At 36.9% G+C, this 144,179-nt stretch overlaps 1 protein-coding gene across 1 annotated transcript; it reads right to left on the bottom strand.

Moving 5' to 3' along the window:
- Nucleotides 1-80,478: 80,478 nt before the first annotated feature.
- On the bottom strand, nucleotides 80,479-143,931 carry SLCO4C1 (solute carrier organic anion transporter family member 4C1). Its single transcript, XM_082836781.1, has 13 exons — nucleotides 143,580-143,931; nucleotides 139,994-140,257; nucleotides 109,345-109,527; nucleotides 103,436-103,532; nucleotides 101,556-101,677; nucleotides 100,275-100,387; nucleotides 98,089-98,233; nucleotides 97,479-97,674; nucleotides 91,889-92,042; nucleotides 88,029-88,219; nucleotides 86,687-86,751; nucleotides 85,129-85,266; nucleotides 80,479-82,942 (listed from the first exon to the last, which is right to left on the bottom strand). The coding sequence occupies exons 1-13, from the start codon at nucleotides 143,923-143,925 to the stop codon at nucleotides 82,782-82,784; spliced, it is 2,175 nt and encodes a 724-aa protein (XP_082692907.1). The 5' UTR covers nucleotides 143,926-143,931; the 3' UTR covers nucleotides 80,479-82,781.
- Between the last annotated feature and the right edge of the window lie 248 nt (nucleotides 143,932-144,179).

The raw sequence follows: 144,179 nt of genomic DNA, 5'->3' as shown, positions 1-144,179 counted from the left end.
TCCTGTTGTTTTTGGTGTCTGTCCCCAGTGGCTGAGGTTGGTTCAGTGGGTTGTGTAGGCTTCCTGGTGGAGGGGAGTAGTGCCTGTGTTCTGGTGGATGAGGCTGGATCTTGTCTTTCTGGTGTGCAGGTCCACATCTGGTGGTATGTTTTGGGGTGTCTGTGGCCTTATTATGATTTTAGGCAGCCTCTCTGCTAATGGATGGGGTTTTGTTCCTGTCTTGCTCATTGTTTGGCATAGGGTGTCTAGCACTGTAGCTTGCTGGTCGTTGAGTGAAGCTGGCTGTTGGTGTTGAGATGGAGATCTCTGGGAGATTTTCGCTGTTTGATATTATGTGGAGCTGGGAGGTCTCTTGTGAACCAGTGTCCTGAACTTGGCTCTCCCACCTCAGAGGCACAGCCCTGATGCCTGGCTGGAGCACCAGGAGCTTGTCATCCACACGGCTCAGAATAAAAGGGTGCCAAAAAAGAAAGAAAGAAAGAAGATAAAATAAAATAAAGTAAAATAAAGTTATTAAAATAAAAATTAATTTTAAAAAGTTTTTAAGTAATAAAAAAAAAGAAAGACAGAAGAGAGCAACCAAACCGAAAAACAAATCCACCAATGATAACAAGTGCTAGGGACTATACTAAATAAGCAAACAAACAAAACAAAACGGACAGACAGAACCCTAGGACAAATCGTAAAAGCAAAGCTATACAGACAAAATCACACACAGAAGCATACACATACACACTCACAAAAAGAGAAAAAGGGGAAAAAATATATATATATCGTTGCTCCCAAAGTCCACCTCCTCAATTTTGGATGATTCGTTCTCTATTCAGGTATTCTACAGATGCAGGGTACATCACGTTGATTGTGTAGATTTAATCCGCTATTCCTGAGGTTGCTGGGAGAAATTTCCCTTTCTGTTCTTTGTTCCCATAGCTCCTTGGGTTCAGCTTTGGATTTGGACGCGCCTCTGTGTATAGGTCGCCTGAGGGCATCTTTTCTTCGCTCAGACAGGACGGGGTTAAAGGAGCAGCTGATTCGTGGGCTGTGGCTCACTCAGGCCAGGGGAAGGGAGGGATACGGAATCCAGAATATTTTTTACATCATTTTATATCGAAGTACCATTTCCATGCAATAAGATGCACATATCTTAAATGTTCAGGATAATGAATTTTGACAGTTGTATTATACCTGTGTAACCATCACACAAAATAAGATATAAATCACTGGAAAGTTCCCTAATGCCCCCTGCCTTGAGGCAATCCATGACCCCAGCTCCCACCCTCCATCTCCTCCAAAATTAAAACACTTTCTTATATCTATCACCACAGGTTAGTATGGGGTTGGTTTCTTTTGCTCAGCATCACGTTTGTGAAATTTGTCCAAGCTGTTGCATTCACAGTTACGTTTTAATCTTTTATGTTTTGGATTTATTGGGGAGAATATATACTTCATGTTGTTACTCAGAGAACAATAAATAATTCTTTGGCAAGATCATAAATTATTCTTCTTTCTGAATGATCCAGAAACATCTATAGCTGACTAACTGGATACTTACAAAGCATAGCAATTGCTTTGGAAGAAACAGCCTCAGCACAGAAGTAACAGGCCACTTAGTGGCATCAACAGTGCTTAATTCAGACTGAAGTTTAGAAAACATTCAGACTTCAGTAAATTCTTTACCTTAGAATATTCAGTCAGGCTATGTAATTTTCTACTCTATAACAAACCAGTGCTACTCAAATGCAATACGGAGCATTAGTTTACCTCTGCCATTGGAAAACAGTGATCTTCAGAAGTATTTCTTTGTACCAATACAGACAAAATTTAAGTAATAATTTCTGTGATCTGTAGAAAGGTCTATCATTGGCTTCAGCCATCTACCCACAGTTCCCCCTATAACATATATATATATATATATATATATATATATATATATAATACAAGGTATTAAGAAGCCCAGAAAATGCCTTTCCCTTAAGTCAACCAAGCATACTTTAAGACCTTGACTACCATGATAGCATTGGCATAAACAGCTGAAAATGCATTGGTATGATGATGTAAAATATGTCAAGAGTTACAAAGAGGATCATCCCCTTGATATATGTTGTCCTTTAGGTATAAAACTATCAAATGCAAGTTGATATAAAGCCCAGTGGCTACAGTAAGGTATGGATACGCTATTTCTCATTTTTTTTTAACATCTTTATTGGGGTATAATTACTTTACAATGGTGTGTTAGTTTCTGCCCTATAACGAAGTGAGTCAGTTATACATATACATATGTTCCCATATCTCTTCCCTCTTGCATCTCCCTCCCTCCCACCCTCCCTATCCCACCCCTCCAGGCTGTCACAAAGCACCAAGCCAATATCCCTGTGCCATGTGGCTGCTTCCCACTAGCTATCTACCTTACTACGTTTGTTAGTGTGTATATGTCCATGACTCTCTCTCGCCCCATCACAGCTCACCCTTCCCCCTCCCCATAACCTCAAGTCCATTCTCTAGGAGGTCTGCGTCTTTATTCCTGCCTTACCCCTAGGTTCTTCATGACATTTTTTTTTCTTAAATTCCATATATATGTGTTAGCATACTGTATTTGTCTTTTTCTTTCTGACTTACTTCACTGTGTATGACAGACTCTAGGTCTATCCACCTCATTACAAATAGCTCAATTTCGTTTCTTTTTATGGCTGAGTAATATTCCATTGTATATATGTGCCACATCTTCTTTATCCATTCATCCGATGATGGGCACTTAGGTTGTTTCCATCTCTGGGCTATTGTAAATAGAGCTGCGATGAACATTTTGGTACATGACTCTTTTTGAATTTTGGTTTTCTCAGGGTATATGCCCAGTAGTGGGATTGCTGGGTCATATGTATTTCTCATTTTTTAAAGTAACAAAATATATTTTAAAGCAAGTGCACTGCTAAGGACTCAGAGTTCAGCTCAGATTTGAATCCTTTATTGAGGACCATGGTGGAATCATACCATATTTGGTTGCAAAGGACCTTAGTATTCTACCTGCCTCGTTGTACGGATGAATAAATCAGGTCCTCAAAGTCATGCTACTGGTCAATTCGCAGAACCTACAATGAAGTGGCCTGATCCTCTACTTTTGCTATAATATACTGTATTCCTCTGAAAATCCTTCTACAACCACTCATGCCTACAAAGTTTACTTTGATCCTTTTAAGATTGTAGTAACTGTTTCCTAGGCTTTTTTGAGTTAGAGTGTAGGTAAACCCCTCCCAGAGAAAAACAAGAAAACATTTCTGTTGAGCCCAAATCAATAAAACTGGAATTTCCAGCTCCTTACCGTTCTTTCCCAGCCCCCAACCAGTGCTATTTCTGAGAATATAGGCTTAAGATGCAGGAAAGAAGGAAAAAAGGCAGGGAGGGAGGGAGACGGTGAGTTCAAATAACCATCACTAGAGATGGTAAACTGTTCAACTCTCCTCTGCTGTGTTATTCCCCTTCATTACAGTGATGGATTGAAACCAGTGCACTGAATGCCAACACTGATGCTACAGGCTTGCCAGCCAAGGTATATTTATTAGACTAAGGCTCCTGGCTTCACTGCTCTACTGCTGCCAAAGCTAAGATCATACTGCTGATTTAAAAGCATAAATACAGCTCCTTATGTATGTGTGCCAGGGCCTCTGGGATTCCAGATGATTCCAGAGAATGTGTACAGGACCCCTGTCCCAAGTTGGGGACTCAATACTTACTGGATTTTTTTTTTTCTTTTTGCCATCATGGTAATAGTGACCACCTCACAAAGACTCGTGTTTATTAATGTGATTTTCTGCCTCTATGTATTATCAAGACCCTGACTTTTAACTAGAAACTCATGTTTTTAAGGAGCTCTGAGTTCACATCTCCTGAGTTGTATGAACTTCTCAGATTGATAGTATGAATTGTTATCAACTAGGAACTCAAAGAAAAAAATCCACTTACACTACTTTCCAGCAGCACAACCAAGTCACCTACTTTGCCAATGAAAAGCTCAACTTCAATAAATTACTATAGGCTCATCTGTAGATTCTCACCAAAACTATGGCTTATAAACCTAACAGTTTTTCAGCCCTCTCTAGGGCAAGATGCTCATTCAATCTCTTCTAAATAAAGCAGATATTTATTGAGTATCGTCTCTAAGGCCAGAGCTAAAACCAGGAATTATCACAGGAAGTCACAAGCCAGAGAGGCAAACCAAGTCTGTTGAAACCGGGATAAGGATACCGATCTGTCCCATCAGCCATAAATGATTTCAGAAAGTGATCTTCAAATAAAAAAAGAATCACACCAAATTAAAGGCTGTGAGGATAAAATGTTACAATATTGGAAGAGAAAGACAATATTAACAAGAAGAGCACAAACCAATATAGAAATAAATAAATACCTTTCAGGCATTCAATACAATCAAAATGAAATTTTTTAAGTCAGTAAGAAATCAAATTTTGTTGGATAGTATTTTCTAGAATAGGCTTAGCCAGGCATTGCAAACTCCATTTTAAGGAAGCAGAGAGACACATTTCTTGAATGCTTACTTTATATTAGGCCATTATTGTTGTGCTGCTCTTTTGCACTCAAATAACTTTCAGTATTTGTCTAAACAAAATATTGCCTTCACATGGATCCATCTGACTTGACAGCATAATCCTTCTCACTGTAAAAATCAAGTTGGAACTTGATTTCACCACTTATGTGGAAATTGGTTTCTTAATGGAAAAACACATCAAAATTGTGTCAATATAATTTCTGTGCAAAATCATTTAACATGGCAAGATTCAGCACCAACTCTTCACTTTGCAGAATTCCTTTGCAAATTGTTTGCTGGGACATCAAGCATTCTGTTTTTACTTTTTATTTATTTGGTTGGTTGATTTTCATTTCTGTTTTATTTTGCTAGGTATTATCTTATTCGTATATTTTAGAAACCTGGCTATTTAATGTAAGCAACTACTAGCAAAAGTAAGCCCTTGGTAATGGAAAATGAATGCCTTAATTTATTGTTAATATTTCTTGTTTGAAAATAACAGTTTATACTTCTAACATAAAGGAGCATGTTATCTCTAGCAAAGCCGAAGGTGTGGAAACCAAGCACCAAGGTCATTGGCAAGTCCAAAGAATTCCCAGGGGAAACATCTTGTAGAGTCTCTTTCTTTTGTAATTTTTGCTTCTTCTACATTTCCATATTTTTAGGTACTTAACAGCTTGCACAGAAAATCAAAAGCACCCCCAGCTTGAATTTTATATTTTCCTGATTGCATATCAAGTTAGTCATGCATATGCCCTACTATCTAAAATGTCTTTTAAAAATAATGAATACAAAAGAATCTTATTATCAGCTAAGAACCTGAGTATTATTAAACAATTGTGTATCAAGGGAAATTTTTGCAGAAACAATAAACACTCTAAAGATATGACAAAGAAGGCCAGGATTAACTGAGATTCAGTGGCCTAGACTTATTTCTGGAAAACCTTAAATTCTTACTTTTTACATGCTGTGAGATAGCTCATTCTAACAACCTAACAAGGTGTTTGAAAGCCTTCATTCTATGCCTTCTTATCCCAATATTGTTTTTCACATCTAAAGAGAGAAAAAGTGTTTACATTCAATAACAACAAAAAATTCTGCTTATTTACTTTAATAGAGGAAAAAAATAGTTCCCCATCTTAAAGGAAGATGGCTTCATGCGGAATTACATGCAGTCATGCTCTAGAAAATGTTTACCAACCAGCTCTTCAAGGAGAAGAAGGGAGCCCTGATTTGTATTATTTGCCAATTTCCATGGAATGAATAGTCCCACCATGGCTAACGGGCTCACTAACATGACTGCCCTGAATGAGAAGTTAGGAAGAGATAAGCAGTATCACACTATTACATGGTATTTTCACCATACAAATATAATAGGTGTAAATAACTTCAAAGAGCACAGATAATAAAATGGAGCAAAATGATTGATGTGGTTTAAGTATTTATTAACGTTGTTCTTATGTTTCAGTTTATATCATTTAATTTTTAATAAGGGTCCTAACTGGCTCACAAAATTCCTGGAAATTTAACAATTGGCTCTAGTGAACCAGTTAGTGCCAACTCCAGAACACTACTTATGACACGGTTGGTGGAAAAAAAAAATGGATCTCTTAATCCATAGCAAGAAAGAGTGAAGATGTTGGATTATTAGGACAGGGGCTCGAGAAGAAATTTGTCCAAGCATATTTGTGGGATCCAGGCAAAAACAGTAACTGTTAAAGACTGGAAAATTGGAAACTTAAGGAAAGAATAGTAATGACTATGACTAAAGCTACATTTCCCAAAATATGTATGGAAGCACATTAGTCCAATGAGATATTCCATTAAATAAGGATTCCACAACTAGATATCAGCTTTGGTTTCTGTTGCCAGCAGGTTAGACATTCAGTGGCAGGAGTACTTAGATCAGCCTTGGTGAGTGAAATCCCACAGTGCCGGGTCCATAAAGAATCTCCATTTTGTAACCACGACCACTACAATCTACAATCATATGCCTATGACATCAGGAATGGGATGGCCAATGACAGGTGCTGGTTGATGTAAGCCAGCTGAGTTAGTCTACTTGGTTATAATGCCTCTGCTGAGTTAACTCTGGTGGGCATTATCATGATGCAAAGATCTTTACACTTCATGCTCACTTGGTTACATCTATGAACATGCCTCTACCCCAGACATTCTCATTCTTGATCTTTAAATCTTTTTCCTTGACTAACTGAAGTAGTCATTTGCCACTGGCATTAGTCCATGTGTTTTCTTACCTTGAGACACTCTCTACACAAAGTGGGTGGCCAGGCACATCCTTAAAGCTCTGCCCATTTTGAGGATTTTGCATCTTTATTTCCACTCTCCACCAAAGTCACCACTAAGTGGGGCATTAGTGCAACTACCTTCGATTTTCATTTACATTCATATATTCAGCCAACCAGTCATATGCAAAGCTTGGCTATTTCCTCTTCCATCAGCTAGTCTTAAGAGATTTCCCAAATGGCCCTTAAGGGTAACTTGAGGGAGAATCAGTGTCTGAGATACTGGGGAAGCAAAGTGACCAAAAGCCTAAAACTTTAGAATTAGCAACTATACAGGACAAATGAAAACTACAACTTTAATTACATAGTAGCAGATTAGGTTCATGAGCTGAGTAGAGTCAAGACTCAGATAAAACAGATAAATTTCCAAAGAGGATAAACTGGCTAACTGGGAGTTCCAGAAGGATGAACTGACTTCAGACATGACTGGATCCAGGCATTCAAACAATGTGGTTAGCAGTGTTTCTTGCTCCATCTGTCAGATCTTTTTCTCTCCACATTATCTTCATTTTTAAGTGTGTTCTTCCCTTTTGGTAACAAAGACAGCTACCACCATATGGCCTTCTGTTGCGAGAAAATTAGCTCCAGAAAATTTTCCAAAAGTGATTCTGATTCACCTGGTTTAGGTCATGAGCCCATCCCTAAATCAATCCTTCTAGATAAAGAATATGAGGTATTCTTACTGCTAGATCTAAAAGTGTCAATCACTGTAGTAGGGTACTTGAGTTCTGAGTAGAAGCCAGCTGTAATCAAAGCAGAAAAAAAAGGAGTTTGCCATGCAAAACAGGGTTCTATTATTCAGAGAAGAGAAATCATGGTGGGCAGGTAAAAATGCAACAGTAAAGTTTGATTATATATATATGTGTGTGTGTGTGTGTGTGTGTATACACACACACACTTATATTTACACACACACATAATTAGAATATCTCTGCCTCACCACCTTCAGTCTGTTTCTGTCACACTGTCAGGCTCTGCTTAGCGACTTTAGGGTCACAAAAGGACACACACCTTATCCTAAGTCTCTCATATTTCTTCACCGAAGTTAAGAAGTTCATCTGGTAGCCATACATTTCTTTTAAGAGTATAGCAGTAACATTTTTCTTCTCTAGATAAATTGTAATTTGAATTTGTTTTCTACCTTACCCATTATCAGCTCCCCCCCCCCTTTTTCTGCTTTCTGTACAAGTATTCTATATCTTATACAGAAATAAACTTAGAAGGATTGTTGTATGTAATTGCAGTCTTTATATGAGTCACTCGATTGCCAGTCTGTTTTCTCTGCTACTTTCTAGACAACTTCAAACACATAGATGATGGAGGAGCTTCAAGATGGCGGAAGAGTAACACACGAAGATCACCTTCCTCCCCACAAATACATCAGAAATACATCTACATGTGGAACAACTCCTACAGAACATCTACTGAACACTGGAAGAAGACCTCAGACCTCCCAAAAGGCAAGAAACTCCCCCACGTACATGGTAGGGCAAAAGAAAAAACAGAGACAAAAGAATATGGACAGGACCTGCACCAGTGGGAGGGAGCTGTGAAGGAGGAAAGGTTTCCACATACTAGGAAGTCCCTTTGTGGGCAGAGACTGCAGGTGGCAGAGGGGTGAAGCTTTGGAGCCATGGAGGAGAGCACAGCAACAGGGGTGTGGAGGACAAAGCGGAGAGATTCCCACACAGAGGATCGGTGCTGACCGGCACTCACCAGCCCAAGAGGCTTGTCTGCTCACCTGCCGGGGTGGGCGGGCACTGGGAGCTGAGGCTCAGGCTTCGGAGCTTAGATCCCAGGGACAGGAATGGCGGCATGAACACAGCCTGAAGGGGGCTAGTGCGCCACAGCTAGCCAGGAGGGAGTCTGGGAAAAACTATGAAGCTGCCGAGGAGGCAAGAGACTTTTTCTTGCCTCTTTGTTTCCTGGTGCGCCAGGAAAGGGGATTCAGAGCGCAGCTTAAAGGAGCTCCAGAGACAGGCACGAACCATGGCTATCAGCGCGGACCCCAGAGACGGGCATGGGATGCTAAGGCTGCTGCTGCCGCCACCAAGAAGCCTGTGTGCAAGCACAGGTCACTATCCACACCTCCCCTCCCCGAGCCTATGCAGCCCGCTACTACCAGGGTCTCGTGATCCAGGGATAACTTCCCCGGCAGAACACACGGCACGCCTCAGGCTGTTGCAACGTCATGCCGGCCTCTGCCACCGCAGGCTCACCCCGCACCTGTACCCCTCCCTCCCACCGGCCTGAGTGAGCCAGAGCCCCCTAATCGGCTGCTCCATTAACCCCATCCTGTCTGAGTGAAGAACAGATGTCCTCAGGCGACCTACACACAGTGGTGATACCAAATCCAAAGCTGAACCCCAGGAGCTGTGCGAACAAAGGGAAATTTCTCCCAGCAGCCTCAGGAGCAGCGGATTAAACCTTCACAATCAACTTGATGTACCCTGCATCTGTGGAATACCTGAATAGACAACAAATCATCCTAAATTGAGGAGGAGGACTTTGGAAGCAACAATATATATAATTTTTTTCCCTTTTTCTCTTTTTGTGAGTGTGTATGTGTATGCTTCTGTGTGTGATTTTGTCTGTATAGCTTTGCTTTTACCATTTATCCTAGGGTTCTGTCTGTCCTTTTTTTTTTAGTATAGTTTTTAGCACTTGTTATCATTGGTGGATTTGTTCTTTAGTTTGTTTGCTCTCTTCTTTCTTGTTTCTTTTTTATTACTTAAAAATTTTTTTGAATACTCATTTTTTTATTTTAATAACTTATTTTACTTTATCTTCCTCTTTCCTTCCTTTTTTTTTTCTCCCTTTTATTCTGAGCTGCATGAATGACAGTCTCTTGTTGCTCCAGCCAGGCGTCAGGGCTGCGCCTCTGAGGTGGGAGAGCGAAGTTCAGGACACTGGTCCACAAGAGACCTCCCAGCTCCACGTAATATCAAATGGCGAAAATCTCCCAGAGATCTCCATCTCAACACCAACACCCAGCTTCACTCAACAACCAGCAAGCTACAGTGCTGGACACCCTATGCCAAACAACTAGTAAGACGGGAACACAAACCCATCCATTAGCAGAGAGGCTGCCTAAAATCATAATAAGGCCACAGACACCACAAAACACACCACCACACATGGACCTGCCCACCAGAAAGACAAAATCCAGCCTCATCCACCAGAACACAGGCACTAGTCCCCTCCACCAGGAAGCCTACACAACCCACCGAACCAACCTTAGCCACTGGGGACAGACACCAAAAACAATGGGAACTACAAATCTGCAGCCTGCAGAAAGGAGACCACAAATACAGTAAGTTAAGCATAATGAGAAGACAGAGAAACACAGAGCAAATGAAAGAGCAAAGCAAAAACCCACCAGACCTAACAAATGAACAGGAAAAAGGCAGTCTGCCTAAAAAAGAATTCAGAATAATGATAGTAAAGAAGATCCAAAATCTTGGAAATAGAATGGAGAAAATACAAGAAATGTTTAACAAGGACATAGAAAAACTAAAGAGCAAACAAACACTGATGAATAACACAATAAATGAAATTAAAAATTCTCTAGAAGGGATCAATAGCAGAATAACATAGGCAAAAGAACGGATAAGTAACCTAGAAGATAAAATAGTGGAAATAACTACTGCAGAGCAGAATACAGAAAAAAGAATGAAAGGAATAGAGGACAGTCTCAGAGACCTCTGGGACAACATTAAATGCACCAACATTCAAATTATAGGGGTCCCAGAAGAAGAAGAGAAAAAGAAAGGGACTGAGAAAATATTTGAAGAGATTATAGTTGAAAAATTCCCTAATATGGGAAAGGAAATAGTTAATCAAGTCCAGGAAGCACAGAGAGTCCCATACAGGATAAACCCAAGGAGAAACACACCAAGACACATATTCATCAAACTATCAAAAATTAAATAGAAAGAAAACATATTAAAAGCAGCAAGGGAAAAACAACAAATAACACACAAGGGAATACCCATAAGGTAAACAGCTGATCTTTCAGCAGAAACTCTGCAAGCCAGAAGCTAGTGGCAGGACATATTTAAAGTGGTGAATGAGAAAAACCTACAACCAATATTACTCTACCCAGCAAGGATCTCATTCACATTTGACAGAGAAATTAAAACCTTTACAGACAAGCAAAAGCTAAGAGAATTCAGCACCACCAAACCAGCTTTACAACAAATGCTAAAGGAACTTCTCTAGGCATGAAACACGAGAAGGAAAAGACCTACAATAACAAACCCAAAACAATTAAGAAAATGGTAATAGGAACATACATACCAATAATTACCTTAAAAGTAAATGGATTAAATGCTCCAACCAAAAGACACAGACTGGCTGAATGGATACAAAAACAAGACCAGTATATATGCTGTCTACAAGAGACGCACTTCTGAACTGGGACACATACAAACTGAAAGTGAGGAGATGGAAAAAGATTTTCCGTGCAAATGGATATCAAAAGAAAGCTGGAGGAGCAATTCTCATATCACATAAAATCGGCTTTAAAACAAAGACTATTACAAGAGACAAAGAAGGACACTACATAATGATTAAGGGATCAATCCAAGAAGAAGATATACACTGGTTAGCCTTAAAAGGGGAAAACAATAGTAACACAAACATAGTAAGGGACATTAAAACCCCACTTTCACCAATGGACAGATCATCCAAAATGAAAATAAATAAGGAACCACAAGCTTTAAATGATACATTGAACAAGATGGACTTAATTGGTATTTATAAGACATTCCATCCGAAAACAACAGAATACACACTCTTCTCAAGTGCTCATGGAACATTCTCCAGGATAGATCATATCATAGGTCACAAATCAAGCCTTAGTAAATTTAAGAAAATTGAAATTGTATCAAGTATCTTTTCCAACCACAATGCTATGAGACTACATATCAATTACAGGAAAAAATATGTAAAAAATACAAACACATGGAGGCTAAACAATACACTACTTAATAACCAAGAAATCAAAGTGGAAATAAAAAAATACCTAGAAACAAATGACAATGAAAACACAACGACCCAAAACCTATGGGATGCAGCAAAAGCAGTTCTAAGAGGGAAGTTTATAGCAATACAACCCTACCTTAAGAAACAAGAAACATCTTGAATAAACAACCTAACATTACACCTAAAGCAGTTAGAGAAAGAAGAAAAAAAAAACCCAAAGTTAGCAGAAGGAACGAAATCATTAAGATCAGATCAGAAATAAATGAAAAAGAAATAAAGGAAACGATAGCAAAGATCAATAAAACTAAAAGCTCATTCTTTGAGAAGATAAACAAAATTGATAAACCATTAGTGAGACTCATCAAGAAAAAATGGGAAAAGACTCACATCAGTAGAATTAGAAATGAAAAAGGAGAAGTAACAACTGACACTGCAGAAATACAAAGGTTCATGAGAGATTACTACAAGCAACTCTAGGCCAATAAAATGGACAACCTAGAAGAAACGGACACATTCTTAGAAATGCACAACCTTCTGAGGCTGAACCAGGAAGAAACAGAAAATATGAACAGATGAACCACAAGCACTGAAATTGAACTGGGATTAAAAATCTTCCAACAAACCAAAGCCCAGGACCATATGGCTTCACTGGTGAATTCTATCAAACATTTAGAGAAGACTTAACACCTATCCTTCTCAATACCTATCCTACTCAAACTCTTCCAAAATATAGCAGAGGGAGGAACACTCCCAAATTCATTCTATGAGGCCACCATCACCCTGATACCAAAACCAGACAAGGATGTCACAAAGAAAGAAAACTACAGGCCAATATCACTGATGAACATAGATGCAAACATCCTCAACAAAACACTAGCAAACAGAATCCAACAGCACATTCAAAGGATCATACACCATGATCAAGTGGGGTTTATCCCAGGAATGCAAGGATTCTTCAACAAATGCAAATCAATCAATGTGATACACCATATTAACAAATTGAAGGAGAAAAACCATATGATCATCTCAGTAGATGCACAGAAAGCTTTTGACAAAATTCAACACCCATTTATGATAAAACCCTCCAGGAAGTAGGCATAGAGGGAACTTTTCTCAACATAATAAAGGCCATATATGACAAACCCACAGCCAACATCGTCCTCAATGCTGAAAAACTGAAACCATTTCCACTAAGACAGTAACAAGACAAGGCTGCCCACTCTCACCACTCTTACTCAACACTGTTCTGGAAGTTTTAGCCACAGCAATCAGAGAAGAAAAGGAAATAAAAGGAATCCAAATCAGAAAAGAAGAAGTAAAGCTGTCACTGTTTGCAGATGACATGATACTATACATAGAGAATCCTAAAGATGCTACCAGAAAACTACTAGAGGCAATCAGTGAATTTGGTAAAGTAGCAGGATACAAAATTAATGCACAGAAATCTTGGCATTCCTATACACTAATGATGAAGAATCTAAAAGTGAAATTAAGAAAACACTCCCATTTACCACTGCAACAAAAAGAGTAAAATATCTAGGAATAAACCTACCAAAGGAGACAAAAGACCTGTATGCAGAAACTTATAAGACACTGATGAAAGAAATTAAAGATGATACAAATAGATGGAGTGATATACCATGTTCTTGGATTGGAAGAATCAACATTGTGAAAATGACTCTACTACCCAAAGCAATCCACAGATTCAATGCAATCCCTATCAAACTACCACTGGCATTTTTCACAGAACTAGAACAAAAAAGTTCACAATTTGTATGGAAACACAAAAGACCCCGAATAGCCAAAGCAATCTTGAGAACGAAAAATGGAGTTGGAGGAATCAGGCTCCCTGACTTCAGACTATACCACAAAGCTACAGTAATCAAGACAGTATGGTACTGGCACAAAAATATAAATCAATGGAACAGGATAGAAATCCCAGAGATAAACCCACACACATATGGTCACCTTATCTTTGATAAAGGAGGCAAGAATATACAGTGGAGAAAAGACAGCCTCTTCAATAAGTGGTGCTGGGAAAACTGGACAACTACATGTAAAAGAATGAAATGAGAACACTCCCTAATACCATAAACAAAAATAAACTCAAAATTGATTAAAGACCTAAATGTAAGGCCAGACACTATCAAACTCTTAGAGGAAAACATAGGCAGAACACTCTATGATATTAATTACTGCAAGATCCATTTTGACCCACCTCCTAGAGAAATGGAAATAAAAACAAAAATAAACAAATGGAACCTAACGAAATTTAAAAGCTTTTGCACAGCAAAGGAAACCATAATCAAGATGAAAAGACAACCCTCAGAATGGGAGAAAATATTTGCAAATGGAGCAACCGACAAAGGATTAATCTCCAAAATTTACAAGCAGCTCATGCTGCTCAATATCAAAATAACAATGAACTCAATCCAAAATTGGGCAGAAGACCTAAGTAGACATTTCTCCAAAAAAGATATACAGATTGCCAACAAACACATGAAAGAATGCTCAACATCATTAATCATTAGAGAAATGCCAATCAAAACTACAATGAGATATCTCACACCGGTCAGAATGGCCATCATCAAAAAATCTACAAACAATAAATGCTGGAGAGGGTGTGGAGAAAAGGGAACCCTCTTGCAGTGTTGTTGGGAATGTAAATTGACACAGCCACTATGGAGAACAGTATGGAGGTTCCTTAAAAAACTAAAAATAGAACTACCACATAACCCAGCAATCCCACTACTGGGCATATACCCTGAGAAAACCATAATTCAAAAAGAGTCATGTACTGCAATGTTCATTGTAGCTCTATTTACAATAGACAGGACATGGGAGCAACCTAAGTGTCCATCAACAAATGAATGGATAAAGAAGATGTGGCACATATATACAATGGCATATTACTCAGCCATAAAAAGAAACGAAATTGAGTTATTTGTAGTGAGGGGGATGGACCTGGAGTCTGTCATACAGAGTGAAGTAAGTCAGAAAGAGAAAAACAAATACCGTATGCTAACACATATATATGGAGTCTAAAAAAAAATAAATGGTCAGGAAGAACCTAGGGGCAAGATGGGAAAAAAGACACAGACCTACTAGAGAATGGACTTGAGGATACGGGGAGGGGGAAGGGTAAGCTGGGACAAAGCGAGAGAGTGGCATGGACATAGATATACTACCCAATGTAAAATAGCTAGTGGGAAGCAGCCACATAGCACAGGGAGATAAGCTCAGTGCTTTGTGACCGCCTGGAGGGGTGGGATAGGGAGGATGGGAGGGAGGGAGACGCAAGAGGGAAGAGATATGGTGACATATGTATAACTGGTTCACTTTGTCGTAAAGCAGAAACTAACACACCATTGTAAATCGATTATACTCCAATAAAGATGTTTTAAAAAAAAAAACAAAACACATAGACAAGACTATCAGACTCACTTATTGTGCTTTCTCTTGGCCTAGTTGCTAAGCTGCTGCTTCTCAGTCTATATTCACGTGGCAGTATTGTTGGAAAGTTTTCATTTTGATCATCACTGGTAGTGTCAGTGCCTTTTTTCCATGGCAGCTAAGCAGTGTTCTGGAGTGCCTTTTACTCAGTTATAATCAAAGAGGTCAAGTGACTTGGGGATTTTGTATAGTCCAATTTACCAAGATGTTTTTAGTTTGGCAGATCCTTAATGATACAACCACTTACAGTGTTGAAAGAAGACATTCGTTATACAATTTTAAACTGTGTCTCAGTATTGGATCACAATGCCTATAATGGCTTTAATTAATAATACTCTTATAATTATGCTGCAACTAACATAACTCTACTAGATTGTATTATATGCAAGATAATTTTAAGATAATGTGTGTATTAAAGAATATTGGTCTATTGAAGGCATTTAGATCAATGTAAATAAAACTATCACAATTTTGTAATAGTGATTAGCATTTCTTCATTTTTAAAAAATAAATTTATTTAGGGCTGTGTTGGGTCTTCGTCACTGCACGCGGGCTTTCTCTAGTTGCAGTGAGTGGGGGCTACTCTTTGTTGTGGTGCGCAGGCTTCTCATTCCAGTGGCTTCTCTTGCTGTGGAGCACGGGCTCTAGGTGCGGGGGCTTCAGTAATTGTGGCTCCCAGGCTCTAGAGCACAGGCGCAGTAGTTGTGGTGCACAGGCTTTGTTACTCCGCAGCATGTGGGATCTTCCTGGACCAGGGATCGAACCCATGTCCCCTGCATTGGGAGGCAGATTCTTAACCACTGCACCACCAGGGAAGTCCTCTTCAATTTTAATAACCTTTATTTTTTAATAATTTAAGATTTCAGAAAGTTGCAGAGTAGGGAGAGTTCACATATGTACTCAGGCAGTTTTGTGACTTTCTCCTATAGGCTAGGGCTCAGAGTTGGAGAGTTTGATACAGACCTACATGATGGGGATGAAAGGACCCTGAAATAATAGAGGCCAGATGGTGCCTCTCAATCCTCAGAAGCCAGGTGCATTCAATTTTACAATGAGTGGCAAGGTCAGAAGTAGTGAAAGGACCTGGGAAGAAGTAATGGAATCTGATGTCCACAAATATATGGGGAATCAACAAGGGTACAAATCTATATGCATCAAGAAATCAAAGATGATGGTCAGGAGGCTGAAGATAGTTACTCCAATAAAAGACCTTGTCCAGTTTCCACACCAGAGTCAGTTTTCAGACTTAGACCCATTGACTAAAGAGGTGGCCAGTTCCTTGGGAGGAGGAGACTAACAAAACTATGGTAAAAATGTACTATAATAATTTCCCCTGTCCTTCCTCAAAGAGACCTATGGTCATTTACATAAGGAAGTGTGCACTTAGGGAAGATAAATACCCTAACATTTTGAGGATTGTTGGATACAGGTTTCAAACCAGTATTTACATATGGATGCACACTGTGCTCACGTCTGAACCCAGGCAGCCTTGCTCCAGAAGGCCTCTGCTCTTAACCATTACCCTATATGGTCCCCTGCCAAATGAGAAAAGAAACCTCCCTTTTTTTCTGCCCTTTTTTCTCCCTCTTGTTTTCTCTGCTTCCCAAGAAATACCTTCTTTTTCAGCATCTTGCTGTCATTCTATTGGATCCTTGATATTCAGAGAGGTAGGAAAACTAGCCGTCTTGAGGGCTGATCTTAGTTTAAGCACTGTGCTGGGTCTTTTGCATACATTTTATTATTTAAACTTCCTGTCAACTTACTGAGGTACAGATTTTTCTCCACTGCATGAAGAGACTGTATATAATGGTGGTTAAGGGTCGAGACGTTCTACAGCTAGGCTGCCTGCGCTCAAATCTCAGCACCATACCTTCTTGTCCTCATGTGAAATAGCCCCAAGGATTGGATGCCTGTGGATTCATTACCCACATTTTGTAAGTTTGGGGTTTTTTAATATGTAATTCATTCTAAATGCTTCATTATTAACTAGACTGAAAATTTCTCTTTCACTACTTTGCCAAGACCAGGGGCAATCAGTAGCAACAGGGGATCCCTGAAGCAAAAGCATGGTGTCCTTGTAAGTTCAAAGTGTGTGGGAGGCAGACACCCTGCCCCGTCTCACCCCTCCCCACCAACAAATGCCCATGTACTATAGTTCCTGGAAACTGTGACTACTTTACTGTACACATTCACATTTGCCAATGTAATTAAGCAGCTGAACATGGAAGAAGAGGACCACAAGCCAAGGAAAGCAGGTGGTCTCTAGAAGCCAGAAAAGGCAAGGAATTTTCCACCAGAGCCTCCAGAAGGAAAGCAGCCCTACCAATGCCTTGATTTTGCCCCACTGAGACTCATGTTGGATTTCTAACTTACAGAACTCTAAGAAAATAAATGAGTGCTGCTTTAAGCCACTCAACAAGTTTGTGCTAATTTGTTATAGCAGCAATAGAAAAATAATGCAGAGTGCTAAATGAAAGATACAACTTCTGAGTTCACAGCACTGCCAGCAGTAATCATAGGGAGAAAAATCTTCCCTTTTTTGTTTACCTTTAAAGATAAAATCTTACCAGGTGAGAATGGGTGTTATGTGCATCTATTTAGATCTGTGTATTTATTGCTCTTTAACTCAGTTGTTCAGGAGAATCAATTTCATACTATCCATTTTTCGCTTAACTTGCCTGGAAGAGTGGTGTTCAGCTACTATCGTCTTTTAAATTTGTCAAGGCTTGGATGTATAAAAACTGGAAGCATTCTTCCTTAAAATAAGTTTTAAAATCAGAAACATCAAGGTTAGTTTTTAAACTAACTTAAACAGCTGCTTACCAATTATATAAAGTTATTTGAAATAACTAATGATACCAGCCAGAACTTGGTATGCATGAAGACATTTATTAGCCATTTACCGTTATTCTAGTTTGCACTAAACTCTAATCCTTCAGGTTTAATAGCCTTCTGATGTCCTGATAGGCATGTATCCGACTGTACAAACACAGACTACGTCTCAGGTCATTAAAGGGAGAAGCATTATTCTAGCAAATTTTAGTGTGCTCTGCACTCCATTTCAAATAAAGCTAAAGAATATGCATAAACACAATTTTGTCCTTTATGGGAGCTTTTTATTATCATTATTAAGGTCTCTAGTTATAACCTCCTTAGGCTCTGTAGTCTCTTAAAAATTCCTCTTCTGAAATTTGTGCGTGTTATTGTTATAACAACTTGAAAATAAATCGTGACACTTAATGTATAATCTCTCTTCTGTTAATTAAAAAAAAAAACCAGTTTCATGAAAACAGCTATTCTCTGAAAAAAACAAACCAAAAAAACCTCGTCCAATATTTATACTAATTATCCCTTCTTTTAAAACTAGAGAAAAATCACATAAAAGACAAAAAAGTTTATATCTTCCATTTTTCCTGTTTATGTGTTTAAATTATTTCAAAATGTTAGAACAAATTTTTATTTACAGCAGGGAAATCTTGGAGGAAGAAGTAATTTTAAAATTTAGGTCTTGAAGATGAAGTAGGATTTCAATAGATGGAGATGAGAAAATTGCAAAAAACCACTTAAAAATACATCTATTCTGAAACAACTTGCTTCAGAACAACTTGTTCTGAAACAAGTTGCTGTTTACTGATTACCTACTTTGTTCCAGTATTGCTATTTGCTTTCGTCCTATAATTTCATTATACTTATTTTTTTAGAACACTAAAATTAGGTAAAATTATATCATTTTACAAATTAGGAAACTGAAGTTATAAGAGACTGCCCAAGATCACCAATCAGGTATTTGAAATAGACATGTAAGATGCAAAGATTTAATCCAGACCTACCTGATAGCAAAGACAATGCTCTTTTCTCTGTGAAACATGAGATCATCTGTTACCAGTTTATATTACGGTTGTTTTCTATTTGGGGGCAAGAGACGGACATTGTGCAATAGTGATACAAAGTCTCCCTTTTAAATAAATATTTTTTAAAGTCTATTTAAAAAAAAATATATATATATATGGAGTAAACATGAGATGATATGTAGATATCAGGTGATATGCAGATATGGTGAAAATTTGGTGGTACTGCAAGAGGTTTGGGTTATACTTCAATACATCATGCCATTCAGAGCATCCCAGACCACTTGACACTCTGCATTTACAGTAACCATAGTTATGTTAAAGCTTAAGATCCTGCCTGCCCTCTGAGAATGAGGCACTTCAGCATCGTAGTCAACTTACCTACAAAATTAACTCCTGACTCTCCCTGACAGAAGTCTATGAAAAAGTGAATGTGTCCGAAGTTTATAAACCACTGTTCAGGCTACTACCACAGATGTTCAAAGAGATCAAACTCTGTCCTACCATTTGGTATTTCTATGGACTCCAAAATTTTAAGGAGTTTTTGGAGACCCAGAATTCAGGGAAAAACACACTACATTACTCTGGTTTCCAATCGTGTTCTGAATCATGGAATCAACAGAGATCAATGGACTTCAGATCATGGGACTTCATCATGAGAAACCTAAAGAAAAATAGATGATTTTTTTCTTGATGAGTAGGAGGGTATGAGCTGTTTTGCTAAGTATGATACTGAAATATTAACTGACCTCAACATACTACTTAGGATAAAGTGTTACAATGTATATCATCTACTCAAAAAGTCAAGTAAGTCTTCCTAGGGTTACTCGGTTTCTAGAAAAGCTTTTTCACAAAATCCAAAAACTGCTGGGCCTTTCATTGCCCACTGGGGACTACAGTCTATGGCTCTGAATGCCACCAATGTGAGGCACTTTCTAAACTGTAAAATAAAAGTGGCTCTGAGTGTAAAGTTGCTCATGTCAAGCACAAAGACTCAGCTACTACCTATGGGGCATGATTGTTGAGTACCTAAGGAATCATCTGTGCAAATCAGGTCTCTAAGCCTGGATATTTGCAACTGAATGTCACCTCAAAGTGTTCCTTGGTCACAAATTGGTCTGAGATATTGATAATTCAATCTTATATTACACACTTAAATTCTGAGTCCAGGAATCTTAGATTGTTTAAAAAGAACTCTTACCAACTCCCAATGGACACCATAAACAGAAACGACTTGCTATCCCACTCACTCTCTCTCCTCCTCCATCTCTTTCTCTCATGCACGCACACGCATATAGACATGGTCCTGGAAGAAACAGCTTCTAATGAACTCTGGGCAACCAGGGAGCAAATGGCTTATTTTCTAGAGCTTAAGCACTTGACACCACTTAGTAGACTGTTATGTCCACGTTTTAAATGGTGCCTTCAAAGAGAAATTGACAAAATATGGTATTTCTCCCACAGATTCAGTGAGTACCCTTACCTAATGGTGAAGGAGTACAAATGTGTCATCCCTGAGGCTACTTGTAACACACGAGTTTCCGAAACCTCTGAAAAGATCATAGGGAAATAGGAGAGGTAATCGAGGAAAACAAAATAATTTGTCTCTACGCGACGATTTTTTAATAACTTGGAAAGAGCACTATTAAGTACTATTAAGATCTTAAATGGATTAGATAACCTTTCTATCTTGTTTGTCATATTTCACCCCAAATCTTCTGTGACTAAATTTTACTAACAGTTGGAGATGTGTATACCATTGGTATTTAGTAAACCCTAAAAAATAAAGATATTCCTCAATCAAAAACTAAACTTGTCATTTATAGTAATAATCTTAAAATGAAAAAAAATTCAAATCAAATTTTTAATCAATTTCCCATAGTCCCATTGTTGTCATAAAATATTTTAATTACTCTATAATGTAATATGAATGTAATGTAGTGTGTTATGAATTCTGGGAACTTACTACCTTGAATCTCAGTTTGGTGTGTAAAATCTATATTTTTCTCCTTAAATGATCTCTGAAGTCTTTAACCAAAATTAAGAATTTAATTGGCCTAACAGGACAAACCAATCTCTTTACTACAGCAAGAATAACAAGATATGAAATGCAAATTGCAATTAAGACTCTCAAAACCATTTCGTTTCTAAAAAAAAATCTCAAATTCAACAGAAAATTTGTAAGAAAACCTCAAAAAACTGATCATGGGTGTGAGTTGTTGACATGATGCTACTCTTCCCCAAATTCTTTAGTGTGTTCCTTACAAATGAAGACAGTCTTCTACATAATCCAATATGAAAACTGAAAATAAGGAAATTAGTATTTATATATTACTGATGCTGTTCCTTTACTATGCATCCTATCAGGAGTCTCAGGATTTAAACTTGTCCCATTACTGATAATGTTCACTCTTTGCTCTCTTGATTAAAGTAGTGTTTGCCAGGACTCATCACTAAAAAGTCACCCTTTTCCCCTTTGTAATGAATACATGTTTTGTTGGAAGTTATTCTGAGACTCTATAAAAATACCATTCCTCATCAAAATTGAATTTATTGGTTTGCTTATATCAATAAGAACATAAGGATAACTATTTTATTCAATGAGTCATGATCCATTACTAATATTATTCAAGTTTCAAATGTTTCCAGATTTGACCCTTGGAAACCCCATCATAGCTGGCTCCTATGTACTTTCAACATATCCCCATTGTTTTGGAACACTTCCTTACTTTATGTTCCAAAAAGAAGTTCCAGGCTCATCTGGTACATTCCCTATCCCAGCCCTGGCATTTCTTCATGGAACCCTGGTTCCTTTTATTGAAGAAATGTCTAGAGATCAAGGGCACTATGTTGCTATTGTGGTGAAGCTGCATCCAGTTATTCTCAGGGGAGAGAGCTAGGGAACATATGTAAGTGAAAACATATATATATGTATATATGTTAACAAATATATGTTTATATCTACATATTTCCATATCCCATCTTTTGTGCTATTGCTGTCATTACTTTTACATATACTATAAAACCAAAGTGCATTGATACTTTTTTGGTTTTTAGGTTTTTACTTACCTTTTAGAGCAATTAAAAACAAAATTACTTATTCTTGTTTTTCTGCATCATTGCCAGCAGTCATTATTGGCAGATTTGGGAGTTTTGCCATACAAGTAAGTGCATAATGGTGTTTTATGCACTTATTTATGCACTCACTGCTGTTTTAATTTGAACTTCTGTAATGATACATAATGTTTAGTATCTTTTAATGTACATACTTGCCATACATATTTCTTCTTTGAAGTGTGTGCTCAAACCTTTTACCCACTTTTTAAATTGTGTTATTTTCTTATTTTTGAGTTTTAGGAGTTCTTTATATATTCTGGTTATGAATCCTTTAACAGATAAGTGGATTGCAAATATTTTCTTATAGTCTGTTGTTAGTCTTTTTCAGAACAAATGCGTTTAATTTTGATAAAATCCAATTACCTTTTCTTTCTTTCTCAGGGATAACACATTTTGGTTTTGTGTCTAAAATGGATCTTCACTTGTGCCCTGGGGGCCAAAGGGTTTGCTGCCTTTCTCTCAGAGACTAGGGCTTTCATTTCCTAAGGGAGTGGTGCCCCTAAAGCCATCCACCAGTGTGGCTACCCCTCCCCTCAGAACTCCATCATGTAGTGGGGCCTTCCCTGGTCTCCCACCCTCCCCACGACCTTTCTTGTGAGGACCCCTTGGAGGTTCAAGGAGAAGAGCCTGGGAATGGGTGCCTTCTGTTTGTGGTAGGAGATGGGGGTTATCTTCTCACTGTAATCCATGCTCAGACTCTGGGAGCTTGTTACAAACTTTAACTGGGTTCTTACATGCTTGTGAGGTGCCAGTGTCTCATCCTCCCATACCCTGCACAGTTGAGACTCTTCTTGTGCCCTATACTCTTAGAGGGACTTGTTTTTCTTTAGAAATCAAGTAACTTTATTTGTCCTGTGACTTCAGCTCTCTGGTGGGTACAAAAAATGTTATAATTTTTTAGTGTACTTAGCTTGGGAGCGACACACTTTTTCCAACTTTCTATATACCAGGCAGAAGCAGAACTCTGGATAATCTTTTTAACTGTTTTGTATTAAAAACTCAGTAATAGTAAATTCCTCAAATAATGAACCAAACGTACTATGTATGCATTTGTGTACATATATGTTTGAAAGTGAAGAGAGGAAAGTTTCCATTTTATTCTAATTAGTAAAGTTACAAAGAGGTTAATGAATATTTTCTAAAACACTAAAGTATGACACAATTTATTACACAATTTAGGCCAATTTCACAGTTGATTTATATACTGGCATTTTATATTAGATGGCAGTAAGCATGAGATATAAAATTATGGGACCACATGAAGCTTGTAAAGAGGACAGGAATATATATCAAATGTAAATTACTGTTGGAAGAAATTGCTGATTACCTGTCCTTTACCCTGTGTTATTAAAGATTAACGTTTTGCAAGCATAATCTGAGAAAAGTATAGTCTGGGAATCACATCCCTGCTCTCTTCATACTCTAAATGAACACATACCAATACCCTATGAATTTTTCTCTTCAAATAGCTCAGAGTGCTTTTGGTATTTTGCATACCAAAAAGCATACGTTTTATGGCTTTGCCCAAGCCAGCTATTGAAATAAATAATGTCTCCCTCCAAAAACAAATTTTTTAAAAAAACGTCAAAATCCCCATAGGAAATCAAAAGGAACCATCAAAATTATGGCATCATCACACCGAAAATGCAGCCAATGATACCATCAACATAACATGGTCTGTGGACAGCAGGCCAGGAACAGGATAACTGTAAACTACTAACCTGCCAATTGGAAAACCTGCTGAGAAAGACTGAACCATCAGAACAGGGGGAACGGAAAAGATCAAGAGTAGTGTGAGGTTTCCTGTGTGGAGGATGCAATGGGAAAAGGCACACTAACGGTGCCTGGAATCATTCATCACTGTGGTGACTGGGATTCAAGCCCTGCTTACAGTGATAGCCTGGTGTAATACATTCCTCTGGCTTAAAATAAGGTTTTCATCAGATCTATTCTAGGAGCTTACAACTCTTTACTATGAACACCTCCATATTTTGGAGGAATTCCTCAGTTTGAATCATTGAGACCAAGCTCCCTAAAACCGAATCTCCTTACCGAGTTTATGATTAATCTCTCTATTCAAAACTTTATTCCCTTGCTTGACCCCTGCAAACAAATCCTTACTTTGCTGCAAACACCTGCTGGCAGAGTTTGGCTTTCTGTGCTGTGGGCACAGGAACCCTTGTTTGGTAACATCATGAGAGAAAAATAAGCATCCTGCCTAATCACCAAGAACTTGAAACTTAAAATGACATAAACAGCACAGAAAGTATTTTCACTAATTAGGATCATGCAGCAATTTATCCAGGATGATGTAGACGCATGCAGAAAATTCAAACTCACAAAAAAAAAAAAAATGGAACTTCATTTTTTACCCTCTTAAGTTACATATACAGAATTTATGAGATTTGCCCTTTCTTGTTTGTTTTTCCACTTTGGTTCCTATTGATCCTGTTTGTCTCTCTCTCCCCCCTCAGTCCACCCACCCATCTCTCTCTCTCTCTCTCTCTCTCTCGATTAAAAACTTCCCCATGATGAAAAACTCGTCTTTTTGTCTAACTCTATTATCTTTTCTAAACTCTCCCACATTTCAAACCCTCTTTACAGTCTATCAATAAATTCATCATTAACCACTGAGTTAACCTTTCTTTGTCAGATGCACCCACACTCCTTTCCACTGCTGGCTTCTTCAGTTGTCCTTCCTTTTTCAGAATGAAGCTTTCCTTTTGTTTTTTTTCCTCCCAACTCCATAGATTCTCAACGTCTGCCTCTTTCGCATGTCTAATTCAATAGATGCTGATGTTTAAAACTGGAATGAAGTGTTGCCTGTATTATTGCTGAGTCAGTCTTAGTGAAAACTTCCCTAGAAGTTAAAGAGCTAAGCACCAGAAAGCAAACGTAGCAGTTGTGGAGACCAAGACTCAGTGACTCAGTTTACTCTGGTTGAACAATGAATACGATATATATTTTGCTCAATCCAAATGATTTCAACCTTTCCACCATATCGTTACAGAAATAAAGTTATTCAGAAAGTGTAGCATTGACTAATTACGCTACTGGGACTTCAAATTCAACACACAGAAGATCCTATGCTACTATTATAACTGGTTTACAGAGACCAGGGAGTAGCTTTATTTTTCTACAAACACTGTCTTTAAACACACTCTGCTCAATCTCTGCTCCCATTTTATGCACATCACATGACTTTGGAGTCATTTTAAGGGATCAAAATCCACGTTCAGCAAGCAAGATTCACCTTCAGGTACTGAAAAACTTCATTCTAAGTCAAAACTGTCATCTCCATTTCAATCCAGAGCTTTCCCTCCTCCAATACAAGCCTGAACCATGGATCTACAGAGGGAAGGGAACATCTGTTCTTTCACTTTCCACTTGACTTCTTCAGCCCTGCTATCTTCTGGCTTTTCTAGAGCCCATGAGAAGTTCAGAGAAAGTGGGTAAAATTTTACATTTGCATTTCTCTCTTCCTGACTCACACTCGATGACCTCCAACAACCCTCTGTATGGCAGGTATGTGGGCTTTCTGTGCAGCACAGGTGGAGTTCCTAGGAGGTCCTGTGAGAACACTGGCCTTTCACATTGTCCAGAATGGACTATTACACGTGGGCTGCAGTCTTGAAATCCATCCCTGCTCAATTCACACTCCCTGAAGCACACAATACAATCTTTTATTTTTGGATTCTCCTTGCCGGAGCAAGGTGAGACCAAGTTGAAAGAAACATCACAGACAGCCTTGAAAAGGTAAACACGTGCACACACAGATAGAGGAAAGCATGGGAGTTTCCTGGCATTCTCTATAACTTTTGTTTGCTCGTCCCACTTAATTCTCCAAAATTCTGTACTGCCTTTTTGCTCCATGAGAAGGACCCAAATAGAAAACATCATAGACCCCCATGCCTTTTGCCCTTCTTTTTGGTTGGGCCAGCTGAAAACCCAGCAGGATACTGGAGGGAAGGATAGGCAGGATATCTGTTCTCCAGCTGCCTCTTTGAAAGTCACCTTGGATTGGCAGTACCTTCCACCCCAACTGAAGATCACAGCTTCTCCCAAGGTGGGTCCTCTCCACAAGGCTGTCGTATTCCAGATTATGAAAAGCCGCTCCCTTCCCTTGTTTCTTCAGGTCAAGGGTTCTAACAGCTGTTACTGGCCCCAGGCTACCACCTTCTACCACTTTAAAAAATATTCCCTTTAATAACCCATTCTTGAATTATGCAATTTGGAGTATATCACCGTTTCCTGCTAGAACCCTTGCTGGCAGAAATAAGGGTAGACAATATACCTGCTACATTCCCCACCATAACTATGTAGCTTGAATAATGCATTACAAGAGCACATAAACATTTAACTCCTGAATGAACGAAAGGAAGGAGGGAGGAAAGAAATCTGCTTATGGGACTTATATTTAAAATTAACAATGGAAAGGCCTTCTGCTTTTGTGGTTACATGGAAGGGGCATTTAGACTAACCGTACTGAGTCTCTGTCTTAGGTCTCCCCTCCACTATCTCATCTAGACTCTAAATAGCTTTAACTGTTCTCTCTCTTTTGATTTTAGATCTCATACAATTCATTCTCTGTACAGCAGTCAGGTTGATTCTCTAAAAATGCCTATCTTAACTCTGTAGCTCCCAAGCTCCTCACAGTCTGTAGATCAAGGCCAAGCTCGAACGTGGCACACAAAGTTTTCCATCTCTAGCTCCTACCATCCTTTTTCGACTCATCAAATCCTTAATGTCAACCCTCAAACCCTGCTCACAGGGAACCACTTCCTTTTTCCAAATGCACCATGCTTTCCTTCTTGGATCTTGCCCACAGGCTATTGGTTCTTTTTCCCTTCCCTCATTCTTTGCCAGAATACTTCCTCCACATTATTCCAGACCCAAAACAAGCATCACATAGTTTGAGAATTCGATGGCCCTTTCAGGATCCTCCTGAGCTCCACAGCACCCCATGCTTTCACTGCTCAGGGCACTGCAATTGACTGTTTATTTCATTATCTCCATTATTTGTCTGGCATAAAGTACACAATACCTGTCTAACGGAGGAATGAATGAATCAATCAATATGATCAATATGGACATAATTGCTGCTTGATTCAAATTCTCTTCCCCAATCCTGATAACTCAAATATCCTAAAGACTCTTCACTCTGACAATATTCTGCCATATCCTCTCCAAAATAAAGAACTTTCAATAAGCGGAAACATGTTCTTGGGTCAAATACATTATGAAAGCATATGAAGAGACAATATTCTAAAAGATTAGTGATCATGGAGGAAAATGAGTAAGATAGGTATTCAATAATAAAGTTGAAAACTCCTTGTCTTTACAACACTTTAGATGCATTAGTTCCCTATTTTATAATCCCTATACAAAACTGAAACTTGACATTTTTTAGGTACTTTGAAAGTTCTGAACTAGAGATTTTGTTTTTATTGCTTCAACAAAAGTGGTTGGCTAACATGATTGAAAAAGAGATTTATTAGAAAATTATCAGGTTCCTCAGACCATCAGCGAGAATAACCAAAGACCCCAACTGGGTAAAAGGGTGAAGGCGGGGATGCACCTAAGGTCAAGGGTGCTGTTGCTGCTGACCCGTCTCATGCTGGCCATCACCACTGGAGTCAAGAACTCCAACTGTTTTCTCTTCTCTGTCCATTAACTGTGTGCGGAGCATCTGGATATACACTAAGATTCTGACAATGGGGGAGGCATACTTCTCTAAAAGGCAATTAAAAGCCATTACCAACAGAATAAAAACTAGAGATGCTGAGGTAAAAGCACAAAGCCACTATGTGAAACAGCAAATATCTACTGAAGTTCGATTTAGTCATTTTTTTAAACTTAAGAAATGTTTTACAGTACATGCATTAGTGAATAAGAGAGGTTAATGATGGATGTAGGGACTTTAAAATGTAGGCCATAGAAATAAGTATGATGAAGGAGTCAAAGAGAGTAACTTTAAAATGTGTCTTGGATCACAAAATTCCATTAATCCAGATCTAAGTTATTATACAAAAACTAAAAGTAAAAACTCCATTGGATATTTAAATTTATTATTTAATGGTTTGTTTGAATATAAAATAGTTTAACTTTTAAAGGAATTTTCTTCTACTGAAATATCTTCTACCGACTATTTTCTTTTCCCTTTATCCCTATTTCAGGGGAGGAACATGGCTAATCCAATGGGAAGTTCAATGGCATAAAGAGATTTGACACGACAAAGAAATATTGTGTTACAGGAACTGTTCAGAAAAGCAATCAATCAATAGAGTAGGATCTATTTATTCTGTGTTGTTCCATTCATGATGTGCAAACTGGACACAGCACTTTTTTGTTGTTGCTGCCATTTCCCATAGCTTGCAGAACATAATTACAGAATTATAGGCTGTCTACCCAGGATGGATGTCTAATCTCAAAATAAGCCCATCACACGCAGCCTGTCCCATTTCTTTTGGTCCCCTTTAATATCAATTACAATGACCGTCAGTTTGACACAATTTTAGCACAAAGATTATGAGATTATACCTAGTTATAATCACCCATGGAAGGAAAATTCAATGTTTCTCAGCTCTATTATACTATCCTTTTTCCATCTGCCTTCAACATTTACCGTCTTCTAGATGCATCAAAGGAGGCATCAAAGTGATGAGGCCCTGACAGTGAGCTACAATAAAACAGCGACAGCCTTTCATGCACCTGTTCCTCTTCTACTGGTTACCTTTAGGACTCTCATGATTGTAAACCAACTCCCACCAACAGAGTCAAAAGGCAATTGTTTAGGCAACAGAATGTTGAGTGTGACTCTGTATTTTGCCAAGAAAGGTGATTAGGACCCCAAATGAAAACCAGAAGCTTTAAACAGTCCCCATTTTAATAAGATTACCCCAATTGTTAGTGAAAGCTACAGGTTCTGTTTTCCTGAAAGCAGACTCTGAGACAGAGTTCACAGAAAGAGATGCTGATAAGGGAGCATCGTTAAAATCAACAGTGGTGGAAGGGCAGGGGTGGAGTGAAAACTGAGCAGAAGAAGAGGCCATCTTGCTGTGAAGTCAGGCAGCCTCCCCAGACCTCAGGAGTCATCTGGAGCTAAAGTGGCCCTTCAGAGCTGTCCTGCTTTGGAACAGAACAGATGAGCCTTCATACCTGTGCCTCCATTTGTCACTGGATGTGAAATCAGCCTGGAAGGATGTGCCTCGAGGTGAGGCAGTCATTCAACAGGCAAGGACTATTTGCTGCAACACCTGGGTAACAAGCCCTTCCCTGAAGAGAGATCTCGTGGCATGTATTCCTGCCCATACAGACTCTCTTCATACCACTGACAGTCATATCTGCATATATGCTCAGGGAACAGGCATCTTCAGGAACCTAGTAAGTCTCACTTCTTGAGAGGAATGAGGAAGAAAGGTAGCAAAGACAAACAGCTATCCAATCCACAACTGACACTGACTTTCACCTTCCTCCACTGCCCATGCTAGATTCCCCCAACTCTCAACTACCATCTCTGCTGGTCTCAGCAGCTTATTGGTTGACAGGACCCAAACTCTCATCCCAGAGGGGACTAGGTCCCCAGTATGCTGTTTTCAGGCTGGAGTTGCTATAACTTTCCATTTACAGTAAAAAGTGGGCAACAGGAAGGTATTAGTCTGTTTGGGCTGCCATAATAGAAGACCACAGACTAAGTGGTCTAAACAACAGAAACTTATCTTCTCACGCTTCTGGAAGCTAGAAGTCCAAGATCATGTCCAACAGGGTTGATTTATGATGAGGCCTCTTTTCCTGGCTTTGCAGGTGGTCACCTTCCACCTTCACCTACCATGCCCTCGCATGGCCTTTCCTCTTTACACATGAAGAGAGAGCTCTGCTATCTCTTCCTCTTCTTATAAATATACCAGTCTTATTGAAGTAGGGTTCTTCATTTTATCTTAATTACTTCTTTAAGTGCCCTATCTCCAAATGTAGTCACATTGGGGGTTAGGGCTTCCACCTACAAATTTGGAGGGGGGAGGACACAATTCAATCCATAAGAAGGAGCATCAATGGGTACCTAAATAGTCCACCTTGGTTCCTTAAGTATCGTCCCGCCCCAACTGTGTATCAGAAGTCTTAGTCCTCCTGATGATCAGGATCAATGACTCCTGCCAAGATGGTATCTCTACTCCTTGCCTGTTAGTCTCTGGACGCAAGGAATTCAAAGTGCCCAGTTGGCTGATGTAGACTGTGGATCCTGGCAAAAGTGTGCTCACTTTGTGGACCAAGACATCTAACTGTCAGAGTCTAGAGTTGCAGAGGCAAGAAGCATCCAGCCCCACTCAGGTCATTATGAGTGACAGTAACTGAGATCACCATTGCTTCCACTCTACAGTTCTGTCAGAGATAAACACTGCTGAGCAGTGGTCCAAGTGGAAACATTTTATTCAGTAACTACTGAGAGTAGGGCAAACAGCTGAGCTTCATTCCCATTTATGAAGAAGTGATCTGGGCATGTAAAAGGGAGAATGAAGGAGGAGGGAGAAATTATGCATATAAAGCATACATTTCAAAGTTTTAGCCAACATGAATTACCTACTAATATTATTCTCTTTGCATTTCCAAAACAGATAATTGGGTAAAAAATTTTATCTGTGGCTTTGTGACAGAGTTAAGCTAACAGGTTCCCATGAATAATCGCCCAGGTAACACCAACTATGAACACTACAACAAGAAATAATAATCATATCACAATAACTAACATTCGTTGTATATCTATGTGCCAAAGACTATACTATTTTACATGTATTATTTCTTTTTTTTTGCGGTACGCGGGCCTCTCACTGTTGTGGCCTCTCCCGTTGCGGAGCACAGGCTCCGGACGCGCAGGCCCAGCGGCCATGGCTCACGGGCCCAGCCGCTCCGCAGCATGTGGGATCTTCCCAGACCGGGTCACGAACCCGCGTCCCCTGCACTGGCAGGCAGACTCTCAACCACTGCGCCACCAGGGAAGCCCTGTATTATTTCTTTAACATCCACAAACTTTCTATTAGGTAGTTACTATATATTTTAAAATTCTAAGTCCTAAGGAAAGAAACATGGCCTAGACTTATTTTAAAAATAAACATGGGGGCTTCCCTGGTGGCACAGTGGTTGAGAGTCCGCCTGCCAATGCAGGGGATGCGGGTTCGTGCCCCGGTCCGGGAGGATCCCACATCCCGCCGAGCGGCTGGGCCCGTGAGCCATGGCCGCTGGGCCTGCGCGTCTGGAGCCTGTGCTCCGCAATGGGAGAGGCCACAACAGTGAGAGGCCCGCGTACCGCAAAAAATAAATAAATAAATAAACAAACATGTTACCTGCATACTTCAAACTACATAGTCCCAAAATACATGAAACAGTTCTCTATAATGAATCAAGTACCTAAATAATAAATTTTTCGTAAAGTAAAAGTTCACCATATACTCTCTCACTGAGAAAAACAATGAGATTTGGAGGAATTGTTAAATGACTTGGCTATAAAAGAATAGGATTTATTGTCCTACAAAAGCTAACTTTTTGATGGAATTTACTCTGTTCATCTCACAAGAAGAAAAATAAAATCAAAGCAAAGTGTCTTCTCTTGTCCTCCTGTGCCAGTCAATGTCATCTGAAACCTTCTCATTACTCTGTAAAGGCCGAATCCATGGACTTGCACCAACCACTATACTTGAGTACATTAGAGGAGAAAAGGAAAAGGCAAGACGTGTGGTTATGGACGTGTGGTTATATATTGTCCCAGCTGACATCACTGTGACTGGGGTTCACCCATCTCCTGAACCACAGCACAAACATTAATACATTGTGGGATATAATTCCTGGTCCAACTTAAGTAGTTGCTTAAAGTGGATTCTACAGTCTTTAAAATTCTCTGACCTAAATAAAACAAAGCTCAATAACTTTTGATTTTATTTAAATTGTCACATTGCCATCTTGTGGCTGCAGTTGGTAGAAGAGGCAACTGATGATCACTGATGCCTCTCCCTCTGCATTAACCTTGGGTTTGAACTTTGAACTTGAGTTATAAGGGCATGATCTCATCTCAACTGCCTGAGTGAACCACTGAAGGCTAAAAATGCTCTGTTGCTCTGACTGGGAGCTCTTGGATCTGATAGAGGACAGCAGACCTTCTACATAATATGGGGATGTGACTGCTGAGAAGGAAAGTCTTCTCCTAAATTAAGTATAAAATAAATAGAAATGAAGTTAAAATCTGAAAAGGACTTGGTATGAAGCATCGTGAGGTCAGATGTGCCCAGGAGCATCTACTACTTTCTCTAACTCAGACAGTTACAGAATGAGTGCTTTTCAACAGCACTAACAGATTGACATCCAACTCATGGAGCTGCAGATAAGTTTAAAGTAGAAGCTACTCTAAGCAAAGTCTCCCTGATTAGCTGATTTGAGAGCTCCACTAAAACAAATATAATTCCCATGCCCGCTTTACTGCCTTAAATTCCCAACCCTATTTTGAGGGGTTTTTAAAAAATCTTTATCTGAAACAAAAATGGTATGCCCTAGTATGGCTGCATATTAAGGTCTAATTATATTTTCCTGTAGATTCATTAATTCACCAAAATTTGTCAACTTTCGTATCGGCTCTAATTGGAAAAGTGTGAATTTTGTAAAGTAGAGGTGGTCTTTCTAGTATACTCCTGAGCAGAGAAATTTTCAAGAGAAAGAAAATGCATCTGCACGACCAAATAGGCAGTTTCTGCTAAGTTAGCTGGAGAAGAGCAGGGTAAATAACGGTCTAGGGAGCCTGGGAGGAGGGAAAGAAGAACAAAAGTCAGGGCACGGCATTTCAAGAAAAGTTACAGGATCTGGAATACTTCATTTTAGACTGCCTTACTTGGGGTCTGCTTTATAATCTAGGACTCATGACTATCTCTATGATACTCCAAAAAAACCTGGTAGAGAACAAGAGGCAGTTCCCAAGAATCTGGCATCATGGCCAAAGTGAGTAATCACAAGGCTGAAGAGATTCAAAGACCTTCACCTTACCTGGTAGAGCTCTTCTGCAAGGGAATGCTCCAGAAACACAACTTAGCTGCTCTACAGATATGTTATTATTTCCAAAACCTTATTCAACATGGAAGAATTCTGCTGATTAATAACTTCAAGGCAAGAAAGAGTTCTTGCTATTTTTCAACTTGCCTTGGCTAGTCATCAAACTGTGGGGAAGATGTAAACTGTTTATTAGGTTTAAAGTGCCATTCTCCATTTCCTTTAAATCCCTAAATTTCCACTAATCTTAAAAATATTTTATGTTCTTACTACAGTCCTCTATTCACTCAAAAGATGATGATTTTTCTTTTTTTTCTTTTTTTTTTTTTTTTGCGGTACACGGGCCTCTCACTGTTGTGGCCTCTCCCGTTGTGGACCACAGGCTCCGGACGCGCAGGCTCAGGGGCCATGGCTCACGGGCCTAGCCGCTCCGCGGCATGTGGGATCTTCCCAGACCAGGGCACGAACCCGTGTCCCCTGCATCGGCAGGCGGACTCTCAACCACTGTGCCACCAGGGAAGCCCAGAGATGATAATTTTTATCATCAGTAGAACTATATCTTTCTAACTCCACTTCAGTAAGTGATTTCTACCCCCATATTTATTGCCTACTGTTAAAAGATACGTAGTCAAGATTATAATGTGGAGAACATTTGCTGTCCTTAAACGCATGTATGCTCACTTTAGAAGTCAGCAGAGCTATCACTCCGTCTCAGATAATGGCCTACACTTTGATCATTATGGTAATTGCTTGACAATGGTCAGCAGATCACTAGAGGCATTTGGAAATAAAATTACAAAATTGACTTGCTCTTGAAATAGAAGGAAACAATGAAGAGAAATCATTTTAATAGAAATAGGAATTCTACTTATCTCAAATATGAATCCTCTGAGGATATTCATATTAGGGATTTAGACAAATATCATTACAAGGCATTTTTGACTTAAGGAAACTGAATATAACCTATAAAGAGGAGACATTCTGAGAAACTGGAGCACTGGCTTCAGTCTTAATAGACATCTTTATTTGCATCTAGTAGTTGCTCAAAGGAATGAACTCCAGAAAGTGAGACCACTGGGTCAATTATAATTTATAATTTTTACATTGCAAAATTTATAAAATACCAACTTAGGTGAAACTTAAAATGTACTTGTGCATATTTCTGTTACTGTGTTACAGAGGCCTCAGCTTAAGCCTACCTTGTGTCTTTTGCTAGGAGTCAGAGTTGGCCAGGCATGACAGATATCTGAGGAACGAGGTGGGCAGTCAGGTAAGTTTTGCGACCTGAGCTGCTCCTCATGAGAGAGATGGATGCACCAAGTCTTAGCCCACCCCCACACTGGAATCTGAGCCACGTGGTAAGGGGGGCTGGAGGCATATATAACTGAGCTATATTCATGACATTCTAGGTTTGGCTCTAGTCTTTCAGTAAGAAAATATAAGCTTGAATCAGAAAATCAACATTCTCCCCAGTTCTGATAAATACTCAGCATAGTTCCAGGGACTGTAGGACCCACCACTTTGGGTCCCAACTTTATGAGTATCAAAATCTAGGTTCTGGGGGCTTCCCTGGTGGCGCAGTGGTTGAGAGTCTGCTCGCCGATGCAGGGGACACGGGCTCGTGCCCCGGTCCGCGAAGATCCCGCGTGCCGCGGAGCAGCTGGGTCCGTGAGCCATGGCCGCTGAGCCTGCGCATCCGGAGCCTGTGCTCCGCAGTGGGAGAGGCCACAGCAGTGAGAGGCCCGCGTGCCGCAAAAAAAAAAAAAAAAAAAAAAATCTAGGTTCTGGCACTGAAACTGGCATTATCAAAGTGGCCATCAGCTAAAGTGACAGACACATACCGATGCTTTTCACAGCCAACAGCCATCATGGAGACAGCCGGAGCTGCAGAGGAAGGATTATGGCCAGTGTTCACCAGGTAACTGAAGAGAGACAAGCTGATCACCTCTTCTGCCCTCTCCTCCTCTTCTGGGGGCTTGGCATGAGTGGCATTATTAAGAGCAAGGCTTGGGCTTCCCTGGTAGCGCAGTGGCTAAGAATCCGCCTGCCAATGCAGTGGACATGGGTTTGAGCCCTGGTCCGGGAAGATCCCACATGCCACGGAGCAACTAAGCCCGTGTGCCATAACTACTGAGCCTGTGCTCTAGAGCCTGTGAGCCACAACTACTGAGCCCACGTGCCACAACTAATGAAGCCCGGGCACCTAGAGCCCATGCTCCACAACAAGAGAAGCCACCACAATGAGCAGCCCGCACATCGCAATGAAGAGTAGCCCCTGCTCGCAGCAACCAGAGGAAGCCCACGCACAGCAATGAAGACCCAACGCAGCCAAAAATAAATAAATAAATTTATGAAAAAAAAGAACAAGGCTTCTAATGTATAGCAGCAGCCTTTAATTAAGCTGACATCTGATAAAGTAATTTCTCTAGCCTGGAATTTTACCTTGTCACAAAGCTATAGCCTAGCCCCTCCTAACTGCTTCATCAATATGTAGAGCAGTATAGGTGCAGTGACTCCCCCAAGCCTTTATCAAGAGAAAAATGAGTATTGCAAAGCAAGACTAGCCCTTTGTGTGCTAATCTTCCTTATGTATCTGCATAATTGCCAACTTATTCAGACCCCAGTTTTTATTATTGGTGGTGTATTAATTTGAAAAGCATGCAATCTAATTTTGTGATCATCAGTTGAGTTCACTATGTAAGCTCTGAAAAAATTACACATTTGGTCTGACAGTACAACTGATATGAATATCATAATTGGTTAATGAATATAGAACAATTGGATAACATTCATTTTTCTGATTACTTTCACACGTTTTCTTCAATTGGTTTTACTATTATCACATATTCCTTTTTAACTTCCATTTACCAAAACAGGAAAGATATGGACACTAACTTGAATAAGGCTCAGAATAACATGAGTATATACATCTACAGTTGCCCTGAACAACAACGAGCAGGAAGCTGCTGGTGTTCTGGCTCCATCTGGGGCCTTGTTACTGATGACTAACACTCTTCAAGTCACAAGATACACAGATCTGAAAAAACAGTTTGTAAACTCTCAGCTACCCAAGAAAATTCTCAAAGTACATGAAAGTCTAGTTTTAATCCGGGTGTCTTGCTTGTCTTCTCATGTTGCCTTTCCCTCAGCAGAAGCCTGAATTGGGTGGGTGAGAAAAGCACTAAGTATAGGATGAAGAATAGAGTTAAAACTGTAAGACACTGATGAAAGAAACTGATGACACAAACGGAAAGATACACTGTGCTCATAGATTGGAAGAATTAATATCGTTAAAATGACCATACTACCCAAAGTAACCTACAGCTTCAACGCAATCCCTACTTAAATACCAATGGCATTGTTCACAGAACTAAAACAAATAATTTTAAAATTTGTATGGAAACACAAAAGACCCCAAATAGCCAAACCAATCTTAAGAAGAACAAAGCTGGAGGTATCACGCTCCCTGATTTCAAACTGTGCTACAGAGCTACAGTCATCAAAAAGTATGGTACTGGCACAGAAACAGACACATGAATCAATAGAACAGAATAGAGAACCCAGAGGTGAATCCACCTTTACTTGGGCAATTAATCTATGACAAAGAAGGCAAGAATATTCAATGGAGAAAAGGCAATCTCTTCAATAAACAGTGACAGGAAAGCTGGACAGCTACATGCAAAACAATCAAAATGGACTACTTTCTCACACCATATACAAAAATGCATTCAAAATGAATTAAAGACTTAAATATAAGACTTGAAATTATAAAACTTCTAGAAGAAAACATAGGCAGTATGCTCTTTGACATCTTAATAATTTTTTGGGGGGATATGTCTCCTCAGGCAAGGGAAACAAAGCAAAAATAAAAAAACGGAACTACATCAAACTAAAAAGCTTTTGTAGTGTGAAGGAAACTATCAACAAAACAAGAAGGCCACCCACTGAATGAGAGAAGACATTTGCCAATGATATATCCAATAACGGTTAATATCCAAAATATACAAAGGACTCATAAAACTCAACATCAAACAACCCAATTAAAAAACAGACAGAGGAACTGAAGAGACATTTTTCCAAAGAAGACAGATGGCCAGCAGGCACATGAAAAGATGTTCAACATCACTAATCATCAGGGAAATGGAAATCAAAACCACAAGGTATCTCCTTACACCAGTCAGAATGGCTATTATCAGAAAGACAAGAAATAACAAGTGTTGGAGAAGGATGTGGAGAAAAGGGAACCCTCATGTACCACTGGTGGGAATGTCAATTGGTGCAGCCAGTATGGAAAACAATACAGAAGTTCCTCAAATAACTGAAGGTAAAACTACCATACAATCCAGTAATTTCACTCCTGGGTATTTATCCAAAGAAAATGAAAACACTAATTAGAAAAGATATGTGCACCCTGATGTCCATTGCAGCATTATTTACAATAGCCAAAATATGGAAGCAACATAAGTGCCCGTTAATAGATGAATAAAGATGTTGTGTATATATACAATGAAATAATTCTCAGCCATAAAAAAGAATGAAATATTGTATTTGTGACAACATGGATGGATCTAGAGGATATTATGCTTAGTGAAATCAGTCAGGCAAAGACAAATACTGTATGATTTCATTTACATGTGGAATCTAAAAAACAAAAATAATGAACAAACATAACAAAACAGAAACGAAGTCATAAATACAGAGGACAAACAGATGGCTGCCAGAGGAGAGGGAAGTAGGGGGAGGAGAGAAATAGGTGAGGGAGATTAAGAGGTACAAACTTCTAGTTGAAATAAAAAAGTGTCACAGGTACAAAATGTATAGTGTGGAGAATATAGTCAATAATTATGTAATATCTTTGCATGGAGACATCGCTAAATAGACTTATTGCTCTTTTTGAAATGTATAGAAATATCAAATCACTAGATTGTGTAACAGGAACTAACGTATGTTGCAGGTCAATTATACTTCAAAAACAAGCAAACGAATGCCTAGAAAAAGACATCAGCTTTATGGTTACCAAAGACAGTGAGTGGGGGAGGAGGAATTGGATGAAGGCAGTAAAAAGGTACAAACTTCTGGTTATAGGATAAGTATACTAGGGATGTAAAGTACAACATGATAAATATAATTAACACTCCTGTATGTTACATATGAGAGTTGTTAAGAATAAATCTTGAGTTCTCATCACAAGGAAAAAAATTTGTTCTTCTACATCTTTAATTTTTATATATATGAGATGATGGATGTTCACTACATGTACTGTGGTAATCATTTCATGATATATTTAAGTCTAATAATTATGCTGTACACCTTAAACTTATACAGTGATGTATGTCAATTACATCTCAATAAAACTGAAAGAAAAAAAAAGAATAAAGCCAAGACTGGGCAGGATGACAACCTAAGCAAGTTGGAGAAATTTGACTTTGACCACAGATAACCACTAAAATGACATGCAAAGGCAGGTATGATTGAAGGTTAAGAGTGAATTTACCTACCCCAGCAGGAAACTACAGAAACCTATCTTGCTATGATTCTCAACTCCTGACTGAAACAACAGTCTGCTTCTCACCTCTCCCCTCTCCCCCACCCAAGCTCAAAAGGCCATCCCAGTTTTGCAAATTCCACATAGACTAGGCAACCACTTTTTCAAATTTTACTCAAGACATATTATATTTAAATATGAACCATTCAACCAAATAATTCAGGGAAGTCAGAAAAAAAACATAAGCTCTAAATTGTCTTATGCTATGTCTAAATGCATAGACTAAAATAAGTCAAAATTGTATTCCACGATTATGGAAAAAACAGAAAAATTCTCATCCCCACCTAATATTAGAAACTATTCCTTTTCCAATTAGATTTTTCTGATCTTTTTAATAATACATTTCCCCTTGTTATTGATAATCGACCTCACAATCATAGTCATTTGTAGTTTAGGAGACAAAGAGTCACTGAAATTGATTAAAACTACATGTTTCTTTTCATTCTATGGCAGTATCCCTCCTCATCGCTGCTTTGTCTAAGATTTTCTTTGTAAAAATCACAATTTCACTTCCCACCTGCAAAAGTGTACTTAACTGAGCTCTAAAGACACAAATTTGTTTTTGCTTTTTATTGTGTTTCATTAAAAAATTAGAGATTTTATATAAATTTCCATCAAAAAATCTTCATTGCAGTTTAGTTTCTTTAATTATTAGTGATGGAAAGTAGTGCCTTCACACTATTATCAAAAATATATTTTGATTAATGCTGGCCATCTGGAATGATCTTGGAAAATATTAAAGTAAGGAATAGGATTCCTTTAATCAGCTCCATCATCTTTCCCCATGTGTTTACGAGAGTTTCTTAATTTTTCTGGTTCATATTTTACTTCAATATTTCCTAATCATTTATTGAACTTTTCTTTGAGGCCTAGTATGTAACATTTGGCATTTAGGGAAAATATTCCATGAATACATGAAATTTGTATTGATTACACCACATAAAATACAACATACAACTAGTGGTTCTGCTTATTTACTGAATTATTTATATCAAATTAATTACATAAAGATTATTTTGGTGCTTATTATATGGCAGTTTCTCATTTAAATTTTATCTACATGACCAGTCACAGATTCAGTTTTTTTAGTCTCCAAATACAATTATATACCTGTATAAATTCTTTGTTTCCTTATAGAAATTTTCATCTTCTATATTTTTATTTTATATTATTCCACATTAGTACTTCTATTTGTTATTACATAATGATTATTGTTATTGTACTTTATTATTTCTTTAATTTTAGTCCAATTGAATTCAGTTCACTATATCTTTCATTGGTATTTAATGTTTTTGTCAAGATCTCTGGCTTGCAAATGCCATGCTGTTGAAATACACTGGTTTTAAACAGTCAAATCTGAGATTCTCTACCATCAAGGAAAAAAGTCTGGACCACTTATACTCTCATTACTATAATAATTACATTAAAATTGATTCCAGCTTTCCCATTTGATGCTTTTCCCTTCCATGTTGACACTTTAAAAATTTTGTTCTCATTGTATGCATTAGAATATATATTTGTTTTTACTTTTCACAAATATTCTAGATTTCTTTACTAGTGATAATTTCAAAACACATAATTCACAAATATTTTAATAAGTTGTATATTTGTGAAAATCTAATAAGAAAAATGACTTTAAATTTACTTTTATAAAGGGCCACTATAAAGAAATGTCTTGACTAAACGTGAAGATGGTGGAGTAGAAGGATGTGCTCTCACTCCCTCTTGCGAGAGCACTGGAATCACAACTAACTGCTGAACAATCATCGACAGGAAGACATTGGAACTGACCAAAAAAGAAACCCCACATCCAAAGACAAAGGAGAAGCCACAGTGAGACGGTAAGAGGGGCACAATCACAATAAAATCAAATCCCATAACTGCTGGGTGGGTGACTCACAAACTGGAGAACACTTATACCACAGAAGTCCACCCACTGGAGTGAAGGTTCTGAGCCCCACGTCAGGCTTCCCAACCTGGGGGTCTGGCAACGGGAGGGGGAATTCCCAGAGAATCAGACTTTGAAGGCTAGCGGGATATGATTGCAGGACTTCGACAGGACTGGGGGAAACAGAGACTCTGCTCTTGAAGGGCACACACAAAGTAGTGTGCATATTGGGACACAGGGAAAGGAGCAGTGACCCTGTAGGAGACTAAACCAGACCTACCTGCTAGTGTTGGAGGGTCTCCTGCAGAGGTGGGGGGGTAGCTGTGTCTCACCATGAGGACAACGACACTGGCAGCAGAAGTTCTGGGAAGTACTCCTTGGCGTGACGCCTCCCAGAGTCTGCCATTAGCCCCAACAAAGAGCCCGGACAGGATCCAGTGTTGGGTTGCCTCAGGCTAAACAACCAATAGGGAGGAAACCCAGCCCCAACCAACAGAAGACAAGCGGATTAAAGTCTTACTGAGCTCTGCCCACCAGAGCAACATCCAGCTCTACCCACCACCAGTCCCCTCCCATCAGGAAACAAGCCTCTTAGATAGCCACATCCACCAGAGGGCAGACAGCAGAAGCAAGAAGAACTACAATACTGCAGCCTGTGGAACAAAAACCACAATCACAGACAGACAGACAAGATGAAAACGCACAGAGGTATGTACCAGATGTAGGAACAAGATAAAACACCAGGAAAAAAACTAAATGAAGTGCAGATAGGCAATCTTCCAGAAAAAAGAATTCAGAATAAAGATAGTGAGGATGATCCAGGACCGCAGAAAAAGAATGGAGAGAAAGATCAAGAACATGCAAGAAATGTTTAACAAAGACCTAGAAGAATTAAAGAACAAACAAACAGAGATGAACAATACAAAAACTGAAATGAAAAATACACTACAAGGAATCAATAGCAGAATAACTGAGGCAGAAGAATGGATAAGTGACCTGGAGGACAGAATGGTGCAATTCACTTCTGCGGAACAGAATAAAGAAAAAAGAATGAAAAGAAATGAAGACAGCCTAAGAGACATCTGGGACAACATTAAATGCAACAACATTCGCATTTTAGGGGTCCAAGAAGGAGGAGAGAGAGAGAGAAAGGACCCGAGAAAATAGTTGAATAGATTATAGTCAAAAATTTCCCTAACATGGGAAAGGAAACAGTCACCCAAGTCCAGGAAGCACAGAGAGTCCCATACAGGATAAATCCAAGGAGAAACATGCCAAGACACATAGTAATCAAATGGGCAAAAATTAGACAAAGAAAAATTATTGAAAGCAGCAAGGGAAAAATGACAAATAACATACAAGGGAACTCCCATAAGGTTAACAGCTGATTTCTCAGCAGAAACTCTACAAGCCAGAAGGGAGTGGCATGACATATTTAAAGGGATGAAAGGGAAGAACCTACAACCACGATTACTCTACCCAAGGATCTCATTCAGATTCGATGGAGAAATCAAAAGCTTTACAGACAAGCAAAAGCTAAGAGAATTCAGCACCACCAAGCCAGCTCTACAACAAATGCTAAAGGAACTGCTCTAAGTGGGAAACACAAGAGAAGAAAAGGACCTATAAAAACAAACCCAAAACAATTAAGAAAATGGTAATAGGAACATACATATCAAAAATTACCTTAAACGTGAATGGATTAAATGCTCCAACTAAAAGACACAGGCTCGGTGAATGGATACAAAAACAAGACCCATCTATATGCTGTCTACAAGAGACCCACTTCAGACCTAGGGACACATATAGACTGAAAGTGAGGGGATAGAAAAAGATATTCCACGCAAATGGAAATCAAAAGAAAGCTGGAGTAGCTATACTCATACCAGATAAAATAGATGTGAAAATAAAGAATGCTACAAGAGACAAGGAAGGACACTACATAATGATCAAGGGATCAATCCAAGAAGAAGATATAACAATTATAAATATTTATGCACCCAACATAGGAACACCTCAATACATAAGGCAACTACTAATAGCTATAAAAGAGGAAATCGACAGTAACACAATAATGGGGGACTTTAAAACCTCACTTACACCAATGGACAGATCATCCAAACAGAAAATTAATAGGGAAACACAAGCTTTAAATGACACAATAGACCAGATAGATTTAATTGATATTTATAGGAAATTCCATCCAAAATCAGCAGATTATACTTTCTTCTCAAGTGCGCATGGAATATTCTCCAGGATAGATCACATCTTGGGTCACAAATCAAGCCTCAGTAAATTTAAGAAAGTTGAAATTATATGAAGCATCTTTTCTGACCACAATGCTATGAGATTAGAAATCAATGACAGGGAAAAAAACGTAAAAACAGAAACACATGGAGGCTAAACAATACGTTAAATAACCAAGAGATCACTGAAGAAATCAAACAGGAAATCAAAAAATACCTAGACACAAATGACAGTGAAAACATGATGATCCAAAACCTATGAGATGCAGCAAAAGCAGTTCTAGTAGGAAGTTTATAGCAATACAATCCTACCTGAAGAAACAAGAAAAATCTCAAATAAACAATCTAAACCTACACCTAAAGGAACTAGAGAAAGATAAACAAACACAACCCAAAGTTAGCAGAAGGAAAGAAATAAAGATCAGAGCAAAATAAATGAAATAGAAACAAAGAAAACAATAGCAAAGATCAATAAAACTAAAAGCTGGTTCTTTGAGAAGATAAACAAAATTAATAAACCATTAGCCAGACTCATCAGGAAAAAGAGGGAGAAGACTCAAATCAATAAAAGTAGAAATTAAAAAGGAGAAGTTACAACAGACACCACAGAAATACAAAGCATCCTAAGAGACTACTACAAGCAACTCTATGCCAAGAAAATGGACAACCTGGAAGAAATGGACAAATTCTTAGAAAGGTATAACCTTCCATGACTGAACCAGGAAGAAACAGAAAATATGAACAGACCGATCACAAGTAATGAAATTGAAACTGTGATTAAAAATCTTCCAACAAACAAAAGTCCAGGACCAGATGGCTTCACAGGTGAATTCTATCAAACATTTAGAGAAGAGCTAACACCCATCTTTCTCAAACTCTTCCAAAAACTTGCAGAGGAAGGAAAACTCACAAACTCATGCTATGAGGCCACCATCACCCTGATACCAAAACCAGACAAAGATACTACAAAGAAAATTACAGGCCAATATCACTGATAAATATAGATGCACAAATCCTCAACAAAATATTAACAAACTGAATCCAACAACACATTAAAAGGATCATACACCATGATCAAGTGGGGTTTATTCCAGGAATGCAAGGATTCTTCAATATATGCAAATCAATCAACATGACACACCATGTTAATAAACTGAAGAATAAAAAGCAAATGATCATCTCAATAGATGCAGAAAAACCTTTTGACAAAATTCAACACCCATTTACGACCAAAACTCTCCAGAAAGTGAGCACAGAGGGAAACTACCTCAACATAATAAAGGCCATATACGACAAACCCACAGCCAACATCATTCACAATGGTGAAAAACTGAAAGCATTTCCTCCAAGATTAGGAACAAGACAAGGATGCCCACTCTCATGACTATTATTCAACATAGTATTGGAAGTCCTAGCTGCGGCAATCAGAGAAGAAAAAGAAATAAAAGGAATACAAATTTGAAAAGAAGAAGTAAAACTGTCACTGTTTGCAGATGACATGATACTATACATAGAGCATCCTAAAGATGCCACCAGAAAACTACTAGAGCTAATCAATGAATCTGGTAAAGTTGCAGGATACAACATTAATGCACAGAAATCTCTTGCATTCCTATACACTAATGATGAAAAATCTGCAAGAGAAATTAAGAAAACACTTCCATTTACCGTTGCAACAAAAAGAATAAAATACCTAGGAATAAACCTACCTAAGGAGACAAAAGACCTGTATGCAGAAAACTATAAGACACTGATGAAAGAAATTAAAGATGATATCAACAGATGGAGAGATATACCATGTTCTTGGATTGGAAGAATCAACATTGTGAAAATGACTCTATTACCCAAAGCAATCGACAGATTCAATGCAATCCCTATCAAACTACCACTGGCATTTTTCACAGAACTAGAACAAAAAATTTCACAATTTGTATGGAAACACAAAAGACCCTGAATAGCCAAAGCAGTCTTGAGAGAAAAAAGCGGAGTGGAGGAATCAGACTCCCTGACTTCACACTATAGTACAAAGGTACAGTAATTAAGACAATATGGTACTGGCACAAAACAGAAACGTAGATCAATGGAACAGGATAGGAAGCCCAGAGATAAACCCACACACCTACGGTCAACTGCTCTATGACAAAGGAGGCAAGGATATACAATGGAGAAATGACAGTCTCTTCAATAAGTGGTGCTGGGAAAACTGGACAGCTACATGTAAAGGAGTGAAATTAGAACACTCCCTAACACCATACACAAAAATAAACTCAAAATGGATTAGAGACCTAAATGTAAGACTGGACGCTATAAAGCTGTTAGAGGAAAACATAGGAAGAACACTCTTTGACATAAATCACAGCAAGATCTTTTTTGATCCACCACCTAGAATAATGGAAATTAAAAAAAAAAAAAAAAACAATGAAACTTAAAAGCTTTTGCAAAGCAAAGGAAACTACAAACAAGACAAAAAGCAAGCCTCAGAATGGGAGAAAATATTTGCAAACTAATCAAGGGACAAAGGATTAATCTCCAAAATATATAAACAGCTCATGCAGCTCAATATTAAAAAAGCAAACAACCCAATCCAAGAATGGGCAGAAGACCTAAATAGACATTTCTCCAAAGAAGACATACAGATGGCCAAGAAGCACATGAAAAGCTGCTCAACATCACTAATTATTAGAGAAATGCAAATCAAAACTACAATGAGGTGTCACCTCACACCAGTTAGAATGGGCATCATCAGAAAATCTACAAACAACAAATGCTGGAGAGGGTGTGGAGAAAAGGGAACCCTCTTGCACTGTTGGTGGGAATGTAAATTGATACAGCCACTATGGAGAACAGTATGGAGGTTCCTTAAAAAACTAAAAATAGAATTACCATATGACCCAGCAATCCCACTACTGGGCATATACCCAGAGAAAACCATAATTCAAAAAGACACATGCACCCCAATGTTCATTGCAGCACTATTTACAATAGCCAGGACCTGGAAGCAACCTAAATGCCCATTGACAGGTGAATGGATAAAGAAGATGTGGTATATATATACAATGGAATATTAGTCAGCCATAAAAAGGAACGAAATTGGGTCATTTGTAGAGACAAGGATGGATCTAGAGACTGTCATACAGAGTGAAGTAAGTCAGAAAGAGAAAAACAAATATTATATATTAACGCATATATGTGGATCCTAGAAAAATGGTACAGATGAACCGGTTTGCAGGGCAGAAATTGAGACACAGAACAAACATATGGACACCAAGAGGGGAAGCGGCGAGGGGCAGTGGTAGTGGTGGGATGAACTGGGAGATTGGGATTGACATATATACACTAATATGTATAAAATGGATATCTAATAAGAACCTGCTGTATAAAAAAGTAAAATAAAATTCAAAAATTCAAAAAAACAACTGTTTTGTCACATATTATAACAAAAATGTCATCAGAAATATAGTGTTGAATTCAGGCTGACTAAATTTAAGACTGTGTGATATGCATTGTCATTGATCTTTACCCTTAGAAAACAATTCCATTTCAATAGCAAAAAACATGTGCATTAGCATTACAAAGAACTCTACCTCCCCCTTGTGTTTACCATGTTTTTTGATGGGTAAGTTTATTTACTTAGTCATGATGCTGGACACAGATCTATGGCTTCATCGTGATTCCCCATGTATACTTATTTCTCTTTCACAACAATGGTTGCCACATCCTTGTTACTTCTATTTCTATCTTGATTAGGCAGCTGTTGCTAAATTATCTTAATTCTCACTGTCATCTTACACAAAGGAAATCAACAGTGCTCTGAACTTTACTTCAAGCAGTTTATATCATTTACAGTCTTATGATGTAGATGGCTACCTTTTCCACAAGTGCAAATAATCTTTCCACTGCTAAAATCGAAAACAAATGAGACCAGCCTCGAAAATTCCCTGAGCAGACAAAACGAGTTTAGTCATATAAACAGCTTAATTTAGCTTATTTTGCAAGACTACCTTGAACTGAGTCATTACTTGTTTGTCCCTCTGGAAATCATAAGCAAAACTTTAAACAGTTTCCCAAGATTGATATGAGGTAACCACTAACCAATTCCCTGTCATTTAAGATTCTATTATCATAACCAATCACTGTGAATAATCAAAGTCACAGCCTTCTCACTGTGCTGCTTTATAACAATATACCCTTCAGCCTCATTCCATTTTTTAGTTTGCTCCTGATTCACAAACTGCCTTTCGGTGTGTGCAAAATAAGCTTTGATTAATTACTACTTCGTTGATTCGCTGGTTTTACTGTTGTTTTTTCTGAACTTTTGACACCACCTCCTCCAAAATTCATGCTTTAAAAATATCGTTGTAGGACTTCCACCTCTAACTACAGAGGATTAAGTTGTATCAGGTCAACCTTCCTATGAGTAAAACATTTCTGACAACATCAAGGACCTACAGTTGCGGGCAAGACGGCGTTCTAAGATATTTGTGGCAGACCGATGTCAAAAATGCCCCCAGTTTTCCACTCTTCCCGTGTGCACCCACTCCCTTTGCATTTGGACTTTGCAGACCCTCCCATTAAAGGTGGAATCGTGTCCCACACCCTTGGGTACAGAGGTGGATTTGGGACTTGCTTTTGGCCAAGAGAATGCAACTGAAGACATGCTGTGCCAGTTCCAAGGCTGATCCTCCAGAAGCTTTTGAAATTTTCTCATGGGTGCCCACCACTGCCACGTTAACGTCTTTAATGAATGACACACACGTAAGATGAGACACGCGGAGAACAGCCAAAGCGCCCAGGCTCTCAGCCAACCAACCTTCAGAAGCACAACTGTCTAGTTACTTGTAACTGTTTAAGATAAACGAGGAAACCCAGCTCAAAGAAAAGAAGTCCTCGGCAGAGTCCAGCCTAAACTGCAAGCCTACAGAATCATCGTTAAATAAATGTTTGGTATTTTAAGCTGCTAATTTGTGGTGTGGCTTGTTTCACAGCAGTTGCTACTAGCGTGATCCTGGAAGAAAGGAAATTACAAAAACGGAGGTCTAGTGAAACTATCCTTCAACCAGAAAGGAGAAATAAAGATATTCTCAGACAAAGGAAAATTAAAAGAATTTATCACTAGAAGACCGACCACTGAAGAACGGCGAGGCCTCCCAGGCGCCCAGGAGCGACCCTGAGCCCCGCGCCCCGCGCCCCGCGCTCCCGCCCCAGCGCCGCCACCCGCCTCGCCCATCTCCCACCTGTCCTTGCGCCTCTCCGGGGCCAACGGCGTGGTCGCAGTCGCTGTCCCGCTGCAACGTGGCCTCGTCTTTCGGCCTGGCCCGGCCTGCCGCCGGCGTCCATCAGGCTGGATCTGAGCTCTCCACGCCGTGCGCCGACGGGAACAAGACCATCCACCGCAACAAGGAACAGCTGCGGGGCCTCCGCCTCCCTTCGCCCGGAGAAGCTGCACCACCTGGAGATGCTGAACGTTAAAAGTTGCCTCTGAGAAAACCTCCCAGAAAAGGGGAAAGTTTTGAAGACGTATGTACTTAGTACATCTTAGTATGTACTAAGAAAACCGAGAAATCAAATATAGAAGAAAGCACCATTTCAAGTCAAAAAAAAAAAAAATAGAATTCTCGTGCTTAAAACAAGTTAATGCTTGAGATGGAATGATAGGCATTTGACTTGTTAAACAGCCTGTTCCTGAACCAAAACACCTGTCACCACTATGTCTTAAAAGTTTCAAAGTTAGCATTGAATACTTACTTTCTCTAGTAAGAAAACCACACCTTAGATTGGAGCAAACTGCAGTTCTCGGGCAATCAGAGAAGTTACCTAAGGATTCAGCTCTCTCCTCTAAAGCTCAGCTTCCTATCAATAGATGATTCAGGTACAGGGGAAGTGCGAACTAAGGTGCTTAATCTGTGCTGATCATCATTTGCTGTGAATTAAAATTAAAATCTATATTCATGCACTAGACCCAACCCTTACTCAGCTGTATAATCTCACAACCGAGGATAAACCAATCATCCACGACTGACGCTGTTACTGACCAGGGTTCTTGGCCTCCTTAATCAATAGAAATTGACCGAGGCTGGGCAAGAAATTCAGGCAAAGCTTTATTGGGGCCCCTGCTGCAGCAGGGGGGAGCAGAATAAGAAACAGTTTCCCTTGCTGCCTGGCTCCCCTGGGGAGTGGGGGCGCTTATTCCTTATATGGGGTGAGGGTTGGGGTGTGTCTAGGGGGTCAGCCGGAAGGGTGGCTTAGGTGGTCTGCCCACCCCTTAAGTGGTGTTGTGTGCAGGGAGCATGCGCAGTACCCACAGGGGGCATGTCACTTTCAGTCAGTCAACATCACCAGAAAATATAAAAAAGAAATCTTTCTTTTTAATATCCTGTAATAAACCATAATGGAAAAGAATATATATGTGTATATGTATAACTGAATCACTTTTCTGTACACCAGAAACTAACACAACGTTGTAAATCAACTATACTTCAATACAAAATAAGAAATCTTTCTCTTTTCTAAGAGACTAGCCCAACAGTTTTCTCATTGCTACAAAGTTGGTGGAGTGTCTCTTTTCTGCTGGAGAGGAAGAGATACACATGCTCCTACTTGCATGCTAGGAAGTAGATTCTGGACAGCTGACTTTTCCTCTGCCCAGCTGTGTAGCAGCTGCAGTGCCCAGTGTTCCAAGTATGCCAAGTTGACGCAGGATTAATTCTGTCAGAGTCACTTCTACCTGAACTAAAGAGTTGCCATGTCTCTGTTGCACATCTCTATTAAAAGCTCTGTGGTGATAAGGTCGTGATGCTTTTATTGAACTTTCTTACCCTAGCACATGCTTCAATAGTTCAAGGAACTTGAAAGATACTTTTCACTTCTTCCTTTCCCTTACTCCATTCCCATCTTTACTCCCCACACTTATGTAAAACATTAGTATAATAAGAATTAAAAGTCACAAGAATCCCCCCCACACACAAAAGAATGGCTATAACAGTTCTTCAAAGACAAAGCAAATGATAAAAGAAAGAATCTTGGAGCATCAGGAAAGAAAGAAGAGTGGAAAGTGCAGAAAAATGGGTAAATGCAATAGACTATCTTTCTTCTCATGAGTTTTCTACATCATATGTGATGACTAAGATACAAATTTTAACACCAACTGATACTCAGGACAGTGATGCTTAAAAATGGAAAGAGTAAACATCCTCAGTGGCAGTAAGTTTTCCACCCTTCACTTGAAATGGTAGAGCGTTGATACTGGTAAACTCTGATAAGTCAGACATGCATACTGTAACACTCAGCATAACCCCTAAGAAAACTATACAAACTATACACTCAAAAACACTATAAATTAATCAAGATGGAATCCTAAAAAATGTTCAGTTAACTCACAAGAAGGAATGAAAAGAGTAATAGAAGAATGGGAAAAGGAAAACAAATAAATAAATGGCAAACTTAAACCCTAACATATCAATAATTATCTTAAGTGTAAATGACTTAAATACACCATTTAAAAGATAGAGGTTAACAGAGTGCATTAAAAATAAAACAAAGAGAAATGTGACAAATAACATTAAGGTAACATCAACTGTAATGTTATCTTGAGAAGATGTGAAGTACATGTCACATTACTTCAGTGGTATTTCTCCCCCAAACCCATAACCCCAGTCTTATCTTGATTTAAAAAAAATAAACATACCCCAACTGAGAGACATTCTACAAAATATTTGGCCACTAATTCTCAAACCTGTCAAAGTCATCAAAGGAAGGAAATTCTGAAAAATCCTGAGAAAATATCACAATCAAGAGGATCCTGCCAACAAACACATGAAAGAATGCTCAACGTCATTAATCATTAGAGAAATGCAAATCAAAACTACAATGAGATATCATCTCACACCAGTCAGAATGGCCATCATCAAAAAATCTACAAACAATAAATGCTGGAGAGGGTGTGGAGAAAAGGGAACCCTCTTGCACTGTTGGTGGGAATGTAAACTGATACAGCCACTATGGAGAACAGTATGAAGTTTCTTTAAAAAACTAAAAATAGAACTACCATAAAACCCAGCAATCCCACTACTGGGCATATACCCTGAGAAAACCATAATTCAAAAAGAGTCATGTACTGCAATATTCATTGCAACTCTATTTACAATAGCCAGGACATGGAAGCAACCTAAGTGTCCATCGACAGATGAATGGATAAAGAAGATGTGGCACATATATACAATGGAATATTACTCAGCCATAAAAAGAAATGAAATTGAGTTATTTGTAGTGAGGTGGAAGGACCTAGAGTCTGTCATAAACAGTGAAGTAAGTCAGACAGAAAAACAAATACTGTATGCTAACACATTTATATGGAATCTAAAAAAAAAAAATGGTCATGAAGAACCTAGGGGCAAGACTGGAATAAAGAGGCAGACCTACTAGAGAATGGACTTGAGGACACGGGGAGGGGGAAGGGTAAGCTGGGACAAAGTGAGAGAGTAGTAGTGTATATATGGACATATATACACTACCAAATGTAAAATAGATAGCTAGCGGGAAGTAGTCGTATAGCACAGGGAGATCAGCTTGGTGCTTTGTGACCAGCTAAAAGGGTGGGATAGGTAGGGTGGGAGGGAAATGAAAGGGGGAGGAGATATGGGGATCTATGTATATGTATAACTGGTTCACTTTGTTATAAAGCAGAAACTAACACACCATTGTAAAGCAATTATACTCCAATAAAAATGTTAAAAAAAAAAAAAAAGAGGATCCTCAGGAAACATGACTACTGGATGATCCTGGTAAAGAAAACAACATTAGGAGAAAACTGAGGAATTCTGAGTAAAATATAGATTTTAGTAAATAATAATGTCACAATATTAGTTCACTAATTTTGACAAATGTACCTTAATAGTTTCAAATACTAATAGGAAAGAGTGAATGGAGGATCTATGGGAGCCCTCTGGTTTACTTGTAAATTTTTTGTGCAAAATACTGTAAATCTAAAACTGTCCTGAAATTTAAAAATTTTAATAATTGAATGATCAAATGATAATCTATTGAAATGACTGTATTATACGCTTCCTCCTTCGTATCCTAGATGTGACTGTTTTATAGCAGTCCTAAACTAAGCAGTGCTCATGTGTCACAGCAGAATGTGGTAAAGCAAACTTCATTGTAAGCTTCAGCCTGATATTTAGAAAGGAACACGCTGCCAACAATCTTACTGCAATATGTTTCACAGTACATTTGTACATCATATGTCATTGTCAATATGTCAATAAAGCCAAATACCACACAACTCCCAGACTCCCTTCTATGAGGCAACACATTTACAGTTATCGAAACTGAGTTCATATTAACCACCAGATAAGTATGTGTCTACTAGCTTCTCAAAGAACCCACTTATAGGTGGAATGAAGTCAATTAAGTGATGCCTGGCCTCAACCCCTTTGAATGGTTTTGTTGATTTTACAGTTGGGTTAAATTTGAGCGGGATAATTGATTTATATGTTGTCATGTCATATGTATCAGATCTGCAGACCATTTCTTCCTCTTTCTTTGTGGTTTTAAAACCAACAGCACAAAGTGCACTTGGGGCTTTGCTTTTCATAGCTAAGAGAGGTATAAGACTGAGCTGAAGGGGTGGAGTTCATGGCTCATTTCACTACACATTATGAAACACTTATAGGATAATAACCATTTTCAATTACACCCAGTCAAGCAGCAATATTCAAAAATGATTTTAGTAAAATCTCATTCCTATTCTTCCAAGTAAGCAATGCTTTTAATCTAAAGTCATATTTTTCAAAATAGAATCAAAACTTCCAGGGACATCTAAGTTTTTGCCAAGGTACAGAGCTCTGAGGCAGGCCTATATCTTTTTTAATTTATTTATTCACTTATTTATTTTATTTTTGGCTACATTGGTCTTCGTTGCTGCATGCAGTCTTTCTCTAGTTGCGGCGAGCGGGGGCTACTCTTCGTTGCAGTGGGCGGGCTTCTCATTGAGGGAGCTTCTCTTGTTGTGGAGCACAGGCTCTAGGCACATGGGCTTCAGTAGTTGTAGCACGCAGGCTCAGTAGTTGTGGCGCACGGGCTTAGTTGCTCCATGGCATGTGGGATCTTCCTGGACCAAGGCTCGAACTCATGTTTCCTGCATTGGCAGGTGGATTCTTAACCACTGTGCCACCAGGGAAGCCTGGGGCCTATATCTTGAATCTGTCAACAATTCCTATTTTTTCTCTCTCCATCATTTCTTTCTTTGCTGCCATAGCAATCCTTATTGCTTTATCGGTTCATTGGTGTTGCCATACTGTCTTTTCTCTCTTTCTTCCTCCTTGCTCTTCTCTCTTCCTCCCCCTACCCCTCAAACACACCCACAGGCATCCTTTACTTCCTCTCCCTCTAAACTATAGCACATAAAGAAACCAAAGCTGAACTTCAAGAAGAAGTTTGTTCCGCTTACACAGGGTGACCTTAGGGGCAAAGGAAGCTACTCATAAACACGTAATGACACTTGTGCAGCAGCAGGAGTTCTTATCGTGCAGATGGTCCGTGAAGGACAGATATGAGCAAGGCACCTTACCCTGCAGTTCACACACAGCCAGGAGTTGGGCAAGGAGCATAAACCAGGTTAAATGGAATCACTCCCTGGTGAATTTTCTGTTGCTGTTGATGGAAAAAAGCTTCTTCCTCTCAGGACCTGTACTAAAAGGACACAACCCCAGGCATGCTTGAGGCCAGGCCTCTCATCCAAGGAAGAAGCCTGAGGGCGTGAAGGTGGCACTCTGAGAAAAGAAGTGATGAGATGCAAAGAGAGAACCTTTGTTACATACATTTCCTAATTTGAGTCTATGAAGACAAAAGAGCTTTGACCTTGCACAGTTCTGGGCAGGAATAACCTGAGACCATGAAAACCTGCAAAAGACAACATGAGAGGCTCTATGGGAGCTAAAGGATTAAAAATACAGATCATGAGGACCCAAAATAAAACAACTAAAGAAAAAGATCACTAAAGGAAAATGAACATTACTGTTCCATTTTAGGGATGATTTAATGATTGAAAACCTTTCATGGTCTTTACCACTATGTTAAACTCTAAATAATAAAATCTGAATTCACCAAATAGGGTTATTTATATTTTTCTAAAGGTTTCTGCACTTCCATTATAAATTATGATTGAATTACTTTAACAGTGAAATTTTCTTGTGTGTTGAATGATATAAAACAAAATATTAAAGTGAAATAAAATAATGTATAAGTAAGTACTTACTGGACAAATGAAGAGTACAGTACTTTACTACACAGAGGATGATGATAAGCAGCTTCTTAATTGGAAATAATATTAAGATATGAGGTTAAAGTAGTTACTTTTTATAGTACATATGGTAATAGCCACAGGGATGAGCTATTACAATAATGAAATTTCCTCCTCTTTAGTTTTTAGAGCAAAATATGTACTCATTTTTCACAATGTTGGAGATACCGTTTTGTTACCTGCAATTCAGTTCTCAACAGATACTTTGTTTTTCAGTTTTATTTCTTTCATGCTGCTTGCCTCCCACTTTCTAGTCTAAGGAAGTCAAGGAGAAATATATGAGAAGTGAAATAGTTTTAAATGAGTCACATCATTTAAGATTATAGGAAGAAATAAAGTCAAGAAAGAAAGTCAGAGTTGTTAGCTCATTGTTCTCAGAGTAGACCATACACCTGGACGGGATTGAGAGTCTTCAGGACATCCTCAGAAGTTCTCCTTCATTGATTTCCCCACCTCTGCCTGGGGCCAGACATCAGGATGATTCACCTCAACAACCCAAAACCTCATCAGAGATCTAACAAAGAGGGCTTTGGGTTTCTCATTATCTTGACTCATTTCCAGCAGAGAGACGGATCATCCAGAATAAACTGACATGTGTAAAATTATGAGAATGTAAGTAGATTGGATCAGAACCATTACTGTCATCAGAGTGAGGGGGTAGCCTAGTATATCAGAGCTTTTCATAAAATGCAGGTGTTACACACTGGGTGTAATTGTGTGAAGCTATTCTTTATAGTGGGAAAGTTATCCTAAAAAAGTAGAAATTTATTCATTAAATGCATAGATTGATGGCCCACAATTCATACAAATTTTAAAGTGATAGCCCACTGTTGCATCTTACTTGTTATATTTAGGTCTAGAGGTCTTATCTTCCCCCATGTAATATAGATGAAGTAGTATTTCTTCCCCTCAACTCTACAACTTAAATCACTTAGAACACAGAAAATTATTATTGCATGGAATTGTGGTCTGAAATCCTACTAGGGTTTGTGGTAATACCCAAAAGTTTTCAATCTATAGTCACCAAGTCATAAAAACAATCTTGTTTGGTGAGTTCTCATATGTATAACATCAGAAGTTAATAAATGTCATCACAGGGCTTCCCTGGTGGCACAGTGGTTGAGAGTCCACCTGCCGATGCAGGGGACATGGGTTCGTGCCCCGGTCTGGGAAGATCCCACATGCCGCGGAACGCCTGGGCCCATAAGCCATGGCCGCTGAGGCTGCACGTCCGGAGCCTGTGCTCCACAACAGGAGAGGCCACAACAGTGAGAGGCCCGCGTACCACAAAAAAAAAAAAAAGTCATCACAAATGACTGTCCCTTCCAAGTTTATTTTCCTGCTTTCACCTCACTCTTTACTCCTCAGCTAGCAGATTTACTTGAAGTTTTTGTAGTGAATTAACCAAATTGAGCTGAAATACTGCTCCAGGTGAGAAGCTCTGTTGTGTGGGCCAGGGTGGCAGTAGTGGAAGACTTGAGAGTTAATCAACTTCAAGGTATATTTTTGAAGATTAAGAGGACAGTATTGCTCGTGGTTTGGACATGGTTTATTTGTGATGTGGAAGGTGTCATTTACTGAGACTGAGTGACTATCAAGTTTGTGGGAAAAAAGGGGTTTAGGATAATGAAGTTTGATATAGAGGTCTATTAAACATTCAAGTACAGAAGTCAAGAAGGCATTTATAGTTATTGAAGCTTGAGTTCAGCAACACAATGAGTGCCTGAGATATAAAGTGGGGAATTACAGGTATAGAGATGGTATTTGAATGTATGAGATGAGATCAGGTCATCCAGGACCTGAGTGTAAATTTAAAAATAAAAAAGTGCAAGAATGAGTACCAGGTGCTCCAATATTTAATGATTCAGGAGAGGAAGAAATCAGAAAAGGAGTCTGAAAAGGAGCTACTAGTGGGTAAGAAGAAAAGTGTGCAGGGTTCTGAAGAATGTTGCAGCCCAGAAGTCAAGGAAAGAAAATATTTCAAAAAGGTGACATAGATCAACAGTGTTAACTGTTATTAAGAGGTCTAGTAAGAGAATGCTGTGGGTGGTGCACTGGGCTTCAAAGATGGAGATCACAGAGCACTTACATAAGAGCAATTTTAGTGGAAAAATGGAAGTGAAACTCTGGAGGGGACTGAGGAGGGAATAGGAAGTGAGTAAAGGGAGAGAATGAGAATATATAATGTCTTAGGGGGGACTTTTGCTATAAATGGATGAAGCAAAAGCAGCTAGAGGGCCATGTGGATTTAGGAGGATTACTTTTAATGGGAAATAATATATTACATATATACATATATATATTTGCATACGTATAATTACTGTATAATATATAGCTAATATTTACCCACTAGAGAAGAAGAAATCAAAAATGCTGAGGAGTTATGAGATAATTACAGAAGGTTCTTGATGTTAGAGTGCATAGTAGCCACTGGTCACATCACGGGCAGACTTAGTTAGGAGCTCGGACTAGTCAACCAAAGTAACAAGAGAGAAAGCAGAGTAAATACATAGCGACACGAATAGGTGTGCAGATTTGCAGGTGGAAGATAAGACAGTTTTCTTTGGATGGCTCAGATTTTTTTCAGGGAAATAAGAGATTAAATTAGCTGAGATTAGGAATGGGGAGAGTGAGTAGAGGTTTGGAGTGAGATGAGAATAGGGGAAACAGTTTTCTTGGAAGTAAGAGACAGCATGGATACCCTACCTATAAATATGGTTGAGGAATCCATGCTCCTGCCCACATCTTGCCCATCACATGACCAATGGATACCATCTACTCTAATATCAAGAACCTCTACCAATTATACAACAGTTCCTCAACATCTTCAACTTCTCTTTCCCTACTAGGTAATAGTTTTGTTCGTTTTGTTTTGTTTTGTTTTTTTGCAGTACGCGGGCCTCTCACTGCTGTGGCCTCTCCCGTTGCGGAGCACAGGCTCCGGACGCGCAGGCTCAGCGGCCACGGCTCACGGGCCCAGCTGCTCCGCAGCACGTGGGATCTTCCCAGACCGGGGCACGAACCCATGTCCCCTGCATTGGCAGGTGGACTCTCAACCACTGCGCCACCAGGGAAGCCCCACAGTATTATTCTTAACATGTCTTCCTGATTTATTTTTTGCTTATCTAGATCATTCATAATCATAATGTTTTACTTAATTTGAGAAAAAGAGAAATAATTCATGTCAATATTAGCATTACTAGGAAAAACAATGTAACGCTCGACTCTTCAAATGCCTATGTACTGTCATTTATTTATACAAGTAGGAAAAGTGAGCCACGTGGAACAAGTACAATATTTGTTGAATACCTCCTGATTTATACTCTCCTGTTTGTAAGCCTATTTCTCCCTCCCAAGGCCAACCTGCCAGTAGGATCTCAAGAAAGGAAACAGAATTAAATACGATTACAGAAAGAAGAGATTGATTTAAGAGAATTCCTAGAAGACAAGATGAGAATGGGAAGTGCCCCCAAGTCCCCTGAGTCCCTTGAGATAAAAACAGGAGACATGAAGGTGGTAAGAAAGGTCAACCTATGCCCTCATTTTTCCTTTCTGGAAAATTCCTGCTGGGAATGGTAGATCCTGAGAGTAGGAGAGGGGGAGAGGATGGTGACATGTTTACCCAGGATACTCAGAGAAAGGCTGCAAGGCTGTAGGGCATGAGTCAACAAATCTTTTCTGTAAAGGTCCAGATATTAAATAGTTTAAGCTTTGTGGCCTATATCATCTCTGCTGCAATTACTCAACTCTGCCCTTGTAACATGCAGGCAGCCATGGACAGCACATAAATGAATAAGTGTCGTGGACCAATATAAGTTTCTTTACAGTATCAGGTGGCAGGTGGATTAGACCTAAGGCTGTAGTCTGGATATATCTGCTCGAGGGAAGCTTTGCGTGTGGCCATGTTCAACCTGGCATGTCTGGAATCTTATGTCAGTATTGGCAGAGGGAAGCAGTTAGAGAGATAGCCTAAGGTAGCCCCCTTCTGGATCGCCTCCAGCTGGGGTGCTGTGGAGGGACGTCAGTTTTGTTACACCCTGGTAAAGAGATAGACACAGGGTACCATCAGAAGCATGTGGGACTGAGATCAAAAGAATGCTATGTGTAGGGACTTCACGGGACCGTGCACTCCAATTGGAAGTTTCAGCACAATGCCGTGTTAAATTAATTAAACAAGGAGGCCATTAGACTGAAGTGGCTCTAATGCCCTGGCCGCCTATGTAAGCAAACCAAAATTTAAGCCTATAAATGCCTCAAGGTTACAAAATTGAAACTTAAGGACAACCAATCACAAAGAGACAATGGGCTTTAAGCTACAGATAATCAATAATTTCCTTTCTTTGTGTCCACCTTTACTCCATAAGAATCTTTCCCCAAGCTCCTGTCAGTAGAGCACTCCTAACCACTTCTGGTTTGGATCTGCCCAGTTGGAATCAATTTTTGCTCAAATAAACTCTGAAAAATTGTATTATGCCTCCGTTTATCTTTTAACAGCCCAAACGTTCACGGACCCACCACAGCAATCACTAACTCAAGGATATAGAGGACTAGTCACTCCACAGCAGAGACCAGAGAAAATCAAGAGAAGAATCACTTGTTTCCACAGACCTTGTCTCCTGACATCACCATAAGGTCACATAAGCCCCACGTCACATGTACCAGAAGGCATCTTGGCAAACAGCTGGGGATGACAAAATTTTTTTTTTTTTTTTTTTTTTTTTTTTTTACGGTGTGCAGTCCTCTCACTGTTGTGGCCTCTCCCGTTGCAGAGCACAGGCTCCGGACGCGCAGGCTCAGTAGCCATGGCTCACGGGCCCAGCCTCTCCGCGGCATGTGGGATCTTCCCGGCCCGGGGCACGAAGCCGTGTCCCCTGCATCGGCAGGCGGACTCTCAACCACTGCGCCACCAGGGAAGCCCAAAATATATATTTTTTTAATGTCGAATCATCTCTAAGAGAATGTTACCAAATTATGTAGAGAAACTGTTAAATTGCTGAATTTGAATGAGTTTACTGTATTGTAAATTAATAATAGTAAGGGAGGAGAGGGAGGACGTGAGACTTGTGTTCTACCCTACAGTCAAGGCATTGCAAGGAAAGCCAGACAAATTATAGGAAGAAAAGAGACACTTTAAGTTGAGCAGATCATTATCAAAAATAAATATTCCACCCTATTATACAATTTCACACAGGGTATTCTTATTCCTTGAAAATTTATTTTGTAAAAAAAGGATGTTAGTCCAATGCCTAATCCTCACAATTCTACATCCTGCCTACGTATCAACATAGAAAAATAATCCCTACGCAACTTTTCATCTTTAGATCAAAGACTGATACAAGGCTTATACGGATACAGGGCTTTTTTCCCTCTAATAGGAGTAGAAAAATTGAACAAACAATGTGAGCCACAGAAGAAGAAAAAATATTCAAATAGCTCGATTTATTTGCACGCTTAGGAATTTACTTTCTCTTAATACTAGCTTCTCCATTCTAAATTTCAAATGATAAAATGCAAACTTAGGAATACTAGGGAAGATCAAAAGGATTTTTAAAGTACATGACTCTAATCAAAGCTAGATGACACATTAAACTGAAAGCCGAAGTTTGATTTGGTGAAAGTAGCTTTTCCATTTCTCAGCAGGCTTGGCCTTGCTTTTATGACACTGACGTAATGCCTGCTGCACTAAGAAGGCACTTGGCCTTTGCTTTAGATTAAGCGAGTCTGGTCCTCACTCCTGATGGCTCTCCCATGTCATCTTTGTACCATCGTGATGTTATGGAAGAAAATACAAAGTTGGTTCATATCATTCTAAAGGCAATCTTTCTTTAATTATTCATCGATGGGCCAGTTTCTAAAATATTATAACTGAAGATAGAAATTAAGATCCATTTTCCCAGATGACTTGTAAAATATCAATGACAGAGATAAGCAACAAGAAACTGGAAGTATGGCAATGCTTTAGAACTAGAATTTTGTTTTATTTTTTCATTATTTCTAAAGTTTCTCTATTAAGATGTACCTTTAAAGGCTTAGTCAATGATGTCAAGAACTTCCCAGAAACCCCATGTCCTGTAATTTTATGACTATAATAAACTTTTTGCAAAGACCCCTGCTATTTATTTACTTATTGATTTTTTTTTTTTCCACAGAAGAGATGGCTCATTCCTGAAAGCAGAGATTCTGACTTGATTTTTCTAAGCCATCAGAATATTATGAAAAATAAAAGTAACAGATCTCTGGATCCCTAAACTTACAGGTAGCTAACAGTATATGAAAGAACAGGACTAAATATTCAAAACAAAAACTAAATACCGTATTATTATGGTAATTATTATTACAAACAAAAATTTATACTATATTGTTATGATAATACCACATTTAGTTATATAAATCCATATCTCTTCTCATAATTTCAGCCTAATTGAAGGGTGAGTGGCATGCAAGCATCTAGGTTCTGATCTATGGCTACTCTTAACAAATCCTTTAAATCTCACCATTAAATCAAGAATGATGACTGCATTTAAGAATTCCTTTTAGGGACTTCCCTGGTGGCACAAGTGGTTAAGAACCCACCTGCCAATGCAGAGGACACAGGTTTGATCCCTGGTCCGGGAAGATCCCACATGCAGCAGAGCAACTAAGCCCGTGCACCACAACTACTGAGCCTGTGCTCTACAGCCTGCGAGCCACAACTACTGAACCTGTGTGCTGCAACTACTGAAGCCTGCACGCCTAGACCCTGTGCTTCACAACAAGAGAAGGCACCGCAATGAGAAGCCCGTGCACTGCAACGAAGAGTAGCCCCTGCTCGCCGCAACTAGAGAAAGACTGCATGCAGCAACGAAGACCCAATGCAGCCAAAAATAAAAAATTAAAATAAAAAAAAGAATTCCTTTTATTTAAGGGCATAGCTAATTAAAAATAAAAGAGTACCCTTAATCAAGATCTCCATTTCCTCATATTTATTCCTCTTAACTACATAATTCCACAGAGTATAATGTGTCTAATCATGAGAAAAGAAAGACAAATCATCAGACCTTTCTTTTCAAGTTTTAAATTTGGAATTTTCAAGCAATTTTGTTTTCAGGGATAAGGAAAAACAGATGCTTCTCCATTTTCAAAGCTGTAGCCAGATCTTTAGTATTTTCTTGCTAAGAGAGTTTTGCAGGGTAGGAAGACAAAATCTTGTTGAAGCCAAGCCTTTCCTCTTTCCTTTGAAAAATGTTAGTCTCATAAAGAGACTATTTTAGTGTGATGAGGTAGGGAGAGAAAGAGCCAGATCTTCCAGAGGGTTACGACCCTCAATATTGGGAAGTAGTATAATGAGAAGTAAACCTAAGTAGTATAATGAGAAGGAAAAAGAAGTCAAAGTAATGGAATTTTCTTCTCTCTGAGAAGACAACAGTCCTGCAGAGTACCTCTAAGAATGTTCAACATTTTCCAGCCCTTCACATTTGTCATATGAAGCAATAAAAGCCAAGAGAATGGATTGAGAGGGTAGGGAAAAGGTCACTTGGAGATTAGGGGAAGATGAAAAGGCTTCTAGCAGAGAAAGCAGCATTCCTATTTCCATTCTAAATTCCCTGTGTGTGGCAATGGCTGGGTTAGTTATCTTTGATGTAATACAACTTCATTTTGGATTAATTTTGTGAAGAGAAGTGAAAGTTATAAAAGGTAAATAGTGATTACAATCGATGTACCTCATATTGCTGTTTCTTTCAGTTTATCAGGAAAAAAATGTCCAATGTTGTGAAATAACCTAAATGATTTCCTATGGTCTTCTACTTACCCAGGGTCTCTGTTAGTATGCAGTAAATTTTACGATGGATGCTACTGTTTCTAAGTATTGAAACTCATTTCCTGAACTATGCTTAGTTACAGAGCTGTTCAGAACAATTATTTACTGGATTTAAGGCTGCCCCATAAAAGATACCTTTCATGTGTGTTGTGTGCAGGGAAGAGAAAGTGAGGTCTTCATGTTACTGTGCCGACACAGCTCTAAAGTGTCTTCATTCATTCATTTTATAGTGGTTAGTTTGAATAATAGTCATTTAACTTTCTCAAATCTCTGTTTCTTCATTTATTAAACCCATCTCAGGGGCTTCCCTGGTGGCGCAGTGGTTGAGAGTCCGCCTGCCGATGCAGGGGACACGGGTTCGTGCCCCGGTCCGGGAAGATCCCACATGCCGCGAAGCCTTTAGGCCCGTGAGCCATGGCCGCTGAGCCTGCGCGTCCGGAGCCTGTGCTCCGCAACGGGAGAGGCCACAACAGTGAGAGGCCCGCGTACCGCAAAAAAAACCAAACATCTCAAAAGGTTCTGTGGACTAAAGGAGTTAATATACGTGAAGACACTTGGATTGGTTTCAGGAACGTACAGGTTTTGAATTTTTCTAAACTTTACTGATTCATTAAGTAGCAAGTATGAGACAAGTGATTTGAATGCACGCAAAGAAATATATGACGCGTTCTCTGCCCTAAATTTCTGAGGCACATTCATGACTGGGTCAGTTGCAGAACTTAAAACATGACCAATAAACTTGGAACATACTAGTATTCTGTCCCTGACAATGATTTATGAGGGGTCCCTTACATACTTCCTGCCTGGGCCATGGGGAGACTTTCCACCAGGAGCCCAGAACTGTTTCAGCACTGACTGGCCAGCAACAGCAGTGTTCTTTCAGTACAGGAAGACTCAAAGTCACCTGGGCTAGAAGACTGTGTAAGGCACCTGCATCAAGTTCCACCATGCTTCCCTTCTCTCAGCGCATGGTGTTCCATCATCATTCTAGTCATGACCTTGCTTTATTGCTGAGGGAAAGATTACTAACAGGTCATGGATAAGCTGTATAGAAAATAGCAAGCTCATAATAAATATGCCGTGGAACAAAATCACTGGCAGACAATGCCCTGGTATAGGAAGTAGGTGGAGAGGGGACCCATTCACTAGATCTCTGTGACAAGAAATGTAATTTTTATGATTTAAGGCAGGGATTTTCACACCTTGTTTAAAAGAATGAACAGTATGATCAAAGAAATGCATGTTTTATGCTAGCACTATGAGCACACTTTGACATTTCTTTTCATTTCCTGACAAATGTTTTGCAAATTTCTCTCTAATATTTCCATAAATCAGTAGCTGAGTATATAAAATTGTGATTACATAGTCTCTGCAAAATCGGAGAAAAACTTCTTTAGGTGACTAACTTCAGGATTTTCAAAAGTCTGTGTATTTTACACATTTTAGTTTAAATTATAAGCAATCAACTTCCTGGCACTTCCATCCTTCTCCATACCTGGGTCAAACCTGCTTCCATGACCAGAGAATTCCCTCAGGATGCCAGCAAGTAAGACAACGGACTGTGTGTAAGCTCCTCGGGGTAGGCTGAGGGAGGTGGCTGGGCACTGACAGTATCCTGGTACAGTAAGGATGGTAAAGAGTCCAAAGTATTTAGGATGGTTTGAATTTGTGTGACTTGAGGCAAGTAATAGAATAAGTATAGTCAGAAAAAGAGCAGTGTGTAGACTCTAAACCCAGTTTTGGTAGCACTGGGTTTGTGATGCTAATGAAACAATTGAAAACGTGTGTCTGGGACTTGAGAACTGATTTGGGTCAGTATTATACAGCATAAACAAGAAGACAGGCTGCGGGGGAACTCCCTGGCAGTCCAGTGGTTAGAACTCCACATTTTCACCGCCGAGGGCCCAGGTTCAATCCCTGCTCGGGGAACTAAAATCCCATAAGCTGCATGGTGCAGCCAGAAAAAAAAAAAGGCTAGGAACAGGAGAAAAATTGGCATCTAGGAGACAAAAAGAGCTGCCCCTTAAAAAAGAACAAGCTTAAAGGTTGAGGAGGAACCAGATATTAATGAATTGGGTTTTATTGGCATAAAACTATTGGCATAAAACATAATAGTATTATGCCAGTTTTGCTATATTAGAATTTTTTATCCAAGATAATTTGTTTCTAATATTAATTTGGAGATGTAACAAAAGTTTATGGAGTATTTGGTTTTGCAATATTAAGTTTCATCCATCACTGATGCGTAGGATTGGCTATAAGAGGAAATGTGCAGACTAATTTTTACAAAAGTAGACATTGTTTCCTGAGACTTGAGTTTTCAAAGATTGCTGAAGAAATATTTCTTCAACTTTCAGAAAAAATACCCTCTGGAAAGCCTTAGAACAAATGTGAAAAAGTTATGTCAAAACTAGGTTTTATTTTAGTTAATTCCCAGTGATTGAAAATAATTATTTTGTTGAAAGCTAGTTTGTAAACTTAGTTATTGTATTCATTATCACATACCCCATAGTAACAGTCGTTTGGTCCAAATGACTTTCCCTTGCCTTTGTTTAATAAAAATGCTGTTCCAATTGCTCCTTCTTCAAAAATAACCTGTAATAACATTGCCACTGCAAAGTTGGCCACTGTTGGGATTGCAAGGGTTGCTCTCCTGATCAGGATCAAACTTCAAGTCCAGATGCCTCGCATTTCTGTGACTAGAGAAAATATGATGCAATCAAAGCATGTCAGAAATGTACCAGCAGGAGGAAAGAGAAAAAAGACTATGAGGTCCTTTTGGAGAGATTCTTTAGGCTTATTATCTCACATGATAGTATCTTAGAAGCATAATGAACAGTTTTCTTTTTATTAGTTTAATGATAAATCTTCTGATGTCTAGATATTACGTGAATTCAGTGATGATTTTAGTAGATTCTCATTTTCTCACCTTAGAGCTTAAGGCTGCTTATCAGTAACGAAGAAAAATGATTACTTTGATTTTCAATTTTAATGTTACTTACACACTTTTTTAATTAACAAAGTTGTGGAGCACATAACTTTAATGCACACATTGAGCTAAAATTTATCGCATGTGAAAAAAATCACAAAACTTGCCTTTCTCACCAACTCCTGATTATTTTCCTGCCATAAGCTGTGAGTATTCAATCAAATAAATTTCAGGTTGTGCTTCTGAGCATAAAAATGAAGTATTCTATTTCCATGTATTGCTATTACTGTGGTCAAGAAATTTTTTAAAACTCAGGATTTGAATTCTATGAGGGAAAGAAAAAAAGTGTGTGTGTGTACGTGTGTGTGTGTGTGTGTGTGCGTGCAAAAGTTTGGAGGTCTATTTAACCATTCCATAGCAAATACATTTAAAACTCAGTAGCATAAATGCTAGAAAGCACTGAATTTGTATCTATACAAGATGGAAAAAACTTGGCAAAGAGTCAGAAGCCTTTTTGCATTCCCTTGACTGACTAAATTCTTCCCTTTTTAGCTGATTATTCTGGCATCCTATGCAGACATAATGTATCTATTCCAAATTTTTAGACAAATAACAAATTTCAGAAAATCTTCAAACTGTGTGTTTTACCTTGAGATCCATCAGTCTCTGTGCATCCTTTTCATAAACACATAGGAGAAGCAGAATGAGAGGACAGAGTATGAAAGTTCTATCAAAGTTCAGGCAATTGTACTGAAGGAAAATTTTAGACATTCCACTGAAAAACCCACAAAACTCTTTGTAGGTCAACTTTTTTGCAAAAACAATCTGTTTTCCTGTATGAATCAAGAGGTTTTTAACTTTAATCTTTGTATACATAATATATACACAGAGTTTGAAAGGTCAAATAGTGCTGAAAGCTAAATGAAAACAAGAGTTTTTGTGAAATGTCAGAGAAAGACAGAAACTGTATGATTTCAGTTATATGTGGAATCTAAAAAACAAAACAAATGAACAAACATAACAAAACAGAAACAGAGTCATAGATACAGAGAACAAACAGGAGGCTGCCAGAGGGGAGGAAGCTGGGAGGAGGAGAGAAATAGATGAGGGAGATTAAGAGGTACAAACTTCCAGTGACAAAATAAATGAGTCATGGGTAGGAAATGTACAGTTGGGGAATACAGTCAGTAGCTATGTAATATCTTTATATGGTGACGGATGATAACTAGACTTATCATGGTGATCATTTTGAAATGTACAGAAATACCAAACCACTGTGTGTAACAGGAATGAACACAGTGTTGTAGGGCAATTATACTTCAAAAACAAACAGGCAAACAAACTCAGAAAAAGAGATCAGATTTGTGGTTACCAAAGGCATGGGGTTAGGGGAGAGGGAATTGGAGGAAGGTGGTCAAAAGGTACAAACTTCCAGTTGTAAGATACATAAGTACTGGGGATGTAATGTACAACACGATAAATATAATTAACACAACTGTTACATTTGAATGTTGTTACGAGAGTGAATTCTAAGAGTTCTTAACACGAAAACTTTTTTCCTATTTCTTTATTTCTGTTTCTATATGAGATGATGGATGTTCGCTAAACTTTTTGTGATAATCACTTCATGATGTATGTAAGTAAAATCATTATGGGGCTCCACCTGTGTTATGTTTTTTAAAATGCTCTGTGGTCAGTTTTTGGCAAACACTGTCCTGCAAGGGAGAGTATCTTTCATGCTTTTTAAAAATTAGTATGTTCTTCCGTGATTACTACTGGATGATTTTTAATGCCACTATTTAGTCTTTGTTCCAATATAATCTTGTCCCCTTAAGGTTCTGCTCAAAATTTGTTATTCCTTAGGAATTTTTCTAAGATTTCAATCTCAGGTCTATGAAGTTGGATGACATGGTTTCAAAAATATTGGCAAAGAAAGCTTTTAATTTTCTTTTGATTTCTTTCATTTTTATGTTCTAAAATCACTTTATGTCCTACATAAAGTACCACATCTACCAGATGTGGTACTTTAAGTACCACATAAGTACCACATCTACCAGAAAGGCTGTATTGCATACCACAATTGTTTATCTCTTGGTAACTGACAGACTCATCAAATTTATCTCCTATGTCTGATGCAACTTCTACTGCATTCAAACCCATTTAAAGATATTGGCCTGTCATATTATTTTTCATAATATGGAAAGAAAGAGTAAATTAATCATGATAGTCATACATTAGAAATCTATGAGGTTGTTTAAAAACTAGGTTAGATCTATCTAGAGAGGCACTGACATTGCCCATGATATAGTAAATGAAAGGGGGGAAAAATAGTGCAAGATTCGTTTTACAGTTTTATAAAATTAAATAGACAAATAAATAAGAAAACCCTTGTGAATGTGTGTGTGTGTGTGTGTGTGTGTGTGTGTGTGTGTGCCTACATGTAGGAAAAAATTAGAAAGCCTATGCCCTATTACACTAATTAATTAGGGGAGTTAGAATGTGAGGGGCGGGAAAATCGAGAAAAGAATGGTGAAGGGATGGAAAGATTATTTGATTTGTGTCCATAGCCATATAAAAATGTTATAATTTAAACCAGAACAGAAAATATCAATAAAGTATAGTCTCCTGAAAGAAAAGTTCCAGGACCTTACTTGAATGTGATTTCTAATGTCTTACAAATTTTAACATGCAGGAAGATTTTTTTTCTCATAATTTAAGCATATTTCTTCTTTGTTAGTCTTTTTTTTTTTTTTTTTTCCTGGCTGGGTTAGAGCTTTATTTATTTATTTATTTAACATCTTTATTGGAGTATAATTGCTTTACAATGGTGTGTTAGTTTCTGCTGTATAACAAAGTGAATCAGTTATACATATACATATATTCCTGTATCTCCTCCCTCTTGGCATCTCCCTCCCACCTTCCCTATCCCATTCCTCTAGGTGGTCACAAAGCACCGAGCTGATCTCCCTGTGCCATGTGGCTGCTTCCCACTAGCTATCTATTTTACATTTGGTAGTGTATATATGTCCATGCCACTCTCTCACTTCATTCCAACTTACCCTTCCCTCTCCGTATCCTCAAGTCCATTCTCTACATCTGTGTCTTTATTCCTGTCCTGCCCCTAGGTTCTTCAGAACCATTTTTTTTTTAAGATTCCATATATATGTGTTAGCATACGGTATTTGTTTTTCCCTTTCTGGCTTACTTCACTCTGTATGACAGACTGTAGGTCCATCCACCTCACTACAAATAACTCAATTTCATTTCTTTTTATGGCTGAGTAATATGCCATTGTATATATGTGCCACATCTTCTTTATCCATTCATCTGTTGATGGACACTTAGGTTGTTTCCATGTCCTGGCTATTGTAAATAGAGCTGCAATGAATATTGCGGTACATGTGTTAATCATTTTTTTAAAAAAAACCTTCTTTCATGAAGTTGTGGAAAGTGTGATGAGATACTGAAATTTAGGTGCTGAATTAGACTCTCAGGCAAACCATATACAATGAGTTTTTTAAAATAATGTAAAAGAATAGCTGTCATACCCATTCTAGATACTAACCTTGTCCTTTTCCTGGCAACTCACATAATCCTTGTTAGATTCTTCTTTGTCTCTAAAATCAGTTTTTAAAAAGGAGTGTGATATCTGCCTTCTAACTTGTAGAAGGTTGTGGTAATGTTATGGGATACAAATGATCTCTTCAACATATAAAAAAGTGAAAATGTCTATAAGTATAAATCTATGATAATCATAACTTCTTTGTAACATTTGAACCAGGTAAAAACATGGAAGACTACAAACTTTGCATCTAGGATCATATTCTGAAACTAAGCCCAAGATCTTAGAGAAATATAATTAAAAATCTCCTCCCTACAGGAGAAGACAGAAGGAAGCTACAAGTACAAGTTTTCTAAAGATTAAATGCTCTTAGAAAAGGGAGGGAAAAGAAGTCTCTTTCCTTATTCCCACAGGGAGAATTAAGCATCTAATTTTTAATTTTTATTTGCTCTTTACATCCCAGTATGCCACAGCAAACTCACAAAGGCCCAGTGGGATATTTAAAGTTTTTAAGAAAATAGCACTACTCAGTATCTGTTGTACTCTGTACAAGCTGCCAGCTTGAGAAATTCAAAGTCTTAATATTTGATTGTACTATATTCCTTTAGATGATGTTATTTGCAAAGATGGGTTTTCAGCAATCACTATGATAATAAAAGCAAGTACCTGTGAATATCAGTGTAGGAAAGGAAACAAGGATGACAGTGTCCAATCCAATTCCAAGCTTTGAGAAGGTATGCAGTGTCCAACGGGTGCACACATTAGTAATTGTGATTACTGAAGAATGAAATAAAAATATAATTGTTCTTTAAATTTATGTGTGTTGTGTTTTTCAAATAAGTATTAAACTTTTAGGAAATAAATAGTTATTACATTTTGGACCTATCTTCCTATCTAGTTAATAAACACAGTTGTTAGCTGTTTCTTTGGGTCTAGATGTGCCATGAAAAAAATTCCTGAGATGCTAAGTTTGTTGTGAACTAAGAAAGTTTGGGAACCTCTGGATCACTACCTAATCTCTGCAAAATTACTGTGTAATACAGGAGTACAGTAAACTCACCTCAGTCTATGCCTCTTTTCCTCATAACTTAAATGATAGAAAGGAAGATATTTGCTCCCTCCCACTCTCTGAGAGTTAAGTCCATATTCATTAAAATGGGAATAATTCTAAGACAATCTTAATTTTTTTATCTAGGACAGATCAGAGATGGCACCAAATTTAAGTTTTATTTCTCCTCACTAATGACAGGATCCACTGCTATCTTTTTTCTTTTCCTTTTTTTTAATGAATTCTTTATATATATATATATATCCTTTTTTTTTTTTTTTTTTTTGGCCACACTGTGCATGTAGCATAGGCATACAGGATCTTAGTTCCCTGACCAGGGATGGAACCTGTGCCCCCTGCAGTGGAAGCACAGAGTCCTAACCACTGGACCATCAGGGAAGTCCCACTGCTATCTTGTCATAGGAATAATAAAGCATATTATTCACATTTATATATGCATGAGAATGAATTAATGAAAAAATTACTTTCCACCAAAATGGAGACATCCACCCGACAGAGGGCCAGACTTCTTGGGCCTAATAATTCACTGAAAATTGAGAAAAAGCCCTGACAACGCATTATTTCATCAATTAAACAGTTATTAATGTGTAAATCCAGCAGTGTTTTGATTGGTGAAGAGGATATAACATTGGAAAAGTCTGTCTTCACCTGGATAAGCATAGCCTAGTGCTTTAAGGTTTCACGTGTACAGACTGTAAACCTGCAATGTAATTAATTATCTAAGCATTAAAGAAAAAAAAGGAAAAGGAAAGAAACAGAGAAAGACCAAAAAAAAAGACTAACCTGTATATCACTGATGTGTCTGTGTTCTCTTATAATACTGGATTCATGAACTATTGCCAACCAAGGTCATTCACTTCAACTGGAATGAAACACGATAGCAATGTAATTTTCTTAAGCTCCTATGTGACTTTCCTTCCATGTGTTACATTTTCATCCCTCATTTCTTTTGTCTCATTTCATGTCTTCTATTATAAGGGGCTTTAATATGCTTACTCCCCAGTCTCTTACTGGCCCACATTCAAACCACTTACTGTAAGTAATTAGCTTAGTGTGTCTGAGCCTGTGTTATCTATGCCTGCTCTGTTCACAGCAGTCTTTTATGTGTATTCTTCTTATATCAGAATTTTAAAGAGTCAAAATAAGCCACAGTGTCCTCAGCAGACATGGGTCCTATTTTTTTCAGTACCTAGCAACTAACTGCTCTGTTACACTCTTTGAGTAAAAACACAAATCCATCGACAGATGTATTGTTTAATTAAAAACTAAAAGGTTAAGTCAGACTAAAATGTATGAAGGGCTACTATATTACAGAGTCCCTAAGTCCAAAATGAAATACCAAGCAACTATAAAAATATGCTATATAAAATGTGCTCAGAGAGGATTTAAGGAAGATTGAAATGAAGTCAAAGAATCTGTATCCTTTTGACAAATACATCCTCAGCATTTCCCTCAGCTTGACTGATCTTAAAAAAGCTTCTTCCTGACTCTAGGCCCTGACTTCCCTTTTCTTAGAATATTTACTTTTAGAAAACTGGTGAGAGTAAATTTTCTCTGCCCCTTTGAGGTGTAAACTTTTTAAAAAGGTTCTTGCCTATTTTACAACCTAGGGATGTCTTTTTCGAGGATTTAGGAGCCTTTCCTTTGAAATGCATTATCAAGGAAGATAACATCCCTATTCATCCCTCCCTCACCCATTTCTGTGTAAGGATAGGAGATTAACTTCAGTGGGCTCCTTGCTCTGAGTTGTAAAACTATCTCACTCATGAAGAGAAAGTTTATTTTTCCTTGGGTTAAATAAAGCCCATTGGCAAACACAGGTGGCCTATATCTTCCCCTCACCCCACCTCTTACAAACCACACCACCTTTTCTTTCTGCAGAGCTGAGTTCAGACTGAATTTGGTGTTTGTCTGTCTCTCCCCTATGCAACAATCTTGAATAAAGTCTTCCTTTCCTGTTTAACTTTGCTAGAGCAATTTTTGCTTTGATACCCTAATGCCTGATAAAATTATTAAAAAAATATTCAAAATCATTGATTTTATTTCATAGTTTTTTCCCACCTCTGGCCAATCAGCTGAGTACTGTGGAGCTGGGAAATAAGAATTTAAGAGAATAAGCATTTCCACTGACAGTTTATATCATCAAGTAATTCATATTTCAGATTATTAAATTATCATACATTCATAAAATAATGTTTGAAAATAAAAATTAAGCCAAGAAATTAAATTTAGTGTATTATCGTTCTTGATTGTTTAAAATTCAATTGTCTCTTGACAATACATCTAGATAATGAAGAAATAAAAATTTACTCTAGATGTAGACATGGCATTTTGTTTATTTTACTTTCACATAGTATGACCCAATACATATTTATTGAAGAAATTTAAAACTGCGTTTGTATGTTATTTTTTTCCCTTGAAATTATAGTCATATGCACTATTTGTTGCTAGTTTATAATCAGTTGTAGAGATAGGGATTGTTTATGGATTTAGAAAAGGATGCTGACAGGTTTACAATGCAAAGGCAGGTGTCTGGGATTCAGCTGGATCCAGTCATCAATCAAAACAGAGAAAAGGAGAGAGGTAAGAAAAGAGGGAGGGGCAGGGCAGATGGTGAGTTCAGCTGCTGACAAATTATGTTTATGATGCCTGTGATTTAGCCCGAGAGGTGTCCACTAAAACCCTAAATATTTAATGGCTGATCAGGGCTGGACTTGGACATTTGGAAAGCAGGAGGGAGAAAGATAATGTCCTACAGAAGGGGAAACTCTGAACTCTTTAGATGTGAAAGAAATGGAACAGAGAGAGATTAATATATTCCACAGAACAGAGGAAAATTGAGCAATGTCCTAAGAAGATCAGGGGGCCTTCAGAATAGAATGAAGGGACTAGGTTGGTAGATAACTGTTAAAAACAACCTCTTTTCCACTGAAATGGAATGAAAGATAAACGTTAATGTGTAAACAGGGTGTAACGAGACCCTGAGACCCTGAGAACAGTCCTATTTAATAGTCTCTGTCTTCTCTGAAAAGGAAAAAGCACTATCACCTGTGGAAAATGAGGTTAGGATGCATAATCAGGGCTTTGAAATGTATGTTCCTTTATGGAGACAGCTCTAACTGAACAAGTTGGGGCACAGAGCAGTGCAAATCATTTGTGATCAGGCATTGCTTCGTAACGTTACATCAATCCATCACCTTCTGAATCACTAACACAGCTGTCACTGCCCTGCATGACTTGTTGTGTCGCTCCCATTGTGTGTTCTGGTAACAATTTGTAACACCATATTACACTCCCATATATTTATTAACTGTAAGCACTGGCTTGCGAATGGGGGGTGAGAGGGGAGGGGATCTATTTCCATTGTTATCTGTGTTATGCTTGACATCAATCTCCTCTACGAAAAATGCCTGGTAATAACATTGAACTGTATTTTAATATAATTGATTAAATACAGTTCTATTTACTAAAGTCCACAAGCCCCTAAGGAATACAGACAGATGGCCTCTCTCTCAATCTCTTTCTCTTTCTCATTCCACCCCAACCCCCAATTTTTAGGGTTCCTGGCATTAAGTAAACTGTCAATAAATGTTTCTGGAAGCTGAATGTTCTGATTTCGTTTAAACCTTTAATTGCTTTACTTTTTTTTTTTTTTTTTTTTTTTTTGTACTTGGGCCTCTCACTGTTGTGGCCTCTCCCGTTGCGGAGCACAGGCTCCGGACGCGCAGGCTCAGCGGCCATGGCTCACGGGCCCAGCCGCTCCGCGGCATGTAGGATCTTCGCGGACCGACGCACGAACCCGTGTCCCTTGCATCGGCAGGCGGACTCCCCAACCACTGCGCCACCAGGGAAGCCCTAATTGCTTTACTTTTGAGGAGAGTAACTTTAGTCACAAAACTGCATACTAAAGCCCCTATTGGCGTAAAAAGAAAACCTTAAGAGGCAGTTTTGTAAGAAAACTACATATAACATAATGCATTTCTTGGCTAGCCAAAAAGCGTTTGAGCATTATAAACACAACTGGTATCTCCTTTTAATAGCAAGTATAAAGTATGAGAGCATATTATTTATGTTCTCATCTCAGACTTGTTCTTTTTAATTCGATTTTGAGAAGGTCTTACAGATACTGATGGGATGAAATGCCAGCCTAACAGTAAAAGAATGTTAATAATTTCAGGATGTACAGAATTCATGCTTACCCATGGAAAGACAATCTTAACAAAATTTTGAAATTTATTATTTTGGGGTTTTTTTTCTATGCTTTTTAAGGATCAAATTCTTTTTATGAAAGATAATTTAAATAGCTTTTTGGTATTTTAAAATAAAATATAGAATAATATGAAAAATTCACTCTTGGTCAATATCTGGAGACAAAACCCATGAAATCAGAAATATGTGCCGTCGTATTTCTAACCGGGTAAAGTCAGCATAGTGAAAACCGTTCTGCTGCATTTGCCAAATAATTCTCGTTAGTTACTGAATAGTGTCACTTCTAACTGGAAATATTTCCAATGATCTGCATGAGAAAAGAATTCTGGCAAAATTACTAAAAGGATAGGAAATGAATAAATGAAAATGTAATTTTTACCAAAGAGCCAGAAAGAATCCTCCATCAAGAAAACGTTCACCTCTTGCACTGCTGGTGGGAATGTGAACTGATACAGCCACTATGGAGAACAGTATGGAGGTTCCTTAAAAAACTACAAATAAAACTACCATATGACCCAGCAATCCCATTACTGGGCATATACCCTGAGAAAACCATAATTCAAAAAGAGTCATGTACTGCAATGTTCATTGCAGCTCTATTTACAATAGCCAGGACATGGAAGCAACCTAAGTGTCCATCGACAGATGAATGGATAAAGAAGATGTGGCACACATGTACAATGGAATATTACTCAGCCATAAAAAGAAACAAAATTGAGTTATATGTAGTGAGGTGGATGGACCTAGAGTCTGTCATACAGAGTAAGTCAGAAAGAGAAAAACAAATACCATATGCTAACACATGTATATGGAATCTAAAAAAAAAAAAAAAGGTTATGAAGAACCTAGGGGCAGGATGGGAATAAAGACACAGACCTACTAGAGAATGGACTTGAGAATACGGGGAGGGGGAAGGGTAAGCTGCGACAAAGTGAGAGCGTGGCATGGACATATATACACTACCAAATGTAAAATAGCTAGCTAGTGGGAAACAGCTGCATAGCACAGGGAGATGAGGTAGGTGCTTTGTGACCACCTAGAGGGGTGGGATAGGGAGGGTGAGAGGAGGGAGATGCAAGAGGGAAGAGATATGGGGATATATGTATAGCTGATTCACTTTATTATAAAGCAGAAACTAACACACCATTGTAAAGCAATTATATTCCAATAAAGATGTTAAAAAAAGAAAATTAAGAAAAGGTTCAAAAAGCAAACCACCTTTACTGTGGTAGCCAAGCCAACACTACCACCTGCTGGTAAAAATATAAATTGCAAGCCTGGAAAGGCTATGAAAGGATTTTAACACTTTTTCTGGAGACCAGCTTATTTTCATGTCTAAGTGCCTTAAATTTGCTTACCGACTATAATTCCATAAAATATAATTTTAGAATTATTATTCTATTATTATATTGGGTAATCACCTAACTAAAATATGTGTTTGAGGTTTTTTGTTTGTTTGTTTGTTTAAATCTAAGTTAACCTCAGCATGTTCCAATGAAAAAGAAAAAGCCTGAGCTTTGGAGCCAAAGATACCTGGATTCAAGTTCTAGCTCTGACACTTATTAGCTTTGTGGTCCTGAAAACTTAATTTCCCTGGGCTTTAGTTGTCTCACATGTGAAACAATTTATAGGACTGTAGTGAGTACAAAATGTGTAACATGTCCAGCTCGTTTCCTCATACCCAAGAGATAAACAAAACTGATATTTTCAATAAGCAAGAGCAGCCTCATTTTCACTAGAATTTACCTGACCTTTGCTATATTTTTTAAAAGTGTTTTCATGAGTAGTGTTACCCAACAGGTTTGCTGCTTATAATTTTCAGAACGTCAAATTCCTTGTCAAAGACCTATGGTAATTATCATTACACCACTTACTTATAGAAAGAAAGCCAACAATAACCTGATTTAGTCTAACCAAGGCAAAAGCAGGATGTATATAAAGCAAGGGAAAGAGAGAGGAGAAGGAAAAAAATTCAGATACATTTGAATCAGTGATGTATTTTTCCTTTCCGTGGGCAAGCTTCTGCTTTGCTGACAAGTAGCAAAGACCAGCCAGTGTCCTGTCATTGGGAAACCAGATGGATCAGTTTTTTCCATATTCTTTAAAGGATCTCAGGAATATTGCTGAGGAGCATGTGCCAGGATGTCTTTGTTTTATGTCTGTCAGTGTCTTGCGCCTCTCCACTTAGTTATGTCAAATCTGCTCTGTTTTACTTTATTTATCAGAATTTCTCATGTCCCATCACCACATGATGCCATGCACTCAACCCCACTATTCTTGGATCCCTCCATGAAACAGGCTGTAGTTAATGTTTGGTCCACATTATTACTGAAGTACCTCGCTAATACAAGAAAAGGAATTCATCAAGTGCTGTCTCTAATTTTTTATTTCTGAAAGGAATAGCCCTGGGAAGAATTTAGAACAGGTAATTTCTCTCCATTGCTTTCCAACTTACTGGTACCCTTTCTTCCTCAACTCACTTTACTGCATCCCAGAGAACACATGCTTCTGTGTTTTTTTGTTTTTTGCGGTACGTGGGCCTCTCACTGTTGTGGCCTCTCCCGTTGTGGAGCACAGGCTCCGGACACGCAGGCTCAGCGGCCATGGTTCACGGGCCCAGCCGCTTCACGTCATGTGGGATCCTCCCGGACCGGGCAACGAACCCACGTCCCCTACATCAGCAGGCAGACTCTCAACCACTGCGCCACCAGGGAAGTCCCTGCTTCTGTGTTTTGAGAAGAAAGCCCCCGCAGCAAAATTACCCAATTATTTCTTCTCTCTCCTTTACTTTCAAACCAAACTTGTATTTTCTTAGAGACCAAAATTAGAAATAAGAAAACATAATTAAATCACTGACCACAAAATGCGATTCATGCCCTTCCCCCATCTTCCTCAATGTGTTAGTTCATATTCAGAAGTTTCCAGCCCTGATTTCACTTTAACAATCACCTAGGAAATTTTTAACGAATTTAATTGGTCCTGGATGGGGCTTGAACATTGTTTTAATGTTCCACAGGTGACTTCAATTATAGTCATCTTAGCCAACAACTCAATCCAAACACTAGTTAATGAATTTCAAAAAGTTAAGAAATAAATATTTTCACAGGTTAGAGAGGAAGAAATATACTAAACCCATAATGTTTATTTCCTTTGAATAAGTAAAAGGATACAAAAATAGTACAGTAATTCAAAAAGGTGAAACTCATGAAAAACATTTTAATCCCATTGTTACTTTCAAGTACATTCTGCAGGATCTGCTAGCTCTACCCCTTGAAAACATTCTTGGATAGATTCCATAGCTATGTGGCCATTTTTAGGTATCAGAAAGGTTCCATTTCTCTCTGGCCCCCGAATTAGAACTGACTTGTGGAAGAGAGTCCTAATAAGAGCAGTAGGTTAAATTCCTCACTACAGACGGGCCCCAACTTACGATGGTTCCACTTACCATTTTTTCAACTTTAGGACTGAGGTAGGAGATAGATGGGCCCCTGGGCTGGACAGCTGGTGTCTGTCAGGTGGAGTAAAACTGAAGCTTTGTTCTCACCCAGACACTCCAAGACAAAGCTAGTGGCAGAAGCTGAGCTCTGCTCAAGTAGAGAGATAAGATGACCACTCCTGAGGTCAAGGAAACTTCCCTGTCTGCACATGCGCAGGAAGGCTCCCTGGGGGTCAAAAAGGGAGGGGCCGCCACCCCATAATAAGTGTGGATATGCACCCACAGGCCTCTGCGGTGGGATCCATCTTAGCAAAAATTTGCGCATGCATGTTGGGGAGGATCCTAGAACAGGTCACACGTGGGAAAAAAGAAACAAACAATTGGCCAAAGTAAACAAAGACCCGGAAGGACTGTCCTATGTAAGTGATTAAAATCACCTCTTTCCTGCGCTCCTCATTTAGGACGGCCACGCTCCTCTCCGCGTGTGTATCTCTGCCCAGTTTCTGACTTACTGAGCTCCTCCTCAGTAGAGAGGACGCCCACACGCTTCTCTCCGGGTGTGTATCTCTGCCTAGCTTCAGTCCTAAACTGTTTCTCTGTGTGCTCTCCCATACATTGTGCTGTATCTTTAATAATAAACTTTGTACCTGTTTTTACAGTTTTTGCCTCCTTGAAACATTCTTGCTTTCAAATAGGGGAAAGAGCCAGGGCCACTTTGCTTCTAGCCTCCAGCCCCTGGTGGTCTAGTGACTAGGATTCCTGGTTTTCATCCAGGCTACCCAGGTTCAATTCCTGGGCAGGGAACTAAGATCTCTTTTCAGGACCACTCACTGCCATCTCTCTGAGATCAGGATGGTGGGAAAGTGATACTAATTCAGTAGAAATTGTACTTCGACTTTTGAATTTTGATCTTTTCTCAGGCCAGCGATATGTTGTAGATACTCTGCTGCCACGTGGGCAGCAGCCGCCACAGCTCCCAGTCACGTGGTCACTGAGGTAAACGATACAACCATTTTGTACTCATACAACCATTCTGTTTTCACTTTGTGGAATTCAGAATTCAATAAAATCAACACTTTATTATAAAATAGGCTTCGTGTACAGGATGTTGCCCAACTGTAGGCTAAGATGTGTTCTGAGTGCCTTTAAGATAGGCTAAGTCATGATGTTTGATAGATAGGTGTATTAAACATATTTTTGACTTACAATACTTTCAACTTACAGTGGGTTTATCAGGACATAACCCTGTCGTAAGTCAAGGGAGATCTTGACTTTTCATCTTCTGTATTCTTGTGCACTGAGGAAGGGGTGGAAGGAATAGAGGAAGAGAGGCGAAAACCTGACACCACCAGGACCTACATAATTCTCTCTTGACTAGCCCTGGCTGACCTCCATGCCCTCCATTATGGCAAGTCTATAAAAGCTGGTTTAACAATGGGGTGCAATTGTGGGTCAATACTGACATCTGAAATTATCAATTCCCAGGCAGGCTGACGCTCCCTTGAGTTGATTTCTTACAGACCTACCCACCTTACTTTCTTCCTATAGTAGGCCCTCATAGCAGGCAGCTCTTTTGGGCAGAGTCCCATCAGGGCTGCTCGAGAATGTCACATTTCATGGCATCTCATGATCTCATGGCACATGGGAAATTCTCATTTTCAGATGTTATGAGTGCATCTAACCCTCTGAGGCTTCCTCTCTTTGCATTGTGATCCCTCAGCTTAAGCCAGGAACCCAGTTCTGTGTTCCTGTCCTGCCTTAACATGTTGGGGTACATACTCCATTCTGACGGGAGGGACTGAACTCAGCAAACATCCAAGTAAGGAGGAGATACCAGCCTCCTTTCTTAGAAATACCCTCATCACTAGCGTGATTCTCTTAGGCTTTCTCATTTGACTTCGAAACACCCAGCAATAGTTTTTTTAACATTGTTTCTAATATCATTTCTTCTTTGCAAATCAACTCTTTGGGGGCATAATTTACATATAGCAAAATGTACCATTTTAATGTGCATAGTTCAACAATTCAAAAATAAAACTACCATCATAGTAAATAGTTCTGCCACGCCCTTTTGCAGATGTGGTATTAACTGATTTCCTGGTTTAGGTCATTGTTCTATGGATATGTAAAATGTCAATATTAGGGGAAGCTGAGTAAAGCTTATAGGGGAATTGTATTATTTTTACAACTTTTTAAGAGTCTAAAATACTACAAAATAAAATTTTAAAAATAGACAAGTTAAATCTAAAAAGAAAAAACTAGAATGTCAATTCTTGATAATCTTTATAAGCTATATTCATTTTAGTTAAAATTCTAAATGTTTTGATCCAATTTACCAGATCTGTTTTTGATTTCTTAGTTATTTTTCATCACTCACATGTAACATATGTTAATGTTTATTGTTTGGGGTACATACAAAAAAGGCTAAAGGAACCTGAATGTGCTATAGTGAGGGGAAAAGAATATTACATCTCAAATTAATGTCCAATTTGATTTCTTTAAAGATATTGTACTGAGAATTTTGATAACCCAAGATGAATTAAATATAACCTTTCCAAGACACATTACTTTTGGTGTCAGATACTTCACAATAAACCATCTGTAACACATATCCTACTCATATAAATCCTATATATTCATCTGTCTTACATGGAAAATGTTATATGAAAGAATTTTAGACTATATTTCATAATGAATGGCTTATATTGAATTAAATACATCGATTGAGATAGCAGAAATCACTGGATTAATTAAATTACATTCACCGACTTCAAAAGTACACTGATTTTCCCTCTCCCAACCATCAAATGTATGTGTATACATAAACAGAGACAAATCATATTTCAAAATCTGTGACATTTAATAAGGTTAAACACTTAAAACAAACTAATACAAACATTTTGATATTTTAAAAATATATATATACATTTTACTAATTATTTATAATAAAGAAAATCTTGAAAAAAATAAGAGCCAAAATTTTACTTGTATTTTCTGTCACTTTACATAGCTAAACAATTATATACTGTTATTTCCATGTATAAGAGCTTTACATTTGTATTTCCTACAATTAAGAAAATCCAAATGTTAAATTTTAAGACATATATCCAATTATGTACAAAAATTACCATAGTCAACTTACAGATTCAAACTTACTTAAAAATAATTATAAACTGTGAAAAATACATATTATGAAAAATTATGTTCTAAAAGTAGCATAATACCAACTCATATAATCTAGGTAAATCCAAAAGTATAAACAATGTTTATAAATTACAGTAGTGTCTATACTGCCCTATCATAAGAGGAGGTATTCTTTGTAAATATGTATGTTATAAATAAAAGTCTGACTTCTTTCAAGTGCCAAAATTATTTTCACTTTAATCATTTTCATTTAAAGCTTTGTAAAAATGTTTATCATCTTTAAAATTGAGTATGCTGAATACAGTGAAACCCTTGGTAACTGAAAATCATTATGAATGCCAATTATTTAGTGACTTATTCATCGAACTATATCTATGAGTGGGGTGATTTTTTTTCTTTTCTCTAAATTAAGTGGCTTTAGACTACTATGTTTTATAATTATTGTTTCCTCTCTTTCTGTTGTTTCACATCTCTAATAATGAGTTCCTGAGGATTTGCCATTATTTTACAGCTAGAAAATGTTTCAATTCCCTGCTTTCACGTATAGGATATAGAAAGCCTAAAATCTCCTTTTAGCCTTGGCTTGAAGAGGAATTTAAAATGTGTCCGTCTGGGTGGGAGGGAGACTGCTTCTGAATTGAGGTATCACGTGTTTGCTCCCCTGCCTACCTTGAACTGTCTCTTTGGTTGTTATGAATTTCCTGCTTCTCAAATACCTGGGTTTTTGACCACCCATCTGGCTTCAACCTCTGGTGTTTATATGTTCCTGGTTTAAGTAGGTCTGTCCCTCTGATTCCTGACCCACTGCTCCTGTAATTCTCTAATATTCAAGTGTGCTTGCTTGCCTAATTCTAATGCATTCCTTCTTGCATTTCAATTTATAAATGCTACTCATTTCTTGAATCATCACTGGCCACTAATTACCACCAAACATAATCTCCTAAACTCTGTGAAGTACTAATGCTTCTGATCCTGGTCTCCTATCAGGCCTTTACTCTGTCTGTTATTCTGATCACAGTGTATATAAAACACTACTTGTAAAAAGCTAACCTAGGAAAAAGCTGATAATGAATCTTATTAAATTAGTAGCTGTATTTTATGAAATTTCAAATGGGTATGAACTTCAGCACTTCTTTTAATCAGTAAAATTCTTGACCAGGTAGCAGTTATTTTTACTGATGTTCACTGATCTATCTCCTCCACATTCTGAGTAGACAAAGTTGGCCTAAGTCTGATCTGAAAAAATGGAATTATAATGTTATCATATATGTGAAATACTTAATCTTTAAATAAGTGGATCAGTTAAAGAGTAGAGTTCAATGTTTTAATCAAACAACAATAATACATGCCTACTATGAGCAAAGCACTACTGAAGTGCTATAAGGAATGTACTAGGTGATCAGTTTTTAAAATGAGAAAAGTTAAAGGTGATCAGTTTTGAAAATGAGAAAAGTTAAAGTACTGAGTATACAAACATTGATCAGTAGTTCATTAAGAAATCTTTTCAAAGAATATCAATAAAATGCATGTAAGCCATTTAAAAAAAAGCGATCTTTTCCTGTCTAATTGGCACTTTTCTTTACTGAAGCTGGCACATTCCTCTGGAAGACATGTAATTGAATAAAACTATCATAGAGTAATAAGAGGTAAGTGTTAAAAATCAGCAATATCAACAAATCACTTTCTGGAATTCTTGAGTTAAAGTGAAGATATGTGCATACAATGCTAATATTTCTGAATTCACTATGTACTGGGACACAAAGAAGGTAATTAACCAATATTCTAATAGTTCAGTAACTTTCTGTAATAAATCCAGGACAGATTGGTATATGTATATTTAAAATCAAATAATATTATTTAGATGGTTTTAAATTCATGGTCTTTCAATAACAGTTCTTGAAACTTCGAACATAAACTTGATAAATTTAAATTTTTACACCATAAATTTTCTAAAAAAGCCCAAACTATTGGCAATGATAATTAAGATAAGACAAGTTGTAAGAGGGATAGAAACATCACTTTGTTTTTAAAATGTAAACTTTTAACTAATCATTGGTTTTATGTTTCTAGTATAGTTTATTAGTTGGGGATTTCATACCTAGATGTATCTCTGTGTGTATATGTGTGTGTGTGTGTGTGTGTGTGTGTGTGTGTGTGTGTGTGTGTGTGTGTGTGTTGAGGCTTCTGATGGGCCTTGAAGGCACAGGTCTGTTTCTTATATTAAAACAAAACCAAATTAAGAGTCCATACATATACAGAAAACACATTTAATTATAAAATATCAATTTTTAAAATATGATTATCCATATTGTATAGTTAATGCTGCAGTGACAATGTGTATTCTTACAGATGGAGGCCAATTTTCAATCTTCTTTTTTGCTGTTTTACCCATCATTCCCTGCTTTGCTGAGATCACATTCTAATGAAACCGTAGTCACAACTGAATTCTGATTTTGATATGGCACATCCGTGCCTAATGGTGGCGGTTTATACAAAAAGACTGCAAGCCCATTGAAGAAAATGGTGATAATTTTACAAGTAACACCTAAATATAGAAACAAATATTAATCATGCATTTGGGCCTTTAATTATTACAAAAATTAATTCTCATTGAAAAATTCTTCATGAGTAGAAACTCACTACTGAAAGAGAAGTATATAAGCAATTAGTTTTATGTTTTAAATTTTTAAAACTTTAGTGAGAAGGTTGATATTCTTCAATAGAACATCTGTCCATAATTCAATGAACTAGTCCTTATTTTCTTTCTAAACAATGAAAATGTACAATAATTCTTCTAGTTTTGGTTACAATAATACATTCTTAACCAAGGAAAAATAGCTTACGACATCCTTGAACCTGAATAATAAGTTGCAACATTTTCATGTCCATGATGAAAAGTAATTCTAAAAATAAAAAAGGCTTTGGAGTTCTTAAAATAGAAAGCCTCTATGGGAATATATAACATTCAATACTCTTCACAGGCTTCAATTTGTCTTCAAAGAACTCTGATTTTAAGCTCAGTTATTTGAAGAAAAACTAGTTCTGGTCACAGTACAAGCATCAAAGTGCCAGCCAAATAAATTAAATGACCTCACAATATGGTTTTTGCAGTAGCTAATTTGTGTTAATCATTAATATTTTACTCAAACTGTGTATTTGAAAAACAGGCATACTCACTGAGCTAAGCATTTCTAGATTTATAAGAAGAACAATTACATAGGTACTACAGTTACAATGTTCTTGGAATATTTAAAGGTATATATGTTTTGGGGAAAAAAATTCTCATATTCACTACAGAGTAGGTAAAGGAACAATTCATTATCTATATTTTTTGGTCAAAAAGTACAAACATAACCAATTAAATAAATTTTTAAGCATAAAAATACACTGAATAAAAAATGTTTTTTAACTGGTAAAAGTGATGGGAAGGGCTTCCCTGGTGGCGCAGTGGTTGAGAGTCCGCCTGCCGATGCAGGGGACACGGGTTCGTGCCCCGGTCCGGGAAGATCCCACATGCCGTGGAGCGGCTGGGCCCGTGAGCCATGGCCGCTGAGCCTGCGCATCCGGAGCCTGTGCTCCACAACGGAGAGGCCACAACAGTGAGAGGCCCGTGTACCTCAAAAAAAAAAAAAAAAAAAAAAAGTGATGGGAAGATTAATTTTGCCTATTCTAGTCAATATTTATCTTCTCATTATTTTGCTAGATTTATATATTTATTTCTTCAGTGGATAATTTATTATTCTGTCATTATAAATTCAGACAGCATACTATGGATTTAAACACATGTAGGAGAAACAAGCTATCTTGATACATGTGTGAAAATAATCACACCACAATCACACATTATTTTAAATACACACATACACACACACACACACACACACAGTTGACTCTTGAATAACTCAGGGGTTAGGGGCACCGGCAACCCATACAGTCAAAAATCCTCATATAACTTTGCAGACTGCCCTCTATTTGTGGTTCCACATGGCGGATTCAACCAACCTGAAGACTGTGCAGAACTGTAGTACATATTTATTGAAAAAAATCTGCTTATAAATTGACCTGAGCAGTTCAAACCCATGTTGTTCAAGGGTCAACTCTGTATGTGTGTGTATTTATACCTAGAATTTCTCTATTTTTAAATACTTTAATTTCTTAGGTTGTTTTTTTAAATTTTAAATTTTATCATACTCTTTCAAACTAGATGCATTGATCTATTTCCTTATTCTTAATTTTCATTGATTGCTTAACCAAGACTATGGAAGACAGACTACCAAAGGCAAAAAGGGTTAAACGTCATGGCTAACCTTGTAAACCATAAAAAGGTTTCTTACAACGTGCCTTAGAGCCAGAAAATACTTCCCTACCTCAGCTCTGTGTGTTTTCCAAAGCCCAGGTGCCTAAATGACAATCGTTTCAGTTTCTTAGAATTCTCTTTTAGCTTTTTGTTATACTTTCCAAAAAAAGTTTGAAAGAAGTTGTTAAAAGAAAATTATATGATATGTGATATGATGAAAGCTAAATGTTACTCTCTTCTATTTTAGACTGAGCCTTGCAGACTCCAGTTAAGACCTTTTATAATATGCTATGATAAATGATCTTGGCTTCAGGACCATAGGATAATCCAAAAGCATGGACTGAATATTTCAAAACCTAAGTAAGTAACAATAAGATTTTTTTTCTCTTGACATAATCCATTTACTCTAAAGATATCAAAAAGTCACCACTTACTTATGGCCACTAGCATATAGGCCATCTTGATGTTATTATAAATCCAGCAAGCTCCTTTAATTCCACATTCGTTGACATCCCAGAGAATACATGTGCTGTCTATTGTGATGCCAAATATAATAGGCCCAGGTATTGTGCCTAGAAGAATTACATGTGAAGATTATATATAAGTGATTATATATATATATATATATATATACACACATAAGTGAATATTATAGTTTATAATTACAATTTTATATATGATTATGTATATATTTTATATAAATATAGGTATTAATCTGCCCATATGCAAATCAATCCGTTCATGTACAAGTAATAGGAATATAAAGAAACGCAGATAAAACATTCTAAAATAATTATACATATTATATATTTCTAATCAATTCAAGAAATTATTTTAATAAACGTCTCTGTCATGTATTGGGTTAATATTTAGTTAAGTAAATATTCTAATTCACTGCTTTTCTAATTTAATAAATGTCTTTGAAATTAGCTATTATACTTTAAAAAAATAAAAATAAATTATTGATGCACAGAATAAGTCTTCTAAACTACAGCATATATATTATGCGTGTGTGTGCGGGTGTGTGTGCATGTGCATGTAAACTAATGTGGGTGTGTATATATATTTATATATATATATACATACATTCGGTGACATAGATGTGCATGGGAATGTACATATGTACATGCACACAAACGTTCACACTAACATGCCTAGTTCACCATTAATTGTGCAACTATGGGCAAATCCCTGAATCTCTCAGGTCCTTAATTTACTCATCTAAAAAATTGAAAACTTGGTCTAGGGGATCTCTTAATATTTCCTGCTTTTGATTTTTATTTTTATAAATAATCTTAATATTATTCATAATATTATTCATTAATATTATTCATAATATTATTCATAAAATTATACACACATATAATTACGCATAAGACATGTTTCTGCCTTATTATTCTTCCTACATCTGGAACCTTAAAAATTTTCTGGCATAAATTATTTCTTCCATCAATTCTTAACTAGATACAATATTCACAGCACAGTTTTTATTGAAACATATAAATTCATCATTTTTCAATGCTAATGTAACATAATTATGTCCTAAATGGAGTTAAATACAGAGAGGAAAAGGAATTACAATAGTTATAAATAAGATTTTATCATAATTTATGTTGGTGATGGGTTTTATATGAATAGAAAAAAATTATGTCTTTTACTTGCTCTATTAGAAATGTGCTGATGATAATATGTTATATTTTAAATAAATATAATATACTCTTTAGGGTTATATTTGCTACAGAATTGGAAACAACAGTTAACCAATCAGGTAGGTGAAAAGTAAAGTCATTATTTTCCTATGTGATATATAAATAATACTACATCTTGAATAGTGAAAAACAGCTCTCTTCAATGACAATTGCAGAAACTAATTGCAGTTCCACTGCAGTTAAACTAATTGTTTTCTTGGCACATACTGTAAGTGAATAAATCAATAACAGTAATGAATAAAAATAACCAACAGTTACCAATGCATTAAGAAAAATGGCATACCTAATAATCGAAGCAACACACACTGTATTCCCAATGCTAGAGACCGCTGCTTTTGATCAACACACCTGGATATATTAAATGCATATAAGACAAAAAATGGTTGTATAGTGTATTTACTCTTTGAGCAAATTCATTTTTGTAACAGCTTAGCATTTCTAGATTAAAGCAAATACTACACACATGAAATAAACAAATTATTTATAACAGCTTATATACAGTTCAACCTTTCTGGAATTATAAGAGAAGAAAAATGTTATCTCAACTAAAATACTGCAAATAATACCAAAAAGGAGTCAAATGAGTTTTAACAAATGTATTGAATATGTATGAATTTTAGCAAATGTAAAGAAGAAAGGACATTCATTAACAAGACTTCTATTTGACTATCCCATAAGTTACAAGTCATATGGCTTAAGTTGCAAGCAAATAATTCTTATTCTCTTATTAACTTTGAGATAGAAATCATACCTGTGAGTTACGGTTACAAATTTGAGGTAGTGTAAAACAATTTCTGATGCTCAATTTGATTCAACAATATTTCTTTAAGTAATAACTCTCAGAGATGAATGAGACATGATGTTGGCACACAAGAGAGTTAGATGGGAGATAGAAGAGATCAAGTAGTCTTTAAAAAAATATATATGTAGGTAAAAAGTGACATAGATGTAATAGGTGTTATGTTAACAGACTACTTAATGTTTTTAGACAAAATCTCTGAAGCTTCTGTTTGTCAAAAAGTATGTGAAAAAGCAGTGAGTATCAAGGAACAAAAATTGAAGACGGAAAAACCTAGTTTGTTAGGAAAGATATCGAAAGGCTGATGAGCTTACGGAAGGGCAAATAGGAAATATTTTTACAAAGTGGTGTGGAAGGAAGAAGAGCCAATGAAAGCACAAAACACTGAAGAGCCAGGGGAGAGCCAGCATATTTTACTGTTTACAGGAAGGTTTAATATCACAGCACCTACTGTATAAGACAGAATGCACATCATTCTGATTCTGACACATGTGGAATGCACTGCCATTTCCATCATACTCAAATGCAAATGATTATAACTCCAGCTTACAACCGAAGCCTCATGAAAGAAGCGGAGAAACTAGCATCGAGTACATGCCAAGTAGGCAATGTTAAGACACTTTCACAACCATGATCTTGTTAAAGCCTCAAACATCTTGGGTTCAATGAGGTAGCATTCCCAATGCCACAGAACTAATGATCTTGTAAGGGCTGAATTAGTATTGGAACCAACAGTCAATATAAACCCCAAATAAATCCCTAAGTCCATTTTTTTTCATTCAACATGTTGGCTTAGGGATGGCAAATTTCACAATATAACACATACCTTAGGATAGACACAGTTATAGGAGTACCGGCCATGAAGGTAAAAACAATTGCAGCAAAGAAAATGCCAAGGAATACAGGCAAGTTTTTACATTGACTCGAACACTTCCCAGCTTGAGCTTCAAAACTAAAACTTGATGGAGTAGGTGTTACTTCTGTTTTTCTTTCAATACATGAACAGTTATAATATACCTGGAAATATTAGACATAAACATACTAAAAGTGCTTATCTTCAAAACATATTTTATCATTGCAAATTATGTGAGTTTTAGACATGGCAAACACTTACACAGTCTTAATTCATACACATCAAATAGTGATAAGAAACAGTAATAACCCTTAAGAAATCAAGCAAGTGAAAACAAGGGGCCATAGTCACAAAGCAGAATAATCTGTATTTGACTTTTGTGTCCATTATTTTAACTTGTAACCTGTTATTGATTCATGTCTTATAAAACAAATTGACAAGAATATAACAATTAGATGATCTCACACATTCTAGGCTGCTTTCAATAGATCACAATTGTTCAAATAGTTTTCCTAATTTTCTTCTTTTCCATTATTAGGACACAAAGAAAAGCATGCATAGTGACAATCTCACTATTTATGCTAGTTTGAAAGAACTAACACTCTAATTTTAACAATTGCCACAGTAAATTAACTAATACATTACAAGAGTTTGAGGAAAAAAAAAACTACTTTCAACTAAACCTTTTTACTATAATTTTCTGAACTTTTTGAATTGTTTTACCAAAAGCAAACTGGATCCTTCTTAAGATGGCATATTTATGATAATCAAAAACTAGAAGTTATTATGTTATCCTGAAGGCTATTTTTATTAACATATTAACTATTTAATATATATATACACATATATATGCACATATATGTATACATATAAATTAATAATATGAAATGTTGGAAAGTAACATGTTTAAAAATCACAAGTATTACTTTTGTAGGAAAAGAGTTCAGGTATTTGAAAAGTTAGGCGTAATCATTTTTAAAGGCTTTTTACATCTCAAGCTCACCCTTACTACAAATCTTTTTATATGTTTAAGGCCTCAATAAAGTCAGAGCAGAGCTAGAGAAGTCAGAGTGAAGTGGTGCTTTTACTGTCCCAAAGGCCAGAGACCACTGGTACTGATTCAGCAAAATCAAATATGCAGGTGACATTCCTAAAATGAAATATTACATACTCAGCAATCCGATATGTCAAATAATGAAATAAAGTAGCCTTTAAAATTTTTAAGAAGGAAAACTGAAAACAGTATTTTGTATCTTAATGAAGCTTTACAACTCTCTTACATAAAAAAGTATATATTTGCCTATAATATAGCTAGCTGCTAGAACATCTGTTTTTGTAGTTCAGATCACTGGTAGGAAATATATTCTATTTCTGTGAAAAAATGTGCATAGATATTTATTACATTATTATCAATGCATTTTGCCTATCTGATATATTTCATAAAAAGATCCTGTGAAAAAATGAGTTGTTACATGGACTAGTTGGACATAAAAAAGCCAGGTCAAAAAGAAAATTTGGAAGTCAAAATAACTTGCTTTTCTGAAACAATCCCTAGAAGACAATTTATTGTTTAAAATGGTGATGATAATATTTGGTGACAAATATAAATATCGAATTAACCATGTCAAAATAACCAATACCATTTCAAGTGTGCTCTGGGTATTAGATTTTTTATTTATTTACTTATTTATTCATTTATTTTGGTTTCCTTGTGCAGGATGGTATTTGTGTCTATACATTTTGCTATGTGAGTAAAACCCTTCCATTAATTTAATTCCTTGTCATAATCTTCTCATTAGAGTTAGTCAATAGCACTTATTGATTGATGATATTTTATATACAGGAAAATGCTACCTACTTATCTGCCTCTCAAAGGAATAGTTTACCTTCACCTATGATATGTATTATGCTCACTTGTGGAATCTGATTCCTTATAACTGACACAAACACCTAATTTTCTCAACCTGTTTTGAAACTAAAGCAACCCCAGATGTCCACTGGTTTGAAGGCATGGTAATCTTTCATTAAATTTTCACAGGAACTTTATGGTAGTTATTTAGTTAGTTTTACTCCAAGGATTAAAACTGCACGTCAACCAAGTCTATTAAGTCTGCTATGATTCACCACATTTTTTCTGGCATATTTTTCAATGTTCTTAGACAACTATTTTTAAGTCTATAAGCTAGGTAATATGAAAAAAAATGTATACTGTTTCTCCCATTCTGGTTTACCCCTAGCAGAAAGATGAAATCCTATATCTCTGTGGAGATAAATGTTCGACGTATTTATTACACACAAAATCATTAAAGATATGTATACATATATACAGACATACATTTATGTGCGTATATATGAACATATAAATGTGTATAACCACACACACACATACAGACATCTGTGTTAGTTCTAAAATAAATCTGAAGTACTGTTACAGATTATTTCAATTAATGATTTCTATTTATTTATGTAAAAATCTTTTCTTGCAATCTTAAAGTTATCTTTATATAGGAAAAGGAATGCCATTTCACTAATACGTATTTCAAATATCCAAGATTGTGCTGTTTTGTCATATAATTCTTACACACCTTATTCATTGTAGTCTCTTATATCATATTATATATTTCCCTCAGGTCTTTTTAAAGTTATCACATTATCTATTAATGCATAACATTACCTATTATGTACTACTAGTAATGTGAATATTGTTTCTTCCCAGGCTATTAAATTTAACGAAGATAAAATCTTTAGAGTGTAGATGTAGTACAACAAAATTCTATTGGATTTTCTTAAACCATTTAATTGTATTAAAAAGAAATCATATTTAGGTAAACTGATATGCATTCTTTTTTTTAAATTTTATTTATTTTTTGGCTGTGTTGGGTCTTCATTGCTGCACGCAGGCTTTCTCTAGTTGCAGCGAGCGGGGGCTACTCTTCATTGCAGTGCACATGCTTCTCATTGCGGTGGCTTCTCATATGTGGAGCATGGGCCCTAGAGTGCGCAGGCTTCAGTATTTGCAGTGCGTGGGCTCAGTAGTTGTGGCATGCGGGCTCTAGAGCACATGGGCTTCAGTAGTTGTGACACACAGGCTTAGTTGCTCCGCGGCATGTGGGATCTTTGCGGACCACGGATAGAACCCGTGTCCCCTGCATTGGCAGGCGGATTCTTAACCACTGCACCACTAGGGAAGTCCTGATATGCATTCTAATCCACAGCTAAAAGTAAACTTGCATTTGAGAACAGATTAGTGATCTGTATATATTTTTAATGTGTCCATGGTGTATCAATTAAAAGCAACAAATATTTACTGTGTTTTTATTATATACACTGTACTCAGTAAGAATAAGAGAAGTTCCCTGACTTCCAGCGACATAAAGTATAGTTGAGAAAAAATAAAACAATGTAAAAAGGTAAATAATATTTCACTTCTATAACAGAAGTGATGTTATAAAGATGTAATGTGAAGAACTGCTAAATTGATTTTTCAACAGTAATTGAATGTGAGGTATAAAGGAAGAAGAATCTTTTTCATATGGAGTGGTCAGGGGCCTTTTTTTTTTTTTAATTAAGGTAAGAACACAACAAATTTTAAGTGTATGATGCATTATTGTTCACACAGGTACAATGTTGTATAGCAGATCTCTTGAACTTACTCATTTTACTTGACTGAAACTTTATGCCTGGCTTCTGAATGGAGGAGGTGGGCCAGGAAGGAAAGACTAGGCACAGCATACCACCACTAGAGGGATAAGGAAGGGCATCAGAAATACACAAACATACTGCCTCATTGAGGTAAAGGAAGTAAGGTAAAGTAAGGTAAAGACACAAGTTACCTTTGGATGTCTTTTGGAAACAGAATTTGTACAACCTGCATAGCAGGGAGAAAAATATTGGATTCCATTTCCTCCACAGATAGGATAATAATATGATCGCAGGCAGTTACAATTGGCATTACAAGGAGCGATCAAGTTTCCCAGTTCTCCTGTCCTGTCAACAAGAAATAAAAGATGGGTAAATTATCTATGTTATAACTTTTAATGAACAGTTCAGAAGCATTGTTATATCTTGCCATTCAATCATTTATTCACTTACTCAACACTTCATTTAATTACTGAACAAATAAAACAAACAGAATGTCTGCCTTTTCACATACAGCTTAATTAACTTCTTGTGGAAGAGACAGGCAGTAGAAACAATAGCTATATAATATAATGTCTGTCAATGATTTAAAAAACATAGGCAGAGTAAGCAAATAAAGCAGTTTCTCATTTGGTACCAGATAATTCTTTTTTTTTTTTTTGGTGCGGGGTGAGGGAGGGCTGGTTCTGTGGGTTGTAGTACATTTAGCAGCATCCCTGGCCTCTACCCACTGGATGCCAGTAGCATCCCCTTAGTTGTGACAACCAAAATGTATCCACACACTGCCTAATTTCCCTGGGATGTGAGTGAAATTTTAAACCTGGAAGGATGAATACAATTGTAATCTTCAGCATACTCACTTTATCAATGGGAAAACTAAGTCCCAGAGAAATTAATTTACTTTTCTTTCTTTTCCAAATATAATACTCCTGGTTCCCAGGCTTGGTGTTGTTCCATGCTGCCTCTTAATAGGAGGAACATCTTTTAAAATATAAAGGGTTACCCTAGGCAAAGATACTTCTCCAATCCCTTATTTATTTGTTCATTAAACCAATATATATTGAGCAAGTGCTAGGCCCTATGCTAGGTATTGGGACTACAAAGCTGATAAGACAGTCACCATTCTCAAAGATTTCACAGTCTAGGAGTAGAGTGGACACAAATTTATACACTAATATGGTTATAGACTGTGGTTATAGATATCAACAGAGTGTATTTGATACATCTGCACTGAGGAATGACACTTAAAACAAGCCAAAGTTTAGATAAGTGGGTCTGAAGGAGCATCTGTCTGAGATCAGTCTTAGAGAATGAGTAAGAGATAGCTGAGTAAATGGGGAAGGCGAAGGGTACTTCAGAGAAGCTGATAAAAGTCAAAAGGTGAGAAATAACATTCTATATGGAGAAATATGAATGATGTCTGAGGCAGAGAGTGATAGGAAATGTAGTTGGAAAAGAGTCATGGACCAGATTGTTGAAAGCCTCATGGGCCTTGTTAAAACACAATGGGCTTTAACTTATTTTGAAAAAGTAATCAAGTATTTTAGACTGAAAAGTGGCAATGTGAAAAGTACATTTTAAAGAAATAACCCTATGTGGAGTTTGAATTTGGAGGAAGGGGACCAGTTACAATACCCTAGGCAATAAATTATGATAATGTGTAGGAGAACTAAAATAGAATTTTGATTAAAAAAAAAACAGATTTGAGAAATATTTTGGATGTAGAATCAGTAAGATTTGGTGTTTGGTTGACTGAAGATAGGAACAGGATGGAAAAGTCAAGAGTGACTCCTAGTGTCTAACTTGGCATTTTGGTGGAGAAGAACTAGTTCTGGGGAAGAGGTGATGGGTATGGTTTTATACATATTGAGATTAAGAGTCTCAAATTTGGTGAAGAAATCTGGCCTGGAGCCAGGTATCTTAATATCCATTTGCATATAGATGTAGCTGAAACTCTGAGAATGATAAGATCAACCATATAAAGAGTTGAAGAGTACAGAGAGGTCTTGGGAGTTCATTTATTTCATGAATACGTAGTGAGCTCCAATCATGTGCTAGACTCAAAGTGGTGGAAATATATCTAAAATAAATAAAGAAGTAGAGATAAAGATAGAGGAAGGAAGGGAGGGAGTAAGGAGGGCAGGGAGGGAGGGAGGGAGAGACAGAGGCGGGGAGAGGGAAAGAAAGGAAGGGAGGAAGGGAAGAGGGAGGGAGGGAGGAATAAAATGCCCTGCAGCCATGAAGCCAAGTTTCTTGCACTGGGAATCAAAAACAGTAAATGAGTGATTTATCTAAGTATCAGAAGATAACTGCTATGTTGCAAAATGATGATACCTAAGGAGTAAGTGGAGAACAAGAAGCTCATGAAGGAAACAGATTAAAGAGAAGAATATAAAACAAATAGGGAACAAATCAGTAGGGAGTTTGAAGGAAAGGGTGATCAAAGAGTAAATTTTAAGTAATTCATCTCTCTGCTTAGAGTCTCTCTGTCTTCAAATCTATTCCACAGGCTGCTGCTAGATGTCTTTATCAAGCATGATTCCATTCATGAAAGCAATCAGGATAGTCTCTGCCCACATCTAGTTTACAATATAGATGTAGAAATAAGGTGACAGAAAAACTATCCCTGCAACTCTAGAAATAGCCTCTACACAATAATTTTTAAATTAAATTTTTCCAGTATATAATCCCCATATTATTGATAAATGATTACTAAGAATATGAAAATTTAAGACAGTCTGAGGCAAACTACAGTAGAAACAAAGAAATATAGAATATATTCTTTATTATCAAGGGTTTAATCACCTTAGCCTACACATTTTCTAAAGGTTTATTTCATAAAGTAAAGGGGAAACTATTACCAGGAAAATAGCCAGTGCCTGTGAAGTTTATTAAATTTTCTTAATATATACATATTTTTTAATATATAAAAATCTTAAATTTTTAAAAATTGAATATTAAAAATATTTAAAATGTATCATTTTGATTATACACAAAAAATATATAATTTTAAAAATACACATAAATGTGTGTTTATGCATATATATGTATATATGAGAAACGTGTTTATCACGAATAGCTGAATTTAAACATTAATGTCTTATTTGAATCCAAATTATTATTCTATAATTATGTTTCTACAATAAGCAAAGATTTCCCTAAATCTACTGCAACTTCTTGATAGACATGCCTCTTTAAGGCGCTGTTTCAGATAAGCAATGAAATTCTAGCTATAGGCCAGATAGGGAAAAAATACTGTGTGTACTTACTACAAACCCTGCATCTTCACAACCTCTCTTTCTCCCACTTCACTAAGAAGGTATTTCTTGAGGTTTTTTTTTTTTTTTAAATTAAGGGTACTTTAATTAATTTATGTATTTTTGGCTGTGTTGGGTCTTCGTTTCTGTGCAAGGGCTTTCTCTAGTTGGGGCAAGCGGGGGCCAGTCTTCATCGTGGTGCGCGGGCCTCTCTTGTTGCGGAGCACAGGCTCCAGATGCGCAGGCTCAGTAGTTGTGGCTCCCGGGCCTAATTGCTCCGTGGTGTGTGGGATCTTCCCAGACCAGGGCTCGAACCCATGTCCCCCTGCATTAGCAGGCAGATTCTCAACCACTGCGCCACCAGGGAAGCCCTCTTGAGCTTCTTAGTCTGTTCTTTCATTGTACTTTGTCTTATACACGTGTTTCTTGCATAAGGTTATTATGACTAAGCTGTCCATGATGTAGACATTTTAATATGCAGGGCACATAGCTAAATTAAGAATCTGGGACCACAGAGAAAAATGATCTGACAGGGCTTCCCTGGTGGCGCAGTGGTTGAGAGTCCGCCTGCCGACGCAGGGCACACGGGTTCTTGCCCCGGTCTGGGAAGATCCCACATGCCGCGGAGCGGCTGGGCCCGTAAGCCATGGCCGCTGGGCCTGCGCGTCCGGGGCCTGCGCGTCCGGAGCCTGTGCTCCGCAACAGGAGAGGCCTCAACAGTGAGAGGCCCACGTACCACTAAAAAAAAAAAAAAAAAAAAAGAATGATCTGACAATTTCACACCTCCACTGTGACTTCAAGCCTTATCTCTTTATTAATAGAATCTACACACACACGCACACACATCCCGTGTGTGTGAATGTGCGTGTGTATGTGTGTATACTCACTTTCAGTTTTTTTCACCACTGAGAATGTGTATGTAATTAAGCTCTGTCTCTATGTCCCAGACCTTGATACCTCTCGATGACCAGCCCCCACATGCACGTCAAACTGACACCACCTCACTTGCTTTCCCTTCTGATTAGGCTAAGGCCACTCATCTGGTAGTGACTCTTGCTTAAGGTAGAAAATATCAGATGGATTCACATCCACATCATCTCTGCATCAAGGTGATAGAGTAGTATTAAACTATCCAGAAGTTTCTGTACTTCTAAAAGGAACATACAAAAAAAGTGGTTTCTTGGGGTACATTTGGGTAAAGTTTATAGGTGTCAGTCAGTTTCTGCACAACTTACCTCTATCTTTCGACCTTTCCAGGTATCTTTCTACTATTTCCAGACACATGACCTAAGCGCCATTCAAACTGGTACCTTCACTTTCTAGCATTTATGCTTTGGCTTAACATATTCCTTTGCCATTCCCTCTCTCCCAAATCTTTCTCTCTCAAGCTTTTTGTATACTTAGAGGATATTTTAGCCCTATTTCTCTATTATGCCATGAAGCCATTCCTAAATCTAATTAAAGAAACTGAAAAGCTCTTTTTAATTCCATAGCCTTTTATATCTCTCACCACCTAATTCATTGTTCATTCACTGTTTTGTTTCCCAATCTATCCTGCTACCCTAGAAACTCCTTTAGAGTAGGAATTTTGCCATAAAAGTCTGCCAGAGGAAGCAGTCGATGAATTGTTGAACAAATGTAATGGAGCTGGACTAAACATTGCTTTCGAACATTTTTCATTAATATAAAAGAATGACAGACATGAACAGTAGCTACAAATCACGATAATTGTTACTGGCAAACTTTTCAAAACAAACTTTTTCCTTTATTTAGGTTATCTGAATGCCATATTAATACAAAATTAGAGAGTCCTTGACCTGGAGCACCATCCCCTTCAACAGTCTCAAACACATATATTCAAACAATTAAAGCAGCACTGTGGACCATAAAACACACTGCTGGGCAATGTCCTACAGCCTGATCCTCTGTTGTGGCTTAGGATTTCAAAGCAAAACAAATAAGGCAAGGAAAGATAAAATGGTCAAACCAGTTATAGGTAGAAATATGTTTACAGGTCATAACAACAAGAAGTTATTTATTTCTCTATAATAAACATGAACTTCTAAAGTAAACACAACAGTGATTAGTATCACCTAGTTTTAGCTTCATTTTAATTTCTCTACTAGCCTATTTTCAATCCATCTAATAGGAGAATTTCACCATAGGGAGTTTTAAAATTTAAATCAATAGGAATATGAAATAGGAATAATATGAAATTCTCCCTAGGATGTTGAATCCATTACGGACAAAGATTCTGTAATATTAATCTTTGTATCCCCGAGAATAGTACTCAGTACAGAATAGTTGTTTCTTAAATTCTTTCTGAAAAAATATCCAACTGTTAATATGATATCAATTATTGAAACTAAAAGTAAAAACTACATATTCTTACATAGGAAAAGCAGCCTTCCAATTTTTTTTAAAAAGCCAATTTCTTATCATTTTATTTAAGAAAGCATATACTTGGAAATACACACATAGTTTATTACTCTGATATTAATATCAAAAAGCAGTGAAATATATTTACCCATTATATGATTCAGATACACCTGCAAATGGCTCATTTTCACAGTTGGCATAAACAAATACAAAAGTCAGTGTAAGTGCAGTTATAGACATGAGCAAAGCAAACTTCATTATGTTTTTACACGTCATTTTGAATTTCGAAACAAGGATACCACCTAAAATCTGACCAAGAGCAGCTCCCGGAATTAAAACAGTCCCTAATGAGAAAGAAGACACAGTGAGAAAACATACACGTATACTCAGTAATTTATACCAACAATTGGAAAACATCAAAAACAAGTAGTACGATGGTTTTAACATATGAAAGCACTCATGTGATTTAGAAACAACATGAGTAAATGAGTTAACAGTTATATTAAGAGATTAATAAAATTAATGTTTTGAATATTAAGATTAATATATATTCGCTTTACCTCTGTATATAGCATTTGTATCTCTCAAATTCATACAATAGATTGTCTAATGTCAGAAAATTGGAAACGTTTATCAAAATCAGTGTAAAGTTTAAACTTCAAGGAGTGGGCTATCCAAAATTTTATGCTATTTTAATAAATATCTAATGTGGTAAAGTAAGATTATTAGATTAAGCTAGAACAAAGAAAATGTTTTACCTGCAAGGGTAGCTGCAGAGCTGGAAGACAATCCAAACTGATTTTCTATAAATTTAGGTAAAAATGTAGCAAATCCAGTAGTAACTAAGGCTTCTGAGCAAGTTGATAGAACTAAACACATAAAGACAGTATTCCTCATCAAATTCTAAAGAAAAAATACAGTTCACCAAATGAATAACTATGATTATACTGCAAAATGCAGCATTAGAATGGTAGGTACCATGATGAAATAGCACATTTTAAATACACACAATATAATTATTTGTAAAATTTCAGCATTTTCTTTAGCACAAAAGTATAAATACTGATCACTAATAGTTTTATACATACAATGTTGAGAAAATTTATACATGGAGCACCTAGAAAATTGACAGATGATTAATCAGTAGGGTGAATGTGCCTTGATCATATGCAAGGGACCAGGAAAGGAGGTAGAAGCGGGCTTGGAAAGTTCTCTTCCCCAGTCTTACTATATATCTCCATACAATAAATCTACCCCATATTCGATTTTTTTAAATTGTGTTCTGAATCCCTATGTCCAGTAAATGAAGAATTGACTGTGAGCAAAGATGAGCGTGGTCTTTAAGTATCAAACTTTTGGTATTGCTCCACAAGTATTGCTCTTGGTAGTTAAGAACCTTAGGTATAGAGTTAAGCAATTTTCAATAAGGGTCTATATTGCTGGAGTTCTCAGAACCTTATTAATCTACCAGAGGGGAGTGTAGAGATTCAGTTATTTCACAATATTTGACCATAAAGTGAAAAACCACAAAGTATAGCTCTAGAATATTCAATGCAAAAAAATTTAATAAAACTGAGCAACACACACACACAAAGGAGTCACAAAAAGGCAAGATAAGAGATTTAGAAGTCAGAGCCAGATGATCGAACATAAATAGTGACAAAAGGAAAAAAAGTACCTGAATGAAGAAATGCAATAATTTTTTAAAAATAATGAGTAGAAAATATTTAAGTTTTCAGATTGAAAAAGATAATGGACTCCAAGCAAGGATTAATGAAAAATGATACATATTTAGAAATAAACTAGTGAATTTCCTGAAATCAAAGAGAAATGAAAAAATTTACAAATTTGCAGATAGAAATAACTAAGAATCACATTAACTTGAAACTTCTCAACTGCAACATATTTAACTAGAAAAGAGCCAAACAACATCTACAGACTACTAGAATTAAAGGAGTATGATCTGAAAGTATCCATCCAGTCAGAAATATCATTCTGACATTCAAGGATACTTAGATGGCATCCTATCTGAGAAAAACCAGCAATAAAATGCTGTATCTATAGAGATCTGAATCAGAATCAAAATCTCAAAGCATGAGAACATAAGGATAAAAAATGCATTGGTGAGTAATGACTCTTGATACATATAAGAATTTATAGAATAAATAGAAATATATGAAATAGAAGAGAACTACTATAAAAGAAAATAACAGTAATTAGAATTAAAAATTATAAACAATCTCAGCAAAACACAAGAATGTGCCTGTATGGAAGAGGAGGAAGGAGAGTTAAAAAGTAGGATGACTGGAGTAAAAACATGTTAAGGCTTTCATTTGAGGAGGGAAAAAAATAATGAAAAGTAAATAAGTTCAAATCTTGAAAAGGTAAAATTATAAATTCCCTTATGTACAAAACGTTTATGATGCTAAGTAGAAAGAATACTTCTCTGCCGAGTTCCATAAAACAGACCATAACACCTTTGTTTCTTTAACCTCAAATTCAAAACAAGTAACCACTAACCGCCACTTCTTTCACAAGGGAAAAATATTGGTTTGGCATTCTCAAAAACATTTACAGTTCAATGATAATTGATCCATCCATTACACAAGGGAAATGGCATGGGATAATGGACTACATGCTAACGCAGAACCACTGAATATTGATATTGCCAATAAGATAACTCATGTTCTTCCAACCGATCTACTCTGGAATAGTTTTCATTTACTCAAAGCACAATACAATTAAATCTGAAGAGGTTTTTATAAGAGCTAGAACTATAGTAAATAAGCCAGCAAGAGTGCATTATGATAATATTTGTGTGTATGGATATACTGTTTACATATATTTGTAATATATACATATATCTACATATGTATGCGTGTATAGTTTGTGTGTGTGTGTGTGTGTGTGTGTGTGTGTGTGTGTGTGTACAGTGTTATTTTACCTTTAGAGCAGCTGGAAAATCTTTAAAACTTTGTCCAAAATTCCCATCTGTATGTTGTAAAGAATTACTCTGATGAATCTGGGAAGTTTTTCCATCTTGAATTTCTGCTGTACCTAAAAATATAGTAAATTTACCCACTCTATCTTCTTGCTTTCTAATGATTCTTTCTCATCCTTTATGCATTAAACAAAGAATGTTTAAAGCTTTTCTCTTCTACTCTAATTCTAACATGTTTTTTAGATGAAATAATATTTACTACCTATTATCATGTCTAATTTTTAATGATAGTACCGTGAATAAATCTGAGAAAACAGTCAATACATAGACTCATAAGTTGGATGGCCCAAGGTAGAAAGAAATCAATGAGTCCATCTACTTCTACTCTGCCTACTTTTCTTCTGCCCATTTCCAGAAGTTAATCATCTATCCTGTTACATCTATTCTGTTACATATAACAGAAACAACTAAATGCCTTCAGCCTGGAGAAAAATACTTCTATAGATATGTATATGAACCACATGATTATAAAGAAACAAAATCTCACAGACAAAGGAATAGATATTCTTTTCTATTAATCTTTTCTTTTAGGACAGATTTTTAGTATTGAAATTTGGTGAAAATAAGTATACAAGGGCTTCCCTGGTGGCGCAGTGGTTAAGTGTCTGCCTGCCGATGCAGAGGACACGGGTTCGTGCCCCAGTCCGGGAAGATCCCACATGCCGCGGAGCGGCTGGGCCCGTGAGCCATGGCTACTGAGCCTGCACGTCTGGAGCCTGTGCTCCGCAACGGGAGAGGCCACAACAGTGAGAGGCCCACATACCGCAAAAAAAAAAAAAAAAGTATACAAAAGCATGACTTTGGTGACAATTGAAAAAAAAGTACTTGTACTATCATTAACAAATAATTAACATCAATAATTTAAAGCCGATTGGCTCTTGAAGTTACTAACTGAATACAAACTAATAGTTTAAAAGATATTATATCTCACATAAACATAAAGCAAGATTCCAGATAACACATAAGATATAAATTTAATAAAGAGGTGAATATGTACAGTTTTATTGGGTATTAAATGAGAATAAAGAAAAACCATGAATATTAAGATTGTTACCCAATATTTCCTAAAATAAAGACAGATATTCAAAAGTTTGCATAGGCAGACAACTGAGATTCTATTAAAAAAAATAGTGAATTTTCTAGGGTTCTTAGTAATAATGTAGAAAGCAACACTTGGCCTAGAATTGGAATAAAACTCCCTGATTTTAAAGAAAATATTTTTACCTGGTAAGTGTTTTGGAAAGCAAGAAAAAGGTATTATCAAAGACCAGGCAAAGAGCCAAGACATGAGAAATCCAATCCACCATGCCCCCAGCCATCGTGGATCATCCTCAGTGATATCAATGCTATATGACAGAAAAACAGGAGGTGAAAGTCAACTCTACCTTGTTAATTAAAACTCAGTCACGATAATTATATAATTTATCATTCAAATGCATATATAGAGAAATATTATTATATTATCCAAAATTTCTAGTGGAGCCATTTTGAAGAATCACAATGGATAGCAGGCATAAATAAGAGCTCTAAGAATAATGATTTACAAAGTATTCCACATGGCAAATACAACACAGAAGTTTTAAATATTTAATAGTAAATATATGTATGTTGACTATTCGAAAGCATGCATGGAATTTCTGAACATTCTTTATCTAACTTTGGCTACATTTTTCTTCTCTGAATATTATAATATATAGTATATATATAGAATACTAAATACATCTCACAGCGAATCACTGATTTTTGTTAAACGCCCATACACTATGCCCCAATTGTGGCATTCATTTGAATGTAAAATTCTTCTTAAAGTGATAATATATTAACAGTTTGTTATAATGGTTGTCATATTTTTATATCAACAGGCTCTTCCTCAAAACACATCATTTCTACAACTCATTTCACTCCACTGAAATTAAAACCCAGCTTTCTGCTCAAGGGCTTACTCTGTACACCTTTTTATACAGTCTGGAAAAGATTAACCTAGGTCTACAAACATCAGTATCTTTGTATTGTACCACCTTCTGAAATTTTTTATTAACCTGTAGTCTCTAAAAGATTAACCTAGGGCTTCCCCGGTGGCGCAGCGGTTGAGAGTCCGCCTGCCGATGCAGGGGACATGGGTTAGTGCCCCGGTCCAGGAAGATCCCACATGCCGCAGAGCGGCTGGGCCCCTGAGCCATGGCCGCTGGGCCTGGGCGCCCGGAGCCTGTGCTCTGCAACGGGAGAGGCCACAACAGTGAGAGGCCCACGTACTGGCGGGGGGCGGGGGAACAAAAACAGATTAACCTAGTCTCTAAAAGATTAACCTGGGACTAACAAATCACATACTGTGACTACATTTTCTTATTCATTGCTCACAGTCATGCAAAGGACTGTGAAGTTACAGTAAAATGAGAAAATATGGCCTCAGCAAAGGCCACTAACTTCTCTATTCAGGAAAAGGAGATGGTAACTCAGTGGGTAAGAAGGGGATTTTGGAGTCAAAAAGATCTACTTCATTTCATGCCTTGGCCACTTACCAAGTTCTGTGTATCAACTACCTTATAAGATTATTAAGAGGATTAAATAAAATGGCATGTAAAATTACATTACACACAAAACCTATGTTGTCTAGAACACAGCATGGGATAAACAAACATTACCTATTATTATCCTCCAGTGTTACAGTTGTTAAAGCTGAATAATTGTGATCTCTACATTATCAGAGCTACTATAGCACTTAGTCTGAGAATCATAAACTCTCGAGACTCTTCAGGCTATCTACCTACAGCTAAATCTACTGAAAGCACAACTAATTTTAATTAAACTATTATTTTTGAACAATGCACAGGGTACTGGTTATGTATTTTGAAATCTAACTATTAAGCATCTAACTATTAAGCATCCTTATTTGTAAATAAATACTCTATACCAAGAGATGGTGTGGCATTAATTCGTGAAGCAATGCAGCCAAAATAGTACATAAAAATTGTGTGTATTCAGTTTTGTTTCCTGAAAATCCCTCATGATATTCTGAAGAAATATTATAAAAATATTCCGTCTATGGTACTAATGTGATTCAAATAATATAAATCTAAATAAAAGAAAAATAGATATTGCCTTGCCTTTGTCCCAAATCAGCATCAATGTACACGGTTAGCAACTGTCCTCCCAACACATAGCCAACAGCAGGGCCTAAAATTGACATGGAATAGCCAATTCCTAGAAAAAGAACAAAGACAATGAACATGGTCATCTGTGGAACTTTGCTTTGAATGTCTGACAAGTGAAGAAAGAGAAACATTTTACTATAGAAAAACAAAATGATTAGAATTATATGAAAATTACACATATTTGTCAAGGAGCTTAAAATACATAATTCAATGTCAAATTTTTTAGACTACAATAGTGATGGCAACAAATCCAATAATTATAAATTTATGGAAGTTATATCACGTTAACTCACAGCAGGGGTAGTTCATCTACTATTACCCTTTGTGAACAGTGATAGTAATTACTGGCTACAATTATTACGGAAGAAAACAAAGTGAAATGAGAAGGCTTTTATATTCTATACACATTCCAAAAGCATTCTATGGCAGCTGATTTAAACCTGGATCTGGTTCATTAGTCTGTTTCTTAAAAGTAAACCATTAAACTCCTTCTCTTAGTGAATCTCCCATTTTAACTTGCAACAGAATTAAACTGACCTTATTTCTCTGATATTTAAAACTTTGCCATATATAACTTTTTACTTTTTGTTAAAAAATTATGCATACATCAGTATCTTCATATACTACCACCTTCTGAATTTTTTTATTAATTACTGAGATTCTCATTCTCATACACAAAAGAAAAGGAATATACCATACACAAAGTGAAGCATACATCAATGGTAAAAATGACTTATGTACTAGATCAAGGCTCCAAAGTACAGGTCATTCAAGATGATCTGAAAACATATAAGAACTTTTATTTATCTATCAACTACTCTATATTATAACTATAACTATATATATATATATATATATATATTTTTTTTTGTGTGTGTGTGGTACACGGGCCTCTCACTGTTGTGGCCTCTCCCGTTGCGGCCTCTCCCGTTGCGGAGCACAGGCTCCGGACGCGCAGGCTCAGCAGCCATGGCTCACAGGCCCAGCCGCTCCGTGGCATGTGGGATCCTCCTGGACCGGGGCACGAACCCGTGTCCCCTGCATTGGCAGGCGGACTCTCAACCACTGCGCCACCAGGGAAGCCCATAACTGTATTTTTGAATGTAAAAAATGTATTGGTAGAAAATTTTAAGTATATAATTTATAAATAAGTATATATATATATATATATATATATATGACTCATGCTCAAAAAATTTTATAGCTAAAAGTACATGATTAAAAATGCTGGAAATCTGGAAATCAATGATTCCCAAATTATCTTTGGTGACAGATCCTTTTATAAATTATTTCCAAAAGGGTTTAGACTGATACATTTGTAAGAATACCTTATAAGTTTTGTGGAAGTATAAAATTGCTATAGGGCTTCCCTGGTGGCACAGTGGTTAAGAATCTGCCTGCCAGTGCAGGGGACACGTGTTCAGGCCCTGGGCCGGGAAGATCCCACATGCTGTGGAGCAACCGGGCCCGTGCGCCACAACTGCTGAGCTTGCACTCTAGAGCCTGCGGGCCACAACTACTGAAGCCCGTGTGCCTAGAGCCCATGCTCTGCAACAAGGGAGGCCACCACAATGAGAAGCCTGTGCACCACAATGAGGCGTGGCCCCCACTTGCCGCAACTAGAGAAAGCCCACGAGCAGCAACGAAGACCCAACACAGCCTAAATAAATAAATAGATCTATTTTTAAAAATTGCTATAAAAGTTTCTAAAAGTTTATTTTCATTTTTTGACTTTCTTCATGTTGGCATGGATCTATGTAATTCACACTGAATAGCACTATCTATATCACCTGCTTTCTCAGTCCTCAGCAATTACTCCTTGGTTAACAATAAAGAATGCTTTGCATATGTTCACAAATATGTTCATAAAAGAAATATATCAAGAAAGCAAAGAATTTAAAGTTTTCAATTGATGAAAGGTGAATTTGCTATGACCCCAAAATTAAAAATTCTGGTAATGGTGGATGGACTGTGGTAGACTAGCATTTCCAACCAAATTGCCCACTAAGAAAAACTTTTAAAAACTGTAAAAATTATTTTTAAATATAAAGCAGATAAAAATAGTGAAGGACCACTGTGTTAAGATTCTTAAGAAGAGAGAGATTTAACAAAAATTGGGACTGATTTTTTTTCCTGGGTATGTTGGCTAATTCTATAAGAGGCACTGGGAGGGTAAACTGTCTTTTGCTAGTCTCTAGGAAGTAGGGAAACAAAAGTTGCAGTTTAGGGAGTAGAGCTTATAAACTTTCCCTGTCCTACATTTTAAGTTGGCACCTACGAGGCTATACTCTAAAAGCAAGGATGAGTTAGAAGTAGACTGGCTCACAGAGTAAGTGCAGTTTAGCACTTACTCAGTCCCTGAAATTAGATAAAGGGCATCCCAGACTGTAGTGTTCCCATGTACGACAGAGGTGGGAAAGTTATTAAAAGACACACAGAGTGATTCTGAAAAAAAATTCTAGAACTATAAAATGCATTTGTCACAATAAAAATGAAATGGATCCACAGCAGATTACTTAGAACTGAACTGAGTATTACTAAACTGGAAAATATATTATTAAATCAGTAAATATTTATCAACAAGCACAGAAAAAATACAGGATAGAAAATACAGAAAAGACAGTAAAGGAGAAAGAATACATTAAAAAAAAAAAAAACCCACAAAGGCCTACCATACATGTAATTGGAGTAACTGGAGTCCCAGGAGAGGAGACAATAGGGCAGAAGTTATATTAATAATCATAGGAAATATTCCAAAACCAACGAAAAGTATCAAGCAATATATTCATGAAGTCATATAAGTTCAAAACAGATGAAATAAATGTAATCTTTCACCTATACACTCATAGTAAATAAAACAAATGAAAATCAAATACCAGAAAAGAATCTTAAAAATGGTAAACATACATAAGAAACAGTGGAAGTGAATACAGTAGAATAGCACTTTTAAAGTACTGAAAGAAAATTAATGGCCAACTAATTATCTATTCCCAGTGAAAACTAGATGAAAAACTAAGAGAATTCATCACAAGCAGACTGTTCCAATAAATTAACTCAAGACTGTTCTTCATGTTAAAGGAAAATGATCCCAGACTGAAACTCAGAGTAGCAAAGTAAAGAAGAGCAATAAAAAAAGGTAAACATGTTTATAAAAGTGGATCAATATTTTTAAATAAAACAATAACACTTATTTCAGGAATTTAAATATAGAAGGGATTACAGTACACAGAAATAATTGAATAAATGTTGGGAAAGGAATAAATTTAAAGGGTTTTAAGACCCATGTGATGATTAGGAATGTGGTAAAAGTATCAATTAACATTAGAATTTCATAAAATCAAGTTTGCATATAAGGTAATTAGCAGATGAACAGTAAAAGAGCATATACCTAGGAAGTTAATGGGGGGGAGAAATGAAATAATAAATATTAAATTATCAAAAAGAAAGAAAAAAGGGCAAGAAATAAGAGTGTAGAGCAGATAGGAAGCACATATTAAGATGAAAGATTTGAACACAAAATAACGTTAAATGAATTTAAAAGTTCAATTAAAGGACAAAAATTGTAAACCCCAAAAAAGCATTTAAAGAGGAAAAGGTTGTGAGGCTAGAGATGCTATGTAACCACTTTTTTCCTTCATTCTAATAGGTAGCAAATTTTGACTGTTTTCATTTTGCCCATTTTTGCCTTGTTACATAAAATTGTTTCACATAGAGGAAGGCATGCTACCAGTAATATATACTATTTTAAAAGAAATAAAGAAGGGAGGAAGATTTTGGAAATGGGGAAATGTATACAAATATAAAAAGCATACGAAAGGATTTCAATCAACAAAACCTAATTACCCAATGAAAAGTATCAGTTAACTGAAATTGAAAAAAATTAAAATGAGTTTCCCAGTTTTGTTACTTTTTGTTTTTTTCCTTTACTCTCAAAAATTACCATTCAATGAATTCCTACAGTAGAAGAAAAAGATAAGGTAGCAGGCCTTGTGGCTGCTATCTTTAGAAAGACCTGCTTGCAAGTTTGGCTTTTGTCTGGCACCTGGGATCTTAAATGTCCAGAGGGATGCCACAGTTCCCTAACTAATAAAGGTGGCTCATTGTGCTCAAACTGTTCGTATAAACAATGCGGTTTTGTTGAACACTTGTATTCCTTCTGAGAGTCTAGAAATTTTCTATGTGCAAGGCAGAGGGTTCCTACATGATCAACTACCAATGAAATCCTTGGGCGTTGAATTTCTAATGAACTTAGCTGGTAGAAAACATTTCATACATGTTGTCACAACTCCTGGCTGGAGGAATTAATTTCAATCTGTAGGGGGCTCCACGAGGAGGGAGTGGACTCTTGTAAGCTTGCAGCTGGTTGTCTCTGCTTCACCTCATGTACCTTTTCCCTCTGCTGATTTTGCTTTGTATCTTTCTGCTGTGATAAATCATAGCCCTGAGAACTGTCAAGTCCTAGAGAACTTCAAATCTGGGATGGTCTCGTGGGCCTTCACCCCACCTTCGCATGCTTAAATAATTTTTGAATAACTTCGTATTTTGTGTGTTACTAAAATATAAAGATTGAAGTTGTTTTATGAGAAGTACTGATTAGAAGAGGACCTCAGAAAAAAAATCTGTGAACTGGAAGAGTGAAAAGCATCACTAGTAGCTAATTGAAATAAAAGCACTGTTAAATTAGTAAATGGAGAAGTTGTACAGATCGGCCAGAATGTGTAATGAGAGCATCAGATCTTGTGGAGAGACCAAAGCAAAGCAAGTAGAGAAAACAGGTAGAAGTGTAGTGGTTTCCATATTAAAGATGAGCCTAAGAGATTAGTACCCTCTATCAGGGCTGCATTGAACACACTTGGCTTCCAGTGACTACAGCAATAGGTCTTTGTTATAGACTAAGAGTTTGTGTCACCCCAAAATTCATATGTTGAAACCTAATTCCCAATGCAATTGTATTTGGAGGTGGGGCCTTTGGGAAGTGATTAGGTCATAAGAGTGGAGCCCTCAAAAAGGGACTAGTGTGCCCTTAAAAGAAGGCCCCAGAGAGCTCCCTTGTCCCTTCTGCCATGGCTAAAAGTCAGCTGTCTATGAACCAAGAAATGGGCCCTTACCAGATACTAAATCTATGGGCATCCTGATCTTGTATTTCTCAGCCTCCAGGATTGTGACAAATAAATTTCTCTTGCTTGGAAGCCAAATAGTCTATGGTATTCTGTTATGGTAGTCCAAATGGACTAAGTCCCCTACATTAGAATAATAGACTGATAAAGTGAAAATTCATGTGCAAATAAATTACACATTAATTTGGATGTAGGGCCATGCATGGTCTAGTTAACTCTACCTTCCAGGAACTTCAGGGATGGAATTTAAGAGAAACTTGTACTGCTAAGTATTAGTTCACAAAGGAAAAAATTGAGTCATACATAAAAGGCATTAATCTGAAATAGAGAACTCCACAGGAGTTTCTGAGTACCATTGTGTGGTTTCTTTTGTTGACTCTAGTCAAGTCCACGTAGGATGAAGTAAGTCAGTAGAACAGCAGAGCTCTATCCCCACACCTGTGTAAATTAGCCTGGGGTACATTCCAGCAATCTAGACAGCCTACTGCTTGGATGGCACTTCCAGGAAGGCTGGCATGCCCCCCACAGGAAACAGAGCAGGATGTCAATAAAAATCATAACCGCATTCAACTAAAGGACATGATACATCAGCATATAAACAAAAAAAGTAATATTGCATTTACCAAATGTAAATACCTATGAAATCATAACTTCTTAATAAGTGTATGTTATGTTTTACTTATAAATTAAACAAGCAATAAGATAAAATGACACCGAGACATTAACATTACAGAGCAAACTTACCTATATAGAGAGAAGATTTGTGGGTGGGCACAGAATCATCAATAAAGGCTGTTCCTAGGGTATAAAGAGGAGTTCCTCCTGTTCCCAGCAATAGTTGTCCCAAAATAAAGACATACAAGTAGTAGAAAAGTGAAGAACTTGAAGCAGTACAGGTGGTTTTATTCTTTGCTGTTAAGCATGTATCTTTAGGGGAAAAAAAATTGTGAATTTATCAAAATTTTAGCTAATAATTTAAACATCTTACAAATTATACTTGCCTAACATAACCTTCCTTATTTCTTCCAATCACTTCACTTTGATTATACTTAAAATATTTAAAAATACATACATTATTAAAAAAAATTTATGAAACATTATATCAAAATTTAGAAAATACAGAACAAAACTGAGAAACATTACTTAAGAACCAAAATTAACAAATTGTGTAAACACAAGTGAATTAAGTGGTGCCAGGGAAGGACAGTTTTCAAATTGAAGGGAAAAAAAACACTACACTTGGTATTTTTACAAGTCATAAATACAGTATGACCACCGTATTGATTTTTTCTTTAAAAAGATTTTTTTTTTGTTACCACTATATTGATTTTATCAATCAGCATCTTAAACACATTTGAAAAGTGTACTCAGACTATAGGATATTTTGGCCAAAACAGTAATTCTCAATATTCACTACATGAGACTCCCATGGTGGCACAGTGGTTAAGAATCTGCCTGCCAATGCAGGGGACACAGGTTCGAGCCCTGATCTGGGAAGATCCCACATGCCGCTGAGCAACAAAGCCCGTGCACCACAACTACTGAGCCTGCACTCTAGAGCCCGTGAGCCACAATTACTGAGCCCACGTGCCATAACTACTGAAGCCCGTGAGCCTAGAGCCCATGATCTGCAACAAGAGAAGCCACTGCAATGAGAAGCCTGTGCACCGCAACCAAGAATAGCCAACGCTCGCTGCAACTAGAGAAAGCCCGCGCACAGCAACAAAGACCCAACGCAGACAAAAATTAATTAATTTTTTAAAATATTCACTACAAAGCAGTAATATTTAGAAGTTATGTCCTTCTTTTTTACAGGTCAAACTATTTTATTACATTTATATTTTGAAGCAATCTTTGGGTCCATAGGATGTTTTTTTGAATATTTTAAAAGGAAAAATTGTTATCTATTTTTTTCTTTTTTTCCTTTTATTGAAGTAGATTTACAATGTTGTGTTAGTTTCTGGTGTTTAGCAAAGTGACTCAGTTATACACACATATATATATATATATATATATATATATTCTTTTTCATATTCTTTTCCATTATGGTTTATTACAGGATATTGAATGTATTTAGCTCCCTGTGCTATACAGTAGGACCTTTTTGTTTATCTATTTTTATATAGATTGTATCTGCTAATCCCAAACTCTTAATTTATCTCTCCCCCACCCGCTTTCCCTAAGGGGGGTAACCCTAGGTTTGTTTTCTATGTCTGTGAGTCTGTTTCTGTTTTATAAATAAGTTCATTTGTATTGTATTTTAGATTCCACATATAAATGATATCATACGGTACTCATCTTTCTCTCTCTGGCTTACTGCACTTACTATGGTAATCTCTAGGTCCATCCATGTTACTGCAAATGGCAGTATTTCATTATTTTTTATGGCTGAGTAGTATTCCATTTTATGTATTGAGTCTTCTTTATCCATTCATCCATCAATGTACATTTATGTTGCTTCCACGTCTTGGCTATTGTAAATGGTGCTGCTATTAACACTGGGGTACATGTATCTTTTCAAATTAGAGTTTTCTCTGAATATATGCCCATGAATGGGACTGCTAGATCATGTGGCAACTCTGTTTTTAGTTTTTTAAGGAAACTTCATACTGTTTCCACAGTGGCTGCACCAATTTACATTCCCACCAACAGTGTAAGAGGGTTCCCTTTTCACCACACCCTCTCCAGCACTTGATATTTGTAGATTTTTTAATGATGGCCATTTTAACCAGTGTGAGGTGATACCTCATTGTAGTTTTGATTTGCATTTCTCTAATAATTAGTGATATTGAGCATCTTTTCATAAACCTATTGGCCATGTGTATGTCTTCTTTGGAGAAATGTGTATTTAGGTCTTCTGCCCATTTTCTGATTGGGTTGTTTTTTTTGTTATTGAGTTGTATGAGCTGTTCATATATTTTGGAAATTAAGCCCTTGTTGGTCACATCATTTGCAAATATTTTCTCCCAGTCTGTAGGTTGTCTTTTCGTCTTGTTTACGGTTTCCTTTGCTGTGCAAAAGCTTATACGTTTGATTAGGTCCCACTTGTTTATTTCTGCTTTTATTTCTGTTGCCTTGGGAGACTGACCTAAGAAAACATTGCAACAATTTATGTTAGGGAATGTTTTGTCTATGTTCTCTTCTAGGAGTTTTATGGTGTCATGTTTCGTATTTAAGTCTTTAAGCCATTCTGAGTTTATTTTTGTGTATGGTGTGAGGGAGTGTTCTAACTTCATTTATTTATATGTGGCTGTCCAGCTTTCCCAACACCACTTGCCAAAGAGACTGTCTTTTTCCCATTGTATATTCTTGCCTCCTTTGTCAAAGATTAATTGACTTTAGGTGTGTGGGTTTTTTCCTGGGGTCTCCTTTCTGTTCCACTGATCCATGTCTGCTTTTGTGCCAATACAACACTGTTTTCATTACTGTAGCTTTGTAGTATTGTCTGAAGTCTGCGAGGGTTATGCCTCCAGCTTTGTTCTTTTTCCTCAGAATTGCTTTGACAATTCTGGGTCTTTCATGGTTCTGTATAAATTTTAGTATTATTTGTTCTAGTTCTGTGAAAAATGTCATGGGTAATTTGATAGGGATTGCAATAATCTATAGACTGCTTTGTGTAATATGGCCACTTTAACAATATTAATTCTTCCAGTCCAAGAGCATGGGATATCTTTCCATTTCTTTAAATTATCTTCAGTTTTCTTTATCAATGTTTCATAGTTCTCAGCATATAAGTCTTTCACCTCCTTTCTTAGGTTTATTCCTAAGTATTATATATTTTTAATGCAATTTTAAAAGGGATTGTCTTTTTACTTTCCCTTTCTGATATTTTATTGTTAGTGTAAAGAAATGCAACAGATTTCTGTATGTTAAACTTGTATCCTGCTACCTTGCTGAATTCTTTTACCAGTTCTAGTGGTTTTTGTGTGGAGTCTTTAGGGTTTTCTATATATCATATCATGTCATCTGCATATAATGATAATTTTACCTCTTCCTTTCCAATTTAGATACCTGAGAAATAGTTATCTTTAGGATTTGATTAAAATCTTTTTAAAAAATCACATTCAGTGGCTTCCCTGGTGGCGCAGTGGTTGAGAGTCCACCTGCCAATGCAGGGGACACAGGTTTGTGCCCCGGTCCGCGAAGATCCCACATGCCGCGGAGCGGCTAGGCCTGTGAGCCATGGCTGCTGAACCTGCGCGTCCGGAGCCTGTGCTCCACAACAGGAGAGGGCACAACAGTGAGAGGCCCGTGTACCGCAAAAAAAAAAAAAAATCACATTCAAAGCCTGGGTATTAAAGTAAATCCATATTTCCTAAACTCATCATATAATATTAATGAACTAAGAGATTTGTTAAAAATATATTTCCAACCCTTTCCCTTTGAATCTGGTGTAGTATCCAGGAATTTTCATTTTAACAATGGCCTCAGCTAATTCTATTTTCATTTCCTTGATATCAGATCAAGATTTATTATTTCCTGATTGATGAGACATAGGCCCCTAAAGCACCAATCCTGAATATTCTTTAACTGGTTCACTGTCATCAAATTTTCAGATGCAAATTCTATGCATAAAAATATATATTTTAAATTTTGTATTTAAAATATACTCTATAATACTGTATATATTCATGTTATAAGAGGTTGATGGATATTTTGGCAGATAACTTATTTATATTTATAACTGGGCTAGGTCTGCATTATCTGTGATATTTCCCTGGTCATGTCAAACATTTGAATTATAATTCTTGGTTTCAATATTCACTTTCCTGGAGGTAGTAGATTAGACTAACAATCTCTTATTATTTGCTTTGTTATTTGCAAATTGTTCATTTTGCAAAACTGAACATACGTACATGCATTATTGGTTTACTATTTTCTCCTATTTCCTTTTTATAATAGGTAAATTGCCTTTAGGAAAATATCTTTCTGTAGTAATCTGGCAGACTTTTTGATTATAAGAGTATTCTGTGGGGTTTTGGTGTTTTTTTGTTTCTCCCAGAGGAAGTAATCAATGGGTTTCAACCTACTTGTTTAAATAAATTTTAAATAAAACAGAAGAATACCAAGAAAAAATCCAAGCTCTCCCTTACCTCTGCCTGCCTCTATTTATGCTCTCCCATGTCACTTAGATGAAGGCAATAACCCCTGTTAACAGTTCCTTCGATCATTTTTCAGACATTTTCTCACACATTCACATGTTTTATATCTATTTACATTTTTACATATGTATGATCATACGAAACATACTATCCTTATATTCAACAACTTCCAGTTTTCACTTCTTATGTCCTAGAAATCCTTGATGTTGGAACTTAAAGCTGTATTTAAATTTCTTTGTTGGCACTGTTATAATATTCCACAGCATAAATGTGATTTATTTACCAAGTCCACAACTTCTATTTTTTTTTTAAGTTTGCTTGTATGCTTTCTTTTTAACATCTTTATTGGAGTATAATTGTTTTACAGTGTTGTGTTAGTTTCTGCTGTATAACAAAGTGAATCAGCTATATGCATACATATATCCCCATATCCCCTCCCTCTTGCATCTCCCTCCCAACTTCTATTTAATAATAATATAACATATATTATTAATATTATATTATACATACATTCAGGTCAAAACAATGTTGTGATGAATATTTTTAAAATTTATCTTGGCATATTTGTGCAAGCCTATCGTAGGACAGGTTCCAAAAAGTGGAACTGCCAGGTCAACGTGTATAAATATTTATATTTGATTTGCCAAGTTGCCATAACAAAGAGTTATAAATATATGCATTCCCATTAGCAATGCAGCAACACTTTTGAAAAAATCTTCAGTGAACTTAAGCATTTTTCTGTATGTTTATTGGCCACCTGCATGTTTTTCTGTGAACTAACTTCTCAAATTTACTTCAGAGCTTCTGAGTTTGATATCTGACTTATAAAAGTCTTCCCTTTCTCCATGATTACATATAAAGTTATTTATGTTGGGTTTTATCCTAGCATTTTTACTACTTTATTTTTTAATTCATATGTAATATATTTTAGTGGGAAAAGACAGGGATTATAGCATTGTGTTGGATTAACCAAAGAGTACATATTTTGTTACATTTCCTATGTATGGGTTTATTTCTGGATAATCAGTTTCATGTCACTGATCTTTGCAGTCCCTCTCCACAGATCTGTTTTAAGTACTTCAGCTGTCTAAGGTTTGTGGGTATCAATATTTTAGCCCGGCTATATCCCATTTTACAGTACTACATGAAAGGCTGTAACAGTTAACAGATCTAATTTTATCATTTTTCCCAAATAAACAAGGCCTAAGATCTACTTATTAAAACTACTGTATCCAATATATTACTCTCTCTGCATTACTTCTGAATAATTTCCTTCTTTTACTTTTCCTAGAATTGATAAAAATTGATAATGAGATGTCAAGCCACAGAAAGGCATGGATGTATCTTAAATGTTTATTGCTAAGTGAAAGAATCCAGTCCACAAAGGATACATACTTTATAATTCCAAATATATGACAATCTGGAAAAGTAAAACCATAGAAATAGTTGCCAAGGGAAGAGGGGAGGGAGGGTTGAACAGATGAACCACCACAGGATTTTTTCTAGGGTAGTGAAACTCTTCTATATGATGGTTTGATTGTGGATATACGACACTAGTCATATATTTGACTAGTATTTGCCAAAATACATTGAACTTTATAGTACAAAGAGTGAACTCTACACAAACTTTTAAAAATCATTTGAGGCCAAAAGTTTCCAGGAGGAAAGGCAGAATGTGACAAAAGGATCTAACTGTAATACAAATATATGAAACAACCTCACTAAGGAGAGTGGGGGTAAGGGTGCTGACCTAAGTAACTTTGGAATGAGTGGAGTCTGCAAGACTAAAGGCAAAAGTAATTATATATAATCACTGTATTCTAGATGATAAAGTTATTTCCCATTCCGTAATTAAAGAAACCAGGGCCCACTGGAGAAATAGCTGATTTTAGGACTGGAGCAGGAAATATATAGGATGAGCCTGCAGCACCTCAGAGTGCAAGAAAATAAGGAAAACAAACAAAAATATCTGCAATGATGGAGGTATGTCAAAGGTACACAGGAGCCAACCGAAAAAACTCCAGGTAGACAAAGCTGGAAGAATTTGAGCAACGAAATAAAGTTGCATTGGATTATAATCTAATGTAAAATATAAATCCATGCAGCCACACTGAAAAAAAATAATTGAATAAATAAATAAATGTGGGAGAAGAGACAAATGTCTAATGCAGAATAACTCCGAGTAATTTATGTAGATACTGCATCCTCAAAGAGATGGCACATAACACTCTATTTCTGATATGTTGGGTGCACATAGTGACTTTCTTCCAAATCATATAGTATAGAAAGGAGGAAAAGAGTTACTTCACAATGGATTAACCTGAAAAATACTACCTGAGTCAGGTGATCAAGGTTTTCATCAAGAGTGATAAGTGATGTTGATAGCATGTACCCGTCATATGATGTGATGAAAATGGCATTTTGCCTGTGTGGTCCTCCCCCTGAAAATCCTATAAAGCCAGTCTAATCACAGGAAAAACATCAGACAAATCCCAGCTGAGGGACATTTTACAAAATATCTGACCAGCACTCCTCAAAACTTCTATGGTCATCAAAAAAAAAAGAGAAAACTCTGAGAAATTATCACAGCCACAAAGAGCCAAAGGGACATGACAACTAAATGTAATAAGGTATACTGGATCAGATCCTAAAATAGAAAAAGGAAACTAGGTAAAACTAAGTAGATCTACATAAAGTTTGGACTTCAGTTAACAAGTAGAAAATTTAATAAATGACGTACCAATATTAATTCATTAATCATAAGAAATGTAGCATACAAAGTAAGATGTTAATAATAGGGGAAAATGGTTGTGGTATATATGGAAACTATACTATCTTCACAATTTTTCTGTAAATCTAAAACTGTTCTAAAAAGGCAAGTTTATTAATATTTTTTAAAGTATAGAATAAAACAGCCAAGTACAGATAAAGGCTTAAACTTTCATAAAAATTAAAAATAAATAAATAAATAATATAAATACACAGCAGCAATTTTTATTAAGCAGATACTACCAGAAATGCAAAAATAGACATAAAAAGTTAAAACAGCAGACTAATTTTCATCTTTCCCAGTCCAAAACAGCAAATTGTTAAAAATACGCAACAATAGAGCAGGCCTAAACAGTATAATTAGTACCACTGAATTTAGGAAAACATGTCAAATTCTACTCTCTTATAAAATTGTGTCTTCCATTTTTAGGTACCATGGACAATTCTAAAAAAGCCTGATCAAATATTATGCAACAAAAATATCAGTATACAATCCAAAGAGTAAATAACAATAATACTCTATGACCAAAATGCAAAAAAAAAAAGCTAGATACTTTTAAGACAACAGAAAATGAAAAGGCCCGTCTATATGGAATTCAAAAAAATTTAAAAACTCTATTAAACTATTCTTTGATCAAAAAATTATAATTACAAAATTTCTCAGAAATGATAATAGAAACAAACCACATCGAAATTTATATGCTATAACTAAAGTGGTTCTTATAAGAAAACCATCTCATTGAAACAAAAAAAGACCCCCGAAAAAAGAAGTCAAAATAAAAAACATATAAAAATAAATTGCACATTAATGAGTTGCCCCCAGCACTAACACCACTGGCACTAGATGAGTTTATAATAGAATAGCGATGGAGAAGATAACATGCAAAAGAATATCTAGGAAAAAGAAATACTGAAAAAAGCAAGCAATTAAGAGGCATCTCTAATAAAAAGCAATAAAGAATTAACAAAGGGGGGACTTCCCTGGTGGTGCAGTGGTTTAGAATCCGCCTGCCAATGCAGGAGACCCGGGTTTGAGCCCTGGTCCAGGAAGATCCCACATGCCACAGAGCAACTAAGCCCATGTGCCACAACTACTGAGCCTGCGCTCTAGAGCCCATGAGCCACAACTACTGAAGCCCACACGCCTAGAGCCCGTGCTCCACAACAAGAGAAGCCACCGCAATGAGAAGCCTGCGCATCGCAAGGGAAGAGTAGTCCCCACTCGCCACAACTAGAGAAAGCCCGTGTGCAGCAACGAAGACCCAATGAAGCCAAAAATAAATAACAAAATTAATTTAATTTAAAAAAAAGAATTAACAAAGGAATAGAAATCTGATTAATAAAATGTAATAATAAAATTCACACAAAAATAAATCCTTTGAAATAATCAGTAAAATAAACCACTAGCTAACATGAGGAGAAATTACATATATACAAATAATACATGAAAAAAGGAAATAAACTATGAAGAGAAGAAATTTTTTAAAAATCACAAGAGACTACTTAGAACAAATTACTAGCATATTAATTTGAAAATCTAAAATGGTTAATTACCAAGCCCAGATACTTTCAGAGATGAATTTTACCAAAACTTTATATATTAAATAATAATCATGACAATAATAATAAATGATAAACTTAACACTACTTAATCTATTCCAGAACATAGAAACAAGATAAAAATTACCAAAATATTTTTACTGATTACAAATTGATAATAACATGTGAAAAAGATTAACAACACCGAAGAAAACCATAGACCAATCTCATACCTGAATATCAATGCAAAAAAATCATAAACAAAATATTAGCAACAAAATCCAACAACATATATGAAAAATACAGCATGTCTTTTTAAAGAAGCACATTAGGAAGTCTATTAAAATTTAACATATTAGATCTAATTAGAAAAATCAAACGATCAGTTTCATAGATTTCAAGTAGAAAACTGACAAACTGACAAATGTCAACATAAAATAGGAATAGACATTTCTTTAACATGATCAAACATATAAGTGTGTATACATACACATGTATGTATATGCACACATACAGACTGCTAAAATCAGGAGTAAGACAAGGATGTGCCCTAACTCTGCAACTTTTCATGTTGTATTGGAAGGAAAGGGAAAGGAACTAGAGGCCTATGAATTGGAAATCAAGAGGTAAAACAATTTCTATCTGCAAAAACTATAATTGTCTTTTTGGAACACTTAATTGGTTCCAGAACCAATGGAAAAACTACTAAAAACAATAAAGGAATTTAGTAAAGTAGTAAAACATAAAATTAATTTTGAAAGAGATAAAAAAAGAATATACAAAAAAATAAGTTAGCTTCACATGCATAAGTTAGATGACATGATGGTAGAAATACCAATGTATAGTAAGAAAGATCAACTAAATACACTTAGAAATAAATGTGAACATCCTATATGAAGAATACTTGTCTACCTAGCATCATTGAGAAGCAAGCAAGGTGGGACAGAACAAGGAACAGTATGTCATAGAGGCATGGTGACAGAGAAAAATTCTAAATCTGAACAGCAATCTTTCTATGTGGGGAAGAAATAAAAGCTAAATAATTTATTCAGAAGGAACATCTGTCTCAACAAGAGAAAATCCCCACTTGTCCAGACAGAGTTCCAGTCCCTCTCCTGCATGCATACTATGTTATGCAGGACTCTAAAATGGTCCCCAAGATTCCCCATCCTAATTCCTGGAACTGTGAATATGACATCACACCTAATTCTGTTACAGTGGCAAAAGGGATTCTGCAGAGTAAGTTCACCTTACTAATTAACTAACTTAAGTTACTAATCGGTTGATTTTGAATTAGTCAGAAAGGAGATTATCTGGCTGTGCTCAACAATCTAATCACATGAGCACTTTAAAAGCAGAAAGCTTTCTGTGGCTAGCAGAAGCAATGAGAGAAATTTAAAGCAAAGGGGCTCTGTGAACCTTTGCTGCCTTTCAAGATGGAATGTGGGGAGCTTCTAGGAGCTGACAGCAACCCCCACTGACAATCGTCAAGGAAATGGCGATCTCGGTTCAACAATTACAAGAAACTGATATTTCACAACAGTTTAATAAGCTTGGAAAAGAATTCTCTAGAGGCTCAAATGAGAATGCAGCCAGCTGACACCCTGAGTTTGAGACTCTAAGCAGAGAACCCAGAGCTGTGCCAGACTCTTGAACTATGGAGTGTGTAAGATAACATATTTGTGCTTTTTCAAGTTGGTAAGTTTGCGTAATATGCTATGCAGCAAAAGAAAGTTAACACAAACATCTTACAAAAAGCTGGCCAAGGAATAATTCACTTCATTCAAAGGTAAATAATAACCAAAGAAGAAAAGCAAATGCATAGCAGAACAATTACCATATTGCCATCCTTTAAAGTGATAGGAACAATTGCTTCCTAAAATCAAAAGGTGAAAACAGGGATTTAATAAACTCATGAATGTGGTGAGATAAGGGATTTTAAAAAAAGGAAAAAAAATGGGCTGAAAGAACTCTGGAAAAACATCCCCAAACAGAAATAAAAGTCACATTGCAATGGACAAGAGAGACTAGAGACTGTGAGAATTACAAGGACAGACAGAAAAGCCTTGAGAAATACAAACAAAATTAAATGAACAAAACCTAAAACTTAAAAGATTAGAGAGAAAATTATAGAAATGATATTCAGACAAAGAAAATAAACATGCATAATCAATCAGAATAGAAAAAATATATATATATATTCAAAGGTAAAACTTAATAAATGAAGACTGATCTATAATTTTAAAAGGCATAGAAAAACCCTGGAAATTTTGATGCAGAACTTTCAACACTAAAAGTCACTGAATTTTAAAGATGAAGAAAGACTTCTTTGAACAGTCAGGAAAAAAGATAGTCATTTAGGCAGAGGAAAAAAAAAAAAAACCCCTTAGCTGGCATCAGACTTTTTTAAAGCAACATTAATCCCATAAAGGCAGTAAAGGAATGACAAAAAAAATCAGTGAAAGATAATATGACTCAGAAATTTTACACTCAGCCACACTCTTATCCAAATATAAAGGCAAAAGACAAATATTTAACATATTTAAAATCTCATGGAATTAACCTTTCTTTTAAAATCAAAAAACAAACCAAAAAAACACTTACTAGAGGGTACATTTCAGCTTACCACGAAATAGTCATTCAGAGATGCAACATGGGGACCTAAAGAAGACTATTCATCTTAAGTAATATTAAATAATTTATTAAATTGTGTCTGCTACAATACAGCTTTACAAGATAGATAGATTTACCCCCTATGTGAATTCTGAGGTATTATTGCTTAAGGAAACTATCTGAACCTCGAATTTCAACTTCTAACGTGAAATCAAAAAATTTCTGACAAAATACTTAACGCTAAATTAAAGGCATGTGATTTGACAATACACCACAAGAGGGAGCTTCTATGTTGTTTATGAACACAGAGGAGTGTTGCCAATAAAATTAAGGCTTAGAATTTTACTTAATGAACAAACCAGTGTCTAGTCCTGCCCAGTAACATGTGCAGGAACTAAAGGCAAAAAGGCAAAACAGCAAAAGAAAATCCATATACCAGAATATTTAGAAGTTAAATATCAAGCTCAGTGCAGCCCTCACCCTCACCTAGAGGTCCACAGCCTGCTCCCCGCCAAGCATTTACCTTCAACACCTATAAGTTTAAAGAGACCACCTTTTCCTCTGGCCCATCTTGCTGCCAGGGGCAGGGAAGGATGTTGCAGTCTTGAGATGGTATTCCACTCCCCTAGCCACACTTTTCTGACAGTATTTCCAGGAGGTGCCTGTGCCTCCTGAGAAGCACTGTTTTCTGGGGAACCCGGTCTGCCTAATTACCTGCATCAGGTACTTTGAGGTGGCTAACTTTAATGAAAAGCAACCTCTCTTTCTCTCTTCCCAGGAAGTGACTGTAATTTTCTCCCCCTGGCTCCACTTCCCATATTCAACCCCCAGCCCTGAAAAGGGAGAAGGAGCTGCTGCTTTTCTTTAAACTTGACCGTCCCCAAGTCTACGTAGCAGCTTCTGGACTGGAGATGGTAGCTCATCCCTACCTCCCTCTCCTATAACCTCTGTTCACTTATCCTATGTACCAATCTTGCAAAAATCTTTCTCACAAAACTTTAAGAGAAGAACAAATTATCTTTGAGTTTCAGTGTCTGTGATATGGGTCCCTCTAAGCACAGGGCTCAGGGCAAGACCCTTCTTGTCCGGACCTAAGGGCAGGCAGCTGGTGGCAGCTTTGAGAAAGAGGGGGAAAAAATACTCTTCTTGAAGGTGGGGAGCAACACTCAGAAGTCCAGACTTCCCTTGCCTGAGACAACAGGAACAGGAGATAGGCCAGGTGGCAGCAGGGAATTCTTGGGCTGCTTTGGTTCATAAAAATAGATAGAGTGGGTGGGAAGAGGCAGCACAAGGAATCTCACAGACAATTTAGGACTCTATATTTATGGGTACTAAAAAGTTGAGAGAGCCTTTGCCTGTGCAGCTAACCCACCTGGGATGCTGACCTGATCACTCACCTCCCATGGGAACCTAACTCAACCAATAAAGTGATTTTTCAAAAAAAAACCTATCACGGCATCCATACAAAGATGTTGTAAGAAAAAAGACCAACATACTTTCATTAAAATTAAGATTAGGACACGGACCACAGAAATATTTTCATGGAGCAGGTGAAAAATGTGAACACATCATAATGGCAAAGCAGAAATGAAATAACTTAGAAAAGAAGTGGTGAGAGGAAGAGGATATGAAGCTTGCACTGGTAGAACTCAGAGAAAAAAGTAAAAGGGAAAAACTAAAATCTCATAGAAAGGAAGATAAAATTGAAAGGGGTACAAGGGTGAACGAATTGAGAAAACACAGTAACAGGCACGTAATACAGAAATTAGAAAAGTGAGTAAAATGAATGATAAAGAAAAAAAGCAGAGGAAATGCTAAGGATATAAGGTGGCCAAAGATCATACATACACATAATTGAAGTATCTGAGGAAAAAAAAAAAAATAACATCATGGAACAAAATACTCAGATATGTAGTTTAAGAAAATGTCCCTAAAATGTTAATATGCATGTAAATCTATATACTTCAATCTGCATAACTGGGTGCCAGGGAAACATGACATCAACAGTCATCACCAAGATAGACCTTAAACTGGACTTTGAGGAGACTCCAAATTTCATAGACATATGGACTCTTGAGAATATTCTTGGTAGAAAATATGAGCAGTATATTATATATCCAGTGTGACAAGCACTTCTAAATGATTTCAGAATACACAGGTGAAAAAGGCAGCTGAGAACTTAAATGATATAAGAATGGATAAGAAATTCCCTAAAAGGCAATGATCAAATTACGAATGTAAAAAAGAGAAACAGTGAAGTCACAAAAATGAATAACACCTTGTGCCAAATAACATATTAATCTTTAACTACAATTAAATCTATCCTATTTTACTCACATTGTATTGTTCCAGAGGAAAAAAACTATAAGCTTTCACATACACTTCCTAGCCTAATCTTTACAACTTTCTGCAATCATTTTACCAGTGAAGAAACTGAAGCCCCAAATCACATGCTATGCATAGTCAGATTTTGCAACACAGCCTAATAATCTGATTCCTATTCTTCTGATCCTCCAATATATACTCCATGATCTTTGAGCTATAATTTAATGAGCTGAACCATCATCTAAAGAGGTACAAAGGAAGATTTCCCCAAGTATAATTTATAGAACCCTAGGCTTCTGAGAATTTCCATAAACAAAAGGATGCTTTGGTCAAATTAGTTTGGGAAACACTCTATTATAGCACTTCTCCTCTTAGATTAATAAGCATGCATTTATATGTAATATGATAAAGTTTTATACATTATTTATTGTATATTCAAGTTGCTTTTTTTCTCCATTGATGTCTAACAGCTCACAGAACTAGTGTTCCATAAAACACACTTTGAAAAATACTGGTTTGAAGTATGACAAAGGTGTCAAGTAAAACAAAACATTCCTAGATTATTAAAAAATTTAAATGTAACCCCTGTATAGACAGACATAAATCTTAATGGGTTAGTGTTATCAATGATTGCTTAATGATTCACAGTGCCAAGATTCAGGATTTTGCTTCCCACCTTTTCTATTACTACCCATCTCCTTTGGAGTGAACATATACTGTCACAGATGTAGAAACTGTGAGGATGGCTCCAAATCTCAATTTTGAACGTCCAATGTCTTATGTTCTAGCGTTATATTTCTAATGCCAAATTTCTACCTCAAAATCTAAAACAAAATTCACAATCTTCACCATAAAACCAATTTCTCTACCTGATTTTCCCATATGTGTTCATAACATCTATTTTCTAGTCATCAAGTTTAAAACACAAAAAGCATTCAATAATATATTCCTTGTCTATAATGACCATGTCATATGCTTTTCCTACTGATATCATACCCATTGTTCAAGTCTAGCTAAAACTCCACTTCCTATTAAAAGCTCTCACCTGAGTTGTCCAAAGGAAACCCTTTCTTCATTTACTAGTATCTTTTTTCATTCAGTGACAATAAGCCTGTATGACTCACTAGGTTCTTGATTACCATACCTTATTTTTACCTTATCCTCATTTATGTTAATAGCAATAATAATAGTAGTAATACTTATGGGGTGCTTATCTTATACAAGGTCCTTCACTGGCATACATTATCTTCTCTAATCCCCAGAAAAAATCCTATAAAAGAGATACTATTATTTTCCTCATTAACGATGAGTAAAGTCAGGATTGGATTAACTTCAAAATCTCTAAGATTTAAGAGCCTATGTATTTTAAGAGATTCATCTCATGGTTAACAGTGACAAAGTAAAATTAATCAGTTACTTAAATAATTTGGGATGTAAATTCAAAACATTTCTGTAAGAGCTTCTGACTATCAAGATAGACAAAAACTTTTGATATAAGATCTAACAGTCAACCTCCTTATGGTCTCTAAAATACAAACTCCTGACCTACCAGGCTATTAACCCATTAAAAGATATTAAAACCAGAATCCAACATCATGAATATAATAGGAATGACCACAAATGCATAAAAAAATTTTAACATTAGAAAATTCTATGTATAATCATATACCAAGAAATTTGAAAATCTCTTAAAATAAAAATATTGACTATAAATGACATAAAATTTGAATGAAGATATGATTCTGGAATAAATTGAAATGGGAATCAAAAGTGTACCTCAAAATCAACATATCCAAATGGTTTTTCTGGAGAATTTATATCAAAGCTCCATCAAAAAAATCAATCCTTGTGTGTTATTTAAATTGTTCCAATATAGAGAAGAAAATAAAAAGTTTCCCAATTTGTTATGAAGTATTAGCACAATTTCACATCAAAACAGCAGTCATGGGCTTCCCAGGTGGCGCAGTGGTTGAGACTCCGCCTGCCGATGCAAGGGACACAGGTTCGTGCCCCGGTCCGGGAAGATCCCACAGGCCGCGGAGCGGCTGGGCCCGTGAGCCATGGCCGCTGAGCCTGCGCGTCCGGAGCCTGTGCTCCGCAACGGGAGAGACAGCAACAGTGAGAGGCCCGCGTACCGCAAAAAAAATAAAAATAGTAAAAATAAAAACAAACAAAAACAGCAGTCATTTGTAAGGAGGAACTTACTTAAATCAAAATATTTGTTAAAATACTCAAGTTAGAATATGTGTATGGATATTTTTACGTATTAGTTAAGGTTGCAGTAGGACACAGACAAAAGAGATATCTGAAGCAAATTTAAAAGTTTTGTATGGATGTGGATTGTTTTATGGGTGGATTTTTTACAAAGGCAGAGTTAAGGGAAAAAACAGTGGGTGCTACTAGGCAGTTACCGAAACCCTGCAGCAACGTGGCCTTAGGTTGAAACACACAGCAACTCCCACACTAGGTCTTGTGGGGAGCACACCAGGGAAATAAGCACAAGAACCTCCTTCTTCCCCACATGCAAACTCCCACTGGCTGAACCCAGCTAGAAGCCGGAAGGCAAAAGTGCACGGCAATATAGTCCGTGAGGCTTATTCTAATAAAGCAGTAAGACAACTGACAAGCTTGATAATGCTCCTGTCTGTAATCACTTCTTTTTCTATCATCCAGATCATGTTTCCTTTACCTCCTGCCTATCCCTTAGCTGGTGAGGGATTTTACAAAGTTCTTATAAGTCTTCAGCTGTTCTGTCTCTATTGGATTGCCACAGTTTTCCTTTCAACAAGTACTATTGGGTTGGGGATATTAAGAGGCACAGGAGTGAATTCCCTCAGTCCAAAATACGCTCCTCCCTGCCTCTGTTAGAAACAACCCAATTTCCCCTTCGTAACGAGGATCCATCACTTCTGTCAGTTCAGTGACCATCTTCTCTTCCTGTTGATTATTGTATGAAGACCAAGGCAGGAAACAAAAATTCTGTAGGTGGATTTTTAGGTACAGTAGCAAGAGGCTCCAATCCATTGCCACGCCCTAGTTCACTACCCTGTGTATGCTGGCTATGGAGGACCCAGCAACACAGAATGGTTTCTGCCTTATTTAATGCATATACCATATTCTGTAGAGAAGGAAATCTTATTCTGCAAGTTATAACACAACAGACACTATTCTACCAAGTCAGCGGCTTCTGGGTGTTGAGGTACATAGTAATAAGACACACAAGTGAATTTCAGGAGCAGAAGTTTGTTACCATAATTCTGCTGCAAATGAATTTCTTCATCAGAAGTGATGCTGTATAGGTTATAATAATGAATAAGGCATTTTGTAAGTCAAACAACATTGAGTGTTGGTAGAAGTATTGCAGGCAGTGAAAATAAATTCATATTTAGAATATTTACTTGTCTTGGGAGGACAAATTGCAACCAGGATATATATTTTTTCATTGCCCTGGGGTATAGTGGTTGCCCTAGGGAATGTTACCAAATCACTGCTCTCAGGACTAACCCCTGCAATTGGTAAACTGAGCAACCAATCTGCAGTACAGGTAGTTAGACCAGCCATTATGAGGGAAAGGGCATTTTTGGAACCCATGTTTAGCTTCCTTTTATGCTATATGGCCATTTTTTTACATGGGACACTTCCACAAGCACCACAGTGGCTGGGGAAAAACACCGATTGACACTCACTGTACAGACCATCTTTTCTTCCTGATTGAGAGCCTCTTCTACAAAGGATGCCCTCAAGTGAGTATTAACATGTGGGAAAAATAGCTTTACATTCTAGGCCCATGCCCAGAAGCATACTACAGATCTCTTGGCTGGAACTCCTCGTACCTTGTAAACAACTTTCATTTTTGTTTTCTTCCAAGCTTCTGACTGGCCAGCTTATCTATTAGTGTTGTGCATGAATCAATATAAATCTGTACCTCAGGCCTTCCCTTCTGTCAAGAGAATTTCCACTGACCATTGCCTTTTAGGGACATGCCTGACTGGGGTTTTTCTTCAAAATGTTCATCTTTGGTGGGTGCCAGCAAAAACCCACTGTGAGCCAGGCTACACCTCTTCCTCCTCTAACTCTGTGAGATCCTTTTAATAAGGACATCTCGGTTTTTGTAGTAAGACCATGCTAACTTCTGCCTATAATAACCTTTCTCTATTGAAAAAGAAGGAAGTGAAAGTCAATAAAAACAAGCAGGATAGTAGTATGAGATACCTGCCTATATAGTTATTTGTGCCTTCCAAATCTGCCTGCATCTACCAACAATGAGATGTCTAATTTTCACATGTCTAATTTTATGATTTGTTACAGTAGATAACATACACTTCATGATGGGGAGTCCAGGTTGAACAGTGTTCATAATCCTGTTTACCAGCATTAAGGAGCAAACCAATAGCTGCTTTTCAAAAGGAGAACAGTTAGGCAGAAAAGCTTGGTCTTACTACAGAAACCCAGGGGTCCTCACTGGGATTTCCCTATTGGAGACTTGCCCGAGGCCTCCTACATCTTCCCTGTCTGCCATAAACACTGTCATAAACACTGTCCATACCTGCTGTAAGAACTTTATCTTGTTCCAGAACTCAGAAAGCCTTTGAGCAGCAAAGGTTAATTAAAACAGCCTGTGGAGTAGATAAAACCAAGGCTATGGCCCCACTCCCTGTTAATGCCATTGAATGGATTAAGGTGGCCCCAAGCAAATACTTTTAATTGGAAAATATGGCTCAAGGAAAAGTACCTAAGGGTATGACTCTCCCATTAGTCTGATAAGCTTAATTAAGTTCAGAGAGACAGGAGGTTAAGACAAGATATAATGCAAAACTAAGTGTGTGGTTATTGGCACATATATCTGAATCAATTAGTTTTTGAAACATCTGCACTATCAGATGAACCATTAGCCTCTTCTAGGAGAGATTATGACAGAATGAGTGTTAAAATGTCCCTTAGTTCCCAAATTTCTACAGGCAAGAAACAGGCTGATACAGTTTCTAAGTATCTAAGTAATATATTCTCCATTTGCCCTCTTTAAATATAGCCAAGGATAATTTAAAAAAAAGACCAACAGAGAACAATGAACTATGAAGCCCCTCCCAAGAAGCAGAAGGAGAGTTTACTCAAGGAACAAGCATGACAGCTTCCCAGTGGGATTTCAGGATTTCTCTGAATCAGTGACTCCTGTGTATTTTCCCCTTTCCAACCAGTAATGATTATTGTGACAAATACATTAGTTATACATTTCTGTTTTTAAAAGGAGTAAACAGAGAATGTTATTTGGAAATATAAAGAGAGTCAAATCAACTCAAAATGTATCACAGGTTTAAATGGAAAATGATAAACTTTTTGAAGAAAAGAAATAGAAACTCTTTGGGATCTAGGACTAGGTAAAGAATTCTTAGACTCGACAACAAAAGGAAAAAAGTGATAAACTGAACCTCACTCAAATTAAAATCATTTGCTCTGTGAAAAACCCTGTTACGAGGTTGAAAAGGACCAGCTACAGACGAGATGAAAATATCTTCAAACCATCTATCTGACAAAGATCTAGTACTTAGAATACATAAGTAACTTTCAAAACTCAACAGTAAAAGGTAAACAATATAGTTAGAACATGGGCAAAAAACATGAAAAGATATTACATGAAGGACAAACAGATGGCAAATGAGCACAAGCAAAGATTCTCAACACCATTAGCCATTAGGGAAATGCAGATTAAAAGCATAATAAGATTTTACTACAACCTATCAAAATGGCTAAAACAAAAAATAATGACAGCACCAAATGCTGGCAAGGGTGCAGATAAACTGGATCATTCATACATTGCTGAGGGGAATATAAATTGGCACACTCTGGAAAACAGTAGTTTCTCAATAAACTAAGTAGAGAACTATCATATGACCCATTGGTTCTACTCCTAGGCATCCATCCCAGAGAACTAAAAAGTATGTTCGCACAAAAATCTGTACACAAATGTTCATAACTTTATTTGTAATAACCAAAAAACTGGGATCAACCCAAATGTCCTTTAGCAGGTGAATGGTTGAACAAACTATGGTAAACCCATACCATGGAATACTTACTAGTTAGCAATTAAAAAGGAAGGAGCAACTGATAAATTCAACCCTGATGAGTCTTCACAGAATTATTCTGAATGAAAAAGCCAACTCCAAAATGTTAAATACTGTATAACTCCCAAAATATAGTAAAATCTTGAAACAGAAAAATGTTATCATGAGATGACTTATAATGGAAAACTTTTAAAATGTAAATATTTATGAGAATCATTAAAATATAAAATGGAATGCTATGCAAGAATAAGAATGCTCACATGCTGCAAACTATGAAAAATATTATACTAACTCTACAAGAAATAGGCACAATAAAAATATTAAGACAATCTCAAAGTTGTTCTCCTTGAGAAAAGAATAATAATGAATTGGGTTTTTTTCTCTTTGTACTTCTTAGTATTACCCAAATTGTCTGCAATGACCAGTAGAACTTTTCTAATCAGAAAAATAAAATGTATTAATAAAAATCACAACAAAGGAGGGTTGATTAAACATATTATCTATAAAATGAAATAAAATAAAAACAAATATTCTGCAGTTTTGTCTTTTTTAATATTTACAATATCCAATATATACTCTAAGTTAAAAAAAAGTAGATATCCATAAGTTCAAAATCTTGTTTCTTTAAAAATGTGCATTTGAACGTATATGTGAGAATGTGATGTAAAGATGTATGAATATGTATAAAGGTTAGTAAGAGGGTGTGAGAATGTGTGTGCATGAGTGTGTGTTAATGACTATGTAATGTAAAAGTGTAATTATGCATAACTATTTGTGAATACATGTGTGAATGTGTGTATATATTAAAAAGGCTGAACAATACTGACAGTGTTATCTAGGCTCTGTTATAAACAAATTTTATTTCCTTACTTTTTTATTCCATATATTCCATTTTTTTCCCTTCTATTCCATTTTTGTTTGTATTTTTCTATCTTCTGATTGGCTTGCAAAGGGACATATCATGTTTAAAATTAGGAAAAAAATTAAAAATATTTAGAAAGAGTCAACTTGGCTATCTAAAAGGCAATATTTAATATGTCATATTAAATGACATATTAGCTCCATATTAATCTGAGCTACAGCAAATAAATTTATTTTCTTATCTCATAAAAAGAATACAATCTTGGAAACATAGCTAATTAAAACCTTTTCTAATATATTACTTTGAAAGTGTTTAGCCAGACTTTTGGGATATGTCAATATCAAGTGGCACCTAAAAAAAAGTATGTATCATATTGAAAGATTTTTAGTTGTTCATATTATCTTGTAACTATCATTGACAATAAGTAAACAAACCAAGAAAGGCAGTTTTTTTACATTAATATAGCTGTTACTTAATTATCATGAACATCATTTTTATTCATTGCTACTATTTAATGAGCACTTACTCACACCAGGCACCGCCTTATCACTATTTGTGTATAATTTCCTATGAAGTAGCAGTTACTATCCCCATCATGATTTACAGCTGAAGAAACTTGTCCAGGGTCACAAAGCTCTATCATACAGTGCTTGAGCAAAAATTTTAACTGTTTTGTCTGATCTTAATATCCCTGCTATATTGCTGCATACTTTCACTCAATGTGATGTGCTAACAGCATTAAAATAAAAGAGAAAAAATACATTAAAACACACGTTGGTTATTTGTGCATTTTTAAGAACAGTGACTAAGAAAAAAGAATTTCCTCATTTCTTTCTTACCACAAACCACATTTTTACCAACCTTTCTGATGTAAGCAAAAAGCATTACTTAATCATTACCTCCCATACATTATACCTGGTTAGACACAACTTTGCCTATGGTCCGCTTGAATGTCCTACCAGAGCATTTCTTTTTATTTCATACATGAAGACAAATAAGGGTAATCACTACTAACAGTCTATGAAAAAATAACTCTGACATTTTATCACCACTTTAGAAGTACAGTAGATACATAGTGAAATCAATATTTTATCAAGTAATTAAGATGAAAACCAAAAATAGAATATCACTGCATTTTGCTTCTATTTCTGAATATGCTTCTCATTTTAGCTTCCTTTTTCATACCGCAAATTTTTCATATCCAAAATCTTACCCGTAAAGATCATCTATGGCAAATAATTTTTGCCTCTGATAACTTACAATTCTTCCCAAGTCAGTGGCCAAAAGAAAATTCTTTATGGAATATGTTTATTCCATAAAGCCAAGTTTATGGAAAATGTGAACAGAGAATCCCAGATCGCCTTTATCTGCCATTACCTACTCTTAACTGCCTTCTACAGAAGGACAATTCATCAGACTCCTAATATGCCTCCGTTGAAGGGATCCAATCGTTCATTTATATATTTGACAACTCAACAAACATTTCTCAGGTACCTACTATCTACCACACGCTGTTCTAGGTGCTGGCCATAAGGAAGTTTCTAAATTCAACAAGGGCTTCAAAATCACATACTTAGACATAAGACAGCATAGAGCAGATTTTTCCAAAGCCTGTTCACTGAAACACTAATCTGGAGGAGAAAATGTAAAGTGAGTAGTTGAAGCAGGGTAAAAGGGACAAGCATATCAATGGAGTTCCTGGTCAATAAGTTCAGAACTATACATTTCATATTCCCTAACTAAAGAGGCACACAATGCATTCACTTTTACAGTGATGCAATGGAGACGCCTCTTTAACTTTCACCTTTTCCCAAACTCACTGAACTACAGAACCCGGGTTTAACATACTCTTTTTTTTTTATTAGTAATTTATATTGGCATATAGTTGCTTTACAATGTTGTGTTAGCCTCCACTGCACAACAAAATGAATCAGCCATACACATACAGATATCCCCTCCCTTTTGTACTTCCCTTCCATTTAGGTCACCACAGTGCATTAGGTAGAGTTTCCTGTGCTATACAGTATGTTCCCATCATTTGTCTACTTTATACATAGCATCAATAATGTATATGTGTCAATCCCAGTCTCCCAATTCCTCCCTCCCCACTCCTTTCCCCCTTGGTATCCATACATTTGTTCTGTATGTCTATGTCTCTATTTCTGCTTTGCAAATAAGATGATCTATACCATTTTTTCTAGATTACACACATATGCATTATCATACGATATTTGCTTTTCTCTTTCTGACTTACTTCACTCTGTATGACACTCTCTAGGTCCACCCACGTCTCTACAAATGACCCAAGTTCATTCCTTTCTATGGCTGAGTAATATTCCATTGTATATCTTAATACCTTCAGAAACTCTGCTCAGCAGATCATATTTTGAGAAATGTTGGGATGTTACTTTCTCTTGTTCAAGGCCACTCATTTTAAAATTTATACGTATCTGCAAATTATAACTGCGGGCAGAACAGAGTTTGTGCTAACATCTCATTGACACATGCTTTCGTACTTATTTTTCTCAGTGAGTTTCCTCTATTTCAAAAGTTAGGTCATTTGAATTTCAACAAAACTGGCTACATTAAGGTATGTAGTATTTCATGATGGTTGTGAAACTCCTATTTTAAAGGAAAATATAAAGCAATAATCCTGAAATGAAAAGAAACCTTTTTCTCTATGCCCACAATTGACTTTACAAAATAAGTAAACACTAAACTGGACACATATTTCCCAAATGCCAAGCAAAATTAAAGCATCCTGTATTGAACTGGTGGTTGAAAAACTCTAAGATTCTTGGCCCTATGTCTTCTCCAATCTAGGCAAGCATTCCATATTAAAAAAACAAACAAAAAAAAAAACCTTAAGAATACAAGACAAAGACAAAACAGTAACTAAAAATTAAGTCTGACTTTGAGTCCCACTCTAATCATTTTCCTAGTTCAACATTTTTAGGTAGTCAGCCTGTGTAACCATAGTCTTTTAATGCAGAATTCTCCCTGAAATACCATTTCTAAAATATTAGAAATTTAGTGATGAAGCAAAAGGGAAGTGTTGAGAGTTACATTCTTTTGAGAGAAAGGGATGGAAAAGAGAAACAAGAAAATAATATAACTTAGGAAAATTTATCCAACTATTGGTCAATAAAAAAAAAAGAGCTTTACTGGATTTAGTAATTCTCTACAATTCCTAAGTATTGCTATTTACTAATGGCCCCTGTCACAAAGTTTCAAAGAGAAAAAAATATTATTTTGTTTACCAACATTAAATTAACTCATCCAAAGGAAATTAAAAAGTGCTTGAATGAAAACAAAATGTTATGTGGTAAAGATTTATTTATTTATTACATTTTTAAAAATATTTAAAAGTTATATTAAAATATGATGTGTTATGTTAATGGTCTATTAAAATATATCAAAAGTGAGTGGCAAATATGATTTACTTGAAAATGTTTTATGACATTATTCTATCTTCAGGTTAACACATACCAAAATTAGCCCTTAGAAGCATTTTTCTCCATTAAATTTAATTCTTCCTTTTTCGTGTTTGTCCGATAACAAGCAAAACTTCTCTTTGATAAATGTTATCTCCATTCAAAGACAGATAATCACCTCTAAACCTTATGTGTCCATTAAAACTTCCCTTAAGAAAATACTTTCCCAAACCTACTTAAATTTATTTTTTATAGAACAATAGAAAATTCAAGCTGATTCCAAACACATTTTTCTACCTTTTTGCTAACTCTTAACCTCCTTCTGTGTAATTCTCACACCTGTGGAAATTATACAAGCTTATCATATTTCATATTTTGTTTTCTTCTACTTACAAACTATATTACATTACTTTAATATCCTCTTACAGAGATTATTTCATCCAAACTGAGCCTGAGTTTGGTTTACCTCAAGTTCAAAAAAACAACAGCAACAAAAAAAGCACACAAGGGAATATGTTAATTCTCTCAATGTCAGTTTCAAATTAAATTACATGTATGATTTCAATTAATAATATTATTTCTTAATGTTATACTCTTAAGGTTATTTATGTAATGTTACCTAAGAAGATTATACATTTCCTTGCTTCTAATTTATTTACACAAAGCTTTCAACTAATTTGTTTTCCTTTTCTCACTTAAATCTCCAGTTTTCCTCTATATTCTCCTTAGAGTTGGATAAATAACTCAGATTTTTGGTTACAGAATCCCATATTTGCAAAAGTGGGTTAATTCACATGAGCAGACAAGTATATAAAATAATGCAAAAATTTCAAAATAGCAACCAGGCATTTTCATATATTGACTGTGGGAGAGGAACTGGTATATCCCTTCCTAAAAGTCAGTGTGACATTATCTATCAAAAATTAGAATGAGGAAGCCCTTCAAACCAGTATTTTCATTTCAAGGAATGAAGACTAAAGAAAAACTTGCACATTTACATAAACATACATGTCCAAAAATACACATCGCAACATTGGATATATAGTATGCAGTTCATACTTAAGTCCAAACCTGAATTCTTGATTTCCACTCCCAATTCTGTTCTAACCCAGTCTTCCACATTAGAGTAAATGTCTCCAGTTGGTCAAACCAAATATGAAGGAGTCACCCCTTCTTCACAATCAATCCACTAGAAAGACCCATCTCTTTTTCCTTTAAAATACACTGAAACCCAAAGTGGACAGAAGGAAAGAAATCATAAAGATCAGAGCAGAAATAAATGAAATAGAAACAAAGAAAACAATAGCAAAGATCAATAAAACTAAAAGCTGGTTCATTGAGAAGATAAACAAAATTGATAAACCATTAGCCAGACTCATCAAGAAAAAGAGGGAGAGAACTCAAATCAATACAATTAGAAATGAAAAAGGAGAAGTTACAACAGACACCGCAGAAATACAGAGCATCCTAAGAGACGACTACAAGCAACTCTATGCCAAGAAAATGGACAACCTGGAAGAAGTGGACAAATTCTTAGAAAGGTATAACCTTCCAAGACTGAACCAGGAAGAAATAGAAAATATGAACACACCCATCAAAAGTAATGAAATTGAAACTGTGATTAAAAATCTTCCAACAAACCAAAGTCCAGGACCAGATGGCTTCACAGGCAAATTCTATCGAACATTTAGAGAAGAGCTAACACCCATCTTTCTCAAACTCTTCCAAAAACTTGTAGAGGAAGGAAAACTCACAAACTCATGCTATGAGACCACCATCACCCTGATACCAAAACCAGAAAAAGATACTACAAAAAAAGAAAATTACAGACCAATATCACTGATGAATATAGATGCAAAAATCCTCAACAAAATACTAGCAAACAGAATACAACAACACATTAAAAGGATTATACACCATCATCAAGTGGGATTTATCCCAGGGACAAAAGGATTCTTCAATATACGCAAATCAATCAATGTGATACACCATATTAACAAATTGAAGAATAAAAACCATATGATCATCTCAATAGATGCAGAAAAAGCTTCTGAAAAAATTCAACACCCATTTATGATAAAAACTCTCCAGAAAGTGGGCATAGAGGGAACCCACTTCAACATAATAATGGCCATATACGACAAACCCACAGCCAACATCATTCTCAATGGTGAAAAAGAGAAAGCATTTCCTCTAAGATCAGGAACAAGACAAGGATGTCCACTCTCACCACTATTATTCAACATAGATTAAGAAAACACTCCCATTTACCACTGCAACAAAAAGAATAAATACCTAGGAATAAACCTACCTAAGGAGACAAAAGACCTGTATGCAGAAAACTATAAGACACTGATGAAAGAAATTAAAGATGATACCAACAGATGGAGAGATATACCATGTTCTTGATTGGAAGAATCAATATTGTGAAAAAGACTATACTACCCAAAGCAATCTACAGATTCAGTGCAATCCCTATCAAATTACCAATGGCATTTTTTACAGAACTAGAACAAACAATCTTAAAATTTGTATGGAGACAAAAAAGACCCCCAATAGCCAAAGCAATCTTGAGGGAAAAATACGGAGGTGGAGGAATCAGACTCCCTGACTTCAGACTATACTACAAAGCTACAGTAATCAAGACAATATGGTACTGGCACAAAAACAGAAATATAGATCAATGGAACAGGATAGAAAGTCCAGAGATAAAGCCACGCACCTATGGTCAACTAATCTATGACAAAGGAGGCAAGGATATATAATGGAGAAAAGACAGCCTCTTCAATAAGTGGTGCTGGGAAAACTGGACAGCTACATGTAAAAGTATGAGATTAGAACACTCCCTAACACCATACACAAAAATAAGCTTAAAATGGATTAGAGACCTAAATGTAAGACCAGACACTATAAAACTCTTACAGGAAAACATAGGAAGAACACTCTTTGACATAAATCACAGCAAGGTATTTTTTGATCCACCTCCTAGAGTAATGGAAATAAAAACAAAAATAAACAAATGGGACCTAATGAAACTTCAAAGCTTTTGCACAGTAAAGGAAACCATAAACAAGACGAAAAGACAACCCTCAGAATGGGAGAAAATATTTGCAAACGAATCATCGGACAAAGGATTAATCTCCAAAATATATAAACAGCTCATGCAGTTCAATATTAAAAAAGCAAAGAACCCAATCCAAGAATGGACAGAAGACCTAAATAGACATTTCTCCAAAGAAGACATACAGATGACCAAGAAGCACATGAAAAGCTGCTCAACAACACTAATTATTAGCAAAATGAAAATCAAAACTACAATGAGGTGTCACCTCACACCAGTTAGAATGGGCATGATCAGAAAATCTACAAACAACAAATGCTGGAGAGGGTGTGGAGAAAAGGGAACCCTCTTGCACTGTTGGTGGGAATGTAAATTGAGACAGCCCCTATGGAGAACAGTACGGAGGTTCCTTAAAGAACTACAGATAGAACTACCATACAACCCAGCAATCCCACTACTGGGCATATACCTAGAGAAAACCATAATTCAAGAAGACACAGGCACTCCAATGTTCATTGCAGCACTATTTTCAATAGCCAGGTCATGGAAGCAACCTAAATGCCCATCGACAGATGAATGGATAAAGAAGATGTGGTACATATATACAATGGAATATTACTCAGCCATAAAAAGGAACGAAATTGGGTCATTTGTAGAGACGTAGATGGATCTAGAGACTGTTGTACAGAGTGAAGTAGTCAGAAGGAGAAAATCAAATATCGTATATTAACGCATATATGTGGAAGCTAGAAAATGGTACAGATGAACCGGTTTGCAGGGCAGAAATTGAGACACAGATATAGAGAACAAACGTATGGCCACTGAGGGGGGTGGTGGTGTGGTGGTGTGCTGAATTGGGAGCTTGGGATTGATATGTATACACTGATGTGTATTGTATAAATGGATGACTAATAAGAAAAACAATAAATAAATAAACATTAAAAAATAAAATACACTGAAAATCAATCACTCCTCTAGATCTCTACTGCTACCAACCCCATCCCAACCACCCTTATTGCTCACCTGAACTAAAATAAAAACCTCCTGGGTGATTTCCTCCCATCTACTCTTGTCCCTCAGAACAACAGAAGCCAAATGATCAATTAAAAACATAAATAAGATCATGTACCTCCCTGTGTAAAACTCTCTCATGAATTCCCATTGCACTTGAAGGAAAATCCAAATGCCTCACACTGGGGTCTACCTGACTCTCAAATTCATCTCATGCCACATTCTCCCTCGCTTTGATCATGCTGGCCAAAACTGACAATTCCTAAAACCAGCCAAGCTGTTTCCTGCTCCAAAGTCCGTGATCATTTTTTCTCCTGCCTGGATATCATCTTCCTTGGCTGGGTCCTCATTAACCAGTTTTCAATCACAATAGACTTTCCTTGCCCACAAATTTTCCCTTTTGTACACTATTACTTCACACTACTTGTTCTGTTATACACTCACCTCAATCTTCAGTTATCTTGTTTGTTTATTTTGTATTTCCTCCCACTAGTATATAAAATCCTGAGGGCATGAAACAGTTTCACTGCTATTATTTCAGCATCATGTATAGTCCATATCAATAAATATTCCTCATAGGAATGGCAGAATAATGTAAGGGCAACCTGAGTTTTTGCTTTTATTTGCCACAGATAAACTATTATTTAAATTATGAGTCTTAGAGTAAAACTTTTACAGATCAGCCAATTCCTCTACCTAATCTACCTCAACTAAAATAATGAAAAATATCAATATGAATTTGGTGAAAACTTGCACAATATACAATAATGTACTAAAAGTTTATAACCTGGCTTCAGCAACCTTCTTGGCTTCATCTCTGGCCACAAACACACCTTAATTTGTGGCCATTTCTCTTTAGTAAATATAAATTATTCAGACTGGCTGCAACTCAACACATGTATGGCAAGAGAAGAAGCTAAGAAGACGGCTGAGGACAAATCAGGCTTTTGCACTGGACTAGGTGTTTATGTTTTAGTTTAGAGAGTCAAAGAGTTTTTTAACAAAGTCTGTATACTTTAAGAACAAACAGGGCATCTGATCAACTGGAAAAATGAGGGATTAGGGCTTCCCTGGTGGCGCAGTGGTTGAGAGTCCGCCTGCCGATGCAGGGGACACGGGTTCGTGCCCCGGTCCAGGAAGATCCCACATGCCGCGGAGCGGCTGCGCCCATGAGCCATGGCCACAGAGCCTGCAGGCTCCGCAACAGGAGAGGCCACAACAGTGAGAGGCCCGCGTACCGCAAAAAAAAAAAAAAAAAAAAAAAAAAAATGAGGGATCAGATTCAGTACAAAGAAAGATCAACACCTAAATACTATAGACACAATAATATTTTTGCTATCATAGAATCAGTTTCGTATTTCTTGTGTGACAGACTAAAATTAGCTTTTTCCTTTCCTCTTTGAAATTAGGATTTCAAAGGTATTATACTGAAGTCTACATGTGTTTTTCCCAAATCTACCCCCAGAGAAAGTATGTGAAGTTGGCCTGATAAAATCCTGTGGAATCTTAGTTAGTATACCAGAATCTAGTAACTGTTCTTTCTACTGATAACACATTCACCTTATCAAATTCATTCCAAACTCTATCACATTTTTAAAACATCCTCTCTTGGTCCATATGCTTGCATATTCTATTTTTATTTCCAAAATGAAGTCTGCTTTCTAAATAAGTGCACCCCTAAAACGCTGCAAGATATATACTTTGTTATTGAAAATATTTTCCCATTTGTTGTCATTCTATAATTGGGAAATAGATTTTGGGAAATGTTAACACTTTAATATGAATTTTCAAAATTAATACAAATATAACAATCTTAACTTTTTAAAAATAATGCCTATTGTGCAGGAGGCCCCAGTTCTCCCTTCTTCTTACTATAAGCCTTTTCTTCACTTACCTAACCTATCAAAACTTCAGATTTTGTAGCCCTCTGATTTTATTTCAATACTTGCTATTAAAAGTCTCAGGAAGGACAAAAAACGTTAAGGTCTACTTTCATTAGCACATTTCTTGGGCTCTACCATAATTGTATTTCCATTAAAAAGGATTATTTGGAGAAAAAAAAGGGAAGAAATATAAATAATCAAACTTCCTTTCTGAGCCTTTAAATAATGTACTGACCAGAGCAACACTTTAGGTAACTCATGAAGTTCTGTGTCTCTAAACTAGAGTCAAAAGTAAAGCTAGTTTCAGTTCTCAGGAAAAGCCCCACTCCTACAAGTTTTACCTCTCTTTCTCAAATCAGGAGTCAACATGTCCAGGGTGCAGAGCTATAGGCACAGCAAATAAAACCATAAAGGGAAAAACTAGATCTTAGAACCCCAGTGAAGTCACACCACCTGCAAACCAAAACAAGTCATGTCTTTTCTGAGGAAGATTGTGTATAATATGGGGAATGAGTATTAGAGGATTAAAAACTTGGAGAACCACTGAAGGGATGAATAATGAGCAATCTGTCTCAGGAATCTCCTAACACAATTCACATCATAACAAAGCAGTAAGCAGTGGAAGAGACTAGCCCTTACCCTATTTACCCATACAAGTGAGCTGCAATATAGAGTTGCAGTATAACATAGTTTCATACTACTTCTTAAAATAAGCAAAACATAACAGAAACTTACCTTCAAAAAGGGACCCAAATTGGTATTTTCCACTAAAAAATTTTGGCAATGAATATACAAGTGCTCCCAATCCTATCATAAAGGATGCAAATGCAAGCCATCTTGGTTTGTGTCCTCTTTCACCAATGAATGATACAAATAAAGACAACAAACAGAATGCGATATCATAGCTTGATGATATCAAGCCTGTCAGGGAACTCTTCAATTCATAGCGCTTCTCAATAGTGGAAATGCTAATATTTACTAGGCCATTTACCACCATACCTAAAAGAGAGAAGAGGAAATTTAAGTGCATTATTACAACTTTACCATATAGATTATGATTATTAATGACATACTAAAATTTGATTGTTTGTTTCTTTTCATATTTTTAAATGTACCAGTTTTAAAAATCTCAAAGTTTCAAAGCTAAGCAAGCCAAACATATTTCCTTTACAAATCAGCTCGCTTTTAAATTATACACTTGTGAATTTTCAGATGTTAAATAAAATTGATGCTTATCACATACTGAATTATAACTAACTTCATTTTTCTTTAAATGACATAAAGACCGGTAAAGCCTCATGAGGCTGGTTTGCTAGAGAGTTCCAGGTGTAGCATAGTCCTATGGACCTCGTTGGAAGAGTACAAAATGTAGAGGTGATTGAGAGGTCAAATACTAAAACTGCTCAAATTACTCAATCTTTAAACATATTTATAACATGAGATCCTTGACTTAGTCTTAAGAAAGGTGAAATTGAGTTCTCAAACCTCTATTTTCTTCTAGCACTCTTTAAAGTTATCATTTAAAAGTTCCTGGAGCAAAAATAACAAACTGAAAGTCTTTTTTTCACCACTGGCATTCTAAATAAAAGGCAAAGTAACAGAAAAAAGAAAAATAAAAAAACATTATACTTCATCTGCTCATTATAACCATGATGAAGGAGTACAAGATAAACAAGGAAAAGCTGAAAATCCAATTTTGACTGACAACGAAAATGTCCTGTTTGGATATAGATTAAATATACAGAAGTTTAAATATTACTATAAAGTGAAAATAAAAAACATCTGATCAAATTACAAAGTTTTTAACTGATTATTCCTTTTACTTAAGAGGCTGCCATGAATTGTTTTCATTAATTAATTAATAGAAAGAGTATATCCAAGTCATGACCTCTATAATCTCTTCAAATTTTGCTTTATCAAGACTGTAACTAGGAATGTATTTCAAGAAAATTTGTATAAGCTTTAAAAGTCCTAACATGATTTTTACTTTTATGCCAGTTTAATAAATCTATAAGCCAATTTATAATTCTTAATGTTTTAAGAAAAAATTTCTAAGGTACCTAGGAATGACACATTTATAAGGAGATAAGGTTGTCTGAGAATTTGAAAATTTCCCATCTAAAATCAACTTTCCGACACCCTTGCCATACTGATTAAAAGTCAGTCATTAGAACTCACTGTTTTTTTTTTTTTTTTTTTTTTTTTTTTTTTTTTTTTTTTTGCGGTATGTGGGCCTCTCACTGTTGTGGCCTCTCCCATTGCGGAGCACAGGCTCCAGACGCGCAGGCTCAGCGGCCATGGCTCACGGGCCCAGCCGCTCCGCGGCATATGGGATCTTCCCAGACCGGGGCACGAACCCGCGTCCCCTGCATCGGCAGGCGGACTCTCAACCACTGCGCCACCAGGGAAGCCCGAGAACTCACTGTTTTTATGGTAAAAAATTTTCTAAGAAAGCAAATTTGCAAACTCTTGTGGAAATATAGCACTTTAAGCCTATGATCCCAATGTGAATTCTATGCTACACAAGTTCCAAGAACTTTGCTTTTAAAAAAAAGAAATTTCATGAAACATTGCATACTATGTCTATTGTAAATGCATGAAGCAATGAGGTACATTAGGAAATTAAGTGCTAAGAGAAATCCTGTTTATCTTTGAGAAGTGCTGGGTTAAGTAAACTCACTTGACAAGTTTTGGGTCTTTTTACCAATTAATCACCTATTACTATATCATGGAAATGGTCTTCCCAAGGATCTTGTTTGAAAAACAGAATAATAATCTTTTCAGTCATTCAGACTTAAACCCAAATAAGAACTTACTGGGTCACTTTCATCACAGATTATGCTTCTGAAATTGGAGATTTCTAGGTAGAGTAGCTCCAGGCTAAACTTGACACATTTCCCTAAGAATTTCAATTATATTCAATAATAATTTTAAACAATATTTTATATTAAATGTAAAATGATATATTCTGGAACAATATTGAAATTTCAAAATACGTTTAAGGTAATACACAAGACAAGGAATTTTTTACTTGTGCCCAATTTCTTTGAACTTTGCATTCCCTTGACACTAAGATGCTTCACAATCACTGATTTTGGACAACTGAGATCAAGATGTTGACAGGCGGCCAACTTTGGTGGGGACAAGAAAGGTGGAAAAGGAAGTAACTCTTTAGCACAAAACTGTCCCTAGTAGAAGAGCTTCAGACTCACAATCAACAAATATTTACTCAGCACCTAACCTGTGCAAGGGTCACTGAGTTGCTTTAAGACAGTGGAGCAGGAATAAGAACAGGAAGAATATATTTAGATATAGTCTTCTGTTAATCTTAAAAAAGAGCAATTTCAACCCACCTCCTCCCCCCATTTTTTTTTGGATTAGATTTCTTTCAGTCAGTCCTTGATTGCCTCTTTACAAAATATTTTTAAACTATGACTCAAGTGACCAAAAAATATCTACATACTATCAAATTCTAGCTAACCATCAGCATGTCCTTGAAGATGCTGCACTTTAATGCACCCCTCCTTAATTTGTCGCCTTAGTGTAACTTCCCATTTCTTTCATTCCCTGTATGCTTTCTTTCAGGAGAGTCATAGTCCCTCTGCCCTTCTACTCACTCCTCCAAATCAGGCTTAGATTGCAGACTCCTGAGGGTATAAACCTGGACTTTATCAGTAACTCCCAAGAGAATATAAAAGAGATCCTTGAACAAACAACCTTACCAGTTAACAACGCCTGAAGCCTTTGCGGATTTACTCACTGGGCTCCACGTGTGCATCCAATACACTCAAACTATACTCACAAAACACGAATGCCTAGATCTAACCGATACCATATATTTTCAGCAAGTTTCTCCTTCGAGAACCACCCTACCTCAACTGCAAAGTTATTAATTCTTCTGTTCCAGAAACAACGTAAAAAAAAAATCCTTTTAATAAGGGGATTTAGCAAAATGTATGTTTTTGTAACGTACAGTGGATCTCCCCCGCCCCACCCCCCAGCAAAAGGTTCCCGAAGAAAGGCTCCACTCATCTTCTTTGTAGGAATCGAATCTTCTAGACTGAGGTAGAACACTAAAGAGAAAAAGCTTGCATGACCAGTTTTAAATGTTTCCATAAAAGAGAAGCTAAAATGTAGATGCCTGAACCTCATTGGTTGACGTCGGCGCGAGCGCTTCCAAGTCCCAAGCCTGGGGCCACCTAGCTCGGCGCGTCGACCCCTCGGGCTCGCGGCGCATCTGCCGTCTCCTCCCCGCCGGCCCTCCGCGCCACCCTCGCCCCGCGCAGGCCCACCGCCCTCTCGAGCCGGCTCTGGACCTTACCTTGCGTGAGGGCCAAAAGGCAGTAGTGAAACAGAAAGCCCTGGGGCGTGTTGCAGCACTGGAGACACTGGGGTTGGAAGTTGCCCCACCCGCAGGGCCCCTCCTCATACTCTGACAGTGACTCTGGCCCGGACCGCTCCTGGGAGCCAGGAGGAGTTACTGAAGAAAGAGGTGGCTCCGGGGACTTCTGGGGCTCCTGAGGCTCCTGCGGCTGCGAACCCTCTCTCAGCGGATTGGTGGACAAGACAGAGACCTCGACGGAACAGGGCAATGGACACGAACGGCGCGGGCTGTCTGGACTGGAGGCGACGAAAGCCGGGTTCCTGATGCCTTTGCAGCCCTTCATGATCAGGGTGGGTTCTCCCGACTCCCGTGCGTCGGGAGCCGCAAAAAGCTAGGTCCCGCTCTGGCTCCTCCTCCGGGCAGGTGGCAGCGCCCCCGTGCGGGAAGAGTTCCAGCCTACCGGGCGTCCGTCGGCAAGGGCTCTCGCCGCCGCCGGGACACTCCTCCGCCAACTCGCGGCCGCCTGCGGCGCAGAACGCGGGCGTCTGGCCCCGCGGTTGTGCAGTTGGCGCTCCGCCGCGCCTCACCTGTCGCGTG

This window comes from Leucopleurus acutus (genome assembly GCF_964270905.1).
Source record: "Leucopleurus acutus genome assembly, chromosome: 3".
Classification (NCBI taxonomy): domain Eukaryota; kingdom Metazoa; phylum Chordata; class Mammalia; order Artiodactyla; family Delphinidae; genus Leucopleurus; species Leucopleurus acutus.
Note: the sequence above shows the minus strand (reverse complement) of the source record. Positions and strands in the feature narration are given on the sequence as shown.

What these genes read in the sequence shown, in the direction of transcription:
- SLCO4C1 (XM_082836781.1), bottom strand. Translation starts at nt 143,925, where the DNA reads ATGAAGGGCTGCAAAGGCATCAGGAACCCGGCTTTCGTCGCCTCCAGT. An exon ending in TTTCCAAAAGACATCCAAAG is followed by an intron (nt 88,220 to 91,888) that starts GTAACTTGTGTC and finishes TAATATTTCCAG; the next exon opens with GTATATTATAACTGTTCATG. An exon ending in TGTGTTGCTTCGATTATTAG is followed by an intron (nt 85,267 to 86,686) that starts GTATGCCATTTT and finishes TAATTCTTCTAG; the next exon opens with GCACAATACCTGGGCCTATT.